This window comes from Pan paniscus, chromosome 16 (assembly GCF_029289425.2).
Source record: "Pan paniscus chromosome 16, NHGRI_mPanPan1-v2.0_pri, whole genome shotgun sequence".
Taxonomy (NCBI): Eukaryota; Metazoa; Chordata; class Mammalia; order Primates; family Hominidae; genus Pan; species Pan paniscus.
The window spans coordinates 71,699,554-71,816,464 of record NC_073265.2 but is presented as its reverse complement, the minus strand read 5'-3'; the positions used below and the strand labels follow the sequence as shown (position 1 = coordinate 71,816,464).

Here is a 116,911-nt window from a genome sequence, read left to right as displayed (position 1 = left end):
CAGAAAACCAAATACTGCATGCTGTCACTCATAGGTGGGAACTGAACAATGAGAACACTTGGACACAGGGCGGGGAACATCACACACGAGGGCCTGTCATGGGGTGGGGGCAGGGGAATGGATAGCATTAGGAGAAATACCTAATGTAAATGATGAGTTAATGGGTGCAGCAAACCAACATGGCACATGTATACCTATGTAACAAACCTGCACATTGTGCACATTTACCCTAGAACTTAAAGTATAATAATAATAAAAAAAACCTTCAAAGGAATAAAAAAAAAAAAGAATAGTATGCTCAGAATATTCTCCTTTTTTGTTAAAAAAAAATCTATGCAGGCTGGGTGCAGTGGTTCATGACTGTAATCCCAGTACTTTGGGAGGCCGAAGCAGGCAGATCATGAGGTCAGGAGATAGAGGCCAACATGGTGAAACCCCGTCTCTACTAAAAATACAAAAATTAGTTGGGTGCGGTGGCGCGTGCCTGTAATCCCAGCTACTCGAGAGGCTGAGGCAGGATAATTGCTTGAACCCAGGAGGCAGAGATTGCAGTGAGCCCAGATTGTGCCACTGCACTCCAGCCTGGCAACAGAGCAAGACTCTGTCTCAAAAAAAAAAAAAAAAAGAAAAGAAAAGAAAAAAATCAATGCATATGTAAAACAAGTCTTAAAGAACATTTGTTATCTGTGGAAGATAGAATTATGAAGGCGTTTTACAATATTATAGATATTTTTGCTCAAATTTTTATGACACCTCATGTGTATTTATTTATTGCATTATCAGAAAATAAAGACAAAACCCTTAAAAAACAAAAAAACCACAACCAAAAACAAACAAACAAAAAGTAAAATCACACCATTCTAAGGGTAGCCCTCAACATAATGAAGACTGAATTTCCTAACAGTTAAAGGAACTTACGTTGAATATGAATTAGAAAAAAAGTGAAAATTTTCTCCTGCACCCCAGTCTGCAGATTCATACACCCAAAGTTAATTTGTTGATATTTTAATCTACGTCTAATTACGAACTGTGTTTATTATGAGACTATCAAAAAAACTGCTTTCCATCAACATGAAGGTGTTTTCTTTGAAGAGGATTACAAATACAAAGGGATTGACACGTTCATATTTATTTAGCAAATAATGATCTAATCCCTGGGTCAGCTGAAGCTAAGGAAGGAGAAGACTGTCTTCATAGGTGATGGAAGGTTGTTAGGCAGGACTCACAGTTGGATTCTAGGTTTCAGGGTGGGGACTACTGTACTGCCTTTCAGTCAGGCGGATGCCAAAGAACTGCTGCCTGGACGGGAATGGGAATATGGTCTGGCTGGGAGGATAGAAAGGTGCAGATGAAAGAAAATGTGATATGGGTTGCAGACTCAGGGTCTTGAGCGCTGTTCTTTCTCATCTTTGTGGTGGGGGATGATGGGGTGGAAATGCACTCTCCCAGTCGGATCACATCCCACTACTCACCAGCGTTATATCCCGTCGCGGCTTCACATATATTATTTACCTGGCCCGGGTGGCATTTTACTTTGCATCCTTGATTGGGAGTCTCAGGGGCTACGAACAAACGTTTTACCCCCGGGTAGCCGGCGGGTGCGGAGCGAGTATTCGTGGGGCGGGATAAGTGCGGAAGTCGCTGCGCCCTCGTCCCTTCATCTCCGGGGGACGGCCACTCTCAGGGTTCCCGAGGAGCCGGCTCCGTGCACCTAGGCCCTAGGTCGGCTCCCAAGCCCCGGCCCGCCGCTACACCAGCGGTTTCTTACCCGCAAGTACAAATGTGACACAGACACCAGCTCCTCGTGCTCTTGGCTCCCAGGGTTTCTTTCACCGCGCCTCAGCACCTGCAGCTTCTCCACTCTTACAGCGCCCGCCGTCGTCAAGGCAACAGAGGGATGCCCGGTGACAGACTCGGCGCCGGCTTCCGGCGCCGTAAGAGAAGCGTCCGCGCGGGCGTTCTGGACCCGCAGAGTTCTTGGCGTTTCCGAAGCTCTTGGTGTGGCCGGGACCCGGGAGAAGGAGCGGGGCTGGTGGGGCTGCTGCAGCCGGTGAGTGTGGGCTGGCGCTGGGGGCTGGAACCTCCTAGGCCAGCCTCTGGGCGGTGCCGCAGGACCCTGCTCGCTGCGGCTCTGAGGCGGAAACAGGGGCTGGGGCCGAGCGCGGGCTGGGAGCTTCGGTCCCCGGAGTGTCGCTTCCCGTCTGGGGCCGAGGCGGTCGCCTGTGTAGACCCGGGATCCTCAAATAGAACGAATCCGGGACCCTGCAGAAATGAAGGGCATGTAGTGTAGAGGTTTTTCCTTTTTATTTAGAAAGGAATGAAAGACCGGCAGTGCACCTGCTTGGATAATAAGCACGTGACCCAAAACTTTGTTCGGGCTCCATGGGCAGGAATAAAGCTGGGTATTTGACCTCGCGCGAGGACGAGCGAGAATGTCAAAATGAGGGACTTGGGGGAAGACTGAAGAGAGAAAGGGAGCATCTTCTTCAGCATTTTCTCTCCCTCCTGGATGCAACCCTTCCTGTACGTGGTCATTGGCCTGGAGAAGTTTACTCGAGTACTCCTCCACCGGCAGGGTTACTGGTGTCACTGTGCACCCAGCCCCCACGAGCTGAGTGATTCATCGCAGCCTTCGGATCCGGAAGGATGAGCAAACTCCTTAAGTATAATCGTGGTAGGATACTGACTTTAGTGCTCGAACTGGACTTAGGCCTTGGTGGTCTATCTCATCAATAAACATTCACTGGGTTCTTGGCTTAAGGGGTTTGAGAAGCCTTGCCACCTCCCAGCGTTTATTATTATTTTTTTCTTTTGCCCCGACCTTTAGCCTCTGGGCCATTTGTAATACATATTTAATATTTAGACACAGGAAATAATCATGGTGCTCAACAGTTTGGATAAGATGATTCAACTCCAGAAAAACACTGCCAACATCAGGAATATTTGTGTTTTGGTTCATGTTGACCGTGGTAAGAATACTTTTTAAATGGCTTATTTTGATAAATAAGGGAGGTGTGTCTCTGTATGTCTCAGTGGAGTGAAGCTGTGGGCAGCTGAGAGTGATGTTTGCTAAGAAGCAAGTCTTTCCTTTAAAAGTTTTCTGTGACGTTAGGGAAGCCTGCTTTGCTATAAGGCATTTGAAATGAACACGGTTACCTAGTGAGTAGCATTCTTCGGTATATTATGTCATGTTGTTTTTTAAACCAGAACTTGATTTTTTTGTTTTCGAAATGGCTTTATGTATAAAATGTCTGTAGTCTTAACATAATGTCTTTAGAGTCTGTGGTATGCAATCCTGTTTAATTCATCAGATATTTATCAAACATCTGTTAAGTTCAAGATATTTTGCCAAGTATGTCAGAACGTGGAGATTTATGAGTAGGGCACCAGCCCAGCTGTAGAGGAGGTTTTATTTGTGGGGGGAGGACGGAATTTCCCTCTTGTTGCCCAGGCTGGAGCTGCAGAGGAGGATTTAAGGGGGAGCAGAGGAAAATGAGACAAACATGAGAAAAAAGTAGACTCTAATGTCGGCAGAACTAGAGGATTGAGAAATGAGGGATTAAGAAAAGGCCTCACAACATAATTAATATTAGAGATGACACTTGAAGGCGGCTCAAGATGACAAATGGAGATAAACATTACAAGTGGGAATGTGTCATCAAGGGGAGAAGGAAATGTAAGTGGTCAAAGCCCAGCATCTGGGAAAGGCAGAGATAGCCAACGCGTGGTGTGTGTGCTTCTGACCGACACTGCTGTAACCCCATAGTGCTGCCTCGTGCTAAGCCTCCTCTTCAAACCCCTTCGTAGTTTAGGTAGCCATAGCAAAGTGATTGGGATGGGCATGTGAAATAAAGTCTATTTACCATCCTAAAGGTGAAGGACTAGTCGGCGAGGTGAAGAAGCAGGCTGAGTCATATTTCATAGGAACTAGGCTAAGAGTTAAGTGCTCCAGCTCTGAAGTTAGACTACCTGAGTTCAGATCTCCATTTTCAAGTTACGTACTTTGCCTTCCTGAGCTTCAGTATACAGCATCTGTAAAACAGGATGAAAACTATACCCACTTTATAGGCTATAGGATTAAATGTGATAATAATGAGAGGGAACATAAATGCTTCACCATGAAAACGATTATTAACGTCTACTATTAGGCAGTAGGGAAACTTTGAGGGGAAACATGGAGCGGGAATGATGTAATCAAATAAAACATGAGAAAGATTAGACTGGTGGACATGCTTAGGATGGATCCAAAGTCAGAGGATAGGTGGCTATTGTCATTGATAGAAGAGCTGAAGTGATGTGAGTATGGAAACTGAAAGACAGACAGATAGTGGATCACTTTACAAGTGAAGCCAGCTGTGAATGAGTTTTAGTACAAATCCAGTGAGTAACCCCTGCCTCCATGAGCTTTTATTATTTTACTGCTCACATTTTGAGAATGTGAAGGCTGATAAAAGGGTTTTTTTCTTTATGAATTTAATCAAGTGGAAAGTCAGTGGGGTGTAACAAATTACTTTAAATGTATTGTTTAAAATTATGTTAAACTGGTACTATCCTAGAAAACCTGTGATTCATTCAACAAGTATTTTCTGAAGGTCTTCTATATGACAAGCGTTGTTCTGGTCCTAGGGATACCGCTGTGAGTAAAGCAAAGTTCCTGCTTGCTTGATAATTATTTCCTAGGGAAGTATATACTTGATGTACTTAGAATAAATTCGGCTTTATTGGGTCGCAGGAAAGTGATGCTCTAGGATTATATGCTAATACATATTTACATGGCAGACAGATAACACAGTGTTAAATATCTTCAGTTCTCCTACTCATTGGTCTCTGGTTTGAACTATACAGAGATTGCATAGCTTTGCTGAAGTTCCTAAAGTGCAATAAAGACTTATCTTGAAGGAAAAAACCCTCATTTGCTTACTCCAACCCAGTTGTAGTAATTATGCATACCCATAACATTCTTTAAACAGAATCACCTGTTTATACCACACAAAATTGCATAGAGTTTAGTTGTATGTAGTCTGTTTAATAAAGGTAACTATAAATATATACAAAGATTCTTTTGCTATAAAGTAGATTCCTATGTTTAGATTTGGATACTAGGTTTCATTGGTTGTTATGGTTTATGGCCTCCACGGGCTATATTACAAGCAGTAAGAGATATGGGTAAAGTTCCTGAATTTCTTTGATAAATAAGTGTTTTCTTGAGACAGTTTAACTAGCAAATTCCAGCTGAGGCCATGCATGGGGAAGTATGGCAGAAGAGTATGTTCAATTGTTTATTGATGATGTTTTACCCAGTATGCGTTTCAGAGAAAAAAAAAATTACTGCATTTTGTCATTCTGTGCTGTCAGGGGCTTAATTTGATAAACATGGTCATGGTTCTGGATTATGGGATAATTGATGTAGTAATTGTGATAAACTTGATCAAATTCTTAGAGGACAAATTATAGTAACTGTGTAAAACTCATCAGGTATTCTATATTTTGATTGGTTTGGTGGTTTGCCCTATCACGGAAAAGTGTGTTTTTCTCTGTATAAAGTCTGCCTCAATTTAAGAAAAATTCTCTACTTTAAGAAAAGTTGCTTGACAACTTTCAGATGAGGTTGATTAGATCCACAGGGTTGGAGATAAGATTCCAGCATTAGAGAGTGCTAGCATCTGTGTCCTTCCAGCTGATAGTCTGTTCAAGAGTCTAATCAAACTCTTTTGTCTTTTTCACCTAGCATAGGTAAATAGAAAATCTTTACTAAACCAATTGTTATGACCAGATTTTAAATCTATAGGTATGATCCATCCCATGACCCCTTTTTAAAAAGACATAGATTTGAATCGATGTTGCTGTTTTAACAGGAAAAACTACTCTGGCTGACTGTCTTATATCTAGCAATGGAATCATCTCCAGCCACCTAGCAGGCAAGGTATGTTATTATTTTATAAATACTTGTTGCATTTCAGTATTAGCTGTCAACAATGTGATGAACCATTTTCTGTGTTCTTTAGCGATCCAAAAGGGTATAAAATATAGTTCTTGCATATAAAAGCTGCCAATCCATTTTGCAAGATAAAATTGCTGGCGAGAAAAACAGTTACTTCTATATTGTTTGTATTGCTTTATATTAATATTTTGTAAGTGCAAAAGTGAGTTTTTGCAACAAGCAAATGATACCCAATTGTGGAAGATTTCACAGCAAAAGATTCTTTGTAGGTGAACGAATTGGGTGGTTTGAGGAGAAGACAGAAAAGCTATCAGGTGGTGGGAAATAACATGGATAAAGGCTAATTTGTGTGTTGTGCTTTGAGTGGAGCGTTTGCCTAGAGACTAATGAGAGAGAAAACACACTGGCAGGGAGAATGTATAAGATGATAGAAGACCTTAAAAGTTAACCTAAGTATCAAAGGAAAGCTGCTTATGCCTGAAGATTGTGATGAAAATAGTGGGTTTTTTGGTTTTTGTTTTTGAGACAGGATCTCACTCTGTTGCCCAGGCTAGAGTTCAGTGGTGTGATCATGCACGGCTCACTGCAACCTCGCCCTCTTGGGCTCAGGTGATCCTCCCACCTCAGCCTCTTGGGTACTAGGGACTACAGGTGCACGCCACCACACCTGGCTAATTTTTTTTGTAGAGACAGGGTTTTGCCTTGTTCCCCCAGGCTTATCTTGAACTCCTGGGCTCAAGCAATCCTCCTGCCTTGACTTCCTAAAGCGCTGGAATTACAGGTGTCAGCCACCATACATAGCCTGAAAATAGTGTTTGAGGAGATAAAGAGATCTTTATTTGTAGCTATGAGTTGAAAGGGCTTGGAATAATTTACTTGGCAGTAGAAAAATAAAGATATATTCATTTCTATAATGAATTTAGGATATGAACAACAGGGTTTATCAGGTGACAGAGAATAGAGAGAAGAGGAGATGGAGAAGCAAAATTGAATCCACAGAGTAGATCCAGTAGACTTGAAGGTCGATTTGGGAATTGATGTGTGGGTTGGGAGGGAAGCTGGCCCAAGATACTATCTAGAGGAGGCTGAAAAAAACTAGGTTGAGTGAAATAATGAAATGCTTATATTTTCCCCACTTGAGAATTTAGAGAAAGTATAATAACTCTAAAGTAGATGAAAGGAAATAATAAAGCATGAATTACTGAAATAGTAAACAGACATTTTATAGAAAGGATCAGTGAAGCCACAGTTTGTTTTTGGATAAGATTAACATAACTAATGAAGAGTGAACCCTAATGTAAACTATGGACTTTAATTAATCATAATGCATCAATATTGGTTCATCAGTTGTAACAAATGTATCACATTGTATACTAATACAATATAGATATAATGGGGAAACTATGTGTTGGTGGGAAGAGAGAGTATGTGGGAAACTTCAGTCGATTCTTCCGTGAACTTAAAGTTGCTCTAAAAAAATGAAGTTTATTAATGTAAACAATTACTAGCAATATAGACAATTTTTGATTGTCTTGACTAGAAAACTTTTTTGTTTTGCTTTTCATTGACATTGTTGAGGAACATTTGACACTTTTGACCTGCTAATGTTCCCAATGTGGCTCACTGTACTTTGGACATATACAAAGCATAGTATATATAAATAAATACTTTTGAATGAATGACTTTAAAGAAGGGTAACACAACTGACAAAACACCAGCAAGATGATCAAGAAGAAAAGAGAGAAGGCAGAAATAAGTGATACCCAGAAAGAAAAATGCTACAGAAGTGAATACGGTAATAATAGGATATAATGAACAACTTTATGCCAGTAAACTTAAAAGTGCTAAAATGGAAAAATGTCTGGAAAACATAACTTGCTAAAATGGAGTCAAGAAGAAATAGGAAACTTGAATTATTCTATAGTCATTTAAGAAATTGAATTGGCTGTTAAAAATCTTTCCATAAAGAAAAGACCCAGATGGTTTAACTCTCTAGTTCTGCCAAACATTCAAAGAACAAATAATTTCAGTCCTATTTAAACCGTTGCAAAATATAGCAGAGAAAAACCCAACAATCGGGGAGTATTCTCCAAATCATATGAAGATAGCATAACTTTGATACCAAAAGTCTGTTAAGGATAATACAAGACAGGAGAATTGCATACCAACCTTGTGATTATGGATGCAAAAATTATCCTCATTAACAAACAGAATTCAGCATAGTATAAAAAGATGATTATTCATAGCCAAATTGAGTTTATCCCAAGGAATTCAAGATTGGTTTAACATGTAATTTCACTATATTAACGGATTAAAGGAAGAAAATCATGATCATGTCCACAGATATAGAAGACGTAGTAAAATTCAATATCTATTGTGATAAAACCTCTTTGCAATGTAGTTACAGAAGAGAACCTCTGTAATCTGATGTGGGATATTTGTAAAAAACCTACAATGAAGATTGAGCTTAATGATGAAGTGTTAAAACTTTTCTATTCATAGCCAGGAATAAGGCAAGTATGGCCGTCACACCCTTCTGCTCATTGTGTTATAACTTCTACTTTACATTGTACTAGAGGTTCTAGTTGCAGTGATAAAGCTGGAAAGAAAAATTAAAAGTGTGAATTTTGGACAGGAAGAAGAAATGTAGATAAATTGCTAGGATATTAGTAACAATTTGGCAGGTTTCAGGATATGAAAACCATTGAAAAGAATACATGAGCAATAAATAGATAATATACAGAAATTTAAATACATTAAACCATTTAAATAGCATAAAAAATGTACCTGTGCTGGGCATGGTGGCTCAGGCCTATAATCCCAGCTACTTAGGAAGCTGAGGCAGGACAATTGCATGAACCCAGGAGTTTGAGGCTGCAGTGAGCTGTGACAGCAACTGCACTCCAGCCTGGTGGATAGCACAAGACCCCATCTCTTCAAAAACAACAAAAACAACAACAATAACAACAAAACCTATAAGATATTGGAGAAAACTAAGACGTATTATGAATGTATTGATGTATTGTAACCTGTGGCCTGGAATCGGCTGAGGCGTGAAATTGACTGATGGCTCAGAATAGTAGGCCTAGAATAGTAGGCTGGCATTTCAGATCTGTGGGAAAAAGATGAACCTTTCAAATGGTTCTTGGGCAATTGGTTATCCATGTGGAAAAAAAAATTGGACCTCTACTTAACACCACACACAAACCAATTGCACAGTTAAGATACTTATATTTAAAAGCAAAACTGTAAAGCTTTTAGAAAATAATATGGGCTAATATTTTTATGACCTTAAAGGAAGATTTCTTAAGACAAAAATGTGCAAACAATTTTATAAAAGGTTAATAAACTACTTAAAATTAAGAACATATTTATCAAAGATGCCAGAAAGAAATGGAAAACACAAGCCTGGTAACTGTGAAAAATATTAATAACACACATATAATTGACAAAGGACTAATATTCAGAGATTATAAATAACTCCTATCCAAAACAAAATAAATCTTTATTACAACCAGTAGAAAGGTGGACAAAAGCCTTATATAGGCAGTTCACAGAAAAGGAATGTTAAATGGCCAATACAAGAAACTTATAAAGGGATACTTAATCCCATTAATAATAGGAGAAATGTAAATTAAAACCATGAGATGCTATTTATCACCCATCTTAAAAAATAAAGTCCAGCAATATCAGCTGTTGAAGTTATGAATCAAAAAAAGCACTATTCCACCGTGGATCAGTCCAACTATTTGGAAAATAATTTGGAAATATCAAGTTAGGTTGAGGATGTGCAGATTTAATAACTCAGAAATTCTACTGGTAGGGAGTGTACAAGAGACCAACAACTGTTCATATCAGCGCAGTAATAGTTACAAAAAACTGGAATCGGTGTCCATGTCCATCAGTAATGCAATGGACGAATGGGTCTGGTAGATTTGTGAGGTGAAGTCCTACGGTAATAAAAATGAATGAATTACATCAATATGGCTGAATCTCAGGAAAACAATATTGAACAAAGAAAACATGACTATAATATATTAAGTATGATTCTTATAGAAGGCTTAAAACTTGCCACTCTACATGATATATTGCTTAGTGACACAATCATTTTTAAAAATTATAAAGAAAATAAGGAAATGAACAAGATAAAATTCAAGATAGTGGTTACCTATAAGCCAGGAGCACAGGGTACTTCAAAAGTAACAAACTTTTTTTTCCTTTTGAAATGGGATGGTGCATACACAGGGGTTCATTGTGTTGTTATTTATGTATTACACATGTTTCATACCAACTCAGGGCTTAAAAGCGTACATTATAGAAGACTGACAAGGGACTGAGACTTTTTGAAGGAAGGACTGATGGAGAGGTTGGAGAGGTGAAGGGAAACCAGCAGTGGGATCTGAGGAGAGATGGAGGTAAATTAAGAGGTTTCAGACTCTTGGAAGAATTTCACATATGCATGTAACACACATGCATACAAAGGGTAACTGTCATGCTGCACTGGAATCAAGAAAAATGAGGATTGAGAATGATTATTGCATTTGGCCAGAGGTCATTGATAGCTTTTAGGACTTTGATTTTGCCAGAGCTGTGGAAATGGAAGCCTTTCTGAAAATTTCAGAATTAATGTGGATGAATAAATGTGGCAGTTCATATCAACAGATAATTCTTGGTGCTTTTGAACGAAAGAAAGGAGAAAATAGGTTAAGAATTTTTCAAAAGTTTGACAGTGGAGAGAATGGAGGAAGGGTAAGGGAAAATCATTCTGGAGAAAGGAGGAGGAGGTTAGTCTGGTGCTTAGGGCTAAGGAGTTGGAAAGGGATGGGATCTTTATTTAAATGCAACCACTGTCAGTACTGATGTACTGCAAGGCCTAGAAAATGAGATGTAGACACTCATTGGTGGGTATCACTGGGAAAATTATCAATTAAATGGTCATATTACAAATATTTTCTACTGTATTCTTTTTTAAAAGAAGATATATTCAAAATCTGTTAATTTGGGAAAGGGGTAAAGACACTTCTCTTGCCTCTAGAGACCTCTGTTTCAGTCTCTGCTCAGAATTTGTCAAACAGCTTATAAATAGGAAAAGAATGGCTGTGTTATTGATGTTTAGAAAGAATTCCCCCAAATGCTACTGTCTGTAAGTTGTTCTTGACCTGCCCCATCATTCATGGCTAATAGTTGGATGAGCAACACTCTGGGGAGGGTATGCAGTAGTTGAATACATTTATGGGTTCCTAGTGGTAATGTTTTTCATTTGTCATGTTCCCTTCCCGCCAACTAACTTCACTTCTCCATCCCCTCATCATCTTTAAAAAAAGAGGGCCAGGCGAGGTGGCTAATGCCTGTAATGCCAGTACTTTGGGAGACTGAGGTGGGTGGATCACCTGAGGTCAGGAGTTCAAGACCAGCCTGACCAACACGGTGAAACCCCGTCTCTACTAAAAATACAAAAATTAGCCAGGTGTAGTGGCACATGCCTGTAATCTCTGCTACTTGGGAGGCTGAGGCAGGAGAATCACTTGAACCTGGGAAGCAGAGTTTGCAGTGAGCCAAGATTGTGCTACTGCACTCCAGTCTGGGCAACAGAATAAGACTCTGTCTCAAAAAAAATAAAATAAAAAATAAAAAATAAAAAAAAAGAGGCGCTGTATAGTTTAAAATTTAAGTATTGCCTGGGCATGGTGGTTCACATCTGTTATCTCAGCTCTTTGGGAGGCCAAGGTGGGAGGATCACTTGAGGCTAGGAGTTCGAGACTAGTGTGGGCCACATAGCGAGACCCCGTCGCTACAAAAATAAATAAAAATAAAAAATTTAAGTATTTAAAACAAAAATCTAAATTAGCAAATTTTAATGTTACATTTTAATTCTTTGGGAAGTGAAGATGCATATGTTGCATTTTTCCAGTTAAGGTACATGGACAGCAGAGAAGATGAACAGATCCGAGGGATCACTATGAAATCCAGTGCCATTTCCCTACATTATGCAACAGGTAAATCAGTCTGTGTTTTAAAGAAACACAGCTTTGCATCTTTCATGTCCTCCTCTGTCTTTCTGAATTAATTGCATGCCTCAGTTTCTTTGCTTATATTCCACATATTTTATTCTGGCTTCTCCACATGATCTGTTGTCAGAGTCAGGCTGTCCAGGCTTGGATGCAGATGGAAACCTCTGACTGGTTTGAGGGCAGAAGAACTGGCAATTCACACCTGCCCCCTCCACCAGGTGATTATATGGATTCCTTCACAAGGAAAGTCAGGAGCCCTAGGACTTTAGCTGGTTCAGCCTTACTATTCTGCCTCATGGCCTGGCCTGCATGTTAGATTTGGAGTAGATTAAAGGTAGACTGCCGTGATCAGTACCAGCTTGCTATCCTCAAATGAGGATGCTACTTTGATAGTAACACTTCTAGGAATTTATCTGACAGAAATAGTCATGTAAGTATATGAGATACATGTCACTGATATTCACTAAAAAGTTTGTATTCGTGAAAAAAATACCAACAACCTGAATGTCAATAGGAGAATGGTTCAATAAACTGATACATCCAAGCGGTGAAATACTGTGCAGCTGTTAAAACAAATGTTTAATATATATGTTATTGTATAGGGGAAAATGGTATGTTCAGAGACAGAAAACAAATTGCAGAGTATTTTTGTAAGATATGAATGTGTTTGGATAATAAAAATATATTATATATGCAGATAAAGGTGTCTGGAAGGATACATACCAAACCCTTAACAGTAGCTCTCTGCAGGGGCTATGATTATGGAAAACTTGCACTTTTCAAAATATTTATTTTTGTGGTATTTGAAAATTTTACACAAAATGTATATTTTTGTAATTAGAAGAAAATAATAAAGATAAATTTTATTTCCCTAATGGACTTACCTGTGGTTCATCCTTCACAAGTGTCATATCTTTGGCACTGCCACCAAAAGATGTACTCTGTGGGGCATGGCTGTTGTACCAAACCAGTTTTGAAGCTCTTAGGCACATGAATTCTCAATGCTTAATGTTTAAAGTAACACTTCATTTTTTAAAAAAAACAATTCTCACATTTTAAAGGGTATGTTCTCATCCTGTGATCCAGAGAATGGGGTTGAGGGTCTATTCATCTCTTATCTCATTTTATAGACTTCAAGAGATTTGAAGGCTGCCTTCTTCCTTACTCAGATTATTAGTGTGCTTTTATTTGAAGATTCCTCTGGTGTCAGTTTTAGTTTTTCTGCTCTATACTTTGTCTGTAGTCCCCCTCTCCTGACCCCTTTAACCACTTTATTAAGGTTTAATTTATATACCATAAAATTCACCTGTTCCAATTCACATTTGTCTTTCTGGTGTAGTATTGTAGGAGAATTTGCTATAGGACCCTGGGAATTGAGTGGTCTGAACTCTGTTTGGTTGAGCTCTGTGACCTTGGCTGCTCACAGATTATTTTAGGTACCCTTTTTTTTTTTTTTTTTTTGAGACAGAGTCTCGCTCTGTTGCCCAGGCTGGAGTGCAGTGGTGCAGTCTTGGCTCACTGCAACCTCTGCCTCCCAGATTCACACCATTCTCCTGCCTCAGCCTCCCAAACAGCTGGGACTACAGGCACCCGCCACCACGCCTGGCTAATTTTTTTTTTTTTTTTTGTATTTTTAGTAGTGTTGGGGTTTCACCATGTTAGCCAGGATGGTCTCGATCTCCTGACCTCATGATCCACCCGCCTCGGCCTCCCAAAGTGCTGGGATTACAGGCGTGAGCCACCGCGCCCGGCTCACTTTTTTTTTTTTTTTTTTGCTCTGTCACCTAGGCTGGAATGCAGTGGCGCAGTCTGCACGCTAAAGCCTCTGCCTCCTGGGTTCCAGTGATTCTCCTGCCTCAGCCTCCTGGGTAGCTGGGATTACAGGTGCATGCCACCACGCCTAGCTAATTTTTGTATTTTTAGTAGAGATGGGGTTTCACCATGTTGTCCACGCTGGTCTCGAACTCCTGACCTCAGGTGATCTGCCCGCCTTGGCCTCCCAAAGTGCTGGGATTACAGTCGGGAGCCACTGCACCTGGCCAGGTATGCTTTCTTGATTGCACAGACCAGAGACAAGCTAGCTTGGGTTGGGGTGAGATAGATTATTGAAAGCATATGTGTGAAATGATATTGGAAATAATATTCATGAAAACGGAAAAACGGGAGTCTTATTGGAGTGATGTCTCATAAAAATTGGAGCCAGATTTTCATTCTGGATCCAAGATAGCTCTAGAGACCACATCAGTAAAAGTTTATGGATCCTTCCTCTGGAACTCCACTGTTGTCCTTGGATTTGGGTGTCTGTTTGTATCTCCACTATTATCCTGTATGTCTTTTCTCTGTCTCATAGCTTTTGCCTACTGTCATGTCTTCATCTTTGTACATTCACCTTGCCCTGACTTCTTACCCTGTTATCCTGTCTGTTTTCACCTTATTTCTGTTGCCTACTGCTTCAGTCTCTTGTGTTTCTGAGCACACGGGCTCAAGAGCAGGATGCGGCTCTGCTTATCTTTTCATGCCAGCCCATCACAGAGGTTGCACCTATGGATTGGCTGCGCTTGGGTTGGTTAGTCACCTCCTAATCCAATCAGTGGTGATTGGAGTGGAGTCACAAAGTGTCAAACATGTTTCTTGTGAGCATGGGATTACTGCCTAGAAGGGAATTTGGGCTGAGCAGTCAGCACACCTGACAGTGCAGAGCCTTATGGGGATAGAAGTTAGGAATGTTGACTGGGACATATCCTCTCGGAGCACCTGAGAGATGAGATATGTTTTTATCTGTATCTTAGTACTGATTCTCCAGAATGGGGTATTTCCTGTTCTGAAGGTGGGACGTCTGAAGGGGAACCTAGATGGGAGAAAAAGAGGGAAACCTGATGATTGAAGAAACTCCACAGGTGACTTTTATTTATACCATGCCTTCCCCTCCTTCTCACCCACTTTGAATCCCCTCTTATTTGAGAATCTGTGTACTAAATGCAAGTTAAACTCTTTCTCTGGTTCTCTTAATTTAACGAGCTTTCAAAAGTATTTTCAAATATTTATTTGGGTTGAAATATAGGGTCTTATTCTAGTTTAAGGTAAACAGATAAATCCTGCACATTATAGAAGTGATGTTGAAAACCATCAAGGTCATAAACTATCTCAGCATTTTCCAGGAACCTAATTATTCTTTGAGAAAATGGAACCTCTATTATCTTGACGTTTGTGAGCAAAATTTGCTACAAATGTTGGGATCATATTATTAAATCTTGTTATTTGCCTGTTTCTTACCTCTCTTTGTGTCCCACCCACAAGAATACCACACATTTATCTTGTTAGGAAGTATTCCTAACAATATACGTTCTGTAAAATATCCTAAGGGGATGTAATGTCTTTGAATCCTTTAGCCTAGAATCGAGATATAGAAGACAGAAATAGATTCACATGGGTTAATAATTTGAAATTCATCAAAAGGAATACTGCTGTCATTTCTACTGTATAGCCATTTTTTATACCTGAGCAAATACTGCTGTTGCTGAACTTTTGAAGTTTTTATCTAATTCATCTTTTAAAATATTTTAAATAAATTTACAAGTTTATATACATACATACACACGTGTATATATATATAGCATATATAGTATATATTGTGTATATGTATATCTATTTCAATTTATATATATACACACATATATTTCAATTTTTTTGTAGAGATGGGATCTTGCTATGTTGCCCAGACTGGTCTCAACCTCCTGGATGCAAGCCTTGTACCCATTTCCTAAAGTTTTGGGATTACAAGTGTGAGCCACCATACCTGGCCCAAGTTCATATTTACTATAGAAAATTTAGTATGTGTTATAGAATATACAGTAAAACACAAAAATGGAATAGAAATCACTGTCAGTTTACCGCCAGTTATTTTATATTTTCAATTTTTATATTTAATGCAAGTTGTATGTGTATGCACACACTGTGAGGTAAATATCTGACTTTATTTCCCCCCCCCCAATAGCTTACTTATTCTAACACCTGTCAGATGTGATTATTAAGTACAATATTATTGCTGACATGGTGTTGACACCTCTGCATAAGTGAGGCAGTTTGGGTGGGGCTGTTAAGGACTAGAGAGTGAATTATGCCCACTCATGGAATACCTCCCCCAATTCCTGGATAAAGGCCAGTATCATTCAGCTCCACTTGATTGATTGATACCCTGTGGGAATTTTTTTTTTTTCAAGAAAAGTTGGCATCAAGATTTTTGGTAAAATCTTCCAAATTTCAAAATGACGGCAACTTATTTAAAAATTGTAAAACACCATGTAGAACACACTGCAGTGGGCTTTAGCTTATGAGCTTTTAGTTAGTAACCTTAGGCATATAGTCTAGCTAATAGACTAGTGGTACACTTGGGATTCACCCAAGAGTCAGCCATATGCAGTGAGGATGTCCTCCAAACAGGGAGACCAAGGATATAGCAGTCTTCTGCAAAGAGGTCCATATGCAAGTTGATCACTTTGTAAATACCTCTGTTAGGGTTAGTGGTTGTGGGCAGAAGGAGGATTTACGCATGTGTTGATTTCAGCTCTGTGGCTCTCTGGTTTTATACTCCAAAGACTAGGCCATGGAGACACTGACTCATGCCATCTAATTACAGACAAGGCCAGCATGTAGCAGAAAGTCATCTCTTATTCAGAGGCAGTAGCTTCCCTTTCCTTCTGGCTGTGTGAACGTTTACCCATGGTCCTAACTTGCCTTATTCTTTCCAGAATGAGGCTGGGAGGGAAGAGTTCCATTACCCCTCATTTGACTGAAGGGTAGATTTTGTTCTCGTCAGACAGCGAATGCTTTACTTTGTGAAGTATTCAGTTGATGCCAGGCGTAAGAAACTAGGTACACGATAGTTCACTTCTGAGCTAGGTGTCCCATATGCCTGATTTTGTTTTATCTTCACAGCAACTCTGTGATGGGTATTACTCTGATTTTACACATGTGCAAAAATGGAGTTCAGAGAGGTGAAGACACTTTCCCAAGGACAGAGTAATTTCTAGCATGTGGTAGTAGTCCTAGAACCCACATTTCCAGCGTACTCACTTGGACCATTAGTCTCTTGGAAGTCAGGCCACAACTAAAGGAAATTCCTCCTGAGGCTTGAGTATCTCCTTTCCACTAGGGATTGCTATGGACGTCTTGTGGCCAACACTACCTACATCCCTATGGTCTTCAGTCACTGCCCACGATGCAAGCCACATGATCTGGCCTCTCTTATAGTCTCTTCCCCATGTTTCTCTGTGATTCTGTCAGCCTCTTTCAATCTCCCATTATTCCCCTCCCTACCAAAACTTACTGTGAAAACATTCCAAGGGAAACAAACATCGCTACATCCTCAATGTCTTTTTATTGACGTTTCCCCCTTCTGCCTGGCTGTCTTCTGATGACATTGCCTGCCTTGTACCTTTTCCAAGTGAATGCTACTCCTTCGTTCATGTTCCATGTATCTCTGGGTTAGGATATGGGATTGCCATTCTTTTTGTTCCCAGATCTGATTACAAAAGTTAATTCTTCTACCCTTGTTTTCAAACTTCTCCTTTCAAGACTCAGACCATCCAATTATTCACCTTTCCAGTCATTGTCAGCTCCTGGTGATGTTTCCTGTTCATTAGTGACTTTGGCACCCAGCCTCATAATTGTTCTTTTCACCTGAATCTTCTAAGGTGGCTTTTACCATCCCTGAGAATGGCTTCTTCAACAGCTTATCCTCTCAACAACATTGGTTCTCCACTTCACCTACCCGTTGTCATGACTACTTTCTGGATTTTAGCATCACCTTGAGCTATTCATCTTTGACATTTCAAATTTAAATACTTCCTTCTCTACAATCTTTGATTCTCCCAGCTTTCTTTCTTTCACCTGACTAATGAGGTACCCATTCTTTGACTTCATAATGTTCTCTAGTTTTTTGACTCCCATCAGCCTCTTTCTTCATTCACTTCCTGCGTCATACAGCCCAGATTTGTCATTTCACTGACAGTCTTCCCAGCATCTTCAGTCTCTTTGGTTCTTGACTTTCTGTCATATTTTTCCCAATAAAACTTTAACCCTTGATAAAGTTAATTCTCTACACGTCTTCATCCTTGTATTTGGGCTAGGTTCTCAAGTGGTCCTCCAGACTGCTGGCAGATTTCCCATCTCTCTCTCTATTAGGTCTTGCTTACTCTTCCCAGCAGCTATTTTAAACCTTCTGGTCTCCTTCAGCCTACCTGTCATCCCCTCCTCCACAATCTCAGCAGACATTCTTAATTTCTATTTCACAGAAAAGAGAAGAATTCTCACCTGCTTGCCACTGTACCTCAAAACGTAATGGTATGGGCATTTTTGTTTGCCTCCTGTCACTGGCAAAAACCTGTGCTCTGGACTTATCTTCTGTTTATCATCTTTTCTTCAGTATCTTCCACCTGTCCCTCTGTACTGGCTTGTAACCATCAGCTTTTAATCATGCTCAAGTCTGTCTTGTCTTAAAAAATACATAAATCCTTCTTTCAGCCCCACATTCCTCTGCGTGTTTCCTCTTCCCGCTTCTTAGTCAAAGTTATGCTACAATTACTCTCCCAATTACTCTGATGATATGACCCGCACCTTATACTAATGACGTGCATTAGCAGTGTGAAATTGATCCTTGATCTATGACTCTCCAGGGTGATGCTAGGCATAGAGATATTATAAGTAAGCATCAACCTTTTTTTTACTCCAGGGTTTCTTATTCTGGTTCTTATTCTTATACCCTTCCAAGCAAAACTGCCAATGATCAAAGGAATCAAGACAATGTGGATGTGTAATTATTAGATTTACTATCTACACAGCAGGCCTTCAAAGGTGGAGAAGTTCTCAGTGATGTCAGAGTTCAGGGTGTGGCCACAGTACTGGGTGGCAGATGTGGACTGGCATCATACTGAGAAAAACCAAAAGCGGGTGAGGCCAAATGTAATCAGAAGTGGTCTGTACGTGGTCTAGTTTCATGTTGGAGGAAGGTCTGGAGAGGTCTTCGGGTTGGGTTTGTGCAGCAAAAGAAAACTTAATCAGTTTGCTATTCATAGTTGTTTCTAGATCATTTTTCCTCTCATTTTCCTAACCCCTGTCACTTTTTTTTTTTTTTTGAGACAAGAGTCTCATTCTATCACCCAGGCTGGAGTGCAGTGGTGATCATAGCTCACTGCAGCCCAGAACTCCTAGGCTCAAGCAGTCCTCCTGCCTCAGCCTCCCGAGTAGCTAAGACTACAGGCATGTGCCACCATGCCTGGCTAATTTTTTAAATTTCTTGTAGAGATGATGGTCTTGTTATGTTGTCCAGGCTGGTCTTGGCTCAAGTGATCCTCCTGTTTTGGCCTTCCAAAGCACTTGGATTATAGGTGTGAGCCACTGTGCCTGACCCCATCTCAGTTTTGACACATACCATCAGAGTCAACCACCCTTCACCTCTCCTTGTGGCAGCCTTCTCATAAAGATAGTTATCCTGTTACCTGTATCAGCTTTATAGTTGTGCTTTACAATTCTGTCAAATAAGCCATATTAGTTGATTTATAACTTACAAAGTTATACATTGATTTAAAATGTAAAAACATAGTATTAAGATATAAAAGGTAACCAGGTTCAGTGGCTCACATCTGTAATCTCAGCACTTTGGGAGACCGAGGCAGAAGGATCACTTAAGAACAGGAGTTTGAGACCTGCCGGGGCAGCACAGTGAAACCCCATCTCTACAAAAAATAAAATAAAAATTACCCTTGTTTGCCTGCAGTCCCTGCTACTCTGGAGGCTGAGGCAGGAGGATCGCTTGAGCCCAGGAGTTTGAGGCTGCAGTGAGCTATGATTGTGCCACTGCATCCAGCCTGAATGTTACAGTGAAACCCCGTATCTTAAAAAAAATAAAAAAATAAAAAATGGTATTTCCTGTGGAGGGAGACTTTTGGTTATAGTTGGTGTACAACTTATGTATATAATAGTTATAAGTTCATACATAAGGAATTTAGGAACATGTCTTCATATAACTCAGGTTCTGCCTGTATTTCTGTTATTTTTGTTGTCAGGCAAAATACTCTACCAATACACTGAAACATAAAGGACACTTTCAGGAGGTTCAGATCTTCATCCATAACTTCAGTGTTTCTTTTTTATTTTATGGAAAGTTTTCTCTTGTCAGGTTTCTATGTATGCTTTAGTGAACATTTCCAGTGTTTTGGAAGTTGAACACTAAACTCCTTACATGAAGTTTTACTGAATACAGAGATGTTTTGGCAGGTCCTAGTGACAAATGTGCACCTTCTGTGAGACAATTATCCATGGCACTTTAAAATCATGGGCAAGGGAGCAATTCTTTTCCCATAACTCCCTATTAGCAGCAGAAATTGTCTGGAAGATGTCTCCCATAATTAACTTCAGGTCTTCCAATTTTTTTTTCAGTTCCCTGGAATATAAAAAGATTGAATTGTTGCTTGACTGATTAGATCTGTGCCTTGAAATGAAGCCGTTTAGTTTGGAATGCCTGGGAAGTAAAGCAGCAGCATTCTGTCCCTGAATGCTATTGCAGGGATTAGTTCAATATGTAGCTTCAGGACTTTGTTACAAATCAGAAAGATCATTTAGCATGCTTAAAAATTTTTGTCTCCTGAAAAGTGTTATGCATTTTCTACTTTTTAAATAATTTCCACTAGCAATAATAATAATATCTAGCATGATAAGCCCTGTAATTGTTTTTATGTATTTTTTAATTTGATCACACATACACAAAAGTGGTAAATGGCATTTTTTAAAGAGACATAATGTGGCTGAAGTCACAGCAGAAGAGCTGTGCTTGTGGACTTTTTTTCTCTAATGGATATGGGACTTCTTTCCCCAACCTTTGAAATTTAGGTTAAAGTTGTTTGGAAAGCATTAAGATGAAAAAGGCATTGAAAGAGGAATTGGGAGGCCTGGCTCAGAGCCAAGCCTTTGTCAGCTGTGTAACTGACCATGGCATTTCCGCTTTCTCACCATTGAATACATTTGAGAAACTCCAGGTTAAACAGAGTTGGACAGACTTCTCACAGGGCTTCTCTGAACCTTTAGTATGTATGTGTGATGTGAGCTCCAAGGCTGGCTGTATTTGTCAGCTGTATTATTTGATCAGACACTTAGTTTTGAGGATGTAGATTTTCAGGTGGAAACACTTGGTGTATCATTAGCTTTCAGTTCCTCTCTAGATCTGAACCTGCCTTTCCTGAATGAATTTCAAAGAATCTGGAAATGGATGTGTACTTAGGGGAGCATAGATAGGTAGATAGGTATTCGTTTTTCTGAGTATTCCCTAAAAGGTCTAACTCCAATAAAAGGTAAGAGCACTGTTGTATAGGAGGCCTGAAATTTCTGTACAAGTGCATTTTTAGACTCTGTAAAGAACTTGACTGGAGACCCAGTCTCTGAAACTTCAGTATCAGGTCCCGGTCGTATCACAAAGGATGGAAAAGTGCTTGAAGTTCTCCCACTCTAAAGTCTGGAGTTTAGCCAAATGAACAGGCAAGCGTTGTTTCCCCAGTTGCAAAGTATGAAAGAATCTAAGACCCAAGAAGTGACTAAGATGGTTAGATAGCCCTGGGTGTATTTCTGGCTTGCTTCTTTTGGGACCTTGGGTCAGTCTCTTACCTTTTGAGGGCGTTAGCATGTTTTTCTATGGAATAAAGGCTTAGGCTGAGAAAATGCTGAGTGATTCTAAGAATCTCACAGCTTTAATTTTGTATGATAGGACCCTAGACCACTACTAGACATGCTCCTTTTTCTCTGGTGTACTTGGCTGAGATCATGATACTTATCGAAAATGTTGACTAGGAGAACTGGTGTGAGATCTGCCAGTGAAAGGCTCGATTGAGGTCCAGTGGGCCATTGCTCCAGGGCTCTGGTTATTTGACTTCTTGGATTTTCACTGGAGATCTCCATGGTCTTCTCTGGTTGGAGCCTTCTCTGGTGGTTTCAGCAGAGCAATGGTTGCTCATAAAGCAGTTTGCATGAAAAGACCAGGAGGCAGCAGGGAGGAGTGGTACTGAAGAAGGCAGTCTGTTGCTAACTGATGGCAGTCTTTCCCACTGAGCCTCAGTACACTTGGGAATGCTTCAACCAGTGTTTTAGGAATTCATTAGCAGTGGAATCTTGGCATGTGAGGTGAAAGTTACTGCCTTCTGAGTGTAGTGGTTAGAGGTATGGTCTTTGGAATTAAGTGGATTTGAACTTATGCTCTATCATTTTGAATTGTGTGATCTTAGTCAACCTCAGAATTGGATTCTAGCTGGATGTCCTTGAGAAAAATACTTAACTTTTCTGTGCCTGCTATATAAAATTGGGCTAATAGTTGTAACTACTACAGGGGATTGTTGTAAGTAAACATCAGATAATTTCTGTATTATGCTTAGAACAATGCCAGCCATGAATAGGCAGTCCACAGATGTTAAGCACTGGTTGTGGTTATTGTTGTGGTGGTGTTTATCATCAGTATCACCTAGGGCACAAGCGAAGTCATTAAAATTATATTGGGGGAAAATCCTTTAAATGGCCCATAAATTGCAGGTTGAGCATCCCAAATCTGAAAATCCAAAATCTGAAATGCTCCAAAATTCAAAACTCTTCAAATACCAACATGGCACAAAAAGAAAATGCTCATTGGAGCATTTTGGATTTCAGATAAAGGATACTCAACCCTGTAGTCATTCTTGAGCGCATTCAAGTTGATAAACACTGAGTTAAGGGGAGGAGCAAAAGTAAAGTATATGTTTGAGCATTCTAATAGTTATTCTGCCTTTAAAAGAGAATTATATCAAATTTATCAATAATGGGGAATGAGTATAGAATTCTAAAGTATTAACTAATTTTCTGCATGGTATACTAAGTTATGTTTAATGATAACTCTCTATAACCTAAGATGATCTTTTTTTTTCTTGTTTGCCTGGGACTAAGGGCTTTGATTGGATGTAGGAATTTCAGTGCTAAAACCAGACAACTCAGGATGTGCCATCACCCTACTATAAGTTTAATACATTTGTCTGTTGAGACTATTGAAGGAGATATTAATGGGAGAGCACATAGTGCACTGCTTGGCACATAGTAACTGCTCCTTAAGTTGTGGTAGAATTGAGTCTAAATCTTTTGTAGCATTAAGTCTAAATCTACATATTTTGTAGAACTGAGTCTAAATCTAAATCTTGATTGAGCCGATTCTTACACTGCTCTTTGATAAATTGTAGGGAAGAACTTGGCCAACTGCTTTGTTGTTCCTTTGAACAGCTTTTACTGTCAGGTTCTTGGGCATTGATTTCTTTCAGTTTCAATTTCCTAAACTGTAAAAGGAGAATAGTAATATGTATCTCACAGGGATATTGTAAGGATTCAATAATATGTGATTAGCACATTAAAAGTGAGTATCACAGTGGCCGGCTCCTACTAAGCTCTTAAGTGGTAACTATTAGAATAATAAAGTCCTTTAACATTTTATATAGATGCTATTTGGAATCAGTAGTCCCATCAGTGGGAAAAGTTGGAATGATAGCTCTTGACTGAGTGTTTGACTCCTTTAGCTCTGCTCAGTTTTTTCTTAGAAGCTTTCAGCTTTCTTATTCTAGAATGCCTGAGGAAGAACATTGTGTACCTGCACAACTGAAAATGTGTGTTTACAAATTGTATTTTAGGTAATGAGGAGTACCTGATTAATCTGATAGACTCTCCAGGGCACGTGGACTTTTCCTCAGACGTATCAACCGCTGTTCGCATTTGTGATGGATGCATCATTGTGGTAGATGCTGTGGAAGGAGTCTGTCCACAGGTAATGGATTGTGATGAGAAAATACTTAAATGGTTAAGGGTGAGGAAAGAGGGGGAACTGACTGACTTTAGGCATTTCACTGACAATCACAACATTGGTTTTATATTTCACATTTGGTAACGTTCCAGTCTGTGAAGGAGTTAAATCACCAGAGTTCTGAAGGGATCTTAGAGATGATGACTTTAATTTAACATACTTTGTTTTTGTTTTTGTTTTGAGACAGAGTCTTGCTCTGTCACCCAGGCTTTAGTGCAGTGGTGCGATCTCAGTTTACCGCAACCTCCGCCTCCTGGGTTCAAGTGATTTTTATGCCTCAACCTCCACATAAACTGGCATTACAGGCATGTGTCATCATGCCTGGCTAATTTCTGTATTTTTAGTAGAGACGGGATTTCGCCATGTTGGTCAGGCTAGTCTTGAACTCCTGGCCTCAAGCGATCCACCTGCCTCAGCCTCCCAGAGTGCTGAGATACAGGTGTGAGCCACCATGCCCAGCCTTATTTATCCTTCTTAACTGTCAGTTGCATAAAGGCAATGATGATTTCTTGTCTATAGTCCTTTGCTACTGTGCTGTATACATACTTTGTGAATGCCTATTGAATACCTTTGTGTGGCTGGCATAGTCTAGAGTGGTTATTAATCAAGATTTTCTAATGTGCTCTAATTATTTCAAATCATGAGTTTTACATTTTTCTTTCTGTTTTTATTAGACACAGGCAGTTCTGTGACAAGCTTGGCTTGAAAACATCCATCCAGTTTTAGTGATTAATAAGATAGATCACTTGATAGTGGAACTGAAATTTACCCCACAAGAGGCCTATTCTCACCTTAAGAGTATTTTAGAACAGGTATTTTAATTTTTAGTATCTAAAAAATTTAGCCTCGAAGAAGAGTTGTAAGGAAGTTACTGAGCTGGGTATGAACCATTGCTACAGAAAAGTGAACTTTTCCACTTCAGATTCATACATGTTGGTGTTATTCTACAACAGAGGCAACAGAATAAGCATGTTCTCAGTAGTCCCTTCCATCTCTTGGAAGCACCCATCATATAAAGCTTGGACAACAGGCTGTCTTGTTTAAAACATTGTATCTTGGTTCCAAAATGAAGCAATATTAAGATCTTATTACCTGTCTATAGTATTTTATTACCTGTTGTTAGAGGAAATTTTACCCAAGCATTCATTCATTTATTTATTCAGCAAATATTTCATAGATATACGTTGAATAAATGAATTATCGAATGTCCATTGTGCACTAGGGATTGTGAATGTAAAATGGACAGGTCAGAATCCCTATTTTCAAGGAGCTCACAGTATAGTAGGGGAGACAAACAAAGAGCTATTTGGAGAACAATGAGATAAGCCCTGGGTGTGATATGACAGCATAGATAAGGGCCATCTAATCCAGTCTGGGTCAAGAGGGAAGAATGAGTTAGAAATCGTAGAATGGAAACCTTGAGATGGAAGTAAAGTAGGTGTTTGCCAGGTAGGCAGTTAGGAAAAGGACATTCAAAAGAGGAAGAATATGACAGGCAAAGTCATAAAGGCAAGAAAAAGCACAGTACAATGTTTCATTTAAGGAGCTACAAATTGTTTTATAGCTGATTAATTAGATCATGTTAAACAGTGACAAGAGATGGGAAAAAGGATATGGATTTAGACGTTGATGAACCTTGTATGCCATGCATAGGAGTTTGAAATTTCTTCCTCAAGACAGTGGAAAGCATTGATGAGAGCAACTTGAGTATATTTATTTGCTAAAGGCAGGAAACAATAAAAGTAGAACAGTGAAAAAGAATGATGGATGGATATCATTCCCTGTAGAAATAGGAACAGGTAAAATAACTCCTGCCCTGCATTGGCAGGAGAAAGGTCGGTGGTATTTGCAGACATAAGTGAGCTTGTAGATTGGGATGTGGGGCACTTGAAGGAAATCTGAGTAATAGCTTCCATTTTCTCTCTGAGGTAGGACATAAGATTACTGCCTATTTGGGAGTGAAAGTAGTTGAGGATTAGGAGTTGGGAAGAGGGCCTGAAGAGAGTAGTGCACATTTCAGACAACCGATGTGAGAGATGGGCAAGGCAGTGGACTAAGGTTACAAACTAGGATTGTGGGGTTGGAAATCATGAGTACTTTGTGATACTAGGCCTCAGTACTGAAAAACAAATTAAGGATATGACACACTAACATTTACATTAAACTAATAATAATAATCACAAAATAACCCTCCAAAAACCTTATAATTTAGTTATGCTGAGTTTAGGAAGGATGGATACATCTAAGTTATTCACTGATTGTGAATGTCACCTCCATTCGTGTATGCTTAATGAGCCCAAACTGACTGATGATTCTAGCCCTAACACAGGTTAAACAGTGTTTCTCCTGCCGTGAGCATGCTAAGCATCTGAATGACGCTCTGCCACTTCACCATCTCTCCTAGATTAATGCGCTCACAGGAACTCTTTTTACTTCTAAAGTCCTAGAAGAAAGAGCAGAGAGGGAGACTGAATCCCAAGCAAATCCAAATTCTGAACAAGGAGAGCAAGTATATGACTGGAGCACTGGCTTGGAGGACACAGATGATTCTCACCTTTACTTCTCTCCAGAACAGGGAAATGTGGTGTTTACCAGTGCAATAGATGGGTGGGGCTTTGGGTAAGTCTGTTGGAATCTGATTAAATCTCTTTGCAGATTTTATATGCAATTGGTTTTTTTTAGTGAAACTTTTTATTTTGAGATCACTATAGATTCACCTACAGTTGTAAGAGATAATACAGAGAGTTCTCTGGTGCCCTTTACCCAACTGCCTCCTATCCATGATAACATCTTGTAGAACTGTAGTACAATAACCAAGCAGGACTTTGCCATTTGCCATCAATATACAAAACATTTCTATCACCGCAAGGCTCCCTCACGTTGCCCTTATATTGCCACAGCTACTTCCTTCCCACCCTGAAACCCTTTTTAACCCCTGACAACCATTTATCTTATCTCCAAATTTCTCATTTCAAGGGTATTACAGAAATGGAATCAAAACAGTATATTATAGACATGGAACCAAAAAAATACATAATATTTTTTGGATTGACTTTTTTCACTTAGCGTGATTCTCTAGAGACTTATCCAAGTTATTGCATGCATTAATACTGTAGTTGGTTCCTTTCTGTTGCTCAGTAGTATTCCATGGTGTGGATGTACCCCAGTTTAACTACTCACCCATTAAAGGACATCTGGTGTTTTTTTTTTTTTCCTTTTTGGGCCATTATGAGTAAAGCTGCTGTAAACATTCGTATGTAGGTGTTTGTGTGAACATAAGTTTCATTTCTCTTGAATAAATGCCCAGGAGTGCAGTTGCTGGGTCATATGGTAGTTGTATGTTTAGTTTTTAAAGAAACTACCAAACTGTTTCCAGACGGACTGTACCATTTTATATTCTCACCAGCAATGCATGCGTGAGTGATCCAGTTTCTCCAAATGTTCACGTTTGGTGTTGTCACTGTTTTCATTTTAGCAGTTCTGTTGGGTGTGTACTAATATGATATTGTGGTTTTAATTTGCGTTTTCCTAACAGCTGGTTTACCTTGAACATCTTTTCATGTGTTGATTTGTCATCTATAGGTCCTCTTGGGTGAAAAGTCTTTTCACATCCTTTCCCATTTTCTTATTGTGTTTTTTTGGTATTCCTGGGTTTTGAGAGATTTTTTCTATTCTAAACACTAGTCCTTTGTGCTTTGCAAATATTTTCTCCCAGTCTATAGTTTGACTTCATATACTCTAACAGTGTCTTTCAAAGTGAGCAAAGTTTTTTTGTTTGTTTGTTTGTTTTGGTTTTTGTTTTTTGAGACAGAGTCTTGCCCTGTTGCCCAGGCTGGAGTGCAGTGATGCAATCTTGGCTCACTGCAACCTCCGCCTCCCAGGTTCAAGCGATTCTCCTGCCTCAGCCTCCTGAGTAGCTGGGACTACAGGTGTGCACCACCATTCCCCACTAATTTTTGTGTTTCTTTTAGTAGAGACGAGGTTTCACCATGTTGGCCAGACTTGTCTCGAACTCCTGACCTCAGGTGATCCTCCTGCCTCAGCCTCCCAAAGTGCTGGGATTACAGGCATGAGCCACCGCGCCCAGCCATCAAAGTGAGCAAAGTTTTTAATTTGGCTGAAGTTTCCTTTATCATCTTTTCTTTTTATGGATCTTGATTTTAGAGTCAAGTTGAAGAACTCTTTGCCTAGCTCTAGATCCTAAAAACTGTCTCTCATTTTTTTCTAAAAGTTTTAGTTTTACCTTTTACATTTAAGTCCATGACCCATTTTGAGTTAACTTTTGTATAAAGTGTGAGGCTTGTGTTGAGGTTTTCTTTTGTGGGGGGAGAGGGCCTATGGATTTCCATTTACTCTAGAACCCTTTGTTGAAAAGGTTATCTCTTCTCCATAGAATTGCTTTTGTGCTTTTGTCAAAATGCACAATTTTTTGCTGGGCATACCTGTGTGGGTCTGCTTCTGAGTGTTTTGTTCTGTTCCATTAATCTGTGTGTCTGTCTTTCCAACAGTACCACATAATTTTGGTTAGTGTAGCTACATAATAAGTCTTGAAATCAGGTAGATTATTTCTGTCCACAATATTTTTATTTTTCAAAATTACTTTTGCTGTTCAAGGCCTTTGCCTTTCCATGTAAATTTTATAGTAATCTTACCTATATCTGAAAAAACATTTTGCTAGGATTTTGACGGAAATTGCTTGGTAAACCTGTTAATTTGGAGAGAATTTTGATATATTTGCTAAGTTGAATCTTTTCTATTCCATGAACACTATGCCTCTCCATTTATTTAAAATTTTTAAAAATTCTTTTATGAGCATTTTATAGTTTTCAGCATATAAGTGCTATGCATGTTGAGTTAGATTTACACTTAATTTTTCATTTTTCTGAAATGATTATAAATGATATTTTTAATTTTGGTGTTGACACATTCATCTAGTATATAGAAATACAATTAATTTTTGTATGTTGATCTTGTATACTGTCACCTTGCTGAACTCACTTGAAGTCCTTTGTAGATACTTTGGAATTTGCTACGAGACAATCATGTCTGCAAACAGGAATTGTTGTATTTTTTTCCTTTTCTATCTGCACGCTGTTTTCCCTTTTGCTGATTGCACTGGCTAGAATTTCCAGCACTATATGACTGACATTGATGAGAGCGGACATCTTTGCCTTGTTTTCGGTCTTAGGAGGAAAGCATTAAGCCTTTCACCATTAGAAATAATGTTAGGGCTGCAGGCTGTTTTTAGATGTCCTTTATCAAGTTGAGGAAGTCCCCTAATATTCTTATTTTTTTGAAAGTCATTATTATGAATGTGTCAAGTTTTGCCACATACCTTTTCTGTATTAATACATTTGTATGATTTTTCTTCTTTAGCTTGTTAATATGGTATATTACATTGATTGATGTTTTTTAATATTGAGCCAGTCTTGCATTTCTTTATAGATTTTGTATACAATTGATTTTTAACTTTAACTTTATTCTTGAATAAATTCAAATGTATACCACAAAAGTATCCCACTGTATTCCTTAGATCAGTTTATTTCCTGTTAGTTTTTGTTTATCTTCTTAAAGTTATTTATACATAGATGAACAACTATATTTATATCAACTTTGATACCAACAGTAGCAAAAGTTAGTCTAGCTTTATTGAGGATGTACGTATGCTAAATATTGAGTTAGTCACTTTATTTAAATTATTTCACCAAAAACTCTGACAACACTCCTTTGAAACAGATATTAGTATTTATTATCTAAGTCTCAAGAACATTAAGTAACTTTTGTTCAACATCACTCAGCTGCTAAGAGGCAGAGTTGATATTAAGATTAAAGTCTGCCTGAGTCTGAAGCCTGTGTTTTCTTGACATGGTTCTTCTCTGGGGTCTTCCCTATGGGGTATAAGGATCCTTATTTCTTCTTATTGCCTCTCCCGAATTTGTACATGCTGAGGCCGTGTTAACAGTGACCTTGGATTTCAGAATGGAGTAGATAATTGATCACATTTTTCAACTACAACAATTTCTGACTTGTGGAATCAAAAAATCCAAATGTAGTTAAAAGATTATTACTTTGAGATAAATGTCTGTGGTTTGGATAAATAATAGTGGGACCATAATGACCTTTACTTTAGTTGGGGCTTGATATTGCATGTAATTTGCAGGGATCATAGAACTAGAAATGATGCAGTAAGAGAAAACAGAGTCTCTTCATGAAATTTATATCAGTATGACTTAGAATTGGAAAGAAAGAAAGGATCAGGAGCTGACTAGAATGCAAGGCTTGGGAGTAGCCTAACAAATCTCTGGCTTCATTTTTTAAAATGTATTTTCCTTTTTACAGGAACTTGTTCTCCAATTTCCCTTTGACCAGATTTTGTCTTGGGCAGGGCAGTGTAATATAATATCATAATTTTCTGTTTGTAATAAATTATAGATATCTTAGTCCATTTGATGCCCAAAAGATCATACTAGAGCTAAATAAATTGAAGTAGTGCATATATGATGAAAATAGAAATTGTGAACCTGCTGAGAATTTGCACTTTCATATATTGTTGATGAGTTGTCATTATCACCTTTCTAGGCCTCAGTTTACTTATTGGAAAAAACAAGAATATTGGGCTAAGATGATTTCAAGACTTTCTTCAGATTCATTCACAGTGATTCATTCAATCGTATAATAGGGTCATACTTGTTGATTTCCTGATTTGTGAGCATTCTGCTAGTAAGCCACAAGGTGGGAGGCTTGTCCCTTTCTTACAGTGATTTTCATAAGTAATTTAATGTTTTATGTTAATTTTAGTCTAAATCACACAAACTGGGGGAGGTTTATTGTGGAAGGAAAAGGAATGGGGAGGAAGTTGAATGGATAGAATAAGGGTAATTTACATAGCCCTTACTTTTGACATTTTTAGATACTATCAGCCAATAAATGAATGTTCCCCTGTATTAGACAAGGTCAGATTTAGAGATTGGCTAGTGTCTGTTCTCAACAAGTTGATATGTGAATCTATGGGAAAGTAGTGGTGGAAATGAAAGCACCAGAGACTTTTTTTGCTTCCCATTTTCCTCTAAAATGTCAGTGAATAGGCCAAGTTGACAGCTGCATGTGTCACAAAAGGTGGATAATGAGCACATTCCAGAATTTGCAAGATGGTTCTATAAACTCTGCAGTGGGAAAGGATTAAGAAGTGTGACTAGAGGCTGAACCTAGGTCTTCTCCCGAAATCTATCCTGTTAATTGATGTTAATCTGGGAGAGTCTGCGCTGAAAAGCAGAAGCACATTGACTTGGATGGGTAGCATCAAGAATCCAAGTTCTTGTTTTAGATACATAGAACTGAGTCCTCAACCTTATAGAAGAGGGACAGGAGAGAAGAGACAATGAAAAGCCCTTTGTATTAAATGTACTTGTCTTTGTATAACTGTGTCTTAGAATTCTGTAGTTAACATTAATCCACTGGGTAGCTTGGAGGGCAAAAGGGTTTGTGGCTCAGTAATTTCATACTTGACTGAGTTGTCATTCAGCAAGATAGGCAACAAATAGATCAGTAGTCTTGGAATATAAATCTTTCTGCAGGTCTCTTAGAATCTTGTTTGCAGTTACTCTGTAGAGGAAATGAATTAAAATAGAATTCAAGAATGGAGAAGTGCTAGAAATTGTCAGTGTTTAAAAATTGTAACTAATTAATGACAAAAATAAATAAAAGCATTAGCAGTAATGTGGAATGGGTTGATGTTAAGCAAATTTTGTGGTAACTATGGGATAAAAAAGAATGAAAAGGACAAGAAACAAGATTTTGAAAGATTTGTGTACCCGTATGTGTACACATGTGTGAATATTTTATATGATGGACCAGAAAAGCCTAGCTTAAGCAAATGGGCAAGTGTCTTACTATAATTTATGATTTTGATAGAGGTTTTGGGAGTGTTTATTTATAAAAATCTTTAAGTTTACCACTTCCAGAATTAAGAGCAGGATATTTATCTGACATGTCATTGTAAAATATAAAAGAATGTGTAGTACAGTCTGGTAACACAAATCAATATTTTAAAAAAATCCTGGAAGAAAAGAAACCACACTAGAAATCTAACTGATCAAAACAGTTGTACCAATAAATGATTGTACCAATAAATGTATGAAATCCCCAGTAAGGAGATATTTTTTAGAAAGGAAATTTTATTAAAAAAATAAATCCAGAAGTTTGCTAAATAAAAGAGATAAACATAAAGCATAATGGACAGAAGCTACATACAAAGCTTTGGCTCAGATATGTCAACCAAATATGAATGAAAAGAGAGGTTTGGCAATATTAACAATAAAATAACATTTATTGTAAATGAATTATGGCATAAGGATCATTTTCATACAGATAATTGACACATTTACTAGTGAAGAGATTAACTATCAATTATCTGTCACCATAAAGAGATGTCTCTTCTAGACATTCCTGTATGGTTCACACTGTCCTTTTAGTCTCAGCTGAGGCCTTATCTCACTGCATGCTGGTCATCGTGCAGTGTAGATTGGGAGAGGTGGGTGCTCCCTGAAACCCCTTCTTCTATAGATAGAGGTGGTGTAGGAATGCTGTCATATACCCTCAAAGGATACTTTTCTTGGAGCTTTATTTTTTAACGTAAAAACCAGGATTTCATAAATTTATTCTCATTGAAAATCATAATATACATTGCTTTTGAGAAAGTATTCACAAGTATAAAGCCACAGCAAACAAAAAAATCGAAGCCAGCACTGCTAGTAGATGTTTGTAATTTCTTTCATTCTTTTTACATAGATATATACATCCCTCAGTTGAAATTATGCTGTTTATACAATGTAGCTGCCTTTTTGCTTTTGTCATATCCTGAACATCTTCCCTTGCCATTAAAAGCTTTTTTATAAACAATATATTTTAAAGGGAGTGAATATAGCTAAGTGGGAAAGAGCATGCCTTGAGAGTTGACTCTGTGTTTGAATTTTAGCTCCACCACTTATTGGCTCTATGACTTTTATCTCAGTTATTTCATCTGTAAAATTGAGATAATAGCACTTATCTCATAGGATAGTTATGATTCTATGAAATAATTCAGTAAGCACCCTGTTATTTTATTTTGTGAGAGCACTATCATTTATGTAATCATTCTGAAGATTGGAAATAGTTTTTTTCAAATGCTTTGATATTGTAAGTAGGGTTACAATAGACGTCTTTGTGCAAAAGTTTTATGTCTTCATGTTGCTTTTTTTTAAACTGAGCATTCTAAGCCAATGACTTTTAATTTCTTAATACTGTTGCCAGTAGTTCTTCAGAAAGGAGGTATCAATTTATTAATATATCCCACCTCATGTATATGGGAGAGTATACCCCTCAAGGTGCTCTTGCTATTAACTTTTTGCATAGTTTGGTAAGAGAAATGATGGGGTTTTTTGGGTTTTCAAAATTTTCCTATCCTTGCGAACTTTTAGAAATATATTTAAGAATGCTTTATGTTTCTTCTAATGTAATTTTAGACTGAAGTCCATGGAAAGAGGCTACATGTGCAGAGTGAAGTTTTAGCTCTTGGCTTGTGTGCTGTGTGTATTTGTTTGATGGCAGCCATGGTAATATGACCCACAAATGGTCATATCACTTGTAAAGTCTATGATTCCCAGAGGAAAGAACAGTGGATTATTATTAATTGTGGATTATTGGCGGTTTAGTGCATTCTTATAACTACTTTCATCTACTTTATTTTTGAATAAATATTTTCAAGTAGAAATGAAACATATTGATAATAAAAGCGTGTCAAGAAGGAATATACAAATGCCTATTAAATGTTCAGGAACTTAAGCCCGTATGTTCTTTTGTACAGGCCAAAGGAAAGAAACTTTTATTTGTACAGTTGATCCTGGAAAATCTATGGAGTTTGTATGATGCTGTCTTGAAAAAGTAAGACTCTTTTAACATTGTTTACCTTTAGGCATCTTTAGGCAGTATAATTTGTCTCACTTTGCAGTTTGATGAGTCATACTTCAGAAAGCTGAGATGGACTGAGAAAGTGAACAGAGCTTCTACAGATGAGTTGATTACAGGGCTTGGAAGCAATTTAAAGAAGTCTATGTAACCCAGCTAAAGGGCGATATTGGAGGGACAGGATAGCAATATTTTATGGAGTGCTGAGGAGAAGAGATAAAAGGATGGAAAGAAACATTGGGCTTTTGTTTATCCAAACCCAGGTTTAAAAAATAGTTATTAAAGTAGAAAAGGTGCTTGATAGCTAGAATCATTAATGGGGAACTTGGGAAATAACTTGTCTGATACAAGTTTGCTTTAGTGCATTTATTTTCTAAGTTAATCCTGAGGTGGAATAATGACTTGTTGGCACTTATTTGTCAGGCTGCTTTACCACTTGATATAGCTTGCTTGAGGAGATTGTGGAGAAGTACTTCCTGGGAAATCTTAAAGAAGGATTCACTTGAAAGTGTAAGAGTAGAGCTTGAGGAGGCTTTTTCTGTGGCAGGATTCCCTTCAATCATTTTTAGCTTTTTTTGAAAAAGTAACACATTATGGTAAAAATATGCCAAATAATGTTGGGTTCCTTTTTCCCACTGCGTGTTTATATATGCATATGACTTTTTCCCCCTCCAATATTGTATTTACTGTAGGGACAAAGACAAAATTGATAAAATAGTGACTTCTTTAGGATTAAAAATTGGAGCCTGGGAGGCACGACATTCAGACCCTAAAGTTCAGATCAACGCCATTTGCAGTCTGTGGCTACCCATATCCCATGCTGCTCTTGGTATCCTTTATTCTAATTGTTTTTAATGAAATAGTTTTGATAAAGCTAGAAAAAACAATGCATTATGGCAACCAAGAAATTCTCTGGAAATGACATTCAATCCAAAATAAGTCTTCTCTGCTTATTTAGTGTTCTACCATGAAACTGTATTACTTTGATAATTAATACACTAATACTAATTTGTTTTAACATTACTAATGAACTTCTTTAGAAAGACAGTTCTTTTGTGTTTGTTTAGTAATCTGTAAAAATAGAAATGTTTACACTGAGATTTAAATATAAGTAGATGATTTAGATGTTTGTGTTAGATAACTTTCATTTCAAGGTCACCTGTAGCCAACCTGCTAAGCTCTGTTCTCATTTGTTCCATGGGCCTCAGTGTTAAAGTACCTGTTCAATGAGGATCCTTTCTGAGCTTTAAGGAGTTTGTGAACTCCCTGAAATTGTATGCATGTTTTGAGATGTGATGCATAAAGCAGTGTTGCCATATAACACATGCATTTTCTGTATGGACAGACTTTGTTACCTCCATATTTAGAGCATACAGTGAATCTTCGCCTTGGTGGGAGGCACTGGCTCAAGGTTTTCAGTCCTTAACAACAGACTTCAGCTATGGTATGTCAGAAACTTCCTTGTCCCCTTGATATTACAGCCCAGAGAATGGAGAGACTGATGTGCACAGGATCACAAACTTTTGACTCTCTTCCACCAGAAACTCAAGCACTGAAAGCAGGTGAGGAAAGATGGACCTGTTGGAATATACCATGTCATTGACTGTCCTCCATCCTGGCTGCTCTAGGCCAATTTGCTGAATGCTGGTTTGCTAAATGGCCAATTTGCCAAATGTCCACTTCCACAGATGAACAGTTTCACAAATGACCATTTCACCAGTTTTGCCTCCCACCCTCACCCCAAAGATTTTCTTGTTACAGCCATTTTGCTCAGCCAGTAGGGTGAGACCAGCGACTTCTTGTACACATGCTCATCATGAGAAAAGAAGCTCCCATTCTGGGCTTTGTACGTTCCATGAAATTTGCCTCTATGTATTTTCTTATCTCTAATTCTTTTCTTCCAGTTCTATTGCTTTTGTAACCCTACCCCCAAACCACTACACTGTTGTTCTTGGCATCACTATTGACTTTTGGTTCATTAAATCTAATGGCCAGTTTTCAGTCTTCATAGGACTAGATCTGTCACTAGCATTTGACACAGTTGATCACTCCTCCTCCTTGAAACACTTTCTTCCCTTGACTTCTAGGCTTCCATTGCTTCCGTTACCTTGCTTCTGCTTTTCTTCATGTCTCCCTGGCTGCTTATCCTTAATAATCTCTTTTTGTGATTCCTCCTCATTTCCCTGGCTTTTTAACTTTGGGGTGCCCCAACAAGGTTCAAGTCTTTGATCCTCATCTGTTTTACCTGCAGTCCCTCTTTTGATAATCTCATCCAATCTCAAGACTTTAAATGACAACTACATACTCATAATTCCTACAGCTATGTATCTTGAGAGCATGTCTGTTTTCTGGACTCTGGACTGATATCTAGAACTCCCTCTACACTGTGTTGTCTAAGAAGCATCTCAACTGAACATATCCCCAACTGGACTAGTCATTTCCATCTCATTTAGGGGGACCTCAATCTTTTCATTTACTCAGTCTAAAAACCTTGGAGTCATCTATGGCCCTTATATTTATCTCACATTCCAACATCCAGTTCATCACCAAATCCTGTTTATTCTTCCTCTTAAATACAGAATTCAACTATTTCCCAATGTTTTCACTTCTGCCTCCCTGGGCCAAGAAACCACCATCTCTCACCTGGTTATTTTAATTGTTTAACAACTAGTATCCCGGCCGGGCTGGGCACAGTGGCCCACGCCTGTAATCCCAGTACTTTGGGAGGCTGAGGCTGGTGGATCATGAGGTCAAGAGCTCGAGACCATCCTGGCCAACATGGTGAAACCCCGACTCTACTAAAAATACAAAAATTAGCTGGGTGTGGTGGTACATGCTTGTAGTCCCAGCTACTCGGGAGGCTGAGGCGGAAGAATCACTTGAACCTGGGAGGCAGAGGTTGCAGTGAGCCGAGATCACACCATTGCACTCCAGCCTGGGTGACAGAGTGAGACTCTGTGTCAAAAAACAAACAAACAGCGACAACAACAACAAAAAACAACTAGTATCCCTGCTTCTTGATTCCAGTTAGTGTTTTCTCAATATTGCAGACAAAACAGAGCGATCCTCTTAAGATATAAGTCAGGGCATGTCATTCTGTTCCTCATTCAAAGCTTCCACTGGCAAGACTTCTGATACATGTTTGATTCTTACTTCCTGTGGTTTTCTTTTTTCTTGTTTATATTTCACTGTTGAATTCTTTGTATACAAATTATTTTAATGTGAGGTGATGGAATTGTTTTTAAAAATTTCATTAATCAATGGTTTTTTACCTCCAATATAGGTTAAGGAAAATGTTCATATGTTAATATGAAATTGTGTTAAAATTTATGTATTTAGGGATAATTGGCATTTTAATAGTATTGAATCTTAATTTATTTCTAAGAATTTGTTAATATCATAATACAGTATTTTTGTCCATTTTATTTTCTAACTTGTTATTGTGGGGGATTGGAAAAGCTATTGATTTTTATATATCGTGATAACAAACTACCTTGTTGATTGTTGGCCTTTGGTAACATTCCTCAATTCTATTTTCTATACTTGATACAGTGAAAAATGTATTAGTGCTTATGGTAGGTGGTTAACCTCATTGCATAGCTTTAGCTTTCATATGAGATCCCTCACCCTGTCAAATTTGCTTGCTTTTCTTTTCTTATTTCTGCCAAGTCTGTTTGCTCTTGCTCTGCTATTCTTTCCTAGCAATCTTACCCTTTTCTAATTAAAATTTTTATCTTAGTTGGAAAAAGTTATGGAGTTCTGGTGTATATCGATGATGCCATGTTCTAAACATTTTAATTGTTTTCCAGAAAAATCTGTTTTTTTAATAATGGGAAAAATAGTGACATTTTTACTTCCTATTTGTTTAGCTTTTATGAAATGTGGAAGTGAGGACACTGCTCCAGTTATCATGTTTGTTTCCAAAATGTTTGCAGTTGATGCTAAGGCCTTGCCTCAGAATAAGCCAAGGTAAGGGAAAGGAGAAAGTTGGGCTGGGCTAGGAATATGGTGTATGTTTGGTGGAATACAGTTGGGCTGTGGGTAGGGGGGGCACGGATAATGCTTTTCCTCCTCAACCCAGAATTCATATCAAGCCAACCCCCAGGGTAACATGCAATTTATACAGTAGTGTATCCTTTTGCAATACCTCTGTAGGAGAAAGCTGTTGAAATCAGCTCTGGGATATTGAATTGAAGTGATGTAAGTTTGAAGAGTATGTTAGCAGTAGTAGCAACAGTTAACTTTTATTGAACATGTCAAGTGAGTTCTAATCTAAGCCTGCCTTGTCTCATCTAATTCTGTCTACCTCAGTAATTATGAATGTATGAGGATCTCTGCTTCCTTGTGTGTATTATGTGTGCACAGGTGTGATGGGTGTAGGAGAGGGATATTCCTCAAGTTCCAGAGTCTTGGGGAATCTGTCTCTTCTACATTTCCTGTTTTTTATGTGTGTTCCCCTCCTTCTGTCTCTGCTGCTTCCCCCGCTAGTTTAGATTCTGATCATCTCTTGTGGATATTGTTGCAGCAACCTCCTAGCTGGTTCTCCTGCCCCATCTTTAGTTCCACTGATCCACTTGCCATTCTTTCTTTAGAGTGATCTTTATAAGACTCAGCTATGAAGATATGTCTCTTGCTCAAAAACCCTTAATGATTCTCACTGTCTTGAGCAGTTTTGATTCAAGTGTAAAGTGTTGGCGATGATTTCAGTGGTACTTAGGGAAATAAGTTTTAATTTAATTAGTTGTCATATTTATTTTAATGTGTATTTGTGTGTATTGCCTGTGTATGTCAAGTGATAAAGCTTTTACAGCGATGAGATTTTGAAGTTTTATTGAGTTAAAAATGTTTGTGCATTTAAATAAGTATTAAATAAATAATATGCAGATATAGCAGAAATCATGAAAATGATATGTGAGTGACTGAAGGTCAGATCATCAGCCCGTGAAATAAACTTGACCTGTCTTATGGCATTTCCGACCCACCGTGACCTGACCCCAAACCATGTTTTGACCAGATTTTTACTTCTGTTTCTCTAATATACTAGTGTCTGAACAAATGTCCTATCTGTACTTGTGCTGTTCCTCCATCTGAGAAGGCTTCTTTTCCTCTGATAAAATTCTGTTTGTCCTTCAGGAGAAAGATTATGTGTTGTTTTTTAGTACTTCCCTAGTGATTTGGACATTAAGTGTATTCAATAATTTTTGCCCTGAGGATAAGTAAAGGAATAGATGGGTGAGTAGATGAAGAATGAATGAGTGAATATCCGAATGGGGGAATAACAGGTCAGTGAATGGGTGAATGAGTGGCTGAGTAAGTAAATGAGTGAATAATGGAATGAATGAATGTCTACTTATGTATCTAGGCTACTCCCAGATAATATTTCAGTGCTACATGTAGTAACAATTTCTTGTAGTAACAAGTTTAGGATATTGGATTTTTTTGGCCATTGGGAGTATCTGAGAGATTCTGGTAGAATCATAGGGAATATCAGAGAATTGGAAAACTTGCTGTTAAGATTTGAAATACATGTATTTATAGCATTTAAAATTCCTAGCTCTACCCATCCTCCATTTCTTGCTGATGAATAATAGTATTATTATGCCTCTACTATTAATTACATTTTCTGTGAATGTTTTTCTTAATAATTCATCATATGCTTTTCTGACTTTAGTATATTTCTGATAGTGCAATCCATTCTATTCCATGAAGTTTTTTTACTGATTTTATTTTTGTCATTGGTTTTTAACCAGTATATCAGGTTCAACAATTGTTACATAATAATATAGTGTTTTCAGGTATACCTGAGTAAGGTCATCATCATTAGTTTGTTCTTTTCTATCTTCTAGCTGACTTGTTTTCATTTAAGTTTTATTTGTAAAATGTGGGGAAATGTATCATTGAAATTTGGTTTGATAGCATTTTCATCTCCATTGTATTAGATATACAAGCCAGGAATAGCAGAGTATTAATTTCCTTTAGTATAGAGTACAATGTATTAGTGATATGTGCCAGGGAGAAAAGTAAGGCAGGAAACAGGATTCGGCACCCACAAACCCTAAAAAATTTTTCCCTAACTTGATGAAGACACTGACCTTTACTCACTGCTCAACAGTGCCGCTGTGGTTGTAAATGAAGTGTGGGACTGTTACAGGACTTTCTCCTCTGTTCTTGTGTTCTTGCCTCTTTTCTTTGCTTCTTCAAATTCACCTTCCAACCTGACATTTGAATCTTCGGTCAACATTCTCACCTCTGGTCTCCTTCATCTCAGTATTAGTGACTATTGTCCCTTCAGGAAGTAACATCCATGGTTAGTTTAACTATAGCCTAAATAACTTAACACTCACAGCTGTTTCCTCACTAGTAGGGCCCCATTTTCTTGTAATTAAATTTCTTTGTTCTCAACAAATACTGGATACACAGTGGGTACTTTTTACACATCCTTGCTGATTACTATCTGCTTTGTTCCCCTCTACCATCATTCCCAGTGCCCATAGCAATGTGTGGCACACAGTAGTTGTTAAATGGGTGGATGGATAGATACATAGATAGACAGCAGGCATCTATACAGTTGATGCTTACTTAATGACTGTACATGCTGATTATTCCAGATCACTTCATGAACTTAGGCAGATGAGGATTTAATCTGCAAGGTGAACAAATACACTTCTTTTTTCACTAAAACTAAAGCGAAATCACATTTACTTAAGATGATGATGTTATCATCTTTAATTTCTCTTGAAGGAAAGACATAACCTGGTGATAATGAGCATAGACTTTAGAGCCATACAGATCTGGATTTGAATTATGGCTCCTCCATTTAATATCTGTGTGACTTTGGGTCGAGTTACTTCAGTTTTCAGTCTCCCTTTTCTTATATCTAGAATAGGAATATGATATCTACTTCATTTAATTGTTGTGATAAATTATGTGCTATAATATATGTAAAGTGATTAACAGTCTCTGGATAATCATGATAAACCTGTTGGAAGAGACCATTTCTCTTTAGATGCTAGCAGGTACCTCTGGTATTTTTTCCTTCCTACTCTAATAATAAAAATGTGTTCTGCATTTATATTTTAATTCACACTTTTCAGATATTCATGTGAGTTTTTAGCAAAAGTCTAGAAACAAGGAAAGTTGTCAAAGGATTGGTTGAAGGAACGGCTAGAGTGCTCAGCCTGGGGAAGAGAAGGAAGGTGGGGAAGGCATGAATGCTGGTGATTCAAAGGAAAGGAGAGGGAAGTAGGTTTGTTAGATGTTGCTCCAGAGGAGAGAACTGCAGCCATGGCTAGAGATTGTGAGGAAGCAGAGTTCATTCTATATTTGAAAGTTCTGACATTTAGAGCTTCCTATAATGAGGAGCTTGTCTCTTGCAGTGGTAGTGTGGCCACCTAGTGCCAGCAATTTTGATTGCCTGACGAGACACCTGACCAAGCTAGACTCAAGGATTGTTTCTCATATTTTTGTATTCTATTGCACAGCCCAGTGACCTGCAGCAGAGTGGGTGTGAGTGGAAGGGCCTACTCTTGGAACTAAACTCATTGATTTTGAGGGACAGGTGCTAAGGAAGGCAGAAGTAGTGTCTAGTCCTGGACACTAGGACTAGAGAAGTCTTGTCCAGCAGACAGATATCTGAAGAGTATAGCAGTGGACAGTCAATGATTTAAGCAGTCACCTTGCAGGTTAGCTTACATGAAATAGAAAGGTAGAAGGAGTTAGGCCGCTTTGCATCAGGAGCCCTAAGGGTCTGTGGCCATTTGGAAGGCAAGTAGGCAGAATGGCTACCTGCATGGCTTCCAGTGCTTAACGGAGAGAGGAGGGGAATATGGCATGGCAAGGTGGGGATGAAGGTTATCAGTTAGGTGTGAAGTCTGAGATTGGGAAATAAAGCAGGAATCATAATATTAAAGGTGATGGAAAACACAGGAGAGAGGCACAAAGTGTTGGGACCAGGAAGAGTTGTCCAGCTTCCAGAGCTGGAGCATAAAGTTAGGACCAGAGGATTAGCCTGAGTGCTTTGATGCTCAGTCCCGGAGTATAGGGCAAAAGATGCTGTTATTCTATCAGCCTTAGGACAGGGTTTGGTCTTGTTCATGTGTTGGGGTTGAGCATGCAGATAGGTTCATAAGGACCCCTACATGGGAAGGGAGCCAAGTCCTAGGAAACAGTCTACCTGCCTGGTTTCTACCTTCCAAACCCAAACTCCCAAACAGAATTTGTATTCGACTTAGTGTTCCCCTTTTGTCAACACCTTTTTAGTATTAAAACTCTAAATACCTTCTCTGTGTCCTGACAGACGTGAGGGTAGTTCTTTAGGAAAAAGAGCTTAATTACCTCCCCCACCCCTTCTCATTCTCACCCCCATGGAAAACCACACATACATACCCACACACTGCCTTTTCTGTGATGGTACTTCTTAGGTCTAACACAGTGGCTGATATTTCAGTTTGACCTTCTAGTCCTGATGAATTGCCAGTACTCATCCTGACCTTGAACCCTTCCTCTTGAACCCCAGTTATTGAGGCCTTATGCTTGTTTCCCTGCCAGAGTCGTTCCAAACCCTAGTATCTGTCACTGTTTCCCTTCCTTCTTCCTGTTCTTTGCCTTTTCCAGAAGGAATATAGGTATCTGAGAAAGGTTCCATACTATTGTACATTGCTCCAGATGGGGACTTGGGCTCTTGCATGTCAGTTCATAAGCTCAGAATAGTTGGGACACAGCATTATTAGAGAGAGGCTGATAGGCCCTCTCTTATTGCTACAGACAGGGAGAGGACTCAGAGAAAACTGCCTGGAATGGAGCTGGGACCAATCTTCATCTTACCCAGCCACGTCAGTACTTGCTGTTTCCCTGCTTGGATAAACTGAGAGATGCTTGATGCTGCCAGATGATAACATATTTGTGATATCCTGTAGGCCTCTCACTCAAGAAGAAATTGCTCAGAGACGTGAGCGTGCAAGACAAAGGCATGCAGAGAAGCTTGCAGCAGCACAGGGACAGGCACCCTTGGAGCCCACCCAAGATGGGAGTGCCCTTGAAACATGTCCAAAAGGAGAGGAGCCAAGAGGTATAGCTTTCCTAAGTAGGCTCTGTTGCAAAGTGTTTGTGTTTTTGCTTAACTGGGGACACTCATCCTTTAGTTCTTGAGCTTTTTAAGCTTTAATCATAGTTTTTATTAATATTCTTTTCATTCATGGTATTTTGTTTTCTTTTTTTCTGAAACTAGACCAAACATATCATATTCACTCTTCCTTCTGTGTTTCCAGACAGTTCTTGAATTAAGAGGGCATTCTTGGCACTAATTATCTTTTTGTTTCTGTCAGGTGACGAGCAGCAGGTGGAAAGTATGACCCCCAAACCTGTGCTCCAGGAAGAAAACAACCAAGAGTCTTTTATTGCATTTGCTCAGGTGTTCAGTGGCGTGGCTCGAAGAGGAAAGAAAATTTTTGTCTTGGGGCCCAAATACAGTCCTCTTGAGTTTTTACGAAGGGTAAGAATTGAAAGTAAAATATTTATATATTGTTTCTCAAGGGTCTGATATCTTTTCACATTTTGTTGGGACTGGTGATTATCTTGTTGGTAGATTTAGTTTGTCTCTGGAAAGGCACACTTGAGTGACTGTGTATCTCCTTTTGTGTTGCTTTGATAACATTTGTCATATATGTCTCAATTAGTAGCATTTAGGAAACCAAATCAATATGTGGACCAAATTTTCAGGCCTTATTTAATTATAAGGCTTTTCTCTTCTAGGCAAGAATCACCTTGTGGTTAGAGAAAAGAACTGATAAGAGCAGATGTCATGCTGGAGCCAGGGCAATGGCCAATCTCTGAGAAATAGGAAGATCCAAAAACTAGCTGGCTCAGGCCAAAGGTGTGGGCAGTGAGCAGGGGATAGGCAGGAGTTGCATGGCACACAGACCCTGAGTCTGGACAGGAGGGTCTGTAAGTAGATGAGCAGGCAGCATCTAAAAATGCCTGAGCCAAGGGGCAAAACAGAGATCACAGGCTAGCGATGTCTCAGAACATTTTTGGAAGTAAGCAAGATATATACAATGTAATTATATCATAATTAAATAATAGAGGTCATAGGATGAAGACAGTGCCAGAGGTCCAAGTAGCCAGTCTGGATCAGCACAAAGCAGTAAGCTAGGAAATTGTCAGCTGGCACCGTAGAGCATCATGAGCACAAAAACACATGCTCCTCTCTGTGCAGGAAGCAGCTTGTCTGTAGATAAACCAGGGAAGCTGTGGTACTTGGCTACAAGTGAGAGAGAAGGAGGTAGCAGTTGAAGTAAGTCTCTGCCATCAGTTTTTCTTTGCCTTGAATGCTTATTCCATGAGTTTTAGCAGTTTAATCCTTGGAGAGTGCAGTGCTGCGTGGCAGTGAAGCAGTCCTTGTTGAGCTATGGCATGTTCTAATTTAGCAAGAAAGATCACAGCACTTGGTGTGTATAGGGTTATGTTTTATGGGAGTCTGAAAGTGATATGTATAAAAACTCATATATGATTATCTTGGCTTGGACATAATTGATAGTTTGCTGTTTATCAGTAAGGGGCAAGTATCAGTTAATTTTTTTCTTTTTTTGTGAAGGTAAATGAGCAAGAAATTGTTATTTAGTGAAACATTGATTTATTTAGCATTACAAATTCCATGAACAATCCAATTTATCTCTGCATAATGTGTCTTTGCTACAGGTTGAAATCAGTTGCTTATGTGTCTCACATCTTAAGCAGGAATGATACAATACTTTGACAGCTCAAATGGCTTCTTATTTCAGTAACCAGAGCACCATAAACCCTAATTCCAACTGCTTAAAAAAAAAACTGAAATATTTCAGACCTACCCTCAAAGTAACCTCTACCTAGAATTTGTGTTCATCTTTTGTGTTAGTTTTCTGTTACTGCATATTACAGATTACAACAAATGTAGCAGCTTGAAACATTACACATTTTGTCATCTCACAGTTTCTATGGGTTAGAAAACCAGACATGGCTTAGCCGCATCTTCTCCTTAGCATTTCACAAAGCCACAATCAGAATGTTGGCCAGGGTGCATTCTCATCTGGAGGACTGACTGATGAAGAACCTGCTTCCAGGCTCACTAAAGGTTGTTGTCAGAATTCATATATTTGCACCTGTAGTACTGAGAGTCGCAGATTTTTTCTGGCCATTGGCTGCCCTCACCTCCTAGAGGCCACCTACAGTTTCTTGTCATGTGGGCCTTCCCAACTTGGAGGCTTACTTCATCAAGCCATATAGGAGAGTGGAAGGAATCTCCTAGCAAGACAGAGTCCTGTATGATGGTATAGAATCACAGTGTGACATCTCATCACCTTTGCCGTATTCTGTTTGTTAGAAGAAGCAAGTCACAGGTCCCACTCACACTCGGGAAGGAGGTTTCTAAACAAAGGTGTGAACACCGGGAAGCAGGCATCATGGGAGGGGCACCTTTAGTCTGTCTGCCACATCTCTTGTTTTTCTTTATAGTTTTACAACCTGTGTATGTATTTCTAAAGAATATTGTCACATTTGCATGCTTTTGAAACTTTGTATAAATGGAATTTTACTGTAGTTATTCTACAACTTGCCTTTTTTTAACTTAACATTGTGAGATTAATCTGTGTTAATGCCTCCTCCCGTAGCTCGTTTATTGTTCAGTGTGGCATAGGATTCCTTTACTTAAATGTATGTTTTATTTATACAATTTTTTGGTCACTATATATTTGCTGTTTTCGTTGTTTTTTTTTTTTCAAATCTAAGCAATGCTACCTTGATTATTTTTGTATATATCTCCTTATGCACATTTACAAGAAATTCTAGGGAATATACCTATAGCGGAGTTGCCTTGGTAATCTTCTGCTTAACAAGATAATTCCAATTTATTTTCCAAAGTAGCTGTGATTTACACTCCCAATAGGAGTGTTTAACAGTTCCAGTTGTTCCACATGCTCACCAAAATTTGGTTTTGTTAGGCTTTTGATTTGTGCCAGTCTGATGGGTATGATATGGTGTTTTGGAGTTTTAGTTTACATTTTTCTTATTACTCTTTTAATGCATTTATTGATCAATCTTGTGTTCTCATGTGAAGATATTAATAGTTCTTGGAGTCATTTCCCTGTTTTTCTGTTATGCTTCTTTATTGTTTTAAATACTGCTTTTCAGATGTCCTTTGTATATTCTGGATACTAATTCCTTGTCAGTTTTGAATTTTGCAGATTTCTTCTCCAGTGTAAAACTTGTTTTTACTTTCCATTTGGTACCCTTTAATAGGCAGAAGTTCTTAATTTAAATATAGTCAAATTATCATTATTTTATGGGTTTTGCTTTTTTAATCTTAAAATTGATACTAAGTCTATATTGAAGTCACAAAACTTTCTCTTATGTTTCCTTCTAAAGTTTAATATTTTACCTTTCACTTATAAATATTGGATTCAATGTTTGTGAAGAAGGGATCCAAGTTCATTTTTTCCTCATATAAATGTCCAGCTGTTCCAACATTATTGAATAGTCTATCTTTATCCACTAATTTGCTTTGTCCACTCTTTCAGAAATCAGATTATTACCTATGTACATAGATCTGTTTCTGGACTAATTTTATTTTTTCTGTTTGTCTCTAACTGTCTCTGTTCGATGCTGTCTTCGTTTTTCAATGTTTTGACATCAAAAAGACCAAATCCCTTTACCGTGTTTTTGTTTGTTAGTGTCTTGTTTGTTCCTATTTGCTCCTATATGTCAAGTTTATGGTCAGCTTGTCAGCTTCTATGAAAAGCCCTGTTGAGGCTTCGATTGGAATTACTTTATGTCCATACACCTATTTGGCATGAATCAGCATTTTATAATACAGCATCTTTCCATCCATGAATGTATTAGGTTTATTTATTCATTTAGGTCATTTTAAATGTCTTTCATGAAGTTTTATAGTTTTATTTATAAAGAGTTTTGATCATTGTTATTAGATTTATTACCCACTATCTTATATTTTGTTGCTATTCTAAAAATTGTTTTAAATATACATATTTTCTATTTATTGCTATTTATTTATGCATTTTCTATTCCTAATTATAGAAGTGTAATTAACTTTTTTATATTGATCTTGCATTTTTGCCACCTTGCTAAGCTGTCTCACTAATTATAATTTATCTGTAGCTTGTTTTAAGTGGATGGTCATATTGTGTAGATAATTCCATTTCTTTCTATTCAGTTCTTATAATTTTTCTATCCCTCCAGCCCATCTTTAGAGCTACTTTGAGAGTTGTCATTTTATCAGAACACATACATTTAGATGTAAAATGTGCCTGAAAGGTCATCATTTTCATGAAGTTTCTAGAGTCTACCCTAGCACAGGGGCCTCTCCTTCCTCTGAACCTTTATGAATTTACTTGCCTATACTACCTTTTTGTTGGTCACCCTATGCTTGTGATGTTAATCATCTTTGTTTATGTTGTACCTCAGCCATTTTTTCTCTTCATAGCATTAGGGCAGCACCCCAGGCCTATGAGCACCAAAGATAGGTTGATTGGTTAATTGAAATGCTTTCTGGATACTTGCATTTATATGGTGGATATATTTCTGAAAACATCACACAATACAAAATTTGAATCATTTGAGACAATATTTCCATAAGAATAAATATGATGTATGGGGAGCTAATAAATCTAATGTACTTGTACTTGTATATTTTTGCTGTAAATGTACTCTGTTCTCTCATTAGTGTTCCTAATATATCACAGCATGCTCTTCCATATGAACAATATAGCATATAATAGCAGTTAGGCCTCTTTTTTTTGGCATTTTTATCACATCTAACTAGCCTTCCAAAGTTATTTTTATATGTTACTTGGCACTAGCACCAGCCCTTGTTGAATACTTGAAGAACATTATAAATAAGAGTAAAACAACTTGAAAGGATAATAGTAATAATGAGTGTTCAAATAATAGCACAGTAGTCACCAGAACTGGTGTATGACGTGGTTCACATAAATAACCAGGGGCTGTGGGGATCAGCTAAAGTGACAATACCAGGTCACAACATAATTTATGTTACTTAGCCATAAAGCTTATGATTAAATGGGAATCTAGACAATTTTTTAGTATTTGAGAAGTTTGAGTATTTCAAATTTTATTCATAAAGTGAGGCATATTTTATCACACCATTTCAAATGTTCATATTTCAGGTTTACATGAAATGTTGCTATAACATATCTTACTGATGAATAAAAATAACTTTACAAATACCAATTAATGCTTCCAAATGCCTCCTAACTTGTCTTCAATCATTTTTCTTTGCCCAGGTACCATTAGGCTTCTCAGCTCCACCAGATGACCTCCTCCAAGTCCCCCACGTGGCATACTGTGCTCTGGAAAAACTGTATCTTCTGATGGGAAGGGAACTGGAATATCTAGAGGAGGTACCTCCAGGAAATGTGCTAGGTAGGGTGATGCTGTTTATTTTATCCTTACTCCATTCTAGGAGATTATCTAACATGTCACTGAAAATTTAGTGAAATTTTTGAAGGGAATAACTTTATTCTTTAGATTGATAGTTTTTTTTTTCTGGTATCTTTAACTTAGTACATTTGAGTAACTAACATGGAGATCAGTTACTTGCTGTGAATTATAGTAGTTCTGTTTTTAAAATGTATTGCTTAAGTAATTTGTAAATGCTCTAGCCTAAGCTGGAGTTCCATTTATTTCAGAGTGAGAGGGGAAATTCCTGTTCACATAAAGTCAATCTAGATGACTAAGGCATTTCTGGTTCTACAGATTAGATTCTAAATTGTTGGAAACTATTCTGATGTAAAGGTCTATTTAAACTCATTGCTTTTTTCCCATGCTTTTATCCTTTGAGTATTGCTTTGCTAAGATTAGTTGATTGTCAGTTTATATCTGTAAATATTATTCTTCATCTCCTTAGTGTTGTCACTTGTTTGACTTCTGCCCCTCATTTGCAGAATTCACTTTTTCAGTTTCTTAGTGCAACCTTAAAGACTCAGATTAAGAAATTTCTCTTGCATCCAGAGTGTATTATAGAATACTGTATCCCATTGTACTGTTAGATTCTGAACCTTAAGGTCATTGTCAGCTATAGAGCTATTTATTGAGTGATTGCTTGGTTTGGGAATTCTCCGCTTTTTAGAAAAAGGTTTAACTTTTTTAAAAAGGTCTAGTCTGTTGGTCCAGAATAGCTAATGGTTTGTCTGGATTTTATAGACTTGAATCCAAGAAATTTGCCAAAGCATGTTGCCGTTCACCTACAGAGATATATTCTTTTCTTTATTTAATTTTTTGGCATGAAATTTGTAGAATGCTTAGCTTCTCATCAGTGTTACCTATTTTCTTCCATCCCTTTGGAAAATGCCATTTAACCTTAACAATTGATATACCTTATTAAGCTGCCACAGTCAACTTTATTAGAAAGGACATTGGAAGAATGGAAAACACCCTACTTTTGTTCATAAGCCTTCCTTGAGATTACTGTATTGCTCAAATTAAATGGAACATGAAGTATAAGATCTCCAGCATGATGCTCAAGGGAAAGAAAAGGTATTCTGCTGAGTGAATGGTTTTTATACGATCTTCTCTAATTAAGGCGTGGTGTTTGTGTTGTTTCCCTAGTACGGGATGAGAATGAGGGATACATTAGTTTCTGGTTTTCTTTTTTCTTCTGTTGCTGAATTTCTAGATGCTGTCCAGGACTGAGGTTAACTGGTGTATAAGGAGAGAAACCACTTCTCTCTCTTCTGCTTCCCAAGGCAGCCTCAGCTCTGCCATATGGTACAGGGAGACAAACCAACTATAAGCTAAAATTTTTCATTTATTCTTGGAGAAGAGATATACCTTGACTTCTTTTATTGACCTTTTAAAAAAGTGAGATGGTAGCATAACATAGGGTAAGGATGAAGTTGACTAAATCTTTGTTTACCAGATTTACTTATATAAGACTAAGCCAGATGGACAACCACTTTGTTTGGATAGAAAAGGAAAAGCCAGATTTATTTCCTATAAGAGTTAGGATTGTATTTAGCTGCAAGTAACCAGAAAACCAACTGCATAGTCTTAAACTTCACTCAGTAGAAAGCCCAAGGGTGGACAGTCCAGGCTTGGTGTCATGACTCTTCTGTGTCATCAGGGAGCCAGTGGCTCAGCATGTGGCTTTTGTCCCCGTAGAAGCAAGATGGCCTTATATCTCTGAGAATCATACCCACATTCCTCGCAGGAAGAGAGCACAAGGGTCAAGACCTTCTAACAGGATTAATGCTTTTATTTGGAAAGAAATGCCTCTCTAGTGACTTCTGTATATATGCTCATTTTTGTAATTTTGTCATATGTCCACTCCTACCTGCCGGGGAGGCCTGGGATTGAGTGTTTTACTCTTCCAGCCTCTGTAGTTAAGGCAAAAGATATTGGGGTGGTGAATGGCTTTTGAATAGCCAGTCCACACTCTTGGCTGCATTCGCCTTCCATTCACCTGGTGATGCCTGAGGTGCCTCCATTAAGGTTCTGTTTTCTTTCCATTAAAGAGAAAGATAGTCTACCAGAAGGATTTTGAGTGTAACATTGAAGGAATTGGAATGCAGCCGGCCACTTTGATGGGGCTTTTTGAATTGAAACATATAGTAATTGTTTTTCTTTTATTAATTGAAATCTGATTGAGTCCCCTGCATGACTAGAAAGCATGAGTATACCAAAATTCTGGCCATAGTTTTGCCACTAACTAGTTTTATGGCCTCAGGCCAGTTATGTAACCTTACTGGGCTTGTTTCTGAAATGATTTGGACTAGGGCAATGATTACTAATACTTCTTATGATAGAAATAGAACAGCCACTTTTAATTTTTTATGAGAAGACTGTGGATTCCCAGGGATACTTTTGTTTATCTTAACCGGGATTTGTCATAATCCTAAACTTTAAAGATAAAACATTAAATAACATTGCATGGAGTATATTTTATTGCTGTAGCTATAAAATACTAACAAAATTGTATTTGTAATTTTTTTGGTAAAATACAAGCAGAATTGAAGTTTCAAATTGTCATTATATGATGGCAGGTTGACATCCTAGGTGGAGATGGAGTGAGGTAGACATTTTTTACTTAAGTCATGAAGATCTTCCTTGGATTTTGCTTAAAAAAAGTTCTAAACTAGATTATCTTCAAGATTGCTTCTAGCTTTTAACATTTAGGCTGTGTTTCTTAAAGAAAAACCTTATTTGAGTAATTAGGATATTTCCCTCCCTAGTGTTTATTAGGAGGAAGAGTAAATGTTTTGATATGATTATCTGGGTTGATTGATAACCCATTTTAATGGCGTCATTAAAACATCTTGAACTGGTTACCTGCCTCAAAGTCATAGAATTACCTTTTTAGGCAAATTTTACTTGTTCCTTGATTAAAAGTATGTAGCATATGTTAGCAGTAGCAGCAGTCTCAAGCCAGGGTGTTTATTAAAAGCAACTTTTCAAAGCTAGGAGTAAGTTTAAGACAGGACAGAAGAGGCCAGAGAGTCTAGTATATTAAGGGGTAAGAAGAAAACTGCCCAAGAGAAGGCTAGCTGCCAGCTACAGGTAATAAATGCTGGGGTTCCAGCTTTTGGCTTTCTAGGGTGAGTTGACGGTGACCAGGTATGTCAGCACATTTTTATTTTTCTTTGAAACAGATTTGTCTTCTCAGGTAGTTTTGAAATGGAAAGAATAAGATGGCTGCATTGGGCTGAAATAATCTATATGCTCCAATTACCTGTTGTTGCATAATAAAACACTCAAAGTCTAGTGACTTAAAATAAAGATGGTCCTTATTTTTTCAAGCATCTGCCATTCAGGCGTGGTTTGGTGGGAATAGCTTATCTCTTCTATGTGGTGTCTATTATTTTTTTTTTTGAAACAGAGTTTCCCTCTTGTCACCCAGGCTGGAGTGCAGTGGAGCAATCTCGGCTCACTGCAACGTCTGCCTCTTGGGTTCAAGTGATTCTCCAGCTTCAGCCTCCCGAGTAGCTGGGATTACAGGCACCCACCACCATGCCCAGGTAACTTTTGTATTTTTAGCAGAGACAGGGTTTCACCATGTTGGCCAGGCTGGTCTCAAACTCTTGACCTCAGGTGATTCACCCTCCTTGGCCTCTCAGAGTGCTGGGATTACAGGTGTGAGCCACCACGCCTGGCCCCACGTGCTGTCTATTGAGACGGCCCAAAGCCTGGAGTCTAAAGTCATATGGAGGGTATTTCAAGCACATGTCTGGGGGCTGATGCCAGTTGTTGTCTGGAACCTCGTTTGGGAGTAGAACTAAGGCCTTTCCATATGGCTGCTTGGCTTCCTTGCAGCATGGTGGCTAAGGTTTACAGGTGAGCGACCCAACAGGGAGAGCCAGGAGGAAGGTATATCACCTTTTATGACCTAGCCTTCAAAGCCTTCAGCCCCACTTCTGCCACATTCTGTTTATTAGAAGTGAGTCACTGCAGCTGGCCCATGTTCAAAGGGAGGGAACTGACTCTGCCTTTTGATGGGAGGCATGTCAAAGTATTTGTGGATATGTTTTAAAATGACCACATTGCTAATCGTAGATAATTTCTTGTTTCCTTTTGCATTTTAACAGACTCATGAAAGGACACATACAAAGAGATGTTCATAGTGATCAGGGCACGCCTGTAAACTTCGTCTTTTTTACTTTTGTTAAAAAGTTGTAATTCCTATTTAATAAGAAAATAGTGGAGACCAATATGATTGGTACCCATATGCTTTCCATCATAAATGATACGGAGTCAGTAAATTTATCAAGTGCAGATGAAAATTTTTGTTGGAAAAGGAAATGAAAACATTACATGGCATTCTTGGACAATTCAGCATTATTCAGTCAAAGTCCAAAGGAAAGTTCTTTTATTGGCACTTGAAAAATGCAGATTTCACATTTGAACTCAGCTATAAGTCACTTAGAGAACTTATATGTGCTGATAAGTGTAGAATAGATTTTGTGGTCTGGAAATAGTTGATTTAAAGTTTAAAGTTATTTAATTCTAACCTGATGTTTATAAAGTTGGTATAGATGGGACCAGAGAGACCTCACCATGTTTAGCACACGATAGCCTTTTGTTCTTTTCCCTACTAAGAATATCTCTAAAAATAAATGTTTGCTGCAGGCTCCTATTAAAATGTGAGGGGAAATTGAATTAGGATTCCAAATCTTTTGCCTTTTCATATACTCCTTTAGATCTCTTCCATATGGTTAAATCTTTAAAAGTTCAAGGACATATTCTGAGAGGAAACATGATATTCTTCTTTTCACAGCATGAGGAAAATAAATATTAATTAGCCTTTTTCTGAACTGGTTTTAGTTCTGCCATGGTTGGTTGCTGGGTTGATAGGAAGTCAGTGTTGATAATCTGTGTGTGTGTGTGTGTGTGTGTGAGAATCCTTAGTCACGTGGGGTAATCTAGGAGTCAGAAACCTTTGAAGGGTTTTTACTAGCAAATTTGATGTAATTTATTTCAAGGGAAAGCTTAGTAGTATTCAGTTCTTAAGACTTTATGATACTTTTATAATGTTTTTAATTCACTTACTAGTGAATTTCTTTTAAATGTACTTTATTATCAACATTTCCATTTAGAGATAATCTATTTTAATGAGTGAAAACCTAATAGTCATTTCTTAGTTTTAAGAGTTTCAACTGATTTTAATGGCTTTTCTTTTACAGATAATAATGATTTTATTCTCTTTTTTCCTAATAGTTGTGTGTCATATTTCTTTTTATTTTCATATTGCTTATAAGAATATGGTACATAATAATAATTACAGTTGCTATTTTGTCTAGTTCCTTCCAGACTTTAATGGGAATGCTTCTGGTGTTTTAGTTTCAGGTTTGCTGATGCCTGTCGATTCATGGTGTCTCTTATTTATTGTGCTGGGAAAGTTATTTTTTTTTAATAATCAGGAATGGATACTGAATTTTATTGATGCATTCTTAGCATCTGAAGACAAAGTTATAGAGTTTTTCTCCTTGCTGTAATTGATATCATGAATTATATTTAATTTCCTGATTATTAAGGCGTCCTTGAATTCCTACGTAAAAAAAAACAGCACTCGATCATTGCATATTCTTTTCAACCTCTGTTAGGTTCAATATACTAGCATTTTATCCAGACTTTTCTTGCATTATAAGTTAAAATGGCCATTATTTTCTTGGTATCATAATACTAAAATGGGAAGCTTTCATTTTTTTACCCTCTACAGCTGCACTCTCCATTTGGTAGCCACTAGGTACATTCACTTACTTAAATTTAAATAGATTGAAATCAAATAACATTAAAAGTTTACCCATCAGTTGCACTAGCCACATTTCAAGTGCTTAATAACTATGTGTGGCTAGTGGTTACCGTATTGTATAGTGCTGCTCTTGAGAAATGTGTATATGATGTAAGAATTACCTTTTCTTCAAAAGTTTTGAAATAGTTCACTTGTAAAACTAACTGGGCTTGGTGCATAAAATACTTGATTCTTTCCATCTGGTAAACTTTATCTTTTTCATTTTCAGTTTTGTATATTTGTGTTTTCTTGTTTTATTTATTTATTATAAATTTTTGTTATTTTATGTAGTTTTGTATAGAGTTAACGTTTTAAAGTTCTTTTTAAAAGATAACTTTCAGTATAGTGCAAGCCATAATATTGGTGCATTTGAAAATGCAGATAAGGCCGGGTACTGTGGCTCATGCCTGTAATCCCAGCACTTTGGGAGGCAGAGGCGGGTGGATCACCTGAGGCCAGGAGTTCAAGACCAGCCTGGCCAACATGGTGAAACCTCGTCTCTACTGGAAATAGAAAATTAGCTGGCCGTGGTGGTGGGTGCCTGTAATCCCAGCTACTCGGGAGGCTGAGGCAGGAGAATTGCTTGAACCCAGGGGAGGCAGAGGTTGCAATGAGCCGAGACCGTGCCATTGCACTCCAGCCTGGATGACAAGAGTGAAACTCCTTCTCAAAAAAAAAGAAAAAAAAAAAAGTCAGTTATTCTCAACTTTGAAAATGCAGATACGCCAAATAAGAGTTATTGCTACCTATAGGGGTAACCATCAGTCTTTTTCTGTCCATATGTGTGCATATTTTTAAAAATTGTGGTAAGAAAACAACATAAAGTTTACCGTCTTAACTATTTTTAAAAGTATGCACTTCAGTAGCATTTTTTTTATTTAAAAAATCATACTTTGTATACTGTTTTTTAACCTGTATATTTTTCTCTTGGAGACAATCCCTTCTCTGAATATAGCTTTCCCTGCCTTCGTTTAAATGCATTTGCTGCAACTTTCAGAACAGTGTTAAATAGCGCTGCAATAAGAATCTTTGTTTCATTTGTTAAGTTAGAGGAATTTATATATACATGTTATCTATATATGGTGTGTGTGTGTGTGTGTGTGTGTGTGTGTATGTTAACCTGAGATTATGTCTACTTTTTCTAATGAAAAGGAAGTATCCTCCTTTTTCTATTTACTAGGTTAATTTTTAAAATGTGGGTAGATAGTGAGATTTATCAAATGGTCTGTTCTACATCTTTCAGGTGACACATATGAGGTGTTTTTTTTTTTTTGATCCACTTATGCCATGAATCATATTAACACATTTCCTAATATTAAGCCAGTTTTTATTTCTGGAATACAATATTAGGTGAGTGTATTTCAAGTATGTTATTGAGCAGTGAACTCAGTTTGTCAGTAGTTTAGTGAAATGTTTATATTTGTAAGTTTGGTCTGTAGTTTTTTGTGTATATTTGTATTTGTGGAGTTTTGATATCAGCATTATATTAGTTGCATGAAACAAATCACAAATTAGGGGATGGTTTTTATTGTTATCTATTCTGTTTAAATGGCATAGGAATTTTCTGGTCCCTAAAATTTTGGATATTAGCATCTATGAAATCAGCTATATTTGGTTAGTTGTTCATTGTTATTGTCCCTTTCAGGTTCTTTTTACTGTTTCTTATGTCAGTTTTGGTACTTCATGCTCGCAGATAATCAGATAGACTATCCAGTTTATTTGTAATGGAGACCAGTATTAATACTGACAATATTCATGACAATAATTAATATCAGGGCTTACTATGTGCTAGAAATTATACTAAATTTTTGGACGTGATTATCTTCTTTATTCCCTGCCAGGTGAGATACATACATTTCACAGATGGGAAAATTGACACAAAGATTAAGTAACTTTTCATGGTCCCAAAATAATATTTATTCAGATGAGATATTTATCTACTTCTGTATCTTTAGTTTATTTAAACTCTTTGTTTCCATATTACTTGAGTTTTTTCCTTTTCTCTTGATGTCTTACTGATGATTTGTTACATTGTATCTTTCCTTCTACCCTTAAAGACCCCATTCTTTATATATTACAGTCTTCTAGTATATTATGTATTATCTTTAAGTCTTGGTTCCTGCTTATCATAGATGATTTCATATTTTAATTTTTAATTTAGATTTGATTTGTTTTCTTCTCAAAGGAAATCATTTATGGTCTGAATCTTAGTAAAATTTGGACTGAATTTCTTTGATTTGATACGCTATATTCTGTTTATCATATTTTTATGTGTACTCTTATTCAACGCTTTGCAACCAGTGGATTACAGTTGCCTTTTACAGATGTGACAAGCCACTGATTTCTTTAGCTCTTGAAGCTGCTGAGCAGGTTATGGGAAGGTGGGAGTTCCCTTGTCTATCACCCAGATCAGATTGTTAGCATACAGGTTGATAAAATGCTTATTTTACAACTTAAGATGTGTCCGTTAATTCTCATTTTCACTGTCTGAAGTAATTGGCAATGACTAAGTTCTTTTGAATACATAGATTAATACAGTTTCATAATCTAATGACTGTTTATCTACTAATAAGCCCATTGCTGCTGTAGATATTATATAAGAACAAAGGATTCTTTGATGGGAATTATCTTCCCCTCCATCTTCAAAGAGTATATTCCTCTTTTACTCTTAAATGACATTTAACAATGTAGAGGCCAGATAATTAGGGAAGATGAAATAAGAGATAATTGGAACAGTTTTTTTGAAATTTGTCAGTTAAAGAAAGGAGCAAAATGGGTTAACAGTTTGAAGGAATAGTTGAGTCAAAGGAGTGTGTGTGTGTGTGTGTGTCTTTGTATTTACTGGAGTTTGATTATACTTGTTGTATCAGTGGAAAAGAGGTAGGAAAAGAGGAAAAATAAAAGATGCAGTGAAAAACTTAAATGATTAATAATACAAGGTTTATAGTCTCTCCCAACTCAACAATGTAGAAAACATAGCCATCTGTTAAGAAGAAGGAAGGTTTTGGACAGAATAAGTTTCCGAAAACTGGTAGATGCATGGAAAAGCCACAACGAGCATTTGCTAGCAAATCATTAGATTATACCTTGACTAAATTGGACGGTAATGAGGTTCTGGGAAGAAGTGGAGATGGGGAGTCCAGTGAGCATTACATAGACATTGAAATATAAGACTGTTTTGAGTAAAGTGCCAGAGGGACTATAGGCTATTCATGATTGGAGGCTTCCCTAGTTACAAGCTTGGAGAAAATGCTTGTGAGACCATCTTCTCTCAAGCATTAGGTCCTCTTGCTTCTTGTTGGGAAAGAGGGGACAGTCTCCCCTGCCATAGAGCCACCTCCTGCAAACTCAGCAGATAGGCTTGTTGCAATTTCTTCATTTCCATCTGTGGTTTTGGCCCTACTAATCCTATTTCAGGTACAGTAGTTGAAAAAGTGAACAATTGTATTTAGAACTTACACATAATAATGAATAGACTGCAGATCATATTCTCTTCCAAAGATATGCTGGAAACATACTTCGTGAGTTGAGTATTTATCAGCATAGTTGTCATGTGAACACTGGGCAGGCCAGAGAGGCCAGAGCCTGGAATTTAGCTAAACTAATAAGACACTAGCAGGTCAAATGTCAGATATAGGAAGCAGGAAAGAGTAGGTGGGTGGTAAGGGGCCAAGCAAAGGTCATGCTCAAGGAACAGATAGTGAGACATTTGACCTCTATTCTTAGTATTTTTTAGCACATGACAGAATGGGGAAATAATTTGACATTTATATGGTTTCATGCAGGTTGGGAAGATATCCTTGATGGTTCACACAATGGTCTTCTTGTTGATAAGTTCAGATTTGATTTTTTCCAACAGAAAAGCAAGTGATTGTCAAAAGGGTTTTGAAGAAGGTGGAAATATACTCTCTTATGCCCGTAAATTGATACAGTCTGATTGGAGTGCAAGTTGTAAGGCAGGGGTAAATTGGTTAAGTAGATTTTTTTTTAATTTCCAAAAAGAAAGGTATTTTTTTAAAGACTATGAAGATAGCTTGGGGGAAAGGTGATTTTCAGTTATAACAGTAAGTATGAATTTTGAGTAGTGGCAGTTATTATAAAGACTTGGCAGGTCTTTCGGTCTTTCCAGAAAATGTAAAGTATATGATTAGGAGAAAGGTGATATTGGATAGAGAAACATGTTTCTAGTATGACCTGAAACATGACATGTGGCAGACATTAGATGTGAAGTAATCAAGGAAATGCATTTTAAAATCTCGGTGAGATGTCCTTTCATAACCATTAAAATGACAGAAATGTTAAAATCTGACAATGTTCTGTGTTACAGATAAGGAGCAGTGAAAACATTTGTAAACTGTTGTTGTAAATTGATATAACCACTTTAAAAAATACTTGACAACAGGGTGTAGCAATCCCACTTCTAGGTGTGTATCTTAGAGGAGATTTAAGTACACTCTTGAACAAAGAGACATGTACAAAGATATTTATAGTAGCACTGTTTATGAAAGCAGAAAAAGGGAAGCACCCTAAATATCCATTGGCAGAAGAATGGATAAGTAGATTATGGTGTACAATGGAATATTATACATTCGTGAAAATGAATGAAGTACATTATATGTATCAACTTCAGTCAGTCTCACAAATATAATTAATTTTAAAAACAAGCAAGTTGCAGACAATTTATATAAAGGTTAAAAATATATGGCTGGGCGTGGTGGCTCACACCTGTAATCCCAGTGCTTTGGGAGGCCGAGGGGGGCAGACTGTGAGGTCAGGAGTTCAAGAATAGCCTGGCCAACATGATGAAACCCCGTCTCTACTAAAAATACAAAAATTAGCCGGGCGTGGTGGCGGGTGCCTGTAGTCCCAGCTACTCGGGAGGCTGAGGCAGAGAATTGTTTGAAACCTGGAGGTGGAGATTGCAGTGAGCCAAGATCGCGCCACTGAACTCCAGCCTGGGCGACAGAGCGAGACTCCTTCTCAAAAAAAAAAAAAAATCCAAAAATGAAACCATGTAAGTGCTGTATATTGTTTAAGAACAGATATATATGTAATAAAAATAAATGCACAGAGAGATAAACAGCAAGTACAAGATAATGGGTATCTTGAGAGAGCACATGATTGCAGAGAAGTACACAAATATTGGTTAAGGTCTGTTCCTTAAAATGAGTAGTGGGCCTATATTGTCTGTTTTAGTTTTCTTTTACCTTTTTTTTTTTTTTTTTTTTTTGAGACGCAGTCTTGCTCTCTCGCCAGGCTGGAGTGCAGTGGCGCAATCTTGGCTCACTGTAACTTCCGCCTCCCGGGTTCAAGCGATTCTCCTGCTTCAGCCTCCCTGGTAGCTGGGACTACAGGCGCCCGCCACCACGCCCAGCTAATTTTTGTATTTTTAGTAAAGACGGCGTTTCACCATGTTGGCCAGGATGGTCTCAATCTCTTAACCTCGTGATCCACCCGCCTCGGCCTCCCAAAGTGCTGGGATTACAGGCATAAGCCACCACACCTGGCCTTACCTTTTTTTATATCTTAAATATTATCTAATTTTTTCTTTAAAAATTTAAGGAATAATATTAGTATATTTCCTTGACATTGTTGATGCTGTCTTGTAGAATTTATCCCATATAATTGAGTGGAGAGGTAAAAAGTGTTTAATTTGGAAATAGAATATTTTGGGTTAAATTTCTAGTTCAGCTAACTTTTTAGCCTTGTAGCCCTGGGCAACAAGCCTCTCTGATCCTCTCTTCAACCTCTCTGATCCTCTCTTCAACCTCTCTGATCCTCTCTGATCCTCTCTTCAACCTCTCTGATCCTCTCTTCTGCATCACCGATCCTTGGTTTCTTATTTGTGAGGTGAGGATCATGAAAGGCAGCTCTGAAGATCCAGTGGGATGATGCACATTATTTTGTTTAAAAAAAAATCAAAAGGCAAAATGTTAATTAAGCAACGTCATTGTTATCATTGATTTCCTTGGGAAGTATTATCATTAATAAATAGACCTCCAAAGTCACACATAAAGAAAGAAAATGGTAAGTGAAGCACTTAATTATGAAGATTAAAGAATGCTTTCCACTTTTAAAAAATATGTCATTTATTTAAATGCAGTTTTTTTTTTATCCAGAGAATTTAAGTAGGCTACTAGAAAAGTAGGAAAAGAGTACTTTTCTGGGGGAAAAGTACTAAAGTACTCTTTTGTTCTAGTGAAGTTGATCTGAAAGATGTCCTCCAGCAATATATGTAGAAAAGAAATCAGATTCACTGTCTGTTGCTGAAACTCTGAATTTCCCTCTCCATTCCTATTCAGTGTTGCAAAGATTCAAAACTTTTTAATAGCTTTTAAGAGGAAGTTTGAAATTGCACAGGTGATAGAGGGAATTAGTTTTTCTGAGAACCAAGGCAAAAGGAGTGAATCCTTAAAACTCATGAATTGTCAACATTGATGTTGGAGCCCCACTCCAGATTCGGGCTGGAGTGTGACTCTGCAAGTAGACATTTTGGAGAAGGAGGAGTGGCTGATGCAGAACCTGTGGCTTAAAGTAGGAGGAGGGAGAGAGTTTTCTACTGAGAAGTATGTGTATCAATACAAGCTTAAAGACAAAGTGGAGAAGGAAACAGTAGTAACCATATTGTCCCAGATTCTCCTATGACAGGCCATATGCCTGATCAACAAAGCCATTAGCTGTGTGGGGTAGATTCAGAGTGAAAGTTTGAGTTCTTTTTTTTTTTTTTGCAAGAAGTTATTAACTATAAAAATGGGCATATGTTCTTCTAAAATGATATTCTGACAAAATAATGGTTCACAAATACAAAGCAGCCCACACAATTGCAGTATAATTTGTTTTATTAAAATAAAAGGATATATATATTTTTTTTAAGATATCATTTACAAGGAAAATCCTCAACTGAACCTCCAGAATTATATTAAGAGCAGTAGGGGGTTGAAAGCACGTAGATTCTTCCTGGAATAAAATACATTATGGTCTTTTAAAAAACACTTGGCCTTTTTCCGGTTTTATACATGGAGTGAGGAGAGTTAGTTATCTTTGCTTAGGGAAGAAAGTCCCCCTCTCCTTTGTAGATGAGCACAGAGCTTTTACCTTCCTAACACCCAGACCTGCTGATTTGGAGAGGACTAACTGCAGATTGCCTAAGGACTGGGCCTCCCAAGTCTTCACACTTAATTATTCCTGGTGAAGATCTCTTGAGTGTTCAGTGTATATTGGTTGAATGCATGAATCAATTAATCACTTAATAAGCTTAGGCGAGGGAATACATGAGCAGCCAGAAGCTATTTAGTGTTCATCATTTATTTCTTCAAAGTTTAAAATATTCTCAGGCAGCCTGGGCAACATAGTGAGACCCCGTTTCTACAAACAATAGAAAGATAAAAAAACAGGCATGGTGGCACTTGCATGTAGTCTCAGCTACCCAGGTGGAAGATTGCTTGAGCCCAAGAGGTTGGAGCTACAGTGAGCTGTGATCGTGCCACTGTACCCTGGCCTGGGTGACAGAGTGGAACACTGTCTTAAAAAAAAAAAAATCTCAAGTACATAAGGGAGATAGAAAGTATAGAAATATTTCTTTAGAAGTGAACACATTGGCAGCTGGGCGCTGTGGCTCACGCCTGTAATCCCAGCACTTTGGGAGGCCGAGATGGGTGGATCACGAGGTGAGGAGATGTAGACCATCCTGGCTAACACAGTGAAACCCTGTCTCTATTAAAAATACAAAAAATTAGCCAGGCGTGGTGGCGGGTGCCTGTAGTCCCAGCTACTTGGGAGGCTGAGGCAGGAGAATGGCGTGAGCCTGGGAGGCGGAGCTTGCAGTGAGCCGAGATCATGCCACCACACTCCAGCCTGGGCAACAGAGCAAGACTCCGTCTCAGAAAAAAAAAAGAAGTGAACACATTGGCTTTTCAGTATAAATCTACTGGAATTTTAGGTGAAAGCAAAATACTTTCTTGGTCTGAACATTTCTTATTAAAGAATATCAGGGTAGTGATGTTTTAATGTGTTAAGATTATTCAACTCCCAGAGCCAAGATGATGTTATCACTGGGGATTTTTTGTTTAGCTCAGATAGTACACTGAAACTAACTGGTTCTTCCTGCCCTCGCTGTGTTCTGGGAGGCTCCCAGGTATGTCCTGGACTGAAAAAGGCGAGGCCGTTTGATGTTAGAGAAGCAGAAATATTCTGAGTATCTTTCTGTCCTTTTCTCTGTGCCATGGTCCAGTCAACAGGAGGGGAGAACATTGTCCCAGGCTTTTGTAAAGCCAAGATTACCCCCCAGAAGCTGCTTGGAGCCGGTTTCCAGTCTCCTGAGCTAAGGTTGCTCCCAAGGGAAGGCAAGACTCAATTGCCTCTGCCTAAAGTTGTTATTTTGTATAGTATTCTCATAGGTGTGCTGTATAGACTTAAGCTCCACTACTGCTTTCCCTCTTTTTTAAAAAAATTCTCTTATTTTCTACCATTTATTTTGGCATTTGTACTCTTCCTTGCGTTTTTCTTTGAATGTTTTACGTTCTATAACTCTCATGTGCCTGGCTAAGCCTTTCTAGGGCATGACCCAGGTAACGCATAAGCTGGGTATTCAGGTTTGTTTTTTTCCCCATGCATAGGTGTTGTGCCAGCACAGTATATCAAATAAACTTGCCCCTGCCCCTGCTTCCTTCCCCGCTGTTTCACTACCACGTTTCCCACACATACTGTAGTTTGTTTCTGGATGCTGTTTTCTATTCTGATGTATTTGCCAGCCTGTATTGTTTGATTTTGAGGGTATCAATAATTCATTTTTGAATCTGGTTCTGTCACTTTTAGCTTTAATAATTGGGGGCTATTTTTAAACATTTATTCTATAGGAACTTGAAATGATTTTATCTCCTGCGATACATTAAATGTCTATGTTAAGACATCTTATTTACAGAAGTAAATTATGACCACTCTTTTACTGTAAAGGTAATTATATAGAAAAAGCTAAGCAAGTTGCCTTCCTAGGGCTGATTCCTACAGGTGTTATTGGTGTATTCTTCCAGACTTCTATCTATGCATAATACATGCATACATAGTAAGAAATAAATTCATGTGTGTGAATTTAAATAAGTTCACTAGGGAGCTAAAGCTGGGACTGCAGCTTAAACCCAACATTATGTTGTTCTGGTTTCTTTATTATTACCAAATAAATGATTTGAAACAGTTAAAATTATCCCAGCACTAGTCTCTTTTGAGGGAGCAGCCTTTTCCATTTTCATAAAAGGTCTTATTTTGCCGGCCGCAGTCCTAGCTGTCTCCAATTGAGCCAGCAGGCAGCAGCCAGAACTACTTTTGCCTGAGGGTCTTCCCTGAGACAAAGACTTCTGCCCTTGGCCTTCTTACTCTCAGATATTTGTGAAGCCCAGGATCTCTCTCTCTTTCTCCCTCTCTCTCTCTCAACTTCTGGAGCAACCAACTGCTATCTTAGTGTCATAAATTAATTCTAATATACCTGGGTGGCCTTTAATCTAGTTCCATTTTTCAAAGTTTTTGGCTTTTTGATAAGACCTTTTCCTGCATTGACATAGCCTCTCCCTAATTTTACCTGTTTTTGGACTTGGGATTTGGAGGTGGAGGGATGTGAGAGAGGGAGGAAGGAATGTAAGGTGTCTTTTATAAGCCTTCCTTTCTCAGGATCCAAAGTTTTTTAAAAAGAAAAGAAAACAGGTTTTTTTTTAAATACGCAGTGAACTATTTTTTCCTCTGAAAAATGAAACCTTTATTGGCTTAATTTTATACCCTAATCATTTACTCCCATTTATTTTGTGCTTACTGTTTGGTTCTATATTGATCACTAGGTTGGGTTTCTCATACTGGGTGCTTAGTCTTCCAAATTATTTATAGGTGCTTCACAGTTGATCGCAAACTAGTAAATAAGGCATCCTCTGGTAGGAGAAGCAGCACTGGATTTTACCAGTGGGAGCTCTGGCAAGCTGGCCACTTTGTGGGAATTTCCAGACCTGAATCTGCATCTGTGTAGAAGGAAGTTGAGGTAGATGAATGTCTATGGCCTTTCTTTCTCTCCTAGTTGGTTTTCCAAGATCCTTCCTCACCTTTTCCACTGCCCATGTCTTGGGTTTTCCTGTATTTCTTAGTTACGTTGCTGTTTTCAGTACCCTCTGTGCCCTCTTCTCTATCTGTGGATTGCTTTAAGTGACATTCAGACAGCCAGAGATCCAGAGGCCATTTGATATAGAGGAATTCCATCCTTCCAAAGATCTCTTCTCATAAGCAGGAGTTTTTTGTTTTTTAAACAAAACAAAACAAAACAGTTATCCTGATTGGATCCATGAGGACTAGCTCACTTGGCTGTGCCTCAGGAGAGGTCCAGAATGACTTTCTTGGACTTGAACGAGCTCAGAAGCATTGGCACTTTCTCGTTTACACTGGCCTTGATTTTGGGTAGAGGTTGAGCAGGCTGAAGTCCCCTCTGAAGCCATCATTGGATGGTAAAATGCATCTGCAGCCAGATGTTCCAGCTCTAGCAGGGTCACAACTGCACTGAGATGAACACAAGGGGGCAGTCTTTCCCACAGAATTTCGTCAAATCAGAGCGGAATTGAGTGCAGTTTCAATGTTAGCGCATGCGTGAGCCTGTGCTCTGTCCACACTAGTGCTCGTGTGTAAAACGTGTAGCCTGTAACTCTGTTTATAAAGAGCCTCAGGGTGAAGGGCATATGAATGCTGAGTAGATTTTGTGCTTCACTGTGCTACAGTTTCGTTAACACAACCCAGGCCTCCTCAGTGTAGGTTATAGACTATATCCCCCTGCCTAGCCCAGTCTTACACATGGCAGGCAGGCAGGTTGGTAGGCAGGGCAGGCAGCAGGTAGGCAGGCAGGCAGGCAGGCAGGCAGGCAGGCACTTTTTATTATTGGAGGCTTAGAGATGACTGAATCATTAATATACAGGAGTTGAAATTGATTTAGCCTGCTGTTTCAACCTGAAGAATGACTTCAAAGCAGTCATTTAAATTTATTTTTGCCTTTTTTTTTCATTCTCCTGCCCCTCCTACCTCTCTTCCAACTACTAAAGGCCTTGTTTCAATTGTATATCTTTTCTTTTATTTTTGTTTTCTCTTCGTCTTGGAAATTGAGTTATGGCTCCTTTGGTTGTTTGTAGTTGGAAAAAGCATTATTATGAAAATATATGCTGTTTAGTGAACAATGAAGCAGAATATAAAATATCACTAATATCCTGAACCCCCATGCAATTAGAAGCACATTGTCACTAGTTTTGTTTTATGTTTCCCAGATGACTGTTAATTTAGCAGTTCAGCACATAATTGCATTGATGATCATATTTCAAAGGATTTGAGTCTATTGATTCAAGTGTAGAATTGAGGTAAAAGTTGTTATTCCTTCACTGTTGTATCTGAATTTGTCTTATTATTTGACTCTGTAATGGCTGGAAAAAATCTGAAAATCTGATATGCTTTGGAAATCAAAGGTAAATTTTATGTCCCCTGGGGGTAGGGGTAGGAGGGAAAGAGGAACTTTTTTTTTTTTTTTTAGCTCTAAACAAAAGAAGCAATTAGTAGATTTATTGTATAATGGTTGTTTTTCTTCAAAACCACAAGCCTTCAATTTTTCTAAAACAATAGTAAATTTTCACTTTCTAAACAGTTTACATAATCGGTTTCACCATATTTGCATATATTTTATTAACTGATACTAACAGTGATGCCACAATTTGTGTGTGTGTGTGACTGAGTTTCGCTCTCTGTCACCCAGGCTGGAGTGCAATGGCGCGACTTCAGCTCACTGCAGTCTCTGGCTCCTGGGTTCAAGCAATTTTCCTGCTTCAGCCTCCCGAGTAGCTGGGATTACAGGCACCCACCACCACACCCAGCTAATTTTTGTATTTTTAGTAGAGACAGGGTTTCACTATGTTAGCCAGGCTGGGCTCCCAAAGTGTTGGGATTACAGGCGCGAACCACCGCTCCTGGCCGATGCCGCAATTATTAATGCACTTGGAAGATATATCAAATTAGATTTAACCAACGTTTATTTAGTACCAACTGCATGTCAGATGTTCCCTGAGTCAGTTTTGTTTGTTTTCTTAAGCCTTGAAACAAACTTTGGTGGTAAATTTCTCTTCATTTTGCATATTAAAAAACTGAAAGGGTTTTGACTTGCTCAACAAATTACACTATCCCAGCCATTGCTATATTTTGCTATATTAGCTATAATTTTATTTTCTGTGTAGTTGTAGAGCTGAGATTATTTGAAATACTGTTACTGATTCTCCTCACTTACTATGATTATTAAAAATGAAAATATGCTCTAATGATTTTTGACACTGTGCATATAGAACCCTTGAGTTTCATAGGTTCTGTAGGCCCTTTCTCCTATAAATAAAGAATATGAGACTCACAGAGAGGCTGGGTCTCCTCCAAGCTTGGGCAGCTGATAGTTTGAGAGTTGATAGAACCCAGGTCTTTCCCTTTGTAAGGGGCAAAACCACTGGAAAGGACAGGCAGAGAAATAGCTGGGCTCCTCAAAAGGAGGAGAGAAGCTGACAGTGAGGATTTGTCAGTTCTGCTCAGTTTGGAAAGAGACCCTTCACTGTCTGCTTCTTCTGATCTTCCTGTGCTTCAGTTCTCAGCACTCGTGAATATACCACGATTTTTATGCGTCTGTGTCTCGGCACACGCTGTCTCTTCTCCTCAAGTGTTCTTTCTCCCTTCATTGCCAGCTCAAATGTCATCTCTTGGAAGCCTTCCCCAACTGCGTCAGACAGATACAGCTGGCTCTTTCCTTCCTTTGAGTTCCTATACTTCTTTTAATAGATCTCTCTTAGAACATTGATTCCTTTACATTGTTTGTGTTTTCAGTTAGTGTCTCGGAGCTCCTGGGGCAAGGGTCCTCATTCTTCAGGCATATCTCTGACGTTGAGCCTGGGTGCACTTTACTAGGATGCATGTTCAAGTGTGGGTGGGAATGAATAAATGAATGACTGTGTGCTACCCTCCCAGGTGCTGCTTCTGAGCACAGAAATGGAATAGAAGTTTGAGCAGGAGGAAAATGGAGTCTGTGGAAGTTCTAGGAGATATTCTTACAGTTACTCATTAGTTTGTTGGCATTTAGCTTCTCGGTTACATATGGGAAAATTGAGGGACAGCAAATCACAAAGAGAGACTGGAGGTCCAGCTTATTAGGAAACTTGAGTTTCTAGGATGTGGCCACCAGCTTGTGTACATCTTCATTGATTCTAATGTTCACTGTGTTCCCCAAGAATTAATTTCTTCCAAGGGCCTACATCAGTTTAGAGGTGTAGAACTTGGAGTAGGCAACGAGGTTGGGTGTGTGTTTTTCATTAGTAGATATATTAATCTGCCCAGACATGAGATACACTAGCACTGTTCACAGCCTGAAAACACAGCTCTAAGAGTTTGTGGGTAACAGAACATTAGTCTTACTTAGGTCTTTCTAAATATCTTCACTCCTCAGAGTAACTTTGAGTGTTTTCTGGATTTGAGTTTGGCTCATTAAAGTCTGATTTCTACATAATTCAGACACATCCAGAGTTTTTTGTATAATAAATTTGAAAATTTTCCCCTTATGAGATTAGACAAATTTATAACTGAAACAAAGTTCGTTAAACCTGTGCTAAAATATAAAATTGTCTTTAAGAAAAGCCCAAACAGGTAGAAAGTGACAGTTTACTGTATAATTATAATGATAATTTGGATGTATTGATATTCAACAATACATGATATAAAAATAAGTATTTCCCAAGGTCACGAATCATTACCAAGTTTAAATTTATTTTAAAATACAGCAGATCCATAGTTTTGTTCTTTGTATTCATCATAGAAATTTTTTGTGTATTCTATTTTGTTTTCTTTGCCTCATTGATTACTAGATTCCGAAAACAGGACTGTGGGAAAGTAGAGAAGAAGCTGAGCATTTGAACCCATTAACTTCATCTCTCTTTTTGAGGAAAGCAAGCTATTTATTTTCGTAACTAGGGAGGCCTCATAACCTGGGTTGCTGAGGACATCCTGGTTTATGCCTGTCATCTTGGAGAAGTTATTAATAGTGTCGCCTTTCACTGTTCAAAATCCTAGCTTGGATGATGAGTTCTATGTGGTCACCCTTATTATCACTGATATATTCTGTCCTTGATTATTTTATGCTTTGGTTTTAATAATTCTGTAAGTGCATTTTTGACTATACTTTTCTGCATTTTTAAATTCTCTGATGTTTTGGAAGGTATATCCTATTTTATTTCTATTAATAGCTGCTTTTTGTGTTTTTCAGATCATTCTTTAAATGTAAGTCAGTACTGAAATGTTCTCCTTTGTGTCCTACCAATTTAAGACTTAGACATTATAAATTCTTTGAGAATGGCGCCGGATTCATTTTTGTGTCTCTGGCAGTATTTAGTAATCTGCTTTGAACAAAGTACTCAAGAAATATTTATGGAATGAATCTTAGGAAGCAGTTTGGTTTTATCAAAATGAAGAGCGAAATTTGGTCTAGTCTAGAATGGTATAGATACCTCCTGATAAAGGAACTGGGATTGTGCCTGGGCTGAAGATCCAGTCCGCCCAATGGCACTACTGACCAAACCCAACTGTGGAAAAGATTTCAATGATCTGTTTTAAACTCACCTAGGGACTCCCAAGTGAGTTTTCAGTAAAGTCTTCTTCAATTAAAGTTCTTTCTCTAAGATTACACTACTGCTAAGTATAAAGACAAAGGAATTTTCCAGTGCCAAGCAAAGACAGACAGAGAGTAGCCTGGTTCAGCCACTGTGGCTGCTCACCGTGTTAGCAACAGCACTGTTTTCCAGAATGAGGAGAGTGAAGGCGGCGAGTTGGGTGGGAGAGCCCAAATGCAACAATAGTTTGCACGGCATGTAAAGAGTTCTTGAAAGAGGTTGATTTTTGTAAGCACATTCAATTGATTGAGCCATGTGTATTTCCAAATAATAGATTTGTCCTCTTAATTTAAAGGAGACATATAATAGAAAGCTAGGTGTAGTCCCTAACAGTCAATCACTTACGAGCCAGAGGAGGGAAGAATGACCTTTTTTAGAATTTAAGTTGCAAAATACACCTTGTCCTCTGATAGGCAGTTTACAGTGCCTGACAAAATGAGTCATCTTTTTGTTTTGCCAAATTTTACTCTAGCTAAGTGCCTCCAAGCTTAGGCAAAATAAAGACAAGTTAACTGTTCTTAAATGTAATAATGCCATGGACTCTCATGAATAGAAGCCTTCGATAACTAGAAAATAGTTATCTTTGACTTTGTGTTCAAAGTATAGGGGTTGCTTATCTATAAAGCTGGAAGGGGATATAATTGGTTATAGATAAGGAAGGATGTGCATGAATTGAGTACAGGTACTTTCTAAGTCCTAAGTTACTGCATAGCTGCTTAATACAGTGTCTAATACCTGATGGTGGTGCTCAGTATGTATTAATAGAATCCAAATTTCTTTCTCCACCAAGATCTCTGTCAAGTATATTTGATCATTAACTGTTCCATTTTCAGGATCCAGTAGTCACAAACTGTAGCATAATCCTAGGGTGTTTTATCTTACATTTTTAAAAAGTACGTAATTTGATTTTTTGTGTTTTAAAAGCAATACCCATTCTTTGTTAACAAATTTAGCTGGTAGATTTTTATTTTGGTTTCACTCATTTGAATTTCAAAAGTTATATATGCTTATTGTGAAAATCCAGACAATAAAGAAGTGTCAAAATAACAGTCTCCTCATCTTTGCCACCACTTCTCTGACATAACCGTTGATCACAAATCACCTTATAGCCTTCCATAGTTTTTCCTGTAGTGCTCCCCTCTCACAGGTGCTTTTGTGCTTTTTTTTCCTACCTCTCTTTCTTCTTTTTTTTTTTTTAGTAAAAATGGTATTGAATGTATTATCAGTTTGGTGCAGTTCAACAGATATGTATTGAGCTCTTGCTTACATGGTGTCGAGAGCCACTGTGCTATGAGTGTGTATAATCTCTGTCCCTGGGCAATTTCTCACATTCTCTTTTGTTGTATTTCAAATTCATTACTGTTACTATTCTCTTTATAAGTTCACAAGGGCTTTCCACCTCATGGTGTTGTGAAACCCAAATAATGTAATGTTTATTAAAGCACTTGGTTAAGCATAAAGCAGTGAGCTATGACTGCATGATTACTAAGAATTGGTTATCCATGAATAATTCTAATTTTTGTCACTGCTAAATCTGCTCCCTCTGCTTATATTTTAATTATTTCGGTAGGTTCCATATGTTTTCAAAACACCTGATTTTACTTACTGTATTTTTACTTTTTTTTTTTTTTTTTTTTGAGACGAAATTTCACTCTTGTCGCCCAGGCTGGAGTGCAGTGGCACGATCTCGGCTCACTGCAACCTCCACCTCCTGGGTTCAAGCGATTCTCTTGCCTCAGCCTCCCAAGTAGCTGGGATTACAGGCGCCCTCCACCACGCCGGGCTAATTTTTGTATTTTTAGTAGAGACGGGGTTTTGCAATGTTGGCCAGGCTTGTCTCGAACTCCTGACCTCAAATGATCTGCCCACCTCAGCCTCCCAAAGTGCTGGGACTACAGGCATGAGCCACCACGCCTGGCCTGTAATTTTACTTTTACATACAGTATGCCCAGCTTCTTTGTCTCAGCAGATGTTTTTTAGAAATTCCTACTAGGTGTATCTTTAACAATTCTTTTTCTTCCATATTCTTGGCTATATTTGATAGACGAGAGTGATATTATAAGTTTTATTCTGTTAACGTGTTTTAAAGTCTAAGATTTCTTCTAGCTTGTATTCCATGTTCATTGTTGTTATTTTATCACTAACTAATTAGTTACAGCCAGAGATTTTAACTCAGTCGCAAATATAAAGCTCTTCTTTGTCAGAAAGACCACACACACCTCTTGAAAAGTTACTTTCAGATTTGATCACATAATTTCCAAGTGTCTTCCAAGAAAGTGAGCATGATGGCCCTGAGTGAAAAACTGTGGCACTTGACCAAAACCTCAGTTTGTTTCTAATCATGTATGGATGGAGTGTAATTTGATTAAAGCTGACTGGCCTGAAATGATCCCAGTAAGATGCTGAACTGGATCTGGATGAAAGTCTCACTATTTTCTGCCCTCATCCAAGCACTAAGGCATCACTGAAATGAATGAGTTTGGGATTTCATGTCCAAATCCATTTTTAATACTACCACCTTATGTTTTCATAGTACCGTACGCTTTTCAAAATGCTTTTATCTATAGTATTTGATCCGTGCAGTCTGCTTTTAGCTTCTATATTTCAAAGGCCAGTAATGGTTAGGTTGGAAGTAATACCTATCAGAATAGTGACTTTGAAACTTTGACATCATTTCCAGGTGTTTTGGATAGGCTACATTTGAGTGATGAAACTTTAAACTTTCTTTTTTATAAAAGAAAACTTTACTGCTTGAAGTAACCTTTTTAGAAATTAGTAGCCCCAAAGATTTCAGGGTGTGTTGTATTGTTCTTTTTTACAGTGAGTGGGTGTAACTTACTGCAATGTGAATAATGCATAATATTTGTAAGGAAAAGTAGGGAAGTAGCCAAGGAGAAAAGATGGGACAAAGAAAACTGTGAGTTTTCTTTAAATATCTGAGGCAATGGAAAGGAATTTTAAGCAATTTCTTGACAAAAAGACTCTCCTTTTTTTGATTACAGTAGGGATGCCAATAAGATGGAAAAAAAATCAAGGAGAATCGGAGAATAAAATAATACCTGCACAGTATATATATTTTGGGGGCATTGTTGAGGTTGTACTTGTGATCTAATATCCATTTTTAAGTGTTTTGTAGATATTAAAGTTAATTTGCATGCGTACATATATATGTATATATACACATATAATAAATCCAGATATACATGTATTATATATGAATAATACACATACATAACACATGTATAATAGATACTCCTATTAATCAGTATTATCACTTAGATTACTCAAGACCTGGAATATATATTTGGAACAAAAGTAAAATCCCTTATTATGATTCTACTTGCCAGCTCCTTATTATGGTCAACGTCAGGGCTCTGGGCCAGGCAGGAACTGAAGTAGACAGTTGGCCCTAACCACTGAACCACCTGCCTTGAGCCCCTTCAGGCATGAGAGATGGTGGAGAACCATCATCACCACTCAGGAAGCATGTGTCAGGGGCCCACTCTGTCCTGCGGCTCTACCTGCGTCCTCTCACTTGAACCTCGTAAGAACCTTGTTAAGTTGGGGTTATTTTGAGCCCCATTTTTCAGGTGAGGAAATGGGCACAGAGAGGTTATGACTTTTACACACAGAGTGCTGGGGCAGGGACTCAAACCCAGGTCTGTCTCTTCTCTGGAGAGGTGCCCGCATTTGGAGGTGAAAACTACCCCTGTGGCCATATGACAGTCCACTGTGACCGGACACTGAAATGACCAGTCCAGGGGGCTTGTGGGCTGGGGTCTCAGCTTCACCACTGTGCTGCTGGGTGACTTCAGGCAAGGCCTGTTCCTCTCTGGACCCTGGTTCCTCATCTGTGTACTGTGTGTGTGCGTTTTTTAAAAATCAGCTTACTTTTAAAATTTGAAATATATCATGAAAGTAAACACAAAGTTAAAATAGCAAATGCTCAGCTTCGTGTACCATCTAATCCTGTTTTATGTATGTGCATGCGTGTGTGTGCGTGTGTGTGTGTGTGTGTGTGGGTGTATGTGTGTGTGTTCTGGGCTACCTCAGAGATCCATTCTGGCTTTCAGTGTGGTATGTCCCATCTTGGGCAGGTCCAAGGGAAGGCATGAGTGATCTGGCTTTGGGACAAGTATGGGGCTGGCCCTAGGGCCCGGATGCTTCTCCCTCCGCTGCCTATCACAGAGGGGAGTTTGTCTTGCAGGAAACAGCCTCATCCATCAGTGGCAATGGGGGGCTGACAGTGGCCACTCCCCCGCCAGTCCTGGCTGGAGGCAGACTCATAAATCCCACACCAGGCCGGGCTTTAAATTCCTTTGATTCACATCCGGCCTCTTGGAGGACAGAGACATTTGGGGCTGTGGGGCTGGCTGTTCTCTCCCGGGCAGGACAGGTGGGTATTGGGAAGAAGCCTCTTCATGGGCCCAGCAGTCTCAGATGGCCTCTCCGAGGATATGCAGTGCTGAGCCACCTCTGCCCAGGCCCAGGCCACCTCTGCCTAGGCCATTCCTGTGCCCTGGCCTGAATCACCCTGGAGGTCACCTATGTGGACACACTCTGTGGCCTCAGAGATCTCGTGGGGCCTGTGGCCCAGAGGGTTGGCTCCATGAACTTCACAGCATGGTCACCTGCCAATCCCCATGGCATTCTGTCTTGGGGCTGTGAGGACACGGTGGGAGATCAGGGCCCAGTCTGTGCATCTCTCATTCCAGGGAGGCCGGGGCCCCGAATCCACTGTCCCTTAGGCAGGAAGGGGACAGGGACACTCAGTCCAGGGCTGCAGCCATTTGTCACCTTTCATCAGGACTTTTGCCACACTCAGATGCCACTGGAATTCTTCTTTATTTAGCATTTTTTAAAAATCAGCTTACCTTTAAAATTTAAGTGTGTGATTTACCCTCTTCTTTAGCCATATTTGAGAAATCAGGGTCTGATATACTAGTCAAATACCCGCACACATATACACATACACATGTGCACATACATGCTCACACAGACATATACATATACACATATATGTGAAAATATACACATGAAATATATCCATGAAAGTAAACACAAAGTTAAAATAGCAAATGCTCAGCTCCGTATACCATCTAATCCTGTTTTAGGTTTAGAGTGGCTCTAGTCTTCCCCGCATTATGGGTGATTCCTTACTGGTGATACAAAACAGGTTCAGATGGTTCACAGAGCTGAGCATTTACTAGCCATTCTAGCCTTCCCCCATTTTACAGATAAGGAAACCAAGGTCCAGAGAGGTACAGGGCCTGCCCGAGGTCACACAGCGCTGGGATTAGTGGCCAGCCCACCTGACTCCCAGCTGAGTGCTCCTTTTACAGAAGCACACTCCCTGTCTGCGGTGTGCAGGGCCCCTTCCTCCAGAAGCACAAGTGGACTCTCAGAGGCCTTTTGGAGACTGTGCCCTAACACAGAGGGTTCATTGGAAGGTGGGCTTCCTGGTGGCAGGCTGACGGGCAGGTGGACGGTCTCCTGGGTCCTGGTGGGACCAGGCACTGGCCCCTGGCTCTGTCTGTGCTTTATCTTCGTGCTTATGGCTCCTGCAGCGCCTCAGCATTTGGGGAAGTGGGGAAAGGAGGGTCCCAGGGGAGAGAGAGAGCAGGGCTGTGGCAGCAGCCCTTCCCCAGGGAGCTGCTTACTGAAGAGATCATTAGTGGTACCAGCTCTCAGCCTGGCAAGGAAGGTGGCCTCATTAGCAAGCACCTTCCCCTGCGCCACCTCCACCTGCCCACCTGCAGCCTCCTGACACCCATACTGCCACTGCCACCACTGCCATCACTCCAGAGATGCGGCATGATGGGCCTCCTGTTGGGGACAAGGCTGCTAGCTCAAGGGAGCCAGGAAGGAGATGTGTGTGTAGGGTGGCAAGGGTGCGTGTACACTGCACACACACACAGAGACACACAGACATGCTCACATGCGTGGACACACATATTGCATTAATAGAGGTGTGCACATAGGTCTAGCGCACACACACACAACACAGACTTGCACAGTAACGCGCAACTCCCCAAACACACGGTGCAAGCACACGGATCCAACAGAGACGTGTACACACGGGTGGGTTTCAGTGTGAAGCCCCACAGTGCACACGTATAGAAACCCATATGGAACACAGGCGCACATGCACCCTAGGAGATGCACGTATGTATTCACACAAACATACAGTCCTGTCTCCAGACTCCGGAGTGTGCATGGAATTGTACACACATGAGTACATGTCAACAAACCTGCAGACCAGCCCGGGGCATACCACTGTGTGTGCAGGGATGCCCACGTGCACACGTACATGCATGCAGAGCACACACCAGTTATTTTTTTCTTGGAATCTAACAAGGCCCAAGGAGCAGGGAGTGGCTAATTCCCTGGAGGAAATGAGGAGACCGGAGCTGAGGACACATTTAATTAATTCTTCTCATTCCCAGCAGAGGGAGAAAGGGAGAGAAGGAGGGAGAGAGGAATGAAATGACAGAGAGGAGAGGAGAGGGGAGAGGAGCAGCAGGAGGGCGAAGGTGAAGTGGGGAGGAACCAGTGTGGGCAGTGAGGAGGCTGAGGGACCCAGGGCCCAGAGGCATTAACCTTTTCAGCTTACGGCAGGCCCAGGGACCTCATCACTCAGCCCCGATCCCAGAACCAGACGGGTCGTTCAAGGTCAAGTGGTGGGGCTGGTGCAGAAGTCCACCCGCAGTGCCCCCTACACACAGCTCTGGGGATGGGGCACGCACGTCTTTCACCTGCTCCCACCGAGTGGAAACCTGCCCCCCAACCCCGAACCTCCCACGCTCAGTCCCACTTCTGCTCTGTGCCTGCATTGGCTTAGGGCCCTGGGGGCTCTCCTATCACAAGTGCAGGGCAGGGGCAACACAGCTGCCCAGGGAGGCCCCTGCTGGGCACCAGGACAGCTCCTCCCACCCCTGCCCTGACCTCAGCCTTGAGACAGAGTCAGGGAGATGGAGGTGGACAAGGACAGGGGCTCTGAGGGGGAGGGAGGATGTGAGCCAGGAGAGAGGGGAAGTGGGGCCGGGTGGGAGTGAAACAGGGAGATGGGGGGCAGTGAGAGAGAGGGGGAGACACTAAGCCAGAGATGGTGAAGGATGTGAGAGGGGCCAGGATGGTGAGAGTCAGACCCAGAGACACACAGAGAGGACGCTAGAAAGAACAAGAGAAACAAAAAAAGGTCAGAGGGTCAGGAAAGGCAGCCAGGCTCTGCAACTCTCCCTGGTCAGGAGGGAGGCAACTCGCCTGGGGTGTGAGCGAGGAACCCTGGCCTAGAGAGGATGCTGTGTGACCCCGCCCAGGCACCCCACCTCTCTGAGCCTCGGCTACTGGTTTATAAAGCAGGGGGACCGGCCCTGTCTCTGAGAGGGCCTTTAGGCTCCGCAGAGAGGCTGGCCTGGTCCCTTTCTTCCTTCTACTCCCCTGAGTCATGTGGGCCTGCAGATGGGGGTGGGGGCCTCCCTTCTGGGGCCCTGAGTGGGCAAACCAGGTGAAAGAGGAAAGTTGCTGTGGGGCTGGTGTCGTGTGCTGCAGCCGTGAGCATGGAGTGATGGAGCGTTTGCCCTGAATATTGAAAATACATAAATATCCATTGTCAGGCACCAAGGCAGATATAAATACAGAAGGGAGGGTGTGCAGCCCTCAGCCATAATTTACCGGCTCTGCTACCCACGGGGGCTTGGGCACTTGCACTTGGCCGTCAAGAGGCTTTTCCAGATGGCTTTATGACCGCCAGTGGCCACCTGGATCCCTTCTCCTGGAGAAGTGGCTCCTTGGGATCCACCGCCTGGGGTGAGGTGGGGCAAGGCAGGGTGTGTCATTCCTAGGTCTGCTCCGTCCTAGGCCTTTGGGGCCTCTCCCGCCTTCTCCTCCTCCAGCATCTCCTTGCTTGGGAGGGACGGAACCACATCTGTGTCAGTCCTGGTGTGTACCCAGCCCTGGTGCACTTGGATAAAATCAGAGGCGTTCCATTCCTGCCCATGGGCACTTCCAGGCTGCGAAGCAGAGATGACACCCTAGGTCCTGCCCTTAAGAACTCACCCAAGGGAAACGGATGGTAGAAGGGTCTGGATAAGCCAGTATGGGGCAAGACCTGGGTCCACTCTGGAGCAGGCCAGAGAGGAGAGACACATGGCCAATGATGGCCTCCAAGAGTCTGGCCGCAGCCCAGCACACCCAAAGCCCTCAGCCTGGAGGGGAAGCAGCAGGACCTGGGGTGGAGGTCACGGCCCGCTGGCAGGCAGCGCTCTCTCTGACATCCTCCTGAGAGGACATGGGTCTTGCCCCATGCTGGCTTATCCAGAACCTTCCACCGTCTAAGGAATGTGCTCATTCTCGATGAGTAGACAAATGGAGGCCCCAAGGCAATTCCCTGCCTTTCCTCCCAGAGCTGGAGCTGGGACTTGAGCACCCTGATCCCTGCCACCTTCACATGCTGAGGGGCATCTTTCTCTTTGGGTTGGGACTCTGTGTTCAGGGCACTCACCTTCCCACAGCAGAAAGCCACCAGCCTCTACTTGGGGGTGTGGAGCGTTCTCCCTTCCAGGGTGCCCAAGCCTCCTTTTCCCAGGAAATGGAGGCTGGGCTTCCCTGCCCTGAGCAGGAGGCTGCCCTGGGAGGCAGGGGCTGGACAGCCACCTGCTGCCTGGGCCGAGGGTGGAACCTGTTTGTGTGGGATGCAGGCATTGAATCATGAACACGCCAGGTTGAGTGGCCCAGGGCCCTGCGCAGAGCAGGGGCTGGGATCAGGTGGCATTGGTGGGGAGGGGCCAGGGAGGTGCTCCGTGGAGGGAGGGCTGAGGCTGAGGTGGGGGTAGCAGAACCGCGCCTCCTATTCCTTGCCTGCCTCTCTCATGTTTCCCTCCCCCACTCTCAACAGGGGCTCTCTGAGGCAGAGTCCTCACAGTGAGTGATGCCTGCCCGGGCCCTGCCCTCCAGGCCTGTTCTGCCAGAAACACCCACAGGTCAGGGCATCCAGGTGCCTGGATGGACAGCCACAGGCCAACTGCCTGGTCAGCCGCAGCCTTCGCCAGCTGCTCTCCTGTGGCTGCAGAAAGTGAGAGGTGCTGCAGCCGCCAGCCCCCGCTCCCCCGCTGCTAGGCTCTCCTGTCTGTCCTAGTCCTCGCGTCAGGTGCAAGGGCACAGGCCACAGTGGAGTCTCTGGGTCTTCCCCGGGTGACTTTGCTGTTGGCTCTGGGCCCCACGCTGGCCCTTCTGTGCCATCTGGGTGGCAGGATAGACGTCTGTGGGGCACATTCTCCACACCCCCTTGCATGCTGCTCCTGGTTCAGTTCTTCCAAGAGGAGGTGCTGGCAGGCTCCAGCACCTGCATGACACGTGCCTCTCAGGGGTTCCAGCATCAGCTCAGTGGCAGTTCCAGGAGCACAGCAGTGAGTGCAGGCTGTGGGCTCCAGCTCAGGGCATCTCTGGATCTGCCTCCTCCTCCCAGCCCTTCCCCCATCACCTCAGCAGCCTGGCTGTCCTGGAACTCCCAGGATGCTCCACAAAACGGCTCTAAAGCCCTTATTCCTCACTTCTTCCTGGAGGGGGCCCCACCTTGGCTCTGGGTGGCAGGAAAAGCTCTTTTCCCCTCTGCGGGAATGATCCCATTTTGCCAGTTAAATGGAATGGTCTTCCCCAAATCTGTTCTCTGGGTCATGTGTGTGCAGCCAGGCCTCCAGTGGCAGTGGTAACAGGGGCCTCTCCCCACTGGCTGCTCCCCAGGGTCTCCTCTGCTCTCTCCTCCCTTCTCATGGGCTTCTTCATCTTCCTTGGGGTTCTGCTCCCCCATAGCTCAGGGTCCCCCAAGTTACTAGGGTGACAGTCTGGCCTGAGTCATTTATGATCAGGCCAGAGGTTCTGCATGTCCCAGGCTTGGCCTCTGGGGTCAGATACTCATTGCCTTCTGCAGGGCAACCAGGAGCCATGGGGACCTGGGGGTGAGGCAGTCTTCCTTAGTTCAGGGTGGGAAGCAGGCAGGGGCCTCAACCACAGGCAAACTAGCAACTGAGATGGCATCAGCAGCCCTGCTCACAGTTGACCCTTGCCTCGGCTCCACCTACCCTGCCCAGGCTGCACCAATGCCTGCTGTATGCCCAGCACCAGGCTGGGCTTATGGGGGAACCAGATAAACAGGACTCAGACCCTGTTCTGGAGGAGCTGAGGGTCTCATAGGGGAGACATAGACTCCTCAGATGCCTGAATACCAGGCTCTAAGGAGCATGAGGTGCGCAGGGAAGGGAGAACTCAGCTCTGGCTGAGGAGTTGGGGATGCTTCATGTAGCGGGGGATATTTGACTCGCGCCACAAGGTGAGATTTTAATGTGTGGTTGGTTCCAGGGTTGCTGGAAACATCCCAGAGAGAATAGAACCACCGGAACAAAGGCCCGGCTCGATAGCAGGGTGGGAAGAGCTGACTACTAACCACCAGCCTAACTTGTTTAGTGAGAATGCTCAGAGCAGTGGGGATTAACCAAAAAGTGGGTGGTCAGGTTTTGAGCCCCTGGTGCCCTGACCTGCTTCTCCTCCTCCTGCTTGCCCAGGTCCTCTGGGGCTCCTCTCCCGTGGTCGCCATGGGAACTCCAGGTGGCTGAAGTTTGCTTGAGCCTAGCTCCCTGAGATGGGCTGTGGGTCAGGGGAGGTGAAGGGAACTGGTCCCCAGCCTGGACTCTGAGCACCCCTCCCCTGGGTCCCAGAGTCTCCATCTGAGCTCTGCCCATTTAGCCCTCACCCGGTCTCTTCCTCGCCTCCTCCCTCCCCTACACTCCACACAGCCTTCCAGTCACCAAGTTCTGACTGTTCCTTCCACTTGTAAAATCTCCCTGGGAGGCATCCACTCTGCACCCACCTCCCTGCCTCAGGCCTGGCTCCACCCCTTCCCTGTCCCCTGGATGACAGCAGGGGCCTCCTAGGGGGTCTGGCTCCTTCAGTCTGCTCCTCCTGGGTGCTGCTGCTGTCCTCCTGACCAGCGTCTGACTGTCTGGCAGCTCCTATGCCCCTCCCTACCCCAGCCTGGGCTCCCACCACCCTGGGATGGCTGAGTCTGTGAAATGGGTGGAGTGGTGTGTTGAGCTCCACTTCTAGAACCGCATTCTATGGGGCAGTAGCATCTTTCTGGAATTAACAGGTATGCCTTGAAAATGGGTTCCATGTGGAATTGGTTTGGGAAGCACTGCACAGCCTCTGCCTCCTGGATACTCACAAGGCACTGTAACAGGTGAAAGGCTCCCAGAGGTTCTGGAGTAAAGAAGTCTGTTTTGATTTATTTAACCCCGAGATTCCCAGAGTGTTTTGGCTCTAAATAAGGAATGTCTATGAATAACTCCAGGAACAAGTTTCTCTGGACCACCCTTTGGAAAATGCTGGAGGAGCCATAAAGTGTGGTGCCTTGTCTTTGGGGATCTGGGGTCCTGAGGCCTGCTTCCCCCGTCTGGCATGCCGGTGTTCCCACAGGTGCACAGGCTGATACGGGGCTGAGGAAGCACTGGAAAATTGGGCCGCACCATGGATGCCTTGCTTCCATCTCCTGGCGCACAGTATGGTTCCTGGATGTGTTTTGTTTAAACCACACGTTCTTTTGAAATTTGACCTTGTTGTCAACATTTAAAACCTGGGAGATTCCACCACAAATTCTGCATTTTAAAGTTCTCTTAAAACACGAGGAGCCAGCCAGGTGTGGTGGCTCACGCCTGTAATCCCAGCACTTCGGGAGGCCAAGGCGGGCGGATCACGAGGTCAGGAGATGAGACCATCCTGGCTAACACGGTGAAACCCCATCTCTACTAAGAATACAAAAAAGTAGATGGGCATGGCGGCGGGCGCCTGTAGTCCCAGCTACTTGGGAGGCTGAGGCAGGAGAATGGCATGAACCCCGGAGGCAGAGCTTGCAGTGAGCTGAGATCGCACCACTGCACTCCAGCCTGGGCAACAGTGCAAGAATCGTCCCAAAAAAACAAAAAAACCACGAGGAGCCCTATCCACACAGTGCGCATCTCTCCCTCTGTGGAGCCGAAGAATGGCAGGACCCATTTACATGCAAAGCACCCAGCCTGCAAGCAGACAGTTTCCCTCCCCAGCGCGGGCTGAGCCCCCGAAAACATTGGAGTTTCTGACCTCTGTCATGGGGAATATGCGGCTTTCTTCAACAAATTCCTCTTTATGATGGTGACTTATGCCTGACCCACCCTCCTCTTGGGGGGTCCTTCTTTGAGGGGCTGAGGCAGGTGGGGCCTGCTGGCTCCAGCATGTTCCTTACCTCTCATGAAGTACCATGTACATGGTGCAGTCTAGGCTATGAAGTCCACTGGGCTACCCCACCATTACCCTCGGTTCCCATGACAGGGGTGCCAGAGTGGCCCAGGGGCAGCAGGGCTGTGGGAGACAGAGGGAGGGCCTGCCACAGCCTCCTCTCCTGTGACCACCTGGCGGCTCAGCTGACAGGATAGTCACAGCTGCTCAGGTCACCCTGGTCACTGGAGCATGCTGGGTGGGAGAACCACTCCCTGCAAGAGCGAAAAGCTGAGAACACTGCCAACCGTGCTGGCACCCCTGAGCCAGCCCGCCGCTGCAGAGAGCCCTCTACAAAGAGCCCGCTCTGTGCTGACGGAGGCTGGAACCTGGGGAAATCTGGCTCAGGGCTGCTTGCTGGGGCCCAGGGTGGGGTGGGGCTGTGGCCCTCCACAACCCTGCCCTGGGATGACCGTGGGTGAAACAGAACCCTGACTTGCAGGCCCCAGTCTGAGGTAGAGGGAGGGGGCCCAGACCAACCTCACCCGAATGTTAGGATAACAGGAATTTCCCGCCAGGACGAGGCTGGCACTGGTTTCGGTTCTGTCCTGGGTGGAGGGGGAGGTCAGTAATGGACTCTCCAATCAGTGGGGCCTTCACGGGCTCTGGTCGGAAGTTCCCACACACCCCCATCAGGAGGTCTGACTCCGGCCACCTCCTGCCTCGCCTGAGCCTGTCCTGCTCGTGGCCCTCCCCTTCTAAGCCTGTCTGAACACCCCTACCTTGGGGACCCCTCCTGTGTCTTCCTTCTCCAGGAAGCCCCTCTGATCCTCCCCCTCAGAGCTCTAGCCCTCCTCCAAGCTCCATCCCTGCCCTATCCCAGCCTTCCTATACAGCCCCACAAGTCAAAAAATCATGACTAAAATGAAATATCTCCCTGACAAAAAACTAAAAAAAAAAAAAAAGAGACACTGAAGTCCCAATTAAGACTAAAAAAAATTAAAAAAAAATAAAGTATCCTTTTTAAAAGTGGCCACTGTAAAGCCTCGAAAACCCATTCCATTAACTTAAAAAACAAAAAAACCTATATAAGTAAATCAGTGGCCACTACCAAAATACAAACTAAAAACTTTACACTTATTAACAAAAAATTTAAAAAAAAAATTGAGCCTTCATTTTCGCCTTAAAATTCTCCTATGTTTATAATTCAAAAAAAAAAATCCAACAAATGACACATACTAACCAACTTAAAAGCATTAATGCCGTAATTCAACCCATGGAGAGTCTCCAACCTGAGTTGCCCTCTCAGGCCATAATCCCCCAAAATTGGCCTTTAATTATAATTAATCTAAAAGATTACTTTTTTACCATTCTTCTGACAAAACAAAATTTAAAAAAATTTACTTTTACTATACCAGCCATAAATAATAAAAAACCAGCCACCAGGTTTCAGTAAAAAGTGTTACGTCAAAAAATACTTAATAGTCCAACTATTTGTCAAACTTTTTTGTAACTCAAACTCTTCAGCCAGTTAAACACAAGTTTTCAAACTGTTATTCATTATATTAATAATATTTTGTATACTACAAAAACAAAAAACAAATTAACTATTACACATTTCTACAAGCAAAGGTTACCAACACAAGACTGACAATAATATCTAATAAAATTCAAACCTCTAATCCTTTCCATTACTTAAAAATGTAAGTTAAAAAAAACCACAAAAAATAAAAATTAAACATTAAAAACATTAAATAACTTTCAAAAATTACTAAAAAATATTAAACTCGGCCAACTCTAGACATCCCTACTTATGCCATGTCAAATTTGTTCTCTATCTTAAAAAAAAATCCAAAATTAAATAATGAACATTAACTCCAAAGACAACTAAAAAAATTAATTAAAAAAAGTTCAGTCAACCCAAATAAATAAAATGAATCACTTAGCCCCACTCCAACTTTTAATTTTTACTACTACACATTCTTCAACAGGCATTATTGTTCAAAATACAAATCTTATGAAGTGGTCCTTCCTTCCTTACAGCACAATTAAGACTTTTACATTGTACTTAAATCAAATGACTACATTAATTAGACAAAACTACAAATAATAAAATTATATAAAAATAACCCAAATAAAATCATTGTTCCTTTAAACAAAAAACAAATTAAACAAGCCTTTATCAATTCTGGTATATAACAAATTGGTCTTACTAATTTTATAAAAAATTATTGACAATCATTACCCAAAAACAAAAATCTTCCAGTTTTTAAAATTGACTACTTAAATTTTACCTAAAATTACCAAACATAAACCTTTAAAAAATACTCTAACGGTGTTTACTAATAGTTCCAACAATAAAAAACAACTTACACCAGACCAAAAAAACAAGTCATTAAAACTCAATGTCACTTAACTCAGAAAACAAAATTGGCTACTGTCATTACAATATTACAAAATTTTAATCAGCCTATTAACATTGTATCAAATTCTACATATATAATACAAACTACAAAAAAAGTTAAAACAGCCCTAATCAAATATCAAATATAATCAGTTAAACCAACTATTTAATTTGTTACAACAAACGTAAAAAAAAAAATTTCCCATTTTATATTACTCATATTCAAACACACACTAATTTACCAAGGCCTTTAACTAAAACAAACAAACTAATTTACTAGTATCATCTACATTCATAAAAACACAAAAACTTCATGCCTTAACTCATATAAATACAACAAAACTAAAAAATAAATTTCATATCACATAAAAACAAAAAATATTGTACAACATTACACCCAGTGTCAAATTCTACACCTGCCCACTCAAAAAACAAAAGTTAATCCCAAAAGTCTATGTCCTAATTCGTTATGACAAATAAATATCACACATGTACCTTCATTTGAAAAATTGTCATTTGTCCATACAACAGTTAATGCTTATTCACATTTTATATAAACAACCTACCAAACAAAAGTACTTCCCATATTAAAAAACATTTATTATCTTGTTTTACTGTCATAAAAGTTCCAAAAAAATTAAATAATAGGCCAAAATAGTGTAATAAAACATTTCAAAAATTCTTAAATCAATAAAAAATTACACATACAACAAAAATCCCCTATAATTCCCAAATACAAACCATAATTTAAAAAACTAACACTCAAAACTCAAACAATAAAAAGCATAACACTCCCCCAATACAACTTAATCTAACACTCTAAACTTTTTTAACATATATAAAAATCAGACCACTACTTCTACAAAACAACATTTTACTAATAAAAAACCCACATAAAAAAACTAATTTAATTTAAAAAACATAAAAAATAAAAACATTAAAAAAAGCTTTACTTGTGTTTCACCAAAAAAAAAAATCAACTTCCTGTTTAAATACCCACTAAACATTTCAAATTCTACAATAAACCCATTAAAAATACAAAAACCCACCTCCACAAAAATAAAAACACCACAATCAAGCATCATTAACTCACCAAATAAAATAATAACATCAAAAAAAACAAAGTCGCCATCCACCAAAAAAACAAAGCCACCAACTTAAACACAATTAAAAAAACTAACACAGTTAACTAAAAAAAACCCCAAAAAAACACAAAAGTGACACAAACTCCAAAAAAATACTGTTTATGACTTTAATAATTATATCAACAATAGTAAGTATCCCCATGTCTACAAAAACAACTACAACTAATTATACTAAGCCTATGTACCTTTCCCACCCTTAATTCAAACAGTCACATAAATAAATAATCCTATTAAAATATATATTAATAATACATGGGTACCAGGCCCCACAAATAATCGTTGCCCTGCCCAACCTAAAAATAATAATAATATAAATATTTCCATTAAATATTATTATCCTATTTGCCTAAAAAAGACACCAAAATATTTAATACCTACAACCCAAAATTAGTAAAAGTACCTACTATCAATACCAATAAATTTACTTATCACATAGTAAGTAAAATGTCACTCAAACCACAAATAATTTACAAAACTCTTCTTTTCAAAAATCATTAAAATCTAAACCTAAAAAAAAAACCTTGCCCCTAAAAAATCAAAAGATCCAAAAGTCTTAGTTTAAAAAAAATGTATAACTAATACTACAATAATACTACAAAACAATAAATTCAAAACTATTATAAACTAGGCCCCTCAAAACCAATTATATTGTAATTCTATGGGCCAAACTCACTCATGTTCACAGGCCCCATCCATCTGGCCCATTAACCCAGCCTATAATAATAATTTAACTAAAAAACGAAACCAAATTTATAAAAAGTTAAAATCACCCTATCCATAAAAATAAAATTAAAAAAAATTTTTTTTACTATGTGTAAATGTATGCATAGGCCAGATTTATACTTCTCTCCACCCAAACATCTCAGTGTAGTAAAAAGTAACAGAACAACATTGCCGCCAACATATCTCGCCTCCAGCCACAGGGCGGTTTTCTCCTATCTCAAAATAAAACGAATGTACAATCGGGTTTTACACCGAGACACTCCGTTCCCAGGGGCATACAAGAGATGGAGGCCTTCCTCTTACTAATCCTCCTCAACACAGACCCTTTATGGGTGTCGGACTGGAAGACGGTCAGGTCTTTCCCTTCCCATGAGGCCGTATCTCAGACCGTCTCAGTGGGGAAAAACCTTGGACAATACCCAGACTTTCTTGGGCAGAGGTCCCTGTGGCTTTCCGCAGTGTATTGTGCCCCTGGTTAATCAAAAATGAAAAATGACAATAATTTTTACCAAAAATACTGCCCGTAAACATATTATTAATAAGACACATTCTACACAGCCCTAGATCCCTTAAACCTTAATTCTATACAACACGTGTTTCTGTAAACACAGGGTTGAAACTAAAGTTACAAATGAACATCTCAAAACAATTATTCAGGGTACAAATCAAAATGAGGTTTCTTATGTCTTCCTTTTCTACATAGACACAGTAACAGTCTGATCTCTCTTTCTTTTCCCTACAGACACCAGGCTTCCCTTCCCCTGGAGCAGCCAGACCTTCTGTGGTATCTTGAGCAAGCCCCTGGTCCTGTCTGGGCCTCTGCAGACTCAAGGTCTGGTGCCTGACTCACACCCTGTTGTCATATCCTGCCATCTGGCCCCACATGGAGTCCTGCAGGGGACTCTCAGACCCAGGCGTGAGCACTGGCTCAGGCCCCTCTCAGAGGTCTGGCGGCCCAGCATCCGCCCACGGGCCTCCTCTCCCCCTCCTTTTCTCCAGGCTCCTGCCTCTGCCACAGTTCCCTGGAGGTGGCCTCTAGCCTGGCCCAGGGGCTCACACACTCCTGAAGGAGGCAGGGCCAGACTCAGGCAAGGCCTTGGAGGACACATCCCAGTGGGCAGGGCCCAGCACTCTTGGGGTGGAACTACAGGGAGGAGAGGCAGGGCAATTGAGGCTTGAGGTGCCTGGCCTCACCCAAGGTGACCAGCCTGCTCCTTTTCCTCAGTCTCAGATGGAGCAGAGGACGGAGGTGGGGAAGAGAGGCCAGGGAGACAGTAGGGCTTGGTTATGGATGATGGGGGGTCCTTGTGTGATACAATTAGGCGTTGTGTCTCCACCCAAATCTCATCTTGAATTATCCCCATTTTCCCCACCTGTCAAGGGAGAGACCAGGTGGACGTAATTGGTGGATCATGGGAACGGTTTCCCCCATGCTGTTCTCGTGACAGTGAGTGAGTTCTCATGAGATCTGATGGTTTTATAAGGGGCTCTTCCTACTTGTTCAGCACTTTTCCTTCCTGCCACCTCGTGAAGTTTCCTTGCTTCCCCTTCACCTTCCGCTGTGATTGTAAGTTTCCTGACACCTCCTCAGACATGCTGAACTGTGAGTCAATTAAACCTTTTTCTTTTACAAGCTATCCAGTCTCGTGCAGTTCTTTATAGCAGTATGAAAACAGACTAATACACTGTCCCTGCTGAGGGCTGCCCGGCTGGGCTCTCCCTGCATTGGCACCTGGGTTGCCAGTAGCACATTATTTGGTCTAACAGTTTTTGTTTATCATTCTGAAACTGAGCTTATCTAATACATTGATAAATTATTTCAAAGGTATTTTTATAGTTCCAGTCACTTCACTTTTACCCTGACACGTATAAATGACTAGGAATGACCTTCAGATAGCGTTTAGCATCTGTAACCAATCTGACAATAATGTGTTCATCAGGTACCTGTGGATTAAATCACATACTGGCATATTTAAACTGAATGTCAGTCTGAAAAATAAATGTACTATATTAACTCAAATACCACTCTTTGTGTAGGTATTTTGTCATATGTTTAAGAAAAAGCTAAAAAGAATGGAAATCCTATGACAATAACTTAAGTCTTTCTTCAAAGTGCATGCAGTCTTTTGCAGTACCTCATTCAGCCAAGTATTTGTTCTCTTATTCAGTATAAGGCAGCTTTCAATTTGCTTGGAAGGCAACATTAGAAGGTTAGAGTTCAGCAGGAATATAGAATTTTAAAATGTGACTTCAACTGAATAAATTTGAATTTCTCTAGGGAGTAAAGAATCAAAATACCTACTTAAAGACAGCAATATGTGATAATTATTTTTAAAGTAATTATGATTAAACCTGGTAGGTTTTCCCGAAATGAAAAAAAAAAAAAGTTCTAAAACCAAAGCTGATTTTTAGAAAATGTGAAAATGTAAATCAACCCTATCCATAATAGATTCTCTAAAACTTTATCTTACAGTCACTTTCAAATAACTATTCAAAAATGTAACTGCTATATTAACGTCTTAAAATAATTTAAAACATTTTAAAATATGAATGCTGTAGTTTAAAACAAAGAATCTAGGGGAAGGAAAAGTAGACAAAGAATGCCAATTCCAGTCCAAAGCTGTATTTGCCAAGTTTTCTTAGAATGACTTTTACCGATCTATGAATTCTTATAAACAGAATGCATAATGGAAATACTGATTTTTGTCTAAAGTGGCATTATTGACTGCTTCTGTGATGCTACTGTAATGTAATACATTATTAAATTGTTTCAAGGTGCTGTTTTGCCTAAAAATTTTGTGTCTTGAACTATAGTATTAAAGGTATTGAGACTGTGCAAATGCTGGGCATGCTTAGCATGAGATAATCGGTTTTTATTCTTACAAAATTGTAACTATGTAAGTGTGTTTATTAAAAGAACACAAACTAAAAAAGTTACAGGAATTAAAGTTGTGGGATGAAAAAGTTACGGGATAAAAAATACTGTGGAAAATTCGCAAAAAAAAGTTGTGGAAAAAAAGTAAAAAAAAAGTTTTATGAAAAGTTATTTTAAAAAGTTATGAAAAAGAAGTTACAGGATTTAAAAAAAAGTCATGGGATAAAAATAAAAATAAATAAAAGCAGGCCCCTGTCAGCATAAGCCTGGAGAAGTGGGTCTGGAGTCTTCACCCCCACCATGTCCCTACAACCCCTCCCCAGTCAGCCCTTTACCATTAGGGTAGCAAGACAAGACCCTTGTCTAATGGAGGGAGACAAACAGACCCTTTACCACCTTGACCAAGGCTGAGTCCTTACATTTCTGGATGATGATGTTATTTAAGAGCCAGAGGTTGGTGGAGTTGGTTTGTTTGGAGGAGGTCTGACGGCCTCCTTACTCTCACCAAAGCAACTTTTCCCTCAGGGGGGCTCCCATCTTCTTACTCAGAGAGGCAGCTGAGGCGGGACAGTGGAGTTAACTGTAGACCAGGCCAGGGCACAGGCTGCTGGGGGTGGCCCCCCTTCCCCCGTGTACATACTGTAGCTGTGTAACATTCTGTATCGTACCTAGCGGAGGTTGCAGCTGGTATATGAGGAAGAGGTTCTTATAATTATTCGCGGCTGGGAAACTTATTTATTGCTAGCATAGGAGCGAGGAAGGAGGCGGGGATGGGGTCATGGCTGCCTGGTGATGGGACTCCTGGTTTTTTTTGCTTTTGATTTTGGAATAAATGGATTTAGCCATACTGCTCGGCCTGTTATGTTCCCGTTTCCCTCACTGGGTCCTGCAGTTTGTCCCACTCAACGAGGAGCCCCAGAGTGTCTCAGCATGTCCAGCTGGGCTGTGGGGAATCTTCCAGGCCTGTTACCTGTATGCTGCCTGGTGACACCTGGTGGATTTCACGGGGACTGCCATGGCACCTACGGAGTACAGTCCGGCCCTGACAGTCAACAGGTTGAGAAGCCTGATCTAGCTGTGGCCAGGGAGACAGATACCAGCACCCAAGGGCACTGACTTCCATCCACCCCAGGTGTCTTCCGTTCCATCCCCTGCCTCCCGTTCCTGTCTGCACCAGGTGGCCTGTCTGTCCCTCCAGAGTGCCGGCTGCCCCGCAGGCTCCCTCCAGGCTGAGTTCAGGGCCCTGTGTCCTAGTGGCCAGAGCCGGCTTCACAGGATAAGAGCCAGCTAAGCTCCAGGGACTTTCCAGGAAAAGTGTCCCTTGAAAAGGATGTGACCTTTTCACTGCTCCCAACAACACCCTAAAAATGGCTTGGCCTTTTCCCTCCCCTGAGCTCCATAGAGAACACAGCCAGCAGAGGACACATTCTCTGTCATCCAGAAATGGGTTTCTCAGCCGAGGGACAGCAGGACTGGTAGAGACTGTCAGGCCACACGGCTGCCTGCACAGTGCCGCCATGCTTGGCTAGAAGGGCGGGAGGGATGGCAGGGGCTGGCTGTCCACAGGCCGCGCATGTCCCGGAAGCTCACTGGAGGTGGTGCACTTTGGAGGGGCGATGTCAGGAGACAGCTTCCTCTTGCTGGTCTACAAGACTCCACAAGCACAGCACGGGGACTGATTCCCAGTGCTAGAGGCGAGGCAGTTGGCCACGTGTATATATGTGTATATATATGTGTGTGTGTGTGTGTGTGTGTGTGAGAATTTATAGCTATAGAACAGGGCAGGGGCATACCACAGAGGAGGCACAAGTTTTCAGCAACTGTCACACCTGGATGTGTCAGCTCACCACTACAACAGACTAAGTCACAGATGAAGGGGGCTGGCTTTGGGGCTGGGGGAGCCACTGTCAAGTCACAGGACACCCGCCCAGGCAGGCTTGGAAAGGGAGGTCTCTGAGAAGAGGGATCTGTTTAGAGGTCGAAGGGGGGTCTGAGGCTCTCAGGACGGGATGGACTTGCCTGACCCGATCAGCTGGCAGTTGGAGAGAAAGCAGAGAGAAAACGGGTTAGAGAAAAGCCAGAGCTGGTGAGGCAAGTGCAGAGTATGGGTGCGCTGCAGCAGCTGTGGGAGGGCCGGGGAGGGGAGGGCGTAGGTGTGGGCATGGCAAGGTTCCTGGAAAAGAGGGGCTGGAAGGGAAAGGGGAGGAAGATGGAGGGAGAAGCCGGAGCTTCATAGGTAGTGCCTGGGGACTGCGGCGGCCCTCCCCACCCCACACACGCTGGCCTCTCTCATGGCACCCAGGCAATCCACCCATCCACCCATAGTTCAGACCAATGCCAGCTCCCTCGGGCTTCCCTCTTCTCTGGTGACCCTGTCTTCCAACCCACTGGCCCAGGGCCACCTCTTGCTTGGAGAGCCCCATCCAACAGCCACCAGACCTGATAGAGAAGGAACACTGCCTGAACCAAAATGGTGGAGCTATAAGGGATGGCTGGCTGGAGTGGTCGCCAGAGGCCCCTCTGGGCCATCAGAAAACCCAGGGTCCTCTGAGGGACCCTAGGGAAGGCAGGGAGGGCAGGTAGGCAGATGGCACTGGCCATAGACATATAAGTCTAAGAGGGGAGCCTCAACTGGTTGGCGGGGGGCTGTAGGTTGCATAGGTGAGGCTGGGCCTTTCCTGCTGGGAAAAGCATAAGAGGAAGGCTAACTTTTGTGTTGTTTAGTAGAGAGTGGGTTTCACCATGGTGGCCAGGCTGGTCTCAAACTCCTGACCTCAAATGACCCATCTCTGCCTCCCAAAGTTCTGGGATTACAGGCCTGAGCCACCGCGCCCGGATCCAAGGCCCTTAAGCTTAAATGCCTCGTTCTTCAGTCAGGTTTTCCTTGTTCCCGCATGTTCAGCCAATCGTGTTTAAGGAGAAACTAACAATGAAAACGGACTCGTTGATGGAGGAAAAGTTGGAATGCAGCCTCTGGTGCTGTTTGAGCGATCCCTCTATCCCGGGTCGCTGCTGTGTTCTGGAAAGGCGCATTGTACCCTGGATGCGGCAGGTAAGAGTCCTGTCCAGGTGCTCTGCCCGCTTTCCTTTCAGGCTTCTGTATCAGCTGTTTTTCCCCCTGTAGAATGTGCCCCTGACAGCCACCCCCTAACCCTACCCAATTTGTCTTTACGTGTCTGACCATCAAGGCTCTTCTGGGTCATATTTAGTTCATGCTGATATTTCCCCTTCCTCCCCTCTTTAGTCCTCACTATTTTTGCTTTGGTTATGTTACGCTGTATTCTGTAAGGCTTTAAAAAAATTTTTTTTATGGTGGCAGGGGAGAATATTTTATAATTATGCTTTGTGCTTTTTATCTTCCACTCAATAAATGCTTGGTAAATATTTGTTTTATTGAACGTATGAGCCTATTCTAGCTATATTGTGCTTGAACAAAAATCTTAACTGCCTTGTAAGTTAACTGCTAAGAATTTGTCAGAAGTGCAGACATAACATCAAGAACTTGTCATGGATAGTACAAAAAGGTCTCTAAGGGCTTGATGGAGGCCTGTAAATTGACTTCCTATGAAAGAGAGTGTAAGAAGTGAAAATGTAAAGCATGACTGGAGAGCCAGAGTGATGAAGCCAGGGTCCCTTTCTCCAGATCCTTTGTAACAGTGTTATGTGATCTCTTCTAGAAGATCGTTCTGAAAGATAATGCCAACTCGGAACCTAGGAAACCACCTAGTGGGTTTCTGCAGCTTAGGTGTTTCAAATCCTCATCAGCACGTTTGTTTTCTCTGCCTCAGTTTGCTTACAATGATGTTGTCAGTAGCTACAATTGCTGTCTGTCTTTGAATACGTAAGCATTTTTTTTAGATGACAGGGATATATGTGCATTTTTATTTTACCAAGTGTTAGAATTTTGACTCTGCTTTTGTGGGCTCTGGGTTAGCTACGTGGTTGTTGTAAAATGATTAGCAGGGAAAACCGTGTGTGTGTGTGTGTGTGTGTGTGTGTGTGTATTTTAAGTTTCTTTTGTTGTCAGAGGACTTCGAATTTTATTTTATATGGTAATTCTGTCAATTTACTTTATTCTCCACCCCACATTTATTGAACAGCAAAGTATGAAAGTAATGTGTCCCATAAGCAGCCTTCAGAAGAATTACAACTGCTGTATATCTGAAATTCTTTTTTATTTTTTTATTTTGAGATGGAGTCTCACTCTATCACCCAGGCCAGAGTACAGTGGTGCGATCTTGCCTCACTGGAACCTCTGCTGCCCAGGTTCAAGCAATTCTCCTGCCTCAGCCTCCTGAGTAGCTGGGATTACAGGCACCTGCCACCGCACCTGGCTAATTTTTGCAGTTTTAGTAGAGACGGGTTTCACCATGTTGGCCAGGCTGGTCTTGAATTCCTGACCTCGTGATCTGCCTGCATCGGCCTCCCAAAGTGCTGGGATTACAGGCGTGAGCTACCGCGCCCGGCTGAACTTTCAAGAAGAAGTTTGTGCATCAGTTTTCAAAAAATTATGATATCAAAAGATAGCTGTGCCCTACATTTGGAAAGATACAAAAACTGAACATACTGGCAGGCAGTTTTGCTTGCTGGTGCTTGAGATAGGGGCACACATTGGTCTCAGTGGATTTATGGAGAAAAATAGATACAGAAAGTTATTTCTAAATAAGACCAAAAAATCCTTTTCTTAAGCAGTGACAGGTAAAGAGGTTGTCTTGGCTAACCTTGAATTGTGTTGCCCTTGATTGAGACAGTTTCATGGTGGGGATGGTAGTGGTGATAAACTTGTTGGAAATTTGTCTGCTAATGGTAACCTTTGTGGTAGCTGTCACAGACAACTTCATCCTCACGGGCCTTGAAATTAGTATAAAACTAACAGAATGGAGGAGAAACAAAGGACCTGAATAATCAGATGCTTAGATAATTGTTCTGTGTTTTCATAACCGGTGAAAAAGAACAGTGTTAGGAACACTTAAACATTCCATGGAAGGAACACTGCCTGAATTTATATTGTGATTTTTGAGCATCATTTACTGTTTAAAAAGAGGCATATTATAGGTAACATTTTAAAGACAAATAGGAAACTTATCTTTTCAAGATGGATCTAAAACTTAACCTTATCAAAATTACAAAATGTAAAGCATACGATTGAAAAATATTAATGCATAGGTTTAAATATTGGTCATCATTTTAGATGTCTTTCAAAATAGATTGTCTCTTAAATATTAAACTGAAAACATTGAACATGTTGTAGAGTTTGTGCTCAAGGTTAAGTTTCCTGGGGTGATGGATATTTTATAATATGGATAACAAAAACTTCTTAAGAAATTTAGAAAATTTTTAGACAAAACTAGAACATAATACCAATAATTCTACCACTCAGAATGTACCACTGTCAGAATTTTGTATCTTTCCCATCATCTGCTCATCTCTTTTCTCCTTTGCTTATATGTGTTCCCTCTCCCTTAAAAAATCAGATTTTTTTGTAATCTGCTTTTTCACTCAACAATATTGTAGATCCGTGTCATAAGTTACTCCTCTACAGTGCCTTCAGTTATTGTGTGCTTTGTGTTGGATGACTATACCATCTAGTCATTCACGTTTTCTGGTACTGAATACATAGGAGTGAGTGAGTGAGTGTTTGTGTTTCTGTGTGTGTGTGTGTGTTTTCTACCTTAACTAATGCTTTAGACATCAATAGGTAGAGCTAAATCCTTGAAACCTTCCATGTGGTCGCTTTCAGTTCTCATTGCTGAATTGGTTTCTAGAGATGGAACAAATTATATTGTATGGAAAAAAAAATTTTTTTTGAGACAAAATCTCACTCTTGTCACCCAGGCTGGAGTGCAATGGCATGATCTTGGCTCACTAAAACCTCCACCTCCCAGGTTCAAGTGATTCTCCTGCCTCAGCCTCCTGAGTAGTAGGGATTACAGGTGGCTGCCACCATGCCTGACTAATTGTTCTATTTTTAGTAGAGATGGGTTTTCACCATGTTGGCCAGGCTGTTCTGGAACTCCTGACCTTGGGTGATCCACTCACCTTGGCCTCCCAAAGTGCTGGGATTACAGGCATGAGCCACCACACCCAGCCTTTTTTTCTTCTAGGTACCAGCTTTTATTTATCAGATTGGTAAAAATGTTAGAAAGTGTGCAATGAAATGGGCATTCTCACAGTCGTGGCAGAAAGTATAATTATCTTTGACTTTCTAGAAAGCAGTCTGGCATTCTAGAAACTTGCCTAACCTCTTCCCATTGAGGCAAGATGAATTCTGACTATCCCTAGGTGGCCAATCTTGTCGCTGTGATTCCATATCTCCCAGAAAGAGAGGTCTAGTCTCAGGGAAAACCCAGATTTTCTTGGCTTAGCCCACCTGACAGCTAATCACTGGAAATGAGGTGGGCCGGTAGAGTCCTTTGGTCAGGTTTTGTGTCAAGAGCGGGATGTGGAAAGATGGGAGAGAGGTAGCAAAACTGGCCTCAATAGAACTATGTAAGTTAACACAGAATGGCAAAGGAATGTTTCTTCCAAGGAAGAAATTCTAGGGAAGGAAGAAAGTGGAGGGGAAGGCAGCAGTTCTCAAAGTTTTGGGGTCAGGATTCCTTTACACTCTTAAAAGTATATTGAGGGCCCAAGGAGCTTTTCTGTATATAGGTTATATCTATTGGTATTTATCACTAGAAATTAAATCAGAAATATTTAGAATATTCTTTAAAAGCTCACCAAATTTTGTTATAAATGCTTTTATGAAAAGAAAATTTCTAAACCCAAAGTAGTACAATCTTACACCTTTTGCAAATTTCGTTGATGTTTAATACGTCATTTGCATTTCCATTCAATTTATTGTGTGATATTTGCTTGAAAAAATGTGAACAAAGGCCAATCTGATACAGATAGCCATTTTAGATCCTTATGGATATTTCTTTCTTTTTTTTTTGAGATTGGGTCTTTCTCTGTCTCCTAGGCTGGAATGCAGTAGTATGATCACGGCTCACTGGAGCCTCAGTGTCTGGGGACTCAGGTGATCCTCCCACCTCAGCCTCCAGAGTAGCTGGGACTACAGATGTGTACTACCCCACCTAGCTAATTGTTTGTATTTTTTGTAGAGACAGGGTTTTGCCATGTTGCCTTGGCTTCTTTTTTGATACTCCATCAAAAATTGATTTTTCTTGAACTTTGGATCTTTTACCCTTGCATGGTATTATAACATCATGCATTGTTCAGTTCAAAAATAATGGTTCACTGAGATCTTCTATATGTTGATACGTTTGATTGTACAATATCAAAATACACTCATCAATATCACCATCAATCTCATCAGAATACTTTTGGAAAGCGATGGTGGATATAAGTTTCTAAAATTCTAATTTTTTGTTCAAAAGCTTGAGTTTTAGTATTAGCAATTTTATTGTTGAAATTTATTATGGCCTGTCTGTTGTTTTCCTTGAAATAACAGAATCTCCTTTTTTGAGAAAATGTCTCCCAAAACCCAAGCTGAAATAACATTTTTTGTCAGCCATCTTTTGGAGTAAAAATGATATTCCATTAAAGTGGTTAATTCACTTCATGACTTAGTCTCATGAGGGTTTTTTCTCTGACAGTCTGTAGGTATGCTCATGTATACTTCCCATTTCATCACTTGAAATATTAAAAAGGTATATTCAAGGATTAAGATGTAAATTTTTCACTGCTTCATCATAGACATTCTTTTTATTTTTGAGACAGGGCCTTGTTCTGTCACCCAGGCTGGAGTGCAGTAGCATGATCACAGCTCACTGTAGCCTCAACCTTCTAGGCTCAATCAATCCTCCTGCCTCAGCCTGCCAAGTATCTGGGACTGCAGTCATGCAACCACCATGTCCAGCTAATTTTTGTATTTTTAGTAGAGATGGGCTTTCACCGTGTTGGCCAGGCTGCTCTCAAACTGTTGACCACAGGTGATCTGCCCACCTTGGCCTACCGAAGTGCTGGGATTACAGGCATGAGACGCTGTGCCTGGCCTGCCCTTCCTTTTTAAACCTTTAAACCTTTCCTGTGCATAGTAGTCATACCATGACTACTAGTAGTTTGGTGTTACTGCCTTTATTTGTGCTAAAGTACCAGCATTTTTACCCACCATTGCATCTGCACCCTTACAGCAAATGTCACCATGTTAGTATTCCTGTCAAAACAATTTGGACCTGGGGGTCTGAGGGCTGCACTTTGGGAACCACTGAAATAGGTACTTAAACCTACTATATATCATATCTTTTCATCTACAAGATTTTTAAAAACTTGATTTCAGTTAATGTTTTTGTAGTTTTTAAAATATGGTTTTGTGGGGTTTCAGTCCAGAGCAGCAACATATATTTTACTTTGCTTATGCTGAAGTTTACTAGACAAATACTAACCTAATAGAATGAGGTCCTAAATCTAGTTGCATTTTCTTTAGCCAAAAAAAAAAAAAAAAAAACCCAAACTAAAAATTTAAAAATGGTCCATATGGTGTATTCCCAATGTATGCTGAAGAATTTGAAGAAGAAAATGCAATAGTCAGTAAGTGGTATTCTTTAAGAATAGCATTGGGCCAGGCACGGTGGCTCACACCTGTAATCCCAGCACTTTGGGAGGCTGAGGCAGGTGGATCAGGAGATCAGGAGATCGAGACCACCCTGGCTAACACAGTGAAACCCTGTCTCTACTAAAAAACAAAAAATTAGCCGGATGTGGTGGCAGGTGCCTATAGTCCCAGCTACTCTGGAGGCTAATGCAGGAGAATGGCATGAACCCAGGAGTGGAGCTTGCCGTGATCTGAGATCATGCCACTGCATCCAGCCTGGGTGACAGAGCGAGACTCTGTCTCAAAAACAAAACAAAACAAAAAGAATAGGATTCATTCTGAAGAGTTTCTTTTAGCCTGTAAAAAGATTTGGGACACTGTAAGAGAGGAATGAGAAGAATGAGAATAGTGAAATAAATCATTATTGAAGAGAGAGACTGTTAATGATGTCCTCCTTCAATACAACTTGTTTTTCTTTTCCTTTTTTTTTTTTTTTTTTTTTTTTTTTTTGAGATGGAGTCTTGCTCTGTCACCAGGCTGGAGTGCCGTGGCGCATCTCAGCTCACTGAAACCTCTGCCTCCCGGGTTCAAGCGATTCCCCTGCCTCAGCCTCTTGAGTGGCTGGGACTACAGGCATGAGCCACCATGCCTGGCTAGTTGTTTTTATTTTGGTAGAGACAGGGTTTCACCATGTTAGCCAGGATGTCTCGATCTCCTGCCTCGTGATCCACCCACCTTAGTCTCCCAAAGTGCCCAGATTGCAGGCGTGAGCCACCGCACCCGGCCAACTTGTTTTTCTGGTTTTCCGTGGTTTTCATGGTTTTCTGGTTTTCTTGGTTTTCCTTGACTTGAACCTAGTTCTTCTGAAGCTAATATATAATAACAATTGCTTTTCGCCAATTTCTAATAGAAGACAGTACAATGCAACAGAGTAAATGTCTATTAGTGGGTGAAAGTGCATAATGCTTAGTTCATTAGCTCTTTAAAAAATCACATGTAATTGTGTCCCAAAAATATATGTATAATGCATTTATTCGTATTACTTGGTTTGTGTGATAGAATAAAATGTACGAATTTTATGGTGTTCGAATTAGTTATCTATTGCTCTGTAACAAATTTAGCAGCTTAAAACAACAAACATTATCTCACAGTTTCTGTGGGTCAGGATTCTGTCCAGTTTACCTTGGGTTCACTGGCTTGGCCTCTCACCAGGCAGTGAAGGTGTTGGTGGTGGCTGTGATCATCCCAAGGCAGGATAGGGAGAGAATCTGTCTCCAAGCTCATACTGGCAGGATTCACCTCAGAGGCTGCTGGACTGGGCCTCCATTTCTAGATAGCTATTGGTCAGAGGCCTTTTACAATACCTTGCCATGTGGGCCTCTCCATAGGGCACCTCATCACATGTCAACTGGCTTCCATCAGAGGGAGCAATGGAAAGAGCAGGAGAAGGGTGACCAAGGCAGGCATCGTAGTCTCCTTGTAGCCTCATCTCAGAAGTGATGTTACTTTTGCTGTATTCTCTTTGTTAGAAGTGAGTCACTAGGTCCAGGGGTGGAATTTTACAAGGCTGTGAATGGCAGGAGGTGAGGGTGATCAGGGCCATTTAGAGGCTGCCTACCATTGTTGAAGAAAATTGTTGACTTCTATGAGCTGTAGCAGCAGACAGTGCTATGCAAGGAGAATGGCTGTCTCAGAAGTCCAGCTCCTCACATGGGTTTTAATGTGTTGCCTTTTCCCCCTGATACATTTTGTTTAAATCCGTGGTCATCTTGCCCTTTAGTGATGTGGTTTAATTGCATATTTGGGTTAGGCTGTATGTAAACATTTAACATAGGTGTCTCTGGATTAAACAGGAATCCTATTCATCTTGTTCACCGATATGGTCTGTGGACTCTGATGAGCCAAATCTGACATCAGTTTTGGAACGTCTAGAAGATGCTAAGAACAACAATTCGGTGAGGAAAGAAGCCAAGCTGTTTTCTCTTTTCCTTATAAACATTATATTTAGAAATTAAATGTTAAGAGATAATATGATAAAAAACATGATTAATAACTATAAACTTAGAGGAATTAAAGTGTGGGTATTTTAAGTCCTCCAAATCTTACTTACTACCTGATTTCTCTTTATTATTTCCCACATGTATAACCTTAGTTTAGATTAGCAATTCGGGATCGCTTTTTCCCTGAATTCTAACCATTAAGCCAAGCAAGCATTTTGGGTGGCGACCACTAGCCAAGGTGGGAAGTAGAAAAAAGACCAAGGTGGAAGTGAAGGGAGAGATGGGGAGAATGACACCAAAACTAGTGGGAGGGGATTGCCTTTTCTTTCAAGGGTCTGTAAGTCTGCAGTAAAAGTCAAAGGTATTCAAATAGGAAGTTTAGTTTTTGTTCTTAGTTTATAAAGAAATATAACTTTCCATGTTGGAAAAATTTTAAAAACTTTTTTTATTATAAAACTCACAAGCAACCATTGTTGAGAAAATTAGTAAAGTACAGAAAAGCAAAAAGAAAAAAATTAGTCTCCCATAATTTCTCTACCTAATATAACCACTATTGACAGTTGACATGATGGCCATTTTCTACCAGTATATATTTTTTCTTTGCTAGTAAAATACATAAACCTTATACATATGTTTAAATAGTTGAGGTCGTATTCTCTATAGTTTTATATTCTTTTCTTTTCTTTTTTTTTTTTTTTTTTTTGAGACACAGTCTTGCTCTGTCACCCAGACTGGAGTGCAGTGGCATAATCTCGGCTCACTGCAAGCTCCCCCTCCCAGGTTCACACCATTCTACTGCCTCAGCCTCCCCAGTAGCTGGGACTACAGGTGCCCACCACCATGCCTGGCTAATTTTTTGTATTTTTTAGTAGAGATGGGGTTTCACCGTGTTAGCCACGATGGTCTCAATCTCCTGACCTCGTGATCCTCCCACCTTAGCCTCCCAAAGTGTTGGGATTACAGGCGTGAGCCACTGTGCCCAGCCCTTTTATATTCTTTTAAAAAGTATTTACCGTATTTTCCCATGATGTCATAGTCTATATAGAAAAATAACAATCATTATTTTCAGTTGACATGATTGTTTACCTAAAAATATCCAAAGGAACCAACTGAAAAAAACAATTTTTAAGATTACTGGTTAAAAGCTCTTTTATATAAAAATCAATAGCCTTCCCCAATGTTAGCTATAATCACATAGAAGATATAGTGATGAAGTATTTTTTTAGGTATTTCAGCAAAAATTAAATACCTAGGAATAAACTTAGATATGCAGGACTTTTATCAAGGACATGACAAAATTTTGCTGAGTGGAATGAAAGATTTGCATTCTATGTTCCTGGATGAGCAGATTTCATGTTATAAATATGTTAGTTATCACCGTGTCTTCATATTAATTTGTAAATGTAATTTCTGCTGGGCACAGTGGCTCATACCTGTAATCCAAACAGTTTGGGAAGCTGAGGCGGGTAGATGACAATTAGCTGGGTGTCTGTGGCACACACTTGTAGTTGCAACTACTTATGAGGCTGAGGTGGGAGGATCACTTGAGCCTGGGAGGCAGAGGTTGCAGTGAGCCAAGATCATGCCTCTGAACTCCAGCCTAGGTGACAGAGTGAGACCCTGTCTCAAAAAAAAAAAAAAAAAGCAGAAAAAAAGTGTGTGTGTGTGTATATATATGTATATACATTTCATATTATATATATATATTTATATATAAATTGTATATATACATTTCATATTATATATATTTATATATAAATTGTATATATACATTTAATATTATATATAGTGTGTATATATATGTACACAAATTTCAGCACAAATTCCAGCAGATTTATTTTTGACACTTGACAAAAACGACTCTAGTTTAGAAGAATAAATAATAAAAATTAATAAAGTATAGACTCTTTCAACCAGATATTAAATAAAATATTGTGGACTAGCCCTGGGCCAGACAGATAAAGACAATGGAAGTTTAGAACCAGAGTCATGCAAATGAGAATTTAGTGTAAGGAAAAGGTGGTATTTTTAACTTAATACTGAAAAGATAGATTATTCTGTAAATGGTTTTAGGAGAACTGACTATTTGAGGAAGTCTGAGTCTTAACTCCAATTTTTGTCAAAATAAGTTACAGTTGGTTTAAACACATCTATTCTTAAAAATTAGAACAGAAGAATATTGGTTTGAAGATATTTTAAGAGTTAAGGCTGAGGCTGGGCACAGTGGTTCACGCCTGTAATCCCAGCACTTTGCGAGGCCAAGGTGGGAGGATTCCTTGAGCCCAGGAGTTTGAGATCAGCCTGGGCAACATAGCAAGACTCTCTCTCTCTCTCGATATAGATATACATATAAATATACATATACAAATAGAAAAAAAAAGAGTTAAGTTTTGTATGGAGAGCCATGAAGATAAGAGGTAAAAATTAAAGGCTTGATGGACACATGTTTACATCTCCAGCAAGGGGGTTGATGGGAAAGACTGATAGACATAGCTCTATTACTGCTACCTCCTTTTAGGAAGTTGCATCTGAACATCTAAAGATACCAGTTTTATAATAGCAGAAATGAGTTATTTTTCAGTGTCTAAAACATTACATGACATACATACATGCATACATACATAAGTATGTTCATAAAGTTAAATGAAGTAGTATATAAAATTGGGCCTAGTGTTTAAAAAAGTAAATATATTTACATGAAGGAGAAAACAACTCACCTCCCACTCTTACAGCCTCTGCCAGTTTATCATAGCCTAGTTTCTTGAGAGAATAAGCTACATGTCTTCACCTTTTTTCACTGAGCTCATTATAATCTGGATTTTGCCTTCATCGTTGCGCTAAAATTTATCTCCTAGTTGCCAAATCCAGTGGCTCCCCTCTTAGTCCCCAAATTGACCCCTCTGCAGTATTTTGATACTGTTGATTGTTCCTTTGTTGAAACATTCCTCCATTCTTAATGTCCACCAATAAAGAGTTGGTTAAATAAAAATTATAGTGTACCGTTTTATAATAGAATATTCTGTTGTTCTGTTGTGGACCAAAAAATGCAGCCAGTCTTTCCATAAGAGCATGTGCAAACTTCTAAGATATATTAGGTAAAAAATTAAGGCATAAAATATTGTGTATAATCTGACCCCTTTAGCATACAGTGTAAAAACATCTATGTCTGTACTTGTTTATACTTACTTTTTTGTCCCCTGGTGGATACAGGAAACTGTGAATAGTACAACACAATTAAAAAAAAAAACTCTGTGTCTGCTGCACCAGGACCTGTGATAATTGGGTATAAAAGACATGTCCCTGTCCTCTGGGAAGGGACATGATAATCAAATGAGACTTCTGTCGGATTCTTTTCTCCTGTTTTGATCTTATCACCCTGCCTTGGTCTCCTCCGATCTCTTCTTCCTTGTCCTACTTCTTTCTTCTCTTCTCATTCTGTGCTTTCTCTGAGTAATCTTTGACTCCCGTTACTTAAGTCATGACCTGTGTTGCAGGGACTCCTAAATTTGTATTCATCTCCAGAGTTTCAAACCCATATATCTGTCTGTATATCATATATTTAGGGAATCTCACTTGGAGTGACATGGGTGTTCAAAATGATGATATTTAAATTTTCACGTATCCATCTCCTAGCACTCTATCTAGTCACATATGCCTAAACCTGGGAACTGTCTTAGCATTCTTTTATATACAACTGTTCTCTGACCACCCCCCCCAAACTAGTAAATTTCTAAGACCTGTCCTTCTGAATGTCTCTTACAATTTTCCCTGTGATCTCAGTTTCTTCCTCCCATCCCTCAAATGCTTTGTCTGTGTGTGTGGTGGGGGAAGAGAGTAAAATTGAAATTTGTGGAAAATGTACTACCTTGTCTGTCTTTCTTTCTTTCGAGATGAAGTCTCCCTCTTGTCCCCCTGGCTGGAGTGCAATGGCACAATCTTGGCTCACTGCAACCTCCACCCCCTGGGTTCAAGTGATTCTCCTGCCTCAGCCTCCTGAGTAGCTGGGATTACAGGCACCTGCCACCATGCCCAGCTAATTTTTGTGTTTTTAGTAGAGACGGGGTTTCATCATGTTGGCCAGGCTGGTCTCGAACTCCTGACCTCAGGTGATCCACCCGCCTTGGCCTCCCAAATTGCTGGGATTACAGGTGTGAGCCACCATGCCTGGCCACTACCCTGTCTTGTTGCTTGGTATGACTCCACTACCCTGCTGCCTCTATCCCCGTGCAGCAGCATAATTTAGGAATCAGACAGACTGAGGAGGATATATGTTATTATTTAGGTGCACCAGCCCAGTCAGATTAACATCTAAAGGACTCAGCCCTGAACAAAGAGTCAGGTTACCTTTTAAGCATTTTGTGGGGTGGGGAGAGATCTGTGCGGGGGGAAGCATATTACAGAAGCAAGAAACAAACACAGTTATTCAGTTGAGAGATGCATTACATTATTTCTTACTTTTCAAGGAAAAACATGTTTTATGACTTGAGTTTATCTGTCTAGTGGCCTTGCAGCTGCACAGCTAGAGAAACAGGGTCTTCACAATGCCTGCGAGAGGAGGAGAGATGAGGTTCACTAGCCTCAGAAAAACAGACAGTTAATTTTTAAAGTACTCCACCTCTTTTTCTTTCTTAGGGGGAATTGGGTTTTTTTAACATACAACTGCATTTTTGCTTACACATTCTTTAATTTCTTTTCATTCCTCTTTCACCCCAGCCCTCCTGTAGCCCCTTCTGTGCCAGAGGTCAGAGTGTCCAGGGCCGTGTCCAGATCACCCTGCCTCATCTCCATTATGTACTTGGCACAAAACAGAGCACACTGGGTGCATAACAAATCCACACTGGGGCTTGGCTTCCTTTTAAGCGTGAGGATTTTGGTGGATCCTAATTTATGGTTCAACCTTCTTGTTTCCACTTGCTTCATTGTTCACTTTGGGAAGGCTTATTCTTTGCTTCGTTAACCCATTCTAATCCTGTGTCTTCTTTCTTTGTCCTTTGTAAACCTGCTTCTTTCTCTTCGTCTCTTTTCTTGGTCAGAGACACCCAGAAAATTGTTCCTGACCAAGTGAAGTGAGTTGCCTTATTAGATCCCATTTGAGTCACCTTATACATTGAAAAACATTTTAAACAATGAAAACCACACTTGTGCACATAGTTTACCTTGCTTACTTCCTTAAAGTAAATATGCTTACAACACAATTTGGACTTAAACATGGAAATTTACAGTTATTCTTGGCAGTTTCCTAGTGAATTATTATTTTTTAGACAGATACTTAAGAGCCTACTAAGTATCAAGTGTTTTACAGGTTTCATTTAATCTTTACTATTCTGGGAAAGTTTTCATTTCTTTGTTTTACAGATGAGTAGACTCAAACTCAAGGAATTAGATATGATATCCAAGGTCATCTAGATTTCCAGGCTCTGTCTGCTGGATCACATTTGCTTTTGTACTTTTAACTGACTATGACTGGAACATATAATTTTATAATCCATGTGTAACAACACTGCCTGTGTGTGGTTTTCTTTTTCTTTTTTTTTTTTTTTTTTTTTGGTAGCCTCATTAATGTTCTCTTGTTTGAAGTTTTAAGTTTCTAAGAAAACAAGGTAGCAATGAGAAATTGGACAATGTCTGGAACTTCCTTCCTCTGCCTTTATTGTTGTCATTCTGCTAGGTATCAGTTATAGTGATTATACCCCAAGCCATAGTAACTTTCTTAAGCTAGAGGCTCCTGAAAATATTTAGAGTTTTTTTTTAAATCTGTAAGCTGCAGTTGAGCAGTGACAAAATTTTTATTTCCTACTGGATTGATTACAGCAGTCATAACATTATTGATGTCTTCTAAGGGCTCTTTAACATAATGCTTATTTACTGAAATGTGTTTTGTAGCTTCATCAGCAATTGAAGTGGTTGATATATGGACTCTGCAGATTATATAACCTTCCTAACCACCTGGATGTTGGCATGCCAGATCAAGCACTACCCATGGGTCAGGTAAAGTAAAAATTCTCTAGTGTTCAAGAGCTAAAATAAATTGTCTCAAACAAAAGTCAAACTAGGATGATTTTTTTAAATTATTCAACTTATTTAGAAGTTAGCTTTTCTGTTCCTGTTGGATTGTTTTGTTTGTTCTGTTTTAGATACTAAAAATAACCTTTTCATTCTTTGGAGCTGCTGGTATTAATATGACAGGCAAACAATTGCCCTTTTCCCTAACAGCAGCTTTTTGTTGTGAATATTCCTGGTGTCCATAAATGTTCTTGCTTCTTTCATTGCTTGTCTTTGCTCATTGAATTACCTTCACCTAGAAATGCCATCTCCTTAAGTCTGTCTATGCTTCTTAAGGACTCGCCCAAATGTTATCTCCTGCAAGCAACAGAAATCTCCACTAGCTCACCACTACCCCTAACTTCTTCCTGGATTTACCTATTTAGGCATCAGCTATTGACTTTTTAGTATAATACATGAGAATTTAGCTCTTATACCACCAACTTTCCCTTCCTGAAATATTATCTTTAGTGATATAAGTAATCACTAATTATCATTAGGACTTCGTGAAGCCAAGTTTTCTAGAATATTTAGGATAGGATATTTCTTTTCTTGGTGCTACTTTTTGTTTTGCAGTGTCTTCCTCATAACAGTAATTTTTAATTTAAAAAATTCTGTTGTAGCCCTTTCTGTGAGATCTCCTTCTCTTCCAAAGCCTTTGACTCCTCTGTGCCCATTTTGGCAGGTTGTTCTTCGGGTTGGCTATGCACATGTCATCTTGAGGTTTTTCTCATCTGCTCGCCTAGAGTACATCCATTGTTTCCTGGATCCCATGTCATCTTTCTTGGCTTTCCCTTTGTCATTTTACCTGACTATGTCCTCAAGTAAAACCCTGAGAAAGCATGGAGTGGTATATTTTCTGATCTCTAGCTTCTGAAAAAATACAATCCAGCGTTTGGGTTTTGGAGCCAGTCTGAGATAGATTTGAATCTTGGTTCTACTACTTATTAGCTGTATGCCCTTGGGCTGATTCCCTAATTGCTCTATGCATCAATTTCCATTTGCAAAATGGGGGAACCGGTAATAGTATTAGTACCTATGTTTCTAGGGAGTTGTGAGGATTAAATGAGTTGGTACATGTAAACCATTTAGAACAGTGCCTGGTGCTTAGCCCATCCCCATCACTATTCACTTTTGTCATAGTCTACCCTCACACTTGATTGATAGTTTGGTTGATTATGTACTTCTAGGTTGAGGATAATTTTACCTTAGAATTTCAAAGTCTGTGCTGTTGTCTTCTAACCAGTCATGGTGGTGAAGCCTCACGTCATCCTGAGTTTCACTCATTTATGCATGACTTTCTCTCTGGAAGCTTTTAGGAGTTTGTCTTTTCCTTGGTGAGCTGAAATAGCACAACATTGTACTTAATGTGTGTCTTTTTTCATTCACTGTGCTGGGTTTACCGAATGGATAGGCCTATGGATAGGCTCTTTCAAAGTTGGAATCTTGAATCTTGTCATATTTTTGTTAACTTTCTCTTTTCCAGTTTATTTGTTCATTCTGAAGTGTCTGTTAATTGGATTTTAGTCCTCTTGTCTTGAGACTTGTATCTCACATTATTTCTAATTTTTAAAAAAATTTTAAGTTCTGGAATATTTTTCTTATTTTTTGACTTTTAGGAAATTTTATTCGGACAGTCAACGTTAAGTTTTGTTTTGGTTATTTATTGTTGCTTAACCAATTTTCCCAAAACTTAATGGCATAAAACTACACACTTGTCTACCTGTCACTACTATATGGGTTAACTGAGGATAGCTGGACAGTTTTTCTGCTGGTCTCGTTTGGCATCTCTCACTGTGCAGATAGATGATGTCAGGGACTGGTCATCTGGATGCTCAGCTGCAGTGGAATGTCTGAGACGGCTTCTTCACCCACAGGTCACCTGCTTTGGTGTTTCTTCATGTGGCCTTCCTCTCTGGCCTCATCATATGGCTTCTCTTTCCCCGAGAGGTTAGTCAGTACTTATTTTGGCTACTAGAAGCACAGATGTGGAGCTGCCAGGTGTCCTTAAGGCTTAGACCTGGAACAGGTCTAGCGTCATTTCTACCAAATTCTGTAGGTTAAAGTGAATCTTGGGGCCAACCCAGATTCACTGTGGGTTGGGACCGTCCTAGGACATGATGCCGGGAGGTGTGGCTCACTGGGGACCAACTCCCGAGATGAACCCTGAGTTCTAAGAACTTTTTCTTCTCTGATTATTCCTTATTCATATTCTATTTTTGTTTTATTCATGTAATATATTCACAAGTGTCTTTATGAAGTGATTTGGATACTCTTTTGTCTTCTCCCTAGCATCTCTTTGTTCTTTAATAAATTTTTTTCTTAGTTTATTTTGGTCTTATTTTTCTTTTTAAAACCTTTCCTTAAATATCTATTCTATGTTGCTCATCATTTGTAGTCTTTTTTTTTTTTTGAGACAGAGTTTCGCACTTGTTACCCAGGATGGAGGGCAGTGGTGTGATCTCGGCTCACCACAGCCTCCTGGGTTTAAGTGATCCTCCTGCCTCAGCCTCCTGAGTAGCTGGGATTACAGGCATGTGCCACCATGCCCGGCTAATTTTTGTATTTTTAGTAGAGACAGGGTTTCTCCATGTTAGTCAGGCTGGTTTTGAATTCCTGACCTCAGGTGATCCACCCACCTTGGCCTCCTAAAGTGCTGGCATTAAAGGCATGAGCCACCGTGCCCAGCTCGTATGTTTTTTTTAATTCCCTTTTTTGTTCATTCATATTTGAGAGAGGTACTAAAAGGCTGGGAAGGCTGGACGTGGTGGCTCACACCTACAATCTCAGTGCTTTGGGAGACTGACGTGGGAGGATCACTTGAGCCCAGGAGCTTAAGACTAGTTTGGGCAACATAGTGAGACCCCACCTTCACAAAAAATAAATTTAAAAAATAGCCAGGTGTGGTGACACCAACCCATAGTCCCAGCACTTGGGAGGCTGAGGCAGGAGGATCACTTGAGCCTGGGATGTTGAGGCTGAAGTGGGCTGTGATCATCCTGCTGCATTCCTGCATTCCAGCCTGGGTGAAAGAGCAAGACCCTGTCTCAAAAACATAAATAAATAAATAAATAAATAAATAAATAAATAAATAAATAAAAATAAAAATAAAAATAAAAAATTGGGAGTTCTTCATGGCCAAGATTGCCAACTGATAGCTTTTAGGGGGAACATATGCTGATTCCTAATTGTCATCCTCTACCCCCCTATCTTATCTCCCGGTGCAATCATAAATGATGGCTGGAACTACTCCATTTCTCTGGAGGTGAAATCTACATTCTCTTGTCTGAGGTAGATATGTTTGCTTGGGTTCTGCTTAAGGAGATGGAGGAGAGCAGTGTGTTTCAGGGCCTGGAAAATGTGTTCTCTATATAGGCTTTTGGTTGATCTCTGTTTTCAGTCTTGCCTATCAGTCCCACTCTTGGGGGTACCTGGTGTCTGAGTCTAGAACCTTTCCAGGTTGCTGTGGGACAAATTAGCTTCCTTGTTATCGGTATCCCTCTGACCTCCACTTTGCTTTGCTTTGCTCCATTAATTAACCATTTTCCATTTACTGTCATTTTCTAATGGAGGTGAATTCTCTTCTGTGGGTAACCCCATTTCTTTTTTTTGTAATTGTGTGTTTATATATTGTTTATTCTTCACTGTATTTCTAGTGGAGCCTCAGGACAAAGAGAGATGGTGGAAATATGTGTTCAGTGTTCAGTTTTTTTCTGTAAGACATCTGCAACTTGTGTTTTTCACTGAATATCACGTGGACTTAATGCATATAGAGCTACCTTGTTTTTCATGATTGTGCCTACAATTCGATGGAGAAATATAATTTGTGAATTACCTGATGAAATTTTCCTAATTTTGAATCATCCTTGCATTCCTATAATAAACACTGTTAGAATGGCTATGGTAATATTTTATTTTTGCATTTTTATTTCTGTATTAAATAAGATTATAGTTTTGTTTGTTTCCTTTCAGTTTCGTATTTCATTTCAGTATCAACGGTGTGCAGGGCTAACTCGGGAAGCTTTACATCTTTTTTCTAAGACCTAGGATGTAGATCTAGTTTACACAGTAGTTTTCAACTGCAGGAATATTTTGCCTCCCATGGGACATTTGGAAATATCTGGAGACATTTTTGTGGTCACAACTGGTCACGGTCGGGAGGTCTTATTGGCATTCCGTGGGTAGAGGGGATGTTACTAAATGTCCCACAACACACCAGGAGAACCCTCACAAAGAATTGTCTGGCCCAAGATATCAATATTGCTGAGGCTGACAAACCCTGGTTTAAATAAATGTCCAGTTTGGAGGATGAGTCTTTGTCTTTTTCCTTCTTCTGCGTATTGGTCTCCAGATTTTCCATTTCTTCAGTTAGTTTTCGTAACTGTAGATTCTTAAAAGAAATGAACACTTCTCCCATACTTGTAAGGTGTTGTAAAGATGTGTAAAGTTTTCACTTTTTGCATCATATTCACATGTGGCTATATGCCCTTTTCTCTTCAAAGGTTTCTTTATCTTGATCACTTATCAGAGGCGTGACTGTTTTATTATCTTAGTCTTTTGAAAGAATCCTCCTTTAGTTTTATTTTTTAAATTTAGTGAGTTTTTTTTTCACATTTTCCTTATGTCTTAATTATTTCCCCTTTTTGTTTATTTTGATTTTTCTAGTTTAATGGATCAATGTAATTTAAATTGCTTTTTAAACAAACCTGTAATGGTATACATTTTCTTTGGGTGCTGTTTGACTTTATTGCACAAGTTTTTAAAATTTATTTTTTATTATACTTTTAAGTTTTAGGGTACATATGCACAACGTGCAGGTTTGTTACATATGTATACATGTGTCATTTTGATGTGCTGCACCCATTAACTCTTCATTTAAAATTAGGTATATCTCCTAATGCTATCCCTCCCCACTCCCCCCACCCCACAACAGGCCCCAGTGTGTGATGTTCCCTTTCCTGTGTCCATGTGTTCTCATTGTTCAGTTCCCACCTATGAGTGAGAACATGCGGTGTTTGGTTTTTTGTCCTTGCGATAGTTTGCTGAGAATGATGCTTTCTAACTCCATCCATGTCCCTACAAAGGACATGAACTCATCATTTTTTATGGCTGCATAGTATTCCATGGTGTGTATGTGCCACATTTTCTTAATCCACTCTATCATTGTTGGACATTTGGGTTGGCTCCAAGTCTTTGCTATCATCAATAGCGCTGCAATAAACATATGTGTGCATGTGTCTTTATAGCAGCATGTTTTATAATCCTCTAGGTATATACCCAGTAATGGGATTGCTGGGTCAAATGGTATTTCCAGTTCTAGATCCCTGAGGAATCACCACACTGACTTCCACAATGGTTGAACTAGTTTACAGCCCCACCAACAATGTAAAAGCATTCCTATTTCTCCAAATCCTCTCCAGCACCTGTTGTTTCCTGACTTTTTAATGATTGCCATTCTAACTGGTGTGAGATGGTATCTCATTGTGGTTTTGGTTTGCATTTCTCTGATGGCCAGTGATGGTGAGCATTTTTTCATATGTCTTTTGGCTGCATAAATGTCTTCTTTTGAGAAGTGTCTGTTCAAATCCTTTGCCCACTTGTTGATGGGGTTGTTTGTTTGTTTCTTGTACATTTGTTTGAGTTCTTTGTAGATTCTGGATATTAGTCTTTTGTCAGATGAGTAGATTGCAAAAATTTTCTCCCATTTTGTAGGTTGCCTGTTCACTCTGATGGTAGTTTCTTTTGCTGTGCAGAAGCTCTTTAGTTTAATTAGATCCCATTTGTCAATTTTGTCTTTTGTTGCCATTGCTTTTGGTGTTTTAGACATGAAGTCCTTGCCCATGCCTATGTCCTGAATGGTATTGCCTAGGTTTTCTTCTAGGGTTTTTATGGTTTTAGGTCTAACATTTAAGTCTTTAATCCAACTTGAATTAATTTTTGTCTAAGGTATAAGGAAGGGATCCAGTTTCAGCTTTCTACATATGGCTAGCCAGTTTTCCCAGCACCATTTCTTAAATAGGGAATCCTTTCCCCATTCCTTGTTTTTGTCAAGTTTGTCAAAGATCAGATAGTTGTAGATAAGTGGCATTATTTCTGAGGGCTCCATTCTGTTCCATTGGTCTATATCTCTGTTTTGGTACCAGTACCATGCTGTTTTGGTTACTGTAGCCTTGTAGTATAGTTTGAAGTCACATAGCGTGATGCCTCCAGCTTTGTTCTTTTGGCTTAGGATTGACTTGGCAATGCGGGCTCTTTTTTGGTTCCATATGAACTTTAAAGTAGTTTTTTCCAATTCTGTGAAGAAAGTTATTGGTAGCTTGATGGGGATGGCATTGAATCTATAAATTACCTTGGGCAGTATGGCCATTTTCACGATATTGATTCTTCTTACCCATGAGCATGGAATGTTCTTCCATTTGTTTGTATCCTCTTTTATTTCATTGAGCAGTGGTTTGTAGTTCTCCTTGAAGAGGTCCTTCACATCCCTTGTAAGTTGGATTCCTAGGCATTTTATTCTCTTTGAAGCAATTGTGAATGGGAGTTCACTCATGATTTGGCTCTCTGTTAGTCTTTTATTGGTGTATAAGAATGCTTGTGTTTCTTGCACATTGGTTTTGTATCCTGAGACTTTGCTGAAGTTGCCTATCAGCTTAAGGAGATTTGGGGCTGAGACAATGGGGTTTTCTAAATATACAATCATGTCATCTGCCAACAGGGACAATTTGACTTCCTCTTTTCCTAATTGAATACCCTTTATTTCCTTCTCCTGCCTGATTGCCCTGGCCAGAACTTCTAACACTATGTTGAATAGGAGTGGTGAGAGAGGGCATCCCTGTCTTGTGCCAGTTTTCACAGGGAATACTTCCCGTTTTTGCCCATTCAGTATGATATTGGTTGTGGGTTTGTCATAGATAGCTCTTATTATTTTGAAATACGTCCCATCAATACCTAATTTATTGAGAGTTTTTAGCATGAAGCGTTGTTGAATTTTTTCAAAGACCTTTTCTGCATCTATTGAGATAATCATGTTGTTTTTGTCATTGGTTCTGTTTATATGCTGGATTACGTTTATTGATTTGTGTATGTTGAACCAGCCTTGCATCCCAGGGATTAAGCCCACTTGATCATGGTGGATAAGCTTTTTGATGTGCTGCTGGACTCAGTTTGCCAGTATTTTATTGAGGATTTTTGCATCAATGTTCATCAAGGATATTGGTCTAAAATTCTCTTTTTTTGTTGTGTCTCTGCCAGGCTTTGGTATCAGGATGATGCTGGCCTCATGAAATGAGTTAGGGAGGATTCCCTCTTTTTCTATTGATTGGAATAGTTTCAGAAGGAATGGTACTAGCTCCTCCTTGTACCTCAGGTAGAATTCGGCTTTGAATCCGTCTGGTCCTGGACTTTTTTTGGTTGGTAAGCTATTAATTATTGCCTCAATTTCAGAGCCTGTTATTGGTCTATTCAGAGATTCAACTTCTTCCTGGTTTAGTCTTGGGAGGGTGTATGTGTCCAGGAATTTATCCATTTCTTCTAGGTTTTCTAGTTTATTTGCATAGAGGTGTTTATAGTATTCTCTGATGGTAGTTTGTATTTCTGTGGGATCTGTGGTGATATCCCCTTTATCATTTTTTATTGCGTCTATTTGATTCTTCTCTCTTTTCTTCTTTATTAGTCTTGCTAGCGGTCTATGAATTTTGTTGATCTTTTCAAAAAACCAGCTCCTGGATTCATTGATTTTTTGAAGGGTTTTTTTGTGTCTCTATTTCCTTCAGTTCTGCTCTGATCTTACTTATTTCTTGACTTCTGCTAGCTTTTGAATGTGTTTGCTCTTGCTTCTCTAGTTCTTTTAATTGTGATGTTAGGGTGTCAATTTTAGATCTTTCCTGCTTTCTCTTGTGGGCATTTAGTGCTATAAATTTCCCTCTACACACTGCTTTGAATGTGTCCCAGAGATTCTGGTATGTTGTGTCTTTGTTCTTGTTGGTTTCAAAGAGCATCTTTATTTCTGCCTTCATTTCGTTATGTACCCAGTAGTCATTCAGGAGCAGGTTGTTCAGTTTCCATGTAGTTGAGTGGTTTTGAGTGAGTTTCTTAATCTTGAGTTCTAGTTTGATTGCACTGTGGTCTGAGAGACAGTTTGTTACAATTTCTATTCTTTTACATTTGCTGAGGAGTGCTTTACTTCCAACTATGTGGTCAACTTTGGAGTACGTGTGGTGCTGAAAAGAATGTATATTCTGTTGATTTGGGGTGGAGAGTTCTGTAGATGTCTATTAGGTCCGCTTGGTGCAGAGCTGAGTTCAGTTCCTGGATATCCTTGTTAACTTTGTGTCTCATTGATCTGTCTAATGTTGACTGTGGGGTGTTAAAGTCTCCCATTATTATTGTATGGGGGTCTAAGTCTCTTTGTAGGTCTCTAAGGACTTGCTTTATGAATCTGGGTGTTCCTGTATTGGGTGCATATATATTTAGGATAATTAGCTCTTCTTGTTGAATTGATTCCTTTACCATTATGTAGTGGCCTTCTTTGTCTCTTTTGATCTTTGTTGGTTTAAAGTCTGTTTTATCAGAGACTAGGATTGCAACCCCTGCCTTTTTTTGTTTTCCATTTGTTTGGTAGATCTTCCTCCATCCCTTTATTTTGAGCCTATGTGTGTCTCTGTATGTTAGATGGGTTTCCTGAATGCAGCACACTGATGGGTCTTGACTCTTTATCCAATTTGCCAGTCTGTGTCTTTTAATTGGGGCATTTAGCCCATTTACATTTAAGGTTAATATTGTTATGTGTGAATTTGATCCTGTCATTATGATGTTAGCTGGTTATTTTGCCCATTAGTTGATGCAGTTTCTTCCTAGCCTCAATGGTCTTTACAATTTGGCATGTTTTTGCAGTGGCTGGTACCCGTTGTTCCTTTCTATGTTGAGTGCTTCCTTCAGGAGCTCTTTTAGGGCAGGCCTGGTGGTGACAGAATCTCTCAGCATTTGCTTGTCTGTAAAGTATTTTATTTCTCCTTCATGTATGAAGCTTAATTTGGCTGGATATGAAATTCTGGGTTGAAAATTCTTTTCTTTAAGAACGTTGAATATTGGCCCCCACTCTCTTCTGGCTTGTAGAGTTTCTGCAGAGGGATCAGCTGTTAGTCTGATGGGCTTCCCTTTGTGGGTAACCCGACCTTTCTCTCTGGCTGCCCTTAATATTTTTTCCTTCATTTTAACTTTGGTGAATCTGACAATTATGTGTCTTGGAATTGCTCTTCTTGAGGAGTATCTTTGTGGCATCCTCTGTATTTCCTGTATTTGAATGTTAGCCTGCCTTGCTAGATTGGGGAAGTTCTCCTCGATAATATCCTGCAGAGTGTTTTCCAACTTGCTTCCATTCTCCCCGTCACTTTCAGGTACACCAATCAGATGTAGATTTGGTCTTTTCACATAGTCCCATATTTCTTGGAGGCTTTGTTCATTTCTTTTTATTCTTTTTTCCCTAAACTTTTCTTCTCACTTCATTTCATTCATTTGATCTTCAGTCACTGATACCCTTTCTTCCAGTTGATTGAATTGGCTACTGAGGCTTGTGCATTCATCACGTAGTTCTCATGCCATGGTTTTCAGCTCCATCAGGTCCTTTAAGGACTTCTCTACATTGGTTATTCTAGTTATCCATTCATCTAATTTTTTTCAAAGTTTTTAACTTCTTTGCCATTGGTTCGAACTTCCTCCTTTAGCTCGGAGTAGTTTGATCTTCTGAAGCCTTCCTCTCTCACCTCGTCAAAGTCATTCTCCACCCAGCTTTGTTCCATTGCTGGTGAGGAGCTGCGTTCCTTTGGAGGAGAAGAGGCACTCTGATTTTTGGAGTTTCCGGTTTTTCTGCTCTGTTTTTTCCCCATCTTTGAGGTTTTATCTACCTTTGGTCTTTGATCATGGTGACGTACAGATGGGTTTTTGGTGTAGATGTCCTTTCTGTTTGTTAGTTTTCCTTCTAACAGTCAGGACCCTCAGCTGCAGGTCTGTTGGAGTTTACTGGAGGTCCACTTCAGACCCTGTTTGCCTGGGTGTCAGCAGTGTTGGCTGCAGAACAGCGGATATTGGTGAACTGCAAATACTGCTGCCTGATTGTTCCTCTGGAAGTTTTGTCTCAGAGGAGTACCTGGCGGTATGAGGTGTCAGTCTGCCCCTACTGGGGGGTGCCTCCCAGTTAGGCTAATCTGAGAACAATAAAACAATTTGAAACAAAAATGTCTCCAGATCTCTTAAAAGGAAGCTGGGGCAGCTTTCTGTAGTGCACTTCCCAAAAATGGGCTGATTTACCTCAAGAGGCAGGGATTCTAGCCTACGTGGGATACGTACAGGAGAAAAAAATCAGAAAAAGAAAGGAAATTTAAATAAAAAAATGAAAACAGTTCTCCCTCATTATAAAGGAAATCATTCTTTTTGTAATAATTTGGATGACAAATATTAAGAAAAATCTTTAATTTGCCACTCAAAACATTCTGGTTTGTTGCTTTTTATATGTTTTTCTGCACATAAACCTTTTAAAAAGTAGAATCGCAATATGTAGTCTTTTGTCACTTACTATATTTTGGGCATATTTCTGTGGCAGTAAATATATCCTGGCATCATCATTTTTAATAGCTGGATGTATATTAAGTTAATCACTGCCACCCCAGAGGTGAATTTTCTTATACATACATTTTAGTGGGCTCGAGCAAACATTTTTGGACTGAATTCATAGATGTAGAATTTCTGGAGGAAAATAATTTTTAGGGTTTTTAATAGAAATTTTCAAATCATTCTCCAGGAAAAGTGGCTCCGGTTATACTCCCACCAACAAGGACAGAGCTCCAGGTTCCCCTTTCCATTTGTCATCTTTCCTGCCTTTATACAGAAAATCTCATTGTTTTCATGACATTTCTTTGATTTCTTGTGCTTTTGAATCTTTGTATATGCCATTGGCCATTTTTATTCTTGTGAGAAGTGCCAGTTTCTCCATTGCCCATTTCGGTTGAAAATCATTTGTTTTTTATCTCAGTAATTTTAAAGATTTCTTTATAGGCTAAGGATTACAAGCCTTTTATCTGTCATTGAGGTGACAGAACTTTCTCCCAGTAAGTAATTTGTCATTTCATTTTTTCTTCCTTCTTTTTCCTTTCCTTTTCTTTTCCTTGTTTCTTTCTTCTTCTTCCTTCCTTGCTTTCCTTTTCTTTCTTGCTTTCCATTCTTGCTTTCTTTTCTTTTCTCTCCATCCCTCTTTCTCTGTCTTCTTTCTTTCCTCTTTCTTTCTTTCCCTCTCTTTCTTCCTTTCCTTTCTTTCTCTTTCTTTGTTCCCTCCCTCCCTCCTTCCTTCCTTTTTTTTCTTTCTTTCACTAGCCAAGCTCCAAAGTCACACTTCACTTAATTTTTATCCTGCCAAATTTGAAAGCCTTTTAACTTTGTGATTTTAGTGTAAACAGGAGCAGGAGAAAATGTAATTATCTAAGTCTTGCTCTGTCACCCAGACTGGAGTGCAGTGCCATAATCATAGCTACTGCAGCCTTGAACTCCTGGCCTCAAGCAATTTTCCCACCTCAGCCTGCCAAGTAGCTAGGACTACAGCTGTGTGCCACCACACCCAGCTAATGTTTAAAAAATTTTGTGGAGATGTGAATTCTCTATGCTGCCCAGACTAGTCTTGAATTCCTGATTTCAAGTAATCCTCCCACCTTGGCTTGCCAAAGTGCTGGGATTACAGGTGTCAGCTACTGCTCCTGACCAAGAGTTTAGTTTTGTTTGCTAGTGGTGTTCTTGGTATCTTTTCATATTTGAGGTTTTGGGCTAGTGCTGAAGTATTACACTCACCATCCGAGGTCTACAGGACTTTTGGTTTAATATTGAACAGATGGAACTGTTTAGTTCTGCATCTTTGCAGGTATACAGAATGTGCCTACCAGGAATCTGCTTTATATCCATTGAAAGCAAGAAATAATACAGTAAAACTTTGCCTGGCTAGAGGCTTTGAAAGAGTGGCGTATTCTGGTTTAATTCTATTACTTTGGAAATATGAAGGTGAAAAAAATTCAAAACTTAAATTTCCTGTTGAATGCAATTTGAAAATATAGCCAATGATTCCACTTTTCTTCTCTAGTAAGGTTGGACATTCTGATCTACTTGGTGTTTTATTATAGAACTGCTAGTGTGCTTGAGTCTTACATTGTGAAGATACTTTTTTAAAACTTGAG

The 116,911-nt window shown here is 39.9% G+C and overlaps 1 protein-coding gene across 1 annotated transcript; it reads left to right on the top strand.

Annotated features, from left to right (window-relative positions):
- Nucleotides 1-1,892: 1,892 nt before the first annotated feature.
- LOC100996215 (elongation factor-like GTPase 1) lies at nt 1,893-92,800 on the top strand. Its single transcript, XM_055098550.2, has 13 exons — nt 1,893-2,969; nt 5,856-5,923; nt 11,853-11,937; nt 23,637-23,770; nt 26,211-26,427; nt 33,577-33,724; nt 34,441-34,577; nt 35,188-35,310; nt 37,618-37,717; nt 42,664-42,815; nt 43,072-43,238; nt 48,040-48,178; nt 85,989-92,800. The coding sequence occupies exons 1-13, from the start codon at nt 2,879-2,881 to the stop codon at nt 86,423-86,425; spliced, it is 1,998 nt and encodes a 665-aa protein (XP_054954525.2). The 5' UTR covers nt 1,893-2,878; the 3' UTR covers nt 86,426-92,800.
- The last annotated feature ends 24,111 nt before the right edge of the window (nt 92,801-116,911 follow it).

Excerpts from the sequence above, each read along its gene's own strand:
- LOC100996215 (XM_055098550.2), top strand. The coding sequence starts at position 2,879 with ATGGTGCTCAACAGTTTGGATAAGATGATTCAACTCCAGAAAAACACT. Across the intron at positions 34,578-35,187 it reads CATATCCCATGCTGCTCTTG|CTATGGTATGTCAGAAACTT; the intron begins GTATCCTTTATT and ends AACAGACTTCAG. Across the intron at positions 35,311-37,617 it reads AACTCAAGCACTGAAAGCAG|CTTTTATGAAATGTGGAAGT; the intron begins GTGAGGAAAGAT and ends CTATTTGTTTAG.